The sequence below is a fragment of the Artemia sp. Qi Xiang Cuo genome, chromosome 9, assembly GCF_049724085.1.
Source record: "Artemia sp. Qi Xiang Cuo chromosome 9, ASM4972408v1, whole genome shotgun sequence".
NCBI classification, from domain to species: domain Eukaryota; kingdom Metazoa; phylum Arthropoda; class Branchiopoda; order Anostraca; family Artemiidae; genus Artemia; species Artemia sp. Qi Xiang Cuo.
The window spans coordinates 36,309,320-36,453,498 of record NC_142802.1 but is presented as its reverse complement, the minus strand read 5'-3'; the positions used below and the strand labels follow the sequence as shown (position 1 = coordinate 36,453,498).

The 144,179-nt window shown below is 34.6% G+C and overlaps 2 protein-coding genes across 3 annotated transcripts in view; one reads left to right on the top strand and one right to left on the bottom strand.

Annotated features, from left to right (window-relative positions):
• The window catches only part of Hasp (Hig-anchoring scaffold protein), a 359,559-nt gene extending 308,832 nt beyond the window's left edge, over nucleotides 1-50,727 (top strand). For both annotated transcript variants that reach the window (XM_089094509.1, XM_089094508.1), the window contains 5 exons: nucleotides 5,370-5,521; nucleotides 12,664-12,840; nucleotides 35,193-35,372; nucleotides 44,229-44,399; nucleotides 50,386-50,727. In XM_089094509.1, the coding sequence (XP_088950635.1) occupies nucleotides 5,370-5,521; nucleotides 12,664-12,840; nucleotides 35,193-35,372; nucleotides 44,229-44,399; nucleotides 50,386-50,579 (874 nt within the window). In that variant the 3' untranslated portion in view covers nucleotides 50,580-50,727. The remainder of the gene's footprint in view (nucleotides 1-5,369; nucleotides 5,522-12,663; nucleotides 12,841-35,192; nucleotides 35,373-44,228; nucleotides 44,400-50,385) is intronic.
• A 14,848-nt stretch (nucleotides 50,728-65,575) lies between these two features.
• On the bottom strand, nucleotides 65,576-129,925 carry LOC148948611 (ionotropic receptor 21a-like). The gene is made up of 2 exons (XM_089094121.1): nucleotides 128,522-129,925; nucleotides 65,576-65,938 (listed from the first exon to the last, which is right to left on the bottom strand). Exons 1-2 carry the CDS (start codon nucleotides 129,923-129,925, stop codon nucleotides 65,576-65,578), a joined length of 1,767 nt encoding a protein of 588 aa, XP_088950247.1.
• Nucleotides 129,926-144,179: the final 14,254 nt, after the last annotated feature.

Below are 144,179 nucleotides of genomic sequence, written 5' to 3'. Positions count from 1 at the left end.
AAGGGATATTCACCCTAGTTAATTGATTGCATCCATTCCTCGGTAAGGAGTGGCCAATCATGTGGTCTAACCTTTATGCCATATGTACGATCTTTTCTCAGAATATCTTATGTATTTTTGAAAATACAATCGACTCAATTTCATACTCCCCATCGAATTTGATGGTGGGAGAGAGTTTTGTCCAAAAATCACTTGTTTTATTCAAATCACTGTAGAGTGGATCAGAAAAATTGGACATAAATGGCACATTGAAATCATTGGGCATTGTATATGTCTTAAACTGATACCCAAGAATAAAAAACAGAGTTAAATCCTAGCTAACGGGGAAGCAACTCTCTTTTACCTTTGTGTGTATAACTCTTGAATATCTTTTCAATTTGATAGATTTCACTATTATTTTTGACTTTTTGAAGTTCATAGTTATAAAAATCGCTGATAATCTCTTCATTTGGTGTCTCGTAGACGGTACGTTACAGATTTTGTGTCTTGGATTTTTGACACTTTAAAAAGCTCAGTGGATCATAAGTAATTCCCCTTTTCAAAAAAGCTAGTAGTTCTTTTTCATCAACATTGAATTTTTTATTCTTCACATCTTTTTTACTGGAATAATGTTTAACAAAAGTTTCAATTGTATCATAATCGCCTCGATGATTTTTCTGAGGATTAATGTTGGACAGAGATCGATTAGGGCGTAGATTATAAATTTGCATGATATGATCTAAATCTTGAATAAAAGCAGCAGTATTTTTCAATGTGCAATATATTGAAAATAAAAGTCAAATAGTTCTTATCAGTCGTTCCGCCAATGCAGCCTTTATACTACTATGACTATAATAGAGCATTGTATTATTTTTCAACAATACCCTCTCTACATGTGGATTAACAAATTTACTATCTCGATCTGTTTGAATTTTTTTTATAACAATCTTGCTCAAGAATACTTTCTATAGCCTTAGCAGCCTTATCACTTCTCTTTTTGCGCAATGGAATAGCATATGCATAGCAACTGAAGACACTGATTGCAAGTAGAATATGTTTGTAGGGTGTATCGTGACGCCTTTGAATCTCATCTAGTGTTAAAAAAAACTGCTTGCATAATTTGCAGTGGAGAAAAGGCTTTAATTTTTCAATAATGATTACCACGAGCCCTTTGATTTCAATGTAGAGTGTACCTTGGCTCATTTTGTAGACACTCTTTTGCAAGCCTTTTTTAAATTCCTGAGACCTGAGAAAGTGTGGAGGGGGAACCTAGACTTCCCACTTTACTAATATTTTCATAAGCACGTTTGAAAACTTCCAAAATTTTGAACGTAAACACGTAATGTAGTATCAACTACCCTTTTCCATACTAGTGGGTGGTGATAATGGTGATGAGCTGATATCAAGTTGTATTTGCTTTTGTCTCACCATCGCCGGTGTCATCAAATCATTATTTCTACTGGTACTACTACTTTTAGTAGCGGTAAGTGTTCTAATATTTTTCAAGATTGATTTAAAATTCTTTTTCTTATTTTAATGTTAGACTCTTGCTATGCTCTATTAATATTTTTAGAATTTGCTTATTGGTAATAATACTTTTCGGGAAGTTTAGTGTAATCAAAAATTTGTTTAGATGATTGTCAAATGATTAATGTCCTTTACGATTTGTAACCATATCATATATTAAATCAAGTAGATTATAAGTTTTCTTTGAATTATAATTCGTTTCCCTCTACGAACAACTTCAATGTGCTCACATTATATGAGGTATGTCAAGAATCTTTTACTCTTCTCACGATATGAGTGTGGTAGTAGGTCTCCAACACTTGGAGAAACATTGGACAATATTGAATCTTCTTTCTTTGGTTGTTTTGTTCCATAATTTTGAGGTGTATCCTTTTTATCAATGAGACTTACATTGACCGGTATAATGCGCTAGGGGTTATATCTGTCCACTTGTTGAAGTAAATCTTGAAGCAAAAGTAGTTTTATCGTCGGCAATATCCTCATCATTAATAACTTTATTGAGATTATCCTCAAAGTGTTTCATTTGTGAAAGGGAAGCTCTATTGCTGTCAGTTTGTACGGCTTAGCCATTTTTTCTAGAGAAAACTGTTCACAAGTCCTGCAATTATTGGCAGTAAAAGTGTAAAAAAGCTACCACCCGCATGGAGAAGACGTTTTCGTTTATATTTTAAATGTTTTCCTTTGTTATTGCTTCTCGCTTGTGCACTTACAATGGAGCGGTGTTGCTTTCTCTGTTGCTTAACTACTGTTAACTCTGTTGCTTAACTATTTCTGACAATTGAACATTGTCCTCGCCTAAAATTTAAACAAAGTTCAGATATGAGATTGATGAATTCTTTTTCAATACCATGTTTGAATTTGGCTTTCCTAAGTGCCAGTTTTTAACGGCTTAGGGCGGAAAATAAATGTCTATTTTCATGTAGTTTCTTCAGTGTCTTGATGGCAACTAATGACCTTTTTTTCTGTTCACTGGAAGATATACGGTAATTTCATTGTCAAAAATGTCTGTGACTACACGCAAATCCTCGGGTGTATTCTGATTGAGATTCAATAGAATGTAACCATAGGGTCTATTTGTTGCCTGATTGTATGCTGAAAGGGGAAATTTTGGAGCACCGGGATATTTTTGTTTATTGCAAGCTATTAGAGAACTTGAATCACTAAAAACCATGTAGATTGTATAGTAGGTACAATTCAAAACAAGGGTTCTTATTTTTGGGGCATCACGGTAGGAATGTGTTGCAAAAAACTTGAATCACAGGATTTAAAGGCATAATTTTTATTAGGAAATGCCTGAAAGATGTCTTGGGGGAGATGTAGCAATGTCATGGGGGTTTTTAATATCATCCATAACTAACCAAGGTTGTATGCATTGTCATTGACTAGTATACTGTAGAGCTTAAAGATAAGGTGGGAGGTTTTAAAGGAATTTTTCGCTAGAGGGGGAGTGAAATATAACAATACTCAATGCAACGGTACATCTCGTTAAAAGTCCTTCAAAGAAATCTCTTAATATGGTTTAAATGTATCACTAATACCAGGTCACTCAGGGGATGGGTATGGGCGGTGGCAGATGAATGAAATGTTATAGTAGTGTAGAGTATATTGTGGGGCATCATGATTGGCTTAGGTTGCAAAAAACTTTAATTGTGGGATTTAAAGACATAATTTTTAATAGGAAATGATTGATCAATGTCTTGGTGGAAATGATGTCTTTTCAGGGTTGGGGGAAGGTAGTCTTGTAATGTCATTGTGGGATGAGCTACAGCTTAAAAGTTACGGTGGAGACATCAAGGAATGGTTCCCATGGAAAAGGTGAAAATCTAACAGATACTAAAAGAAATGGATTTTTTCCTTAAAAACTCTTAATTTGTCTTAAATTTGCATCTAATATCAACCTTATTCCTCCGGCATTGCATGCTAGAAGGAGGGGGGCCTGTTGTCGCAATAGTTTGAAATCTAAGAACCTGCGTAAAGAAACGATACATTTTCATTTTATCGTTATTAATATCTTGAGAGCAAATGTCTCCTGGAAATATATGTTTTCCGATTGCGTGCCAAATTTTGGGTGTAAACACATCATTTTAGCGTTTGCCAAAAATGGGGAATCTCAGGTGTCACGCAATCGGTATTTTTGGAATATGGTTCAAGATACAAAATATTGTGGATGGTTTCATGAACGACTTGCTTGGGGCGCTGTACCATTGGAAGGGAATGACCTTTCGAGCGAAAAATGAAACGCCGAAAAAGAAAATGTTTTAAGGCTTTTGGGCGAAAAATGTCAAAATGGTATTATCTGGCAGTGATGGATGCATCGTTCATGTGTAAGATGCGCTGCCCTTACATAAAGTATGTGCCGCCATTAAGTTAATGAAAAAAACGCTTTGGGGGTTTTGGGCGAAAAAAAAGTATTAGGTGACAGCGTTGCACATTAATTACATATGGTGTAAGCTGCCGTTACGTTACAAGCGGGGATTCCCTATGGGTTCCTGACGCAAGGTTAGGCATAATAGACCTGTCCGTTTGGAACGGGGTAAGTCGTATGACGTCATTGGAGTCCAGAGGGGTGTGTCATGGAGTCTTGTCAGGTGTTTTCCCTTTAATAGAACAGGTGACTTCGTTGTACAGGTGCGAGGGTCTGTCACATGAAGTCAGAGGGTGACCGTAGAAAAACAAAGGGCTGTGTCATAGAAAAACACCTGACCTAACCGAAAAGGACATTCAAGTCGACATTCAACTCTTGCCAAGGACATTGATATCCTGCCAATAATGGGAATATTGCCAGGGGTGTTAATTTGCATAGAAACAGTGACCTCAGAGGGCATGCGTTTGAAATCCGGGGGTGTTTACCATGACGCCAGAGGGCTGCCGTAGAAAAACAATGGGATGTATCGTAGAAGAACACCTAACCTAACCATTGAACTCTTGCCAAGGGCGGGAATGTCACCTAGAAACAGCTGACCGTATTGTACAGGTGTGTTTCCTGACGTGAGAGGGCATGTCTTTAAAATTCTATGGGAAAAGGGAGGGCATTTCTTTAAATTCAATGGGAAAAGGGAGGGCATGTCTGGGGAGGGCGTGTCTTTGAAAGCAGAGTGGCTACACTACTGTTTGATGATTGAAATCAGAGTTTAGTTTGTGTAATTGATTTAGGTTCATATAAAATAAAAAAGGCAAAATTGATGACGTATGTAGGCTATTCAAGCACATAAATTTTAAAGCTTAGATTCTTCCTTCCCTCATCTTACAAATTGTTTATCTAAATCTCAAGCTTATATTCAGAGCAAAAGATGGCGACCTGACTTGGAAGATCCGACACTGTAATTCGTTGTGAACTTTAATAGAAAAAGTTACAATTACTTTTGATTGATTAATCCTGGTAAACAGAATCATTTTTGGGGACGGAAGGCAAACTAGAAAAAAAAACAATATAATTATAGAAAAAATAAACCAATGATGGTAAACTGTTGAAAACCTTGGATTTTTTTTTTGGGGGGGGGGGAGTAAGGCCAGAATCCCCTCTATGTGTGCAACGTATAGTAACTTTTTGCCGATTTAGGCTTTGACTTCTGGATCGAATATAATTTAAACAAATTACCCGAAAATTCAATTTGCGTATTGTTATAGAAAGTAACTATTCCCAACAGTGGCGGATCCAGTGGAGGGGCGAGGGCCCCCCTAACGTAGTCTGAAGTGGTTAATTTACTTAATTAACGCAAGTTTGCGTTAATTAAACTTGCCCCTAACGCAAGTTTATCGGATCAACCTATTTTGCCCACCCCCCCCCTCTAAAAAAATCCTGGACCCGCCCCTGATTCCCAAACATATTGAGTATTTTATCTCACTTAATAATTATTTCCTAGGAAATACAAAGGAGATTGGACCACAGATGTTGGCCGTGACCCACAGATAGAATTCCGTTTGAGTATTATACATGCACAGAAAGATGACTCGGGAATTTATACATGCATAACGCCAACAAGGCATAGTCATAGTATCAACATAATTGTAAAAGGTTTGTCCTTGTTTCTATTTTGATGCTGCCTCACGTCTAGTCCTTCGACTGTTTTTTTTTTTTTTTTTTTTTTTATTTTGGCTAGCATTTACGGATTGTATATAATTGCCAGTCTTATTTAATGATAAAAAAAAAATATATATAAAACAGTCCAATTTTAACGAGATTTCTTTGATTTGAAGTGAGGGTTTAAATTTTCTGACAAATAAAGAAAGCATTAAGAAAAAAAACTTAGTTAAACCTTTTTATTGTGGTTTTCGGAAAATATTTGTATCATCTGACCCAAGGCCATATCTAGGCGGCTAAGGCGTTTGACCCTCCTCGAAATGTTTGTCCGCCTCGTAAAAACGTAAAAAAAGAATAGGCTAAAAGCCAATCTTTGATCCGTTTTTCAAACTTTTTAGAGTAACTTCCCCCCCCCCAAAAAAAAAAAAAAATCCTGGACACGTCCCTGATCTGACCTCTTTAATCTTTTTTTTTGCGAACTATGAACAGGAGCTTGATTAAGAAGAAAGGGTAGTTTCGGCGATTACCTATCTTCATATAATATACCAGATTAGTGCGATAGTACAACGATCAGTCACAGCTACTACAATGTGCAACAGTTGTGGTCATTCACTTTCTAATTAACAATATATTGTTAGGTGGAAAGCAAGGTGGGTTGTCGGTTTGGTGTGAAATTGGGAAGTAAGCATGGCTGTGCTTTTTAGGTTATTTAATGAAAAGGCTATATTGTCATAGATCTAGACGTTTCAGAATTGTTGGTCAATGTGGTGAAGTAGCCTGGCTATATCCACTAGATGTGGTAAAGTGACCTGGTAAGAGCAAGACTAGTGACCTAAGTTTTGGTCCTAATAACTATGGATAGCGTCTCAATCTGTGGGTAGCCAAATCTAAGTACAAGGAGACGTTTGCCTGCTGAGCTTGCGAGAGAACAGATAACAATTATCGATTGCTTTTAATTGATTCTGGGCAAAAACGGTAGAGGTTAATTGTCTCTGGGCAACAACTGTACAGAGTAATTGGCTCTAGACAATAACGGTACAGGGTACAGTGTCCCAACATGATTACAGATACAATACACAACTTAGAACCATAAGCAATACATACACTTACATCAACTCAAATAAATCCGAATTTTAGCAATAACCTGAGGTCAAAGATATCTCATAGAAAGAAGGCAAATGGTGCTCGCTTGTCAGCGGCGCTACCATATATTGAATAAGCCAAAACATGTATTCTGTTTCAAAACAGGGATGTAGTTATATCTCAGTTTTCTATTTCAAACTGCACATCCTGTAGCTTTGGCTAATGTGGTTATTTCAAAACTTCTTATCTTAGTCAAATTATGTCTATCTATTTATTTTATCAAAAATTCTGACTAGAATTGTCAGCTTACCACAACATGTTCTTACTTAAGAAGAGTTGTCCTTAGCTCTCTATATTTTACTTTAAAAGAATTTTTTTTTTTTTTTTTTTGAAGAAAGAAAGGATGTCCCAAGAGGAAGGATGTCCTCTTGAGACATCCTTCTTATGTTGTTATTATTCTTTAGGAAATTTTTTTGCGCAGGGAACTTCAATTTCGATTCTTGAAGCGTCATGTCTATGAGCAAAAACAAAATAAGGTCCACCAATTGATCCCCAGTGATTTTAACTGTGGGATTCTCATTCTTGTGTCCTTCTTTGGTTTGTCTTGTCGTCCGGATGTGTGTCTGTTTGCCGATAATAAACTACTTTTCTAATCAATTACTCAGAGAAGGAGGAGCCATGTTTACTCATTCTTCCTTTTCTTTCTGTTTCTTATTTTTTCTGTGGTTATCCAATGATAGCAGCAAGTTTGTGTTAGAAAGAAGAGCAAATGTTTTATTAAATAAGATTAAAGTAAATTTTATAACTACTTCTAAAAAATTTCGATTGATTTTTCTTAATGTAATTTATTTAATTCCCATCGAATAATTAAGCTACAAGGAATGTGTAGTTAAATTATCATTCTTATTCTCTGTTATTTTTAAGTTTTGGAATGCTTTGATAAAAATAAACACAATAAATTCAACATTTTGACTTTTAAAATACATATTTTCAGCTTAATTTAATATTCAAACAAGAACACATTTTTTTGTAACGTTAAACTAAACATTAAAACAATATATTCTTTTAAGTACGTTAAGCTAAATTATAAAGCAACATCTTTTTTTAAGTACGCTAGGTTAAAGCCTCATGGCATGGGGAAAATGCTTGCTTTTCACTGCTAGGCTGTGTTGCCACACAAAGCAAAATTTTACTACATTTAGTGAAAACGGACCCAAGTTAGCAAAGTTAGTAAATCGAAGTCAAATTTAGTATATTTTTTAAATTTAGTAAGTTCTTTAGTAAATTTTCCAGAAATATGAATAACACTGTTAAATGCATTTTGTGCCAAGTTTCATTCTGTTGAAAAAAGTCTGAATATTTTCTTCTGTCTGAAATGATATTTTTTATTGTATGGCTTCAATTTCAGTCCCTTCCCCCTCTTCATCAACATCAGTGTATCGCGTGAAGCTTTGAAAATCTGAAGTGTGGATACAATCAACATTTTTTCTTTTTTAAGAATCCATTCTGCAGTCAGTAATTTATTTTTTATTACAATTTTGAATTCAATGATGTGTGTGTTCAAAGCACAAGGGTGCATGGTCAATTTTGGCTTAAAGTGGTGAAAAACTGAACAAAAAGGATGTTCAGCACCCAGTGGTGCGGTAAGCCCTAACCGGGGAGGAAAAACTTACCCATGAAGTGTTTAGTGTTTTATCTAACGGTTGGACAGAACCGCAAAATATTGAGTCCTCCATACAAATTTCTAATGGCTATTTCCTCCCAATGTGTAGGCTAAGATAGCCTATAGTCCAGGTGCCAATTGACAAAGTACGCTTATTTTCAGGTCCTCTGTCGTCATGACATATACGTTTTATGCAATATGAAAGCCGTTTCCAGTCATATTGAAGCAGCTGACTGCAATTTTACCCAAGAATAGGTATCTCTAAGGGGTACTTGACCCTTAAAAATGACTAGAAAGGTTAGAAAATACTAGCTGGAGAGTTTTCTATACAGTTATTTTTCAAGTTTGCAATGACACCTATTACATGGCTCCTGTAATACATGCAATTTTAAGAAGAAAAAGAAATTATTGGCAATGAAATAATAAGTTTTTAACTTACTGCCAAAAACTTGTATCCGAAACAATTATTATATACTCAAAGAATAGGTGCGTCACCTGTTTACCTTAGGCTGTTCTAGTAATTCCTTGGCACTGTGCTCTTCTCAATATTCAAAACTCTTACCGGAAAGCGTGGAAGACTTTATAAGATACCTAGTCAACTATATTGGTTTTAATCCAAACCCGGTCAAGGAGTATGAACAGTTTCAAGAGTTTACAAATATTGACAAACACAGGATGCTGTTCATCAGTGCAACACGACGGCTGTCTCTCGAAGCAGTGGTTTAGAGGATTTTAGAACAGTGGATTGCCTTGACTCTGCTTTTGGGCGATCAATTTAACAACATTTACATTGATAGGGCTAGTCGGGAGAAGGCAAGGCCGATTTACCGTTTCATGAACGATCCCTTCTGAAAAGCATTTCTATATATTCTGTCTTTCACACTGAGGAAGATCAATGTGCTCAATTTGGAGTTTCAGAGCAGAGCAGTTCGCATTCACAGTATTCTGAATAGCACCAGAACTACATTTACCTCGCTATTGAAATGCTTTGTGAAGCTCGTTGTGATAGAGAGGGTCGCACATGAGGAAGTTTTGAAACTCTCCCTGGAGAATCACACACTCCAGAGTGTAGTTCTTCCTCTTAGCATTTTGAACTTCGGGCCAAACACTGAATGTCATTTGTTACATTTGTTTTCGGTTGAAGCTTGGAGAATTCCGAAAAAGCTAAAGGTTATATTATGTAGAGCTCTGCAGCCAGATCACCAAGAGGTTCGAAACGGACGATGAAACGCTCAAGAAACTCGAGTGCGTCGATCGTGTCGTTACTTTGAGTGGCTCAGTCAGAACACTAGTACCATTCATGGTTCGATTTCCATATTGGTTCGAGAAGGTTGACAGGGAAATAAAGGGAAAAAGAGACATCTTTGATGTGCAGTGGTCAGAATTAGAGTCTAGGACAGACTTATTGAAAAATATACCTAGTGACATGTTTGAACCTGATATGTGCTGGAAAAATTTGCAGTTGGTGAAAGATGGTATGGGGAAACCCGTGTTTGATGATCCTTACGAATTTATCTTGCAGCTGTGCTGTCTCTCCCGTTCATCTGCTGACTCTGAAAGGCAGTTCTCATTTTTGTCAAACATCAAGAGAAAGCTTTGAAATAGGCTAAAGACGGAAGCTGTTGCTGCGATAATGCACAAGAAACAAACGGTGCGCAGAGAAAATGAAAATGAAGAATAGCGACTTGGTCCATACCACCGCAGATAGTGTCAAGAATCTCAAGGTGGAAACGAGTTTTGTCTTGGCGGCAGTGTTTCTTGTTTGTCAGGTGCCAAAAACTACCAATAGCAATAAACTCCAGTCTACTCAGAAAGTAAATTACTGTGTGCTTTACGCAGCTGCACAAAGCAACAGAAGGATCGATGCATTCGAGGTTCTTGAGCGCTTCATCGGCACCAGGACAGCATCCCCTAAGGAGATGGCAAGAAAAAGCCGTCAATTACAGACAAGGCCTACTAGGTGGGGTGTTGCTCGCATTCCGTTTCCAGTAGATCTTTTCTTCCAACAAGATACTGTAAGAGTGGCTAGACAACTTTTGCCCTTTTGAATTCATTTTCTGCAGGCGCAAACAGACAACTGTCAAGTCTGCAAGAAGTGATTTGATCAAACAGGACAGTAGTTTACCAACTGGTGAAAATTCGAAGCAGGTTGTTGTTTCTCCTTCTCAGACAGTCATGACCGACCCTAATCGCACAAAAATAGTTTAGCAACAGACTTATGAAGGATTCATAAAACAGAGAGCCTTCAAGGTGGAGTTTGCTTCTGTGCTGTGCGAGCCCTCTCTTACCCTCAACCAATCAGAAGTAGCTCCACGCTTTTTAGGGAAAAGAAATATTCCGCTTCCCGTAACTCCAACGAATCGATGTTGTCAGCCCATGCAGTGATATCTGTAGTTTTAATTAAAAAAAAAAAAATCGAGTGACAAGCGACAGCAGTAGGTTTATTTCAATAAAAACGAAAGGAAATAGAACAGAGAAAAAAAAAGAAAAAACAGAAGAAAAGGATAAAAGAATGTGAAAATCCTATAGCGAATTCACCTATAGTCAAAATCGATGCTTGACGGTGCACGTGCGGGGGTAGCCACACGCGCCAAAAATTTTTTGGAGTATTTAGTAAAAAAAGATACAATTGAGTAAATTTTTCCTCTCAGACTTAGTAAATTCTTCCAGGCCGGGGTGGTGACACTGCTACTAGGCATAATATACAATTGCTTCTATCTCACTTGATTCAGTCTTTGAATTTGTAGCAAAGTTCTCGAAAAATTTTCAAGCTATTGTTGAGTGTGGTTTGTTCTCCAATATTGACGGACATTATTTTATAGGTTACAGTTGCAATGGCCTTGAAGTTTCAGTTAGATGTAGCTGCTTCAAAATACGTCGAAAATTGGTTGAAAATGAGTAAAAAATGTGTCAAAATTTGGTTTTAAAAAAAAAAATCTGTGAATGCAAATTTCAAATATTATACGAACAAGGCATAGATTTTGCCATGCACAAGCAAAACGCACAATTATATATACAAAACTAATCACTGAAATGTTTATTCTTAGTAAGAGTTTTAAATAGGTCCAGCTAGAGTTTAAAATCTGATAACCAATTAAAACGCACTGTAATTACATGGAAACCAACTGTTTCCTTCCTTTTTCGCAAAGATAAAAAAAGACCTATTTTTTTCTCCGGAGAGGGGTCTGCTAATTGTAGGCTCTTATGGGCTATTTACTTCTTAGCAACGTAATTTTACTAAGGAAAATACTATATGTGCTACTTTGAATGTAATATTCAATTCCAAAGTTTCTAGATTAACAGAAATTATTTTGTAATATGAAGAAAACATCGACTTTAGAGAAAACTGCAATTAAAACGTTAAATATTCTAATATATTCTATTTATACTGTATCACACGGCTTAAAAGAGTTAAAGAGACATAAGAAAAAAATTAAAATCTATTAACTTAAAATTCAAATGCATATATCCTTGTGTATCCGTATAACTATATATTTTCTCTATTTACACTAACTCTACATAACTATATGTGCAAATTATTAATGTGGTCTTATATCTTCTGAAAGAATATATCTGATTCACATATCCTTGTTTTTTTTTTTTTTTTTTTTTTATTTCAGATCCTGGAATCTGTGTTTTCTAATTTTTGCTTTTCTTTCGTTCTGTTTCTGTGACAGACGTATTCTCAGCAACTGCCTTTAACTTACTTTCGGTTAATTTCGTCATCATGACGTTAGAAAATTTTAACTGCCTTCTAATTTGAGGTAGCTGATAGAGAGTATTAAAGCATTTGCTTGATTTTCTTTTCTTTTTGCTAAGTATCTACTTTAAGAGTTATAATTTCAGTTTATAAATCCAAGTTCTCCAAGGTGACGAATCCAAGTTCGTCACCTAGTCGAACATTTTTTTTTTCATCTATATTCAACAAGGGCTAAGCTTGTAGCCTAAGACTTAGATTTGACAAGGTTTGAAATTGAATTCTTACTCTTTACCTTTTTCTTTATACCATTTGAGTTGCACTTGTAATTATAGCTTGCTTACCACACAAAGAAGATTTTGAAGGAGCATTTTTTTCTTAATTTCTGTTCATCATCCTTTAGAGGTGTTTTAATCTTCTTAAATAAATTACTATTACATTTAGCATAAATATTCACAGTCAAATTATTATCAATTGGCGATTGTTACCAAATGCATGTTTTGTCCTTGATTTCTATATCTAAATAACTAGAGTATACTTGTTGTTTTATATTCATTGCTATACTAATTTTAATTGTTTTGAAGGAAAAGTGTTAACGATATTTCACTTGTTTAAAAACGGGGAAATATGAATTTTGAATTCCATTCATCTCGACTAGAATAAGTGGCAATCATTTGATATATTACATTTCAGCAATTCAGTGTCAATCTTTAATGGATCTTAGGCGTGGACTAAAAGTTTCCACTGCAGCGAATAAGATGGGAACCAAAGTCAACTTCACATGTGCAAATGGCAACAGTTTAATTGGCCCTTCTGAGTTAACGTGCCTTCCTTCTGGCAACTGGAGTGCAAAGCCGCCTCAGTGTGAAAGTAAGTTAAGCTCAAGTGATTTTCCTATTCCTATATTTAATGTTAGGTTTTGTTATTCTGCCAGCATCCCTGTTTTAGATTTCTTGAAAATAGTTAGTTTTGAGTTGTTTTTTTTTTCTACTGAAGTATGTATATCTGTCACTTTCATAATCATTAGCCTGACATCAAAATAACTAAAAGGCTAATTAGGAGTAATTGTTTCGAACTAAAAAGGCTTTATTAACTTAATACGGTGTATTTTCATTCAGCCTGGAATTGTTTGTCGGTTAACGCTCATTTTGAGCATTTGTGCCCTAACTTGCTGAAGTTTGAGAGTTTGACTCAATAAAACCGGACATTTTCAATCCTTGATTTGTGAGAACAGTTACAAAGGATGATTAAGCGGATTGAATCTCATTTAATATGCTGCTTGATGGCTTAGCTTAAATGATCCGTTAATGTTCGTTTTAAGTTTGAATTGATCTTTCATTGTAATCTCGTTTTGTTCGTTTTGTGTATTACTTAATCATTCATAGCGATTTCTAATCGTGTTAACTTTTTGAATTATTATTTGCTTTATGTTTGCTATTCTACTCTTTGTTTTAATGGATTAATTAACTTTCCTTAAAAAGAAGATTTTCGAGGAAAAGAAAAGAAATGGGACCATGATTAACACTTGATTTTTTAGTTCGAAACATTTGATTCGACATTTGCTTTTTAGTTCGAAGCATCTGGAAAATCTCAGGAAAAGCTATGGGCATTCAGTTGAAACTGTCAGAGAATGTTAATGGGGATGTTAAACTAAATCAAAACTCACTTTTTGCATCCTGGTTACCAAAAGGTTGAATATTTAGTCTCAGGAATGGATAAGAATATCAAAGTGAAACTTTCAGTGAATGTGAGGGAAAGGTTAAACTTAATCTAAAGACACTATGTGAATCCAGGTTGTCAAAACGGGTTGCCAGGTTGTCATATTTGCGATGTCTCAGGAACGGCTGAGGGTAATCAGTCTGAACTTTCAGGGAGTTCTAGGGGAGGGGGGGGAGTTTGAACTAATTCGAAAGCTACTATCTACATCCAGGTTGCCGACAGACAGATGTACAAAATCTAAGGAAAGGCTAAGGTTATTAAGCTGAAACTTTTGCTGCATTTTCAGGGAGACATTGAACTAAATCAAAAGAAACTTTGTGCATCCATAGCACAGTTTATATAATATACCAGTAAGTTTACCGCAGATGATTTCTGGCTCTTCATTCTTGGTGCGAACAAAAAGCTCCTCCCACTTATTTCTGCATTTATTGTCCACTTATTGGTTGAGCCGGCCAAGTGGTTTTGTCAGTACTTGTTCCGTAGGTGATTGTTCTTTATCTACCCGTGAAAAGATCTAATGCCGCTTATGTTTATATCTGCAGAAACGTTCTCTGGAGCACTCGCACCTCGGTCCGGGTTTTTATAATGGGTGAGATAGGGAAAGATCATACGGGATAAATATATAAACTGTGATCCATACTCAGAAAAGCCGAAGGATATTAAATTTAAACGTTCAGAGAAGTTTTATAGCGATGTCAGACTTAAATTGAAAGACACCATGTGTGTCCAAGTTGTCTAAAGGATGTATCTGCGATATTACAGTTAAAGCTTAGGGTATCAAGTTGACACTATCATGGAATATTGAGTAATAAGCTGAACTAAATCAAAACGCACAAAGTGCATCCAGGTTATCAAAAAGGCGCATTTGCAATTTCTCAGTAACGGCTAAGAATATCATGTCAAACTATCAAGAAATGTTGAAGTATGTTCTGAACTAAGTAAAAGACACTATCTGCATGCAGGTTGTCAAAAGGGTGAATGTATGAAATATCAGGAACTGCTAAGGGTTTTAACTTGAGATTTCTAAGGTTTTTTGTATAGGAAAGTATTTAACCAAATCAAAATTCACTATGTCTATACAGGTTTTCAAAAGGGTCTAATCGCAATTTCTCAGAAAATGCTATAGGTATTGGGTTGAAATTTTCAGACAATGTTTAGGGGGCTGTTAAACTAAATAAGAAGAAACCATATGTATGAAGATTACTAAAGGGCATATCTACGCTGTTTTCAGGGAATTCTTAAGGATATATAAAACTAAATCCAAACCATTGCTTGCATCCAGGGTGTCGAAAGAGTGTACCTGTAATAAATTAGAACGATCAAGGATCTCTAATTGAAATCTTCTTGGGATATTGAAATAAACCAAAAGACACAATGAGATTCCAATTAGTCATAATGACGTATCTGCAACATCTCACGAAAAGCTAAGGGTATCAAGTTGAGACTTTCAGGAAATGTTGAGGAGGGTGTTGAAAACCATAAGACGCTATATCCGTCCAGGTTGTCAAAACAGCGTCTAAAACACTATGTGCTACCAGGTTGTCAAAATACCGCATCTGCAAAATCTCTGGAATAGCTGATGGTAGCTGATGGTAGTAATTCAAAAATTTAAGAAAATGTCAAAGGGGATGTTGAACTGCAAAAAGCTCCCTATATTCATCCAGGTTCTCAAAAGGACGTATCTATAACGTCAACGGATAAGGATATTAAGGTAATTTCTTAGAAAATATTGAAAAGGGTGTCAAACTAAGTCAGGACTATGTGCGTGTATCCCAGCCCCCTTCTAACTCAACCCAATTCAATTCAACCTGGTTTTGATAAATTCAAATTGGTCAATTCAACCTTGGTTTTGGTAAAACTACAATTTTAAGAAATTTAATTCTTGATTCGTTTGCAGCTTCCACCTTGTATTGCAGTGCCCGTAACTTAACACCAGATCGGAAGTTTACAGGGTTTTAGCTTGAATTGCAATCAAGTTTTTCAAATTTTTTGTTGGAACTTTTTTCATATAACGATTTAAATGAAAAAAATGAAAATTATAATTAAAATGTCTTAACTTGACAATTAAAATCATCAAAATGTAACAATCCGCACATATTGAGAGTCAAGTATCAAGTATTCATTTTGTCGATGTGTGTAATGTACAATCATTTACATGTTTATGCTATATATTTTCTGTTTCTTAAGCTGCTTTAATTCTTGCGTCTACATATCCCATTGCACTCACATGATGTGTAGGGCTATCCGCAGGGACCACAGTTTATAGAATTATCCAGTAAGTTTATCGCAGATCATTTCTGGTCTTCATTCTTGGTACGAACAAAAAGCTCCTCCCACTTATTTCTACATTAGCGGGTTAGTCTGTTTCCGTCAATCAGTGAGAAATGGTTACAAAGTGCATTATTCGTAATAGCAGGTTTCCACTTGTTTCGTGTCCAAGAGAAATCTGACTTGTCTACCCGTGAAAAGATCTAATGCCGCTTATATTTATATCTGCAAAAACGTTCTCTGGAGCACTCGCACCTTGGTCCGGGTTCTTATAATGGGTGAGATAGGGTATGATCATACTGCTAATTCTATAAACTGTGGGAGGGACAGACAGAATATATTCCCTTACATTAAATTACCGAAAAGCGCAATTCTTAGTAGGCTATTCTAGTTGTCGTTTAGGGACATTTGTCGGTGACTATGTAGAACTTTTTTAATTTGTTGGCTAAAAGATAGACAACCCCTTAACCATCGAATGATCTTTTTGAATTTAAGAACCGCTATTGTTTGATTGTATCCCAGTCTAGTGGCTGTCTGTAGCCCAAAACTATATAGAAACGTTGCTTAAATTTTTTTTAAATTGGTACTATTTGGTATCATGGGCATGAGAAATATGAAAATAAAGCACAACCAACAAAATCATCGAAATTTTGTATGTAGCTTACCTTCATATCCAGGCATTAAAGGGAAAGGGTGTAGGACGCAATTGTAACGGTAACAATTATAATATTCAGAAACACCATTGAGTGGCAAATCGAATGGCAATCTTTCAGTAAACTAATAGATAGAAATTTGGACGAACTTACCCAGCTGGCTAGCCGCCAAACTTCTTCAAATTTAAGGATACTTCCAGGCATGGATTTATTGCAGAAATCAGGACCTGGGATGATATTTAGTTTGTATCATTACTGATTATAAGGTTTTTTCTGTGAGCCAAAAATTGGCTTGGTGGTTGATTTGAATGAGGGTTAAGACAAACTGAGGTTGAGTCGCATGGGGCTCAATGAATGAGGGTTGCATTGTATGGGCTTTGAATCAAATGGGGTTTGGGTTAAATGAGCTTCGAATTAAATGGGGGCTGAGCTACAAGGGCTTAAACTTAAACTTTTTTTGATTTAATTCAATAGTAGTTGTTCTAGCACTAGTATAAGTAGTAGTAGTAAGAGGTACTAGTAGCAGTAGTAGTAGTAGTAATAGCAGCAGTAGCAGTGGCAGTAGTAGTAGTAGTAGTAGTAGTAATAGTAGTAGTAATAGTAGTAGTAGTTGTTGTAGTAGTAGTATCAACAATTAAATAGTAGTAGCAGTCGCAATCTGAGTTTTCTTAGTAGTTGCAAATAAGCGGAGCCATTAGTGGCCGCAGTCCCTAGCAGTCACAGTCGCAATTAGTTGCAATCACAGACGCAAGCAGTTGCACTCCCTCTTTTGCAAAAAAAAACTAATCCTATATGTAAAAAATGGGCAACATACTGTTAGTTGCCCAAATACACATGTATTTGTAATAAAGATTACCCGTGATTACGACGCCACTTGTGTACATCGTCCGTAATTTGTCGAGTCAAAAAGTACACCTCTTTTCAGGAACCACCTTTATTTCAAACTTTTCTTTAAAATAACCTTAAATGGGGGTTGGGCTACAAGGGCGCTGAGTCAAATGAGGTTAAGTAAAATCGAGGGGGGGGGGAGTTAAATGAGGATTGAACAGCATGGTGGTTGAGTTGAATGAGCATTAAGGCGAATGGGGTTTCGTTGCATAGGGGTTGACTTTAATGAGGATAAAGTTACATAGTTCAACATCTCCCTTAACATTCCCTGAAATTTTCAATTTAATAACCTTAGCCATTCCTGAAACATTACAGATAAGCCTATTTTTGGCAACATTGACCCACTTGAACTTTTTTTGATTTAATTCAATAGTAGTTGTTCTAGTATTAGTAGAAGTATTAGTAGAAAGAGGTACTAGTAGCAGTAGCAGTAGTAGTAATAGCAGCAGTAGTAGTGGCAGTAGTAGTAGTAGTAGTAGCAGTAGTAGTAGTAGTAGTAGTAATAGTAGTAGTAGTAGTAGTAGTAGTAGTAGTAGTAGTAGTAGTAGTACTAGTACTAGTAAGTAGTAGTAGTAGTAATAGTGGTAGTTGTAGTAGTGGTAGTAGTATAAACAATTAAATAGCCGTAGCAGTCGCAATCCGATTTGTCTTACTAATTGCAAGTAAGCGGAGCCATTAGTGGCCGCAGTCCCTAGCAGTCACAGTCGCAATTAGTCGCAATCACAGACGCAAACAGTTGCACTCCCCCTTTTGCAAAAAAAACACAACAAATCCTATATGTAAAAAATGGGCAACTTACTGTAAGTTGCCCAAATACACATGTATTTGTAATAAGATTACCCGTGATTACGACGCCACTTGTGCACCTCGTCCGTAATTTGTCAAGTCAAAAAGTACACACCTTTTCAAGAACGAACTTTATTTCAAACTTTTCTTTAAAATAACCGTTGCCCCAGGCGCTCTGGAGGTTCATGTTATTCCCAAAGCATAGTTATTTGAATTTTAGACTATGTTAAACAAAATGGCTATCTCAAAATTTTGATCGGTTTTGTTCAGGGGAGGACCGCTAAACAGAGTGTAAGAGCAGGTCTGGCTGTAATTAATCACATTTGACTTGAAAAAGGTCACTAGTACTTTCCACCTCCAACTGAAATGAGTTTCCTGGGAAGTTTCTACAACTAATCTCTCCATATGCACACAGCAATAAACCCAGCAATGGGGTGTTTTCTGCCGTTGTGTGCCACAAAACAGCAATCTTTGCCCAAAGAGGCTTCAATGCCAATTGGTTTGTCATCGTTTACAGTCCTAAAATATGAAATTTTTGAGTAAATAGGCTCCTCAAATTAGGCCTAAAACGGGGAAATGGGTTTACTTTTAGTATCATATTCTACTATCAGTTTTAAATTAGAGGCCCCTAGGGATTAAAAAGTTTGAGCATGAGTAGAGCGAGTATGAAGACGTATGACTGTGAATTTTTTTTACAGGGTTCAGATGAAGCATACAGCAGAGTAGCAAACAGATCGTCATAACAAAAAATATAATATGGTACTATAGTTTTTGGCATTATGCAACTATTAGAAACTTTGCCGCTTGGGCTAGCAGGCTACTGCGAGATCGCAGAAAGATATTTAATAGCTTAATTAAAAGTTGCTGGCTCTTATAAATTCGTCTTAGAAACTCCTTCTGAAAGTACCGTTCAGGCATATGGCAATTTTCGGTGCCATTTCTGGACTTTAAATACTGAAAAGCATAATAAGGTTGAAATTCCCATGTTCGAACGTCTTAAATTGGAGGTATACAATTCCTTCTCTTGTATACTCCAACTCCTAACTACTTGTTAAGTGAAAACTGAAAACTCACGCTTTAGAAAAATCTAACTAATGAATAAAATGTTATTTATTTACTCTTATGCTCTTACGAAAATAGCTAAATTTCTTATGTCCAAACTCTCAAATATATTGATGAAGACGCACCCCTGGGGTTCTTTATTTACGTTACATAGCTGCATAGATCTTGAGTGAAAATTTAAGGGAAATGAGAAGTAGAATCTATGCATAATGACATTTAAAAAAAAAACTTGTTTAGACCTTTTCTAGTTTCAGCACTCAAGTTAGGGAATCACTAAAGGTATATCCAACCTTTTTTTACAGTTTATTCCTTATACATTATTTTAAAAAATAAAAACGAGTAAGATTAATTTGAAAATCAAAGTTTTTCTTATGGAAATATAGACGAAGCTGAGATTTAAAGAAAACATAAATTGTTGCTTCGCAAATAACTTAAGATATATCTACAAAACTAGCTCAAATAAACTGACTCGTGAAATATACGTTGGATTCTAAAAAACAAACACTTTACTGAAAACTGAAATTGCTTGAGCTTTTTTCTAAAACATTATAATTGTACACTATCGATGTCAAGGTCGATATAATTATTAGTTAGTGCTAATTTTCTACAGGCTACTCGTGGAATTTTGGGCTCCTAAGAGGACAACCTGTGTTTTGGGAGATTGGTCTTGTGTTTTTAGTAAAGTGTAGGTTTTTATAATTCTACAGATATTGGAAAATATCACTAGTCAATATATTTGAGCTAGTTTTGAAGATATATTTTGTATAATCTGCAAAGCAATAATTTTGTTTGTTTTAATGTTCATCTTCACTCTTTGCTTCCGTAAGAAAAGCTTGTGTTTTTATTACTCCAAAGGAAATGGTAGCCTACGTACAAGAACAATATTAAAGAGGAAAAAAACTGAAATGTTTTAAACCTTTAATTCTCTTTCAGACTAACTTATCATAGTATAAGCGAGGTCTTGTTTTATCACAGAGGTGTAAATTCAAGTAAAACCAAAATCCTATATAAGCGTTAAAAATGTAAATCCAGCCTAAACTATAACCTGCTATAACTTTTAAGTGGCTATAATACTGTCAGATTGAGCAAGCAATTGTGAGTAGTAACCAAGGTACTATTTCTATGGCCCCTCCGTACCAAACAGGTTTTTCTGGTAGGTATTCTATTCTACAGGTCAATACACTCTTTCTTTGTCAAGAGATTTACGCAATTTCAAAGTTCAATGTCTTTTTTTTTCTTTTTTTTTAAACTGGTATTTTTTCAATGAAGTCCATAGCACTTTGCAGAAACCCGTGAATGTAGGACTGAAAGTCCAATTACTAATCAAGTTAGTGTGGCCGCCATTTTTGATCTGGTTAAGTGGGTATAATCTGATTTGGTTTGTTATTGCGAGAGGATTACTCAATTTACATCTTAGTGTTAACTGGGCAATGACTAAAGGAACATTTGAAGGTGGAGAAAAAAAAAGGGTAATTAGCGATCGGATAATTTTAACAAGAAATGGCTGAAAAGTGTTTTGAGGGAGTTGAGTTGCACGAGGGTTCAGTTACATGCGGATTCAGTTACATGGGGATTAGTTAAATGGGGTCGAGTAGCACGGAGGTTCAGTTGTACAGGGTTTCGATTATACAGGGGTTCAGTTACATGGGGGGTTCAGTTGTAAGGGGTTTTGGTTATACAGGGGTTCAGTTACATGGGGGATTCAGTTATTTTTTCTGATTTTGTGTGTTTTCGCAAGAAAATAACTGGTCTTTTAGCAAACTTAGCCATAGCTACCTGAAACTCTGCATAAATATCTTCATTTTTAATCTAATTACATAGCTACTAAAGGAACATTGAACATTTTTTCTGATTTTGTGTGACCACCCGGCACCCCAAAGACTCCTGAGCCTCCATTATAATACTTTTTAAGGTTTGATTATATCTTTGCAAAAAAAAGGGGTAATGGGATTTGTGAATTGGAGGAGATGCCATGATTATGTACTGTATAATACACAAGTGATGTTTTGGAGCGTATTGTCAATTTAACGAGAAAATGACTGAAAAGTGATTTGTGGGTGATGGGTTGCAGGGAGGGTTGAGGGGCAAGAGCGTTCCGATCCAGGGGTTACAGGTCCCCGGGGGGTTCGGTTCCCCCGGGTGCCCGTAACCCGGGGGTCCCGCTACCCGGGGTTTGAGTTAAATGGGGATTGAGTTCCACGAGAGTACGAGAAAATGACTGAAAAGTGTTTTGAGGGAGATGGGTTGCAGGGAGGGTTGAGTTGAATGAGAGTTCAGTTAACGGGGGTACAGTTACACGGGGGTTTCGGTTATACAGGGGTTCAGTTACAAGGGGATTCAGTTGCACGGGGGTTGAGTTAAATGGGGATTGAGTTCCACGAGAGTAGTGCTTTGTCGTGGTTTAGCTTGTCACATTTTTAAAAGAGCTTTACGGGGATTGAGAGACTCAGTTGCCTAATTCCGTGTGATTTTTCTTTACTTGATGGTCATTAAAAACGAAATTTTTGTGTTAAATAAGTAGTTTCTGTATCTTTTAAAAGAGCTTTAAGGGGTTTGAGAGACTCAGTTGCCTGATTCCTTATGGTTTTTCTTCACTTGGTGGTCATTAAAAACGAAATTTTTGTGTTAAATAAGTAGTTTTTGTATCTTTTAAAAGAGCTTTACAGGGTTTGAGAGACTCAGTTGCCTAATTCCGTGTGGTTTTCCTTTACTTGGTGGTCATTAAAAACGAAATTTTTGTGTTAAATAAGTAGTTTTTGTATCTTTTAAAAGAGCTTTAAGGGGTTTGAGAGACTCAGTTGCCTGATTCCGTGTGGTTTTTCTTTACTTAGTGGTCATTAAAAACTAAATTTTTGTGTTAAATAAGTAGTTTTTGTATCTTTTAAAAGAGCTTTAAGGGGTTTGAGAGACTCAGTTGCCTGATTCCGTGTGGTGGTTATACAGGGGTTCAGTTACAAGGGGGTTCAGTTGCACGGGGTTGAGTTAAATGGGAATTGAGTTCCACGACAGTACGAGAAAATGACTGAAAAGTGTTTTGAGGGAGATGGGTTGCATGGAGGGTTGAGTTGCATGAGAGTTCAGTTAAAGGGGGTTCAGTTACACGGGGGTGTCGGTTATACAGGGGTTCAGTTACAAGGGGGTTCAGTTGCACGGGGGTTGAGTTAAATGGGGATTGATTTCCACGAGAGTAGTGCTTTGTCGTGGTTTAGATTGTCACAGTTTTAAAAGAGCTTTACGGGGATTGAGAGACTCAGTTGCCTAATTCCGTGTGGTTTTTCTTCACTTGGTGGTCATTAAAAACGAAATTTTTGTGTTAAATCAGTAGTTTTTGTATCTTTTTAAAAGAGCTTTAAGGGTTTGAGAGACTCAGTTGCCTGATTCCGTGTAGTTTTTTCTTTACTTGATGTTCATTTTTTGTATCTTTTAAAAGATTTTTACAGTGATTGAGAGACTCATTCGCCTAAGGCCTGTTGGTTGTCGATTAAGGGGTTGTCGTTATAATCGAAATTTTTCTTATCAATAAGTAGTTTTTGTATCTCTTAAAATGGCATTGCAGGTTTAGAGAGACTCAGTAGCCGTATTCCGTTTGATTTTAGTTTTCTTAGTGGTATTTAAAAAATAAAGTAATGTTTTACATAAGTGTTTTTTGTATATTTTAAAAGAGGTTTACGGGGATTGAGAGACTCTGTTGCCTGATTCCAGGTGGTTTTTATTTACTTGGTGGTCATTAAAAACGAAATTTTTTTGTTAAATAAGTAGTTTTTGTATATTTTAAAATAGCTTTACGGGGATTGAGAGACTCAGTGGCCGGATTCCGTGTGATTTTTCTTCTTTTCAGTAAAGACACTCGATATCCTCAAAGTGTTTAATTCAAACTTTTTTAAAAATTCGAAATTTTTCAACTTTATTTATTTTTTTCTTTTTGTACATAACTTAAAATGTCAAAATATGCTTACAGTTCTAACAATTGCGCTCTGTGATTGGTCAGAGACAAGATGTGACTTCCCCACCTGTATTCTATGGCCGGTTATTCACACTATCTAATCAATTGCATGTATTAAATCAGTATTTTTTGCGCAATGGAAAGATAAACACATTAGTCATATCTTTGAAAAAAAAAATTGAATATGGAACATTTTAATAAATTGTGTTTACATAAAAAGGTTATTGTAGCATTGAATGCTGACAAAGAGAAGTATTTAAACTTTGAAACAAGTGCAGGTGGTAGCACTATTGGAAATGTATGCATGCATTGTCATGACAGCAAGGAATTAAATTTCTTTGGAATACCGAAAAAATTCAACTCTTATGTTGGTGGTTATGCGAGATTGAGATCTACAGAGATGATTGCACTCAAAGAGAATGCCAACATAAAAACAATCATTGATGATAGAGGAAAACTCCTTGCTACTGTTGCAGGTAACACATTACCTACTGATACATCCAATCGTCACCTTTCGGGTATTAGCATTCAACGGAAGATCAATAAAAGAAAGACCTACTCTTCTACTAATATCGTAAACCATATCTTATCTACGTGCCGAAACTGTTACCTGTGTAAAAATAATGTGATAATAGACAGTGAAATTGCCAGAAAAATAAAAAGGGCATTGTCAGAAAATATCACGATGGAATATAAAGATGAATCGATGAAAAACAAAGCAGCAGCAAACGTTACTGCCATTGATCAAACAGTCATTGAACCAAATAATACCAAAGACGAAAAGCATATTGAGCCTGTTGATGAGACACCAGTAAAAATTGTGTATGACTAAAAATGGAATAACGATTATTCTACTGATTACGAACTAAGAGAAGACAATATCTATAATATCAAGATAGAACATGGTGAACTATCTTATGGAACATATTCAAAATGTCCAAAGTTAATCATTGATAATAATAATGTATCGTAATATATTTTTTGTATTAATATTCTACATAGCATTATTTCATTAAAAATATATTATGCATTACATTGTTATGTGTTCATTATTTTTATAGTAAGCTAGAATATCAAACGTTTAGAATGTCTAATAAAACGTCAGAGATGTAAGAAAAGGAATTTGCATACGTGTATTGTCAGACACATGGGAACAAATTCTTTCTTGAATTCGCCTCCTGGATAAATAAAAAAAAGACATTTCATTCAAGAAATTATGACGAAACTCTAAGTAAGCAACAAACTCTTTCTTGAAGTTACCTCATGGATACACAATGCAGAAATTTCATTTAAGAAATTATCAAAAATTGTAAGTAAGTAACAAATTCTTTCAAAAATATGTTAATACGTTTAAGCAATAAATATCTTTAAGCTTAACCCGTCTTATTTCTTTAGAATTGTTTTATTCATTTCATTAAATTATGAAGAAATTGTAAGTAAGTAACAATAGCTTTCTTAAATTCGCTTCCTGGACACAATACAGATAATTAATTCAAGAAATCATAATAAAATCGCAAGTAAGTAATAAAGTCTTTATTGTTTTCACCTATTGGATACACAATACTGAAATTTCATTAAAGAAATTATGAAGGAATTGTAAATAGGTAATGCACTCATGTTACCTCATGGATACACAATGCAGAAATTTCGTTTAAGAAATTATCAAAAACTTTAAGTAAGTAGCAAATTCTTTCTTGAATTCGCCTCCTGGGTAAATAAAAAATACAATTCATTAAAGAAATTATGAAAAAATTGTAAGTAAGTAGCAAATTATTTATTGAATTCACATTCTGAATAAACAAAAAAAGACATTTCGTTCGAGAAATTACGACAAAATTCCAAGTAAGTAACAAACTCTTTATTGTTTTCATGACTTAGATACACGTTGTAGAAATTTAATTCAAGAAATTATGAAAAAATTCTCAGTAAGTAACAATTTCTTTCTTGAAGTCAACTCTTGGATACACAATACGGAAAATTTTTTTAAGAAATTATGAAAAAAAAAAAAATTCTTTCTTGAAGTCAACTCTTGGATACACAATACAGAAATTTCATTCAAGAAATTATGAAAATATTTGTAAGTAAGTAACAAACTCTTTTTGTTTTCACCTCTTGGATATACAGTACAGATACTTCATTCAAGAAATTATGAAAAAATCGCAAGTAAGTAACTTTTTTTTTCTCTATCAAAAACAATTTTTACTTAGCTACACGATGTAGAAATTTAATTCAAGAAATTAGGAAAAAATTCTCAGTAAGTAACAATTTCTTTCTTGAAGTCAACTCATGGATATACAATACTGAAATCTCACTCAAGAATTTCATGACTTAGATACACGATGTAGAAATTTGATTCAAGAAACTATGAAAAAATTCTCAGTAAGTAACAATTTCTTTCTTGAAGTCATCTCTTGGATACACAATAAGGAAATTTCATTCAAGAAATTATGAAAATATTTGTAAGTAAGTAACAAACTCTTTATTGATTTCACCTCTTGGATATACAGTACAGATACTTCATTCAAGAAATTATGAAAAAATCGCAAGTAAGTAACTTTTTTTCGCTTTATCACAAACAATTTTCACTTAGCTAAATGATGTAGAAATTTAATTCAAGAAATTATTGAAAAATTCTCAGTAAGTAACAATTGCTTTCTTGAAGTCAACTCTTGGATATGCAATACGGAAATTTCATTCAAGAAATTATGAAAAAATTGTGAATAAGTAGCAAATTCTTTTTTGAATTTACATTTTGGACAAACAAAAAAGACATTTCGTTCAAGAAATTATGAAAAAATTCTAAGTAAGTAACAAACTCTTTATTGTTTTCACGAGGTAGATATACGACGTAGAAATTAAATTAAAGAAATTATGAAAAAATTTTCAGTCTAAGTAGCAAATTCTTTCTTGAATTCACCTGTTGGATAAACAAAAAAACATTTCATTCAAGAAATTATGACAAAATTATAAGTAAGTAACAAACTTTATTGTTTTCCCGAGTTAGATATACGACGTAGAAATTAATTTCAAGAAATTATGAAAAAATTCTCAGTCTAAGTAGCAAATTCTTTCTTGAATTCACCCGTTGGATAAAACAAAACAATCAAAAAAGACATTTCGTTCAAGAAATTATAACAAAAGTCTAAGTAAATAACAAACTTTATTGTTTTCACGAGTTAGATATACGATTTAGAAATTAAATTCATGAAATTATGAAAAAATTCCCAGTAAGTAACCATTTCTTTCTTGAAGTCAACTCTTGGATACACAATACGTAAATTTCATTCAAGAAATTATGAAAATATTTGTAAGTAAGTAACAAACTCTTTATTAATTTCACCTCTTGGATATACAGTACAGATACTTCATTCAAGAAATTATGAAAAAATCGAAAGTAAGTAGCTTTTTTTTCTCTTTATCACAAACAATTTTCACTTAGCTACACGATTTAGAAATTTAATTAAATAAATTATGAAAAAATTCTCAGTAAGTAGCAATTTCTTTCTTGAAGTCAACTCTTGGATACACACAATACGAAAATTTCATTCAAGAAATTATAAAAAATATTTTTAAGTAAGTAACAAGCTCTTTATTGATTTCACCTCTTGAATATACAGTACAGATACTTCATTCAAGAAACGTGATTAAACACGTTTTGAAAACTCATTCTTGAATTCACCGTTTACATGCACAATACAGAAATTTCATTCTATGGGACCTATACACGTGATTAAACACGATTTGAAACTACATGCTATTCGCATGCCTTTCCTTGGCACCTTTCCAAACGAGCGGGGGATTCCCCACTGGTTCCTACACATTGCATAAAAGTGACGTCTCTGTATCGTCTCTGTGTCGTCTCTGTGATGACACACACATAGAGACGAGACACACACAGACACGACACACAAAAAGATTCATAGTGAGAGAGATATCCAAAAAGTTGGGTTGATCTAGGTTCACTTAGAGTGGCGCGCCACTCTAAGTGAACTTACTTAGAATTTTGTCATAATTTCTTGAATGAAATGTTTTTTTGTTTATCCAACAGGTGAATTCAAGAAAGAATTTGCTACTTAGACTGAGAATTTTTTCATAATTTCTTGAATTTAATTTCTTCATCGTATATCTAACTCGTGAAAACAATAAAGAGTTTGCTACTTACTTAGAATTTTTTCATAATTTCTTGAACTAAATGTCTTTTTTGTTTGTCCAACAGGTAAATTCAAGAAAGAATTTGCTACTTAGTTACAATTTTTTCATAATTTCTTGAATGAAATTTCCGTATTGCATATCCAAGAGTTGACTTCAAGATAAAAATTGTTACTTAATGAGAATTTTTCAATAATATATTGAATTAAATTTCTACATCATTTAGCTAAGTTAAAATTTTTTGTGATAAAGACAAAAAAAAGTTACTTACTTGCGATTTTTTCACAATTTCTTGAATGAAGTATCTGTACTGGATATCCAAGAGGTGAAATCAATAAAGAGTTTGTTACTTACTTAAAAATATTTTCATAATTTCTTGAATGAAATTTCCGTATTTTGTATCCAACAGATGACTTCAAGAAAGAAATTGTTACTTACTGAGAATTTTTTCATAATTTCTTGAATCAAATTTCTACATCGTGTATCTAAGTCATGAAATTCTTGAATGAAATTTCCGTATTGTGTATCCATGAGTTGACTTCAAGAAAGAAATTGTTACTTACTGAGAATTTTTTCATAATTTCTTGAATTAAATTTCTACATAGTTTAGCTAAGTGAAAATTTTTTTTGATAAAGAGAAAAAAAAAAGTTACTTACTTGCGGTTTTTTAATAATTTATTTAATGATTTATCTTTAATGTATATCAAAGATGTGAAAACAAAAATAGTTTTTTACTTACTTAAAAATATTTTCATAATTTCTTGAATGAAATTTCCGTATTGTGTATCCAAGAGTTGACTTCAAGAAATAATTTTTTTTTTTTTCATAATTTCTTAAATTAAATTTCCGCATTGTGTATCCATGAGGTAACTTAAAGAAAGAAATTGCTACTTAATGAGAATTTTTTCATAATTTCTTGAATTAAATTTCTACATTGCGTAGATAAGTGAAAATTGTTTGTGATAAAGAGAAAAAAAAAGCTACTTACTTGAGATTTTTTCATAATTTATTGAATGAAGTATCTGTACTGTATATCCAAGAGGTTAAATTAATAAAGAGTTTGTTACTTACTTACAAATATTTTCATAATTTCTTGAATGAAATTTCCGTATTGCGTATCCAAGAGTTGACTTCAAGAAAGAAATGGTTACTTACTGAGAATTTTTTCATAATTTCATTAATTTAATTTCTACATCGTATATCTAACTCGTGAAAACAATAAAGTTTGTTATTTACTTAGAATTTTGTCATAATTTATTGAACGAAATATCTTTTTTGTTTGTTTTGTTTATGAAATAGGTGAATTCAAGAAAGAATTTGATACTTAGACTGAGAATTTTTTCATAATTTCTTGAATCTAATTTCTAAGTCGTATATCTAACTCGGGAAAACAATAAAGTTTGTTACTTACTTAGAATTTTGTCATAATTTCTTGAATGAAATGTTTTTTTGTTTATCCAACAGGTGAATTCAAGAAAGAATTTGCTACTTAGACTGAGAATTTTTTCATAATTTCTTGAATTTAATTTCTACGTCGTATATCTAACTCGTGAAAACAATACAGAGTTTGTTACTTACTTAGAATTTTGTCATAATTTCTTGAACGAAATGTCTTTTTTGTTTGTCCAACAGGTAAATTCAAGAAAGAATTTGCTACTTAGTTACAATTTTTTTATAATTTCTTGAATCAAATTTCCGTATTGCATATCAAAGAGTTGACTTCAAGAAATAAATTGTTACTTACTGAGAATTTTTCAATAATTTATTGAATTATATATCTAAATACTGTATATAATAGAAAAGATTGTTTGATAAATAGAAAAAAATTTACTTAATTTCGATTTTTTCATAATTTATTGAATGAAGTATATGTACTGTATATGCACGAGGTGAAATCAATAAAGAGTTTGTTACTTACTTACAAACATTTTCTTAATTTCTTGAATGAAATTTCCGCATTGTGTAACCAAGAGATAACATCAAGATAGAAATTGTTACTTACTGAGAATTTTTTCATAATTTCTTGAATCAAATTTCTACATCGTGTATCTAAGTCATGAAATTCTTGAATGAAATTTCCGTATTGTGTATCCATGAGTTGACTTCAAGAAAGAAATTGTTACTTACTGAGAATATTTTCCTAATTTCTTGAATTAAATTTCTACATCGTGTAGCTAAGTGAAAATTGTTTTTGATAAAGAGAAAAAAAAGTTACTTAATTGCGTTTTTTTCATAATTTATTTAATGAAGTATATTTACTGTATATCCAAGATGTGAAAACAAAAAGAGTTTGTTACTTACTTACAAATATTTTCATAATTTCTCGAATGAAATTTCCGTATTGTGTATCCAAGAGTTGACTTCAAGAAAGAAATTGTTTTTTTTTCATAATTTCTTAAATGAAATTTCCGTACTGTGTATCCAAGAGTTGACTTCAAGAAAGAAATTGCTACTTACTGAGAATTTTTTCATAATTTCTTGAATTAAATTTCTACAACGTGTATCTAAGTCATGAAAACGATAAAGAGTTTGTTACTTACGTTGAATTTTGTCGTAATTTCTCGAACGAAATGTCTTTTTTTGTTTATCCAGCATGTGAATACAAGAAAGAATGTGCTACTTTCTTACAATTTTTCATAATTTCTTTAATTAATTGTCTTTTTTATTTACCCAGGAGGAGAACTCAAGACAGACTTTGATACTTACTTAATATTTTTGATAATTTCTTATATGAAATTTCTGCATTGTGTATCCATGAGGTAACATGAGTGCATTACCTATTTACAATTCCTTCATAATTTATGTTATTAAATTTCAGTATTGTGTATCCAATAGGTGAAAACAATAAAGACTTTATTACTTACTTGCTATTTTATTATTATTTCTAGAATTAAATATATGTATTGTGTGCAGGAAGCGAGTTCAATAAAGCTACTGTTTCTTACTTACAACTTCTTCATAATTTAATGAAATGCTTAAAACTATTCTGAAGAATAAAAACGGGTTAAGCTTAAAGATATTTATTGCTTAAACGTATTAACATATTTTTGAAAGAATTTGTTACTTACTTACAATTTTCGATAATTTCTTAAATGAAATTTCTGCATTGTGTATCCATGAGGTAACTTCAAGAAAGAGTTTGTTGCTTACTTAGAGTTTCTTCATAAATTTCTTGAATGAAATGTATTTTTTTATTTATCCAGGAGGCGAATTCAAGAAAGAATTTGTTCCCATGTGTCTGGCAATAGATGTATGCAAATTCCTTTTCTTACATCTCCAACGTTTTATTAGACATTCTAAACGTTTGATATGCTAGCTTACTCGAAAAATAATGAACACATAACAATGTAATGCATAATATATTTTTAATGAAACAATGCTATGTAGAATATTAATACAAAAAATATATTACGATACACTATTAATATCAATGATTAACTTTGGACATTTTGAATCTGTTCCATAAAATAGTTCACCATGTTCTCTCTTGATATTATAGCTATTGTCTTCTCTTAGTTCGTAATCAGTAGAATAATCATTATTCTATTTTGAGTCATACACAATTTTTACTGGTGTCTCATCAACAGGCTCAATATGCTTTTCGTCTTTGGTATTATTTGGTTCAATGACTGTTTGATCAATGGCAGTAACGTTTGCTGGTGCTTTGTTTTTCATCGATTCATCTTTATATTCCATCGTGATATTTTCTGACAATGCCCTTTTTATTTTTCTGGCAATTTCACTGTCTATTATCACATTATTTTTACACAGGTAACAGTTTCGGCACGTAGATAAGATATGGTTTACGATATTAGTAGAAGAGTAGGTCTTTCTTTTATTGATCTTCCGTTGAATGCTAATACCCGAAAGGTGACGATTGGATGTATCAGTAGGTAATGTGTTACCTGCAACAGTAGCAAGGAGTTTTCCTCTATCATCAATGATTGTTTTTATGTTGGCATTCTCTTTGAGTGCAATCATCTCTGGAGATCTCAATCTCGCATAACCACCAACATAAGAGTTGAATTTTTTCGGTATTCCAAAGAAATTTAATTCCTTACTGTCATGACAATGCATGCATACATTTCAAATAGTGCTACCACCTGTACTTGTTTCAAAGTTTAAATACTTCTCTTTGTCAGCATCCAATGCTACAATAACCTTGTTATGTAAACACACTTTATTAAAATGCTCCATCTTCACTTTTTTTTAATAGATATGACTTATGTTTTTATCGTACCACTGCGTAAGAAATTATGATTTAATAAATGTACTCGATTAGGCAGTATGAATAGCTCGTCATAGAATACCTGAGGGAAAGTCAAATTGATTCTATGACCACTCTCAGAGCGCAATAATTTCGATTAAAAGTACATTTCGACATTTTAAGTTATGTACAAAAAGAAAAAAATTTATAAGGATGATAATTTTTAAAGTTTAAAAAAAGTTTGAATAAGGCACTTTTACGATATCGAGTGTTTTTACTGAAAAGGCCAAAATTCATACGAACTCAGGCAACAGAGTCTCTCAATCCCAGTAAAGCTCTTTTAAAAGATACAAAAACTACTTATTTAACACAAAAATTTCGTTTTTAATGACCACCAAGTAAAGAAAAACCACCCGGAATCAGGCAACAGAGTCTCTCAATCCCCGTAAAGCTCTTTTAAAAGATACAAAAACTACTTATTTAAAATAAAAATTTCGTTTTTAATGACCACCAAGTAAAGAAAAAACACTCGGAATCCGGCAACTGAGTCTCTCAAACCCCGTAAAGCTATTTTAAAAGATACAAAAACTACTTATTTAACACAAAAATTTCGTTTTTAATGACCACCAAGTAAAGAAAAACCACACGGAATTAGGCAACTGAGTCTCTCAAACCCTGTAAAGCTCTTTTAAAAGATACAACAAATGACCACCAAGTGAAGAAAAAACTACACGGAATCAGGCAACTGAGTCTCTCAAACCCTTAAAGCTCTTTTAAAAAGATACAAAAACTACTTATTTAACACAAAAATTTCGTTTTTAATGACCACCAAGTGAAGAAAAACCACACGGAATTAGGCAACTGAGTCTCTCAATCCCCGTAAAGCTCTATTAAAAGATACAAAAACTACTTATTTAACACAAAAATTTCGTTTTTAATGACCACCAAGTAAAGGAAAACCACACGGAATTAGGCAACTGAGTCTCTCAAAACCTGTAAAGCTCTTTTAAAACTGTGACAAGCTAAACCACGACAAAGCACTACTCTCGTGGAACTCAATCCCCATTTAACTCAACCCCCGTGCCACTGAACCCCCTTGTAACTGGACCCCTGTATAACCGAAACCCCCGTGTAACTGTACCCCCTTCAACTGAACTCTCATGCAACTCAACCCTCCATGCAGCCCATCTCCCTCAAAACACTTTTCAGTCATTTTCTCGTACTGTCGTGGAACTCAATTCCCATTTAACTCAACCCCGTGCAACTGAACCCCCTTGTAACTGAACCCCTGTATAACCACCACACGGAATCAGGCAACTGAGTCTCTCAAACCCCTTAAAGCTCTTTTAAAAGATACAAAAACTACTTATTTAACACAAAAATTTCGTTTTAATGACCACTAAGTAAAGAAAAACCACACGGAATCAGGCAGCTGAGTCTCTCAAACCTCTTAAAGCTCTTTTAAAAGATACAAAAACTACTTATTTAACACAAATATTTTGTTTTTAATGATCATCAGGTAAAGGAAAACCACACGGACTTATGCAACTGAGTCTCTCAAACCCTGTAAAGCTCTTTTAAAAGATACAAAAACTACTTATTTAACACAAAAATTTCGTTTTTAATGACCACCAAGTAAAGAAAAACCACAAGGAATCAGGCAACTGAGTCTCTCAAACCCCTTAAAGCTCTTTTAAAAGATACAAAAACTACTTATTTAACACAAAAATTTCGTTTTTAATGACCATCAAGTAAAGAAAAATCACACGGAATTAGGCAACTGAGTCTCTCAATCCCCGTAAAGCTCTTTTAAAAATGTGACAAGCTAAACACCGACAAAGCACTACTCTCGTGGAAATCAATCCCCATTTAACTCAACCCCCGTGCAACTGAACCCCCTTGTAACTGAACCCCTGTATAACTAAAACCCCCATGTAACTGTAACCCCTTTAACTGCACTCTCATGCAACTCAACCGTCCATGCAACCCATCTCCCTCAAAACACTTTTCAGTCATTTTCTCGTACTCTCGTGGAACTCAATCCCCATTTAACTCAACCCCCGTGCAACTGAACCCCCTTGTAACTGAATCTCTGTATAACCGAAACCCCCGTGTAACTGTACCCCCTTTAACTGAACTCTCATGCAACTCAACCCTCCATGCAACCCATTTCCCTCAAAACACTTTTCAGTCATTTTCTCGTTAAATTGACAATACGCTCCAAAACATCACTTGTGTATTATACAGTACATAATCATGGCATCTCCTCCAATTCACAAATCCCATTACCCCTTTTTTTTGCAAAGATATAATCAAACCTTAAAAAGTATTATAATGGAGGCTCAGGAGTCTTTGGGGTGCCGGGTGGTCACACAAAATCAGAAAAAATGTTCAATGTTCCTTTAGTAGCTGTGTAATTAGATTAAAAATGAAGATATTTATGCAGAGTTTCAGGTAGCTATGGCTAAGTTTGCTAAAAGACCAGTTATTTTCTTGCGAAAACACACAAAATCAGAAAAAATAACTGAATCCCCCATGTAACTGAACCCCTGTATAACCGAAACCCCGTACAACTGAACCCCCCATGTAACTGAACCCCTGTATAACCGAAACCCTGTACAACTGAACCTCCTTGCTGCTCGACCCCATTTAACTAATCCCCGTGTAACTGAATCCGCATGTAACTGAACCCTCGTGCAACTCAACTCCCTCAAAACACTTTTCAGCCATTTCTTGTTAATTTTTTTTATTTCTAAACTATTTAAAATTGACAACACTGTGCAAACCAAAACACTTTTCGGTCATATCTTGTTAAAATTATCCAATCGCTAATTACCCTCTTTTTTTTTCTCCACCTTCAAATGTTCCTTTAGTCATTGCCCAGTTAACACTAAGATGTAAATTGAGTAATCCTCTCGCAATAACAAACCAAACCAGATTATACCCACTTAACCAGATAAAAAATGGCGGTCACACTAATTTGATTAGTAATTGGACTTTCAGTCCTACATTCACGGGTTTCTGCAAAGTGCTATGGACTTCATTTAAAAAATACCAGTTTAAAAAAAAAAAAAAAAAGACATTGAACTTTGAAATTGCGTAAATCTCTTGACAAAGAAAGAGTGTAATGACCAGTAGAATAGAATACCTACCAGAAAAACCTGTTTGGTACGGAGGGGCCATAGAAATAGTACCTTGGTTACTACTATTGTGTCTTTAGTATAGTTACTCAACTAGAAAATAATTCCGGTTTAATTGATATCAATTAATTAGTGAAATTCAAATTTATTAATTTTTTGAAATTATTTTTAAACATGTTTTAGTGTTTAATTCATTTCCAAAAGTTTCAAAGTCCTGTATTGTTTTTGGCGCAAGTACTTTGCTTGAAAAATTTTAATCTAAAATTTTTAACATAATAGAATAATTTTGTTGGACTAATAGTATTGCTTGACCTAGAAATATAGGATCTATTAATTGTTCTGGCTTAAACAAGAACCTGCACCTGTTAACGAATTAATCAAGTAATGATGTATTCCATGATTCCTAGGTATTCAGTGTCCTAAGTTAACAGATGACGCAGATCAAATCCTTAAGATCTCAGTCGTAAGCAACGAAGTTGGTGGCCGAGCCTTTTTTTCATGTCCTCCAGGCTACAACCTAAAAGGGCCAACCGAAGTGGCATGCAAAGATAACGGTAAATGGTCTCACTCAGGGCCAATATGTGAAGGTAATTATTTTATTTTAATTTTAGCCATACTTACGTAACTGGATTTTATGTTCCATAATCAGTTTCCAATCAGAATATTATCAGCTACTTCTTTTTTTTACATAAATCTATTATAAAAAAATTGCCAATGCGAAGTGAAGATAAAGCACTGGCCAATTCCTCTGTCACATCATGCTCATCTTCTCTAAAACTGGCATCAACAACAAAAATATTATCTGTATTCTGGCATGTACACTATTCTTAGAGGCTAGACTTAGTCTATTGCCTGGGTCTCATTTTTACATGGATTTATTGTCGTCAAAGAAATTGGCCAATGTTTTGTGGTTAAATATTAAACACTAATAATTTTATGAACGCAATATCTTTCTTTAATATCTTACAGCACAGGAGCGTCGTTTGGGGGTGGTAATGGGGGCAGTTGCCTCCACCCAATAATGTGGAGAAAAAATATTATACACTTGGTGCCCTTTGACTATCCAGATATGGACCCTTCTTGCCCCCCCCCCCATCCCAATACAAAGTCTGGAGATTCATCCCTGTTAAAGCATAAGAAAACTATATATCTTAGAAGACCCAAAAATCGAATTCACTTCAAAATATACTGTAATTGAAATAAAATAAGAGGGTATTTATACAAACATACTAACCAGGACACAAGAAAATTTGACTGATTTCTAGGTTTTTCTTCGAATATATTAAAACAATCAATGTGTCGTAAGTACTGCGGCAAAGAGTTATAAAGTGAAAATGAAGCTAATTGTGGGTTAAAATAATGTTTGGTTCTTCCACCAACATACTGATGCTTGATATTAGAAAATGTAGCTGTAAAGAAGCCATTAAATGGCACAACAAATATTGAAAAAAAAAGTCCAGATATTCTTTAAAAATAAATGTCTTATTTAAGACAGAACTAAGAACCTTTAGTATTCAAGAAATATCAAGACCTCAAATAGAAATTCACCAACAACCAGGCGAAGTTTTCGGTTTTTTCTTGTCTCTTGTTTATTAAAAGTAACAGAAAATGAAGATAATAGCATCGAGGTCTCCTTAGAAAATTTTTAGGTAAGGAGGATAGGGCTCAGGTTTGTTTTTTTATGTTTTGAAGAAAACGTATGACTAAATATCAACGTTGATGGTCATTTACAAATTTTTCTCATAGTTCAACTATTTTTCAGTTCATTTTTCATATAAATAATGTAGATAGAGTTTGGAAAGAGTTTCGCTATCGCAAAATCATTATATTCTTTTTTTATTGTCACCTAAATGATTAAATAGGAAGACAGAGCTGAATAAATTTGTCTCCTTAATTGAGGTTTCAAAGTCACTTCTTGGTCTTGGGCTTAATTTCTCACTTCATTGATCTGAAATTCATTGAAAATCCCTTTTTTTCACAACAAAACAAATTCAAAATTCCGAAAACTTCTGTAAATTTCGAAATAGGAAATTAAGGGAGATAAATGAAACTTCTGCCCTGAGGACAATGGTAATTTCTCTGGATTTTCTACAATTGGACACTCTTAAACGCACAGAATTTTGATTATGTTTTTTAGAAGAGCTTTGAAGATCCAAGTTTATATGCCTTCGTAATCCCTCTCACTCGCTCCCAAAAATTTGAATTAGGAGTATATTATGGTGACGCTTTCTAATTAAGTCAATTTGGAATTTAGTAAAAATATTAAGACGCAAATACAAAAATTTATAAATACCACTTTTTATCAAGATAAGGAACATATCCTGGCAAGTTTTTGCTTAACGGTAAATTGAGAAATTACCACTTCCTAGCTAAGTGCGTCAGTTGGGTCCCGGAAGGTGTGGTTAATGAAATGTATAAAAGATACATTTTATGGAAAAGGGCATACAGATACTGATTTTATGCCGGACTGACCTCTGGTCTGTTGATTTAGAAATACCTTGGAATATTGTCGGATGATTTTAAGTGTCTAACTATCTTATTATATATTATTGTAGATTTCTGATACGTTTGGTTCTACCTGGGACAACCAGTCCCAGCATAATATATATATAGATGTATAAATATATATATATATATATATATATATATATATATATATATATATATATATATATATATATATATATATATATATATATATATATATATATATATATATATATATATATATATATATATATATATATATATATATATATATATATGTGTATATATATATATATATATATATATATATATATATATATACCTTGTAGTAGTATATGTAACTGAATAAAAGTATATATATATATATATATATATATATATATATATATATATATATATATATATATATATATATATATATATATATATATATATATATATATATATATATATATATATATATATATATATATATATATATATATATATATATATATATATATATATATATATATATATATATATATATATATTATATATATATGTTAACTGAATAAAAGTATTGTATTATAGCCAACGTCTCTACAATCTACATTTAGTCTCTCGAATATACCCAGCTGGTATATATATATATGTATATATATATATATATATATATATATATATATATATATATATATATATATATATATATATATATATATATATATATATATATATATATATATATATATATATATATATATATATACATATATTATACATTTATATTTGTTAACTGAATAAAAGTATTGTATTATAGCCAACCTCTCTACAATCTACATTTAGTCTCTCGAATATACCCAGCTGGTATGACTCATTAGTCCGGTCATAGCCTAAGGCACGCTACCAAAGTTTAATTACCTTAGGGCCATAGTTTATCTCCCCTATAAAGGGGTAATAAAGGTATATACAACAACATCACCCTTAATACCATAAACTAACCTTACCACAAATGGTGGCGGTTGGAAAAACTGGGTCGAGAGGACAAAAAAATTGTAGATTGAAATAAAATGGCTTTTCCAGAGGAAAAAATGGCTTCCCTATCAACGGTACTTGAAATTGCCAAAATTATACCGGAATACGCGGGAATTTCAGATGTCGATGAGTTTATCAAAAAATTGAAAATTTTCAACGAACTAACAGAGTTGTTTGACGATAAGGTCATAGAGCAATGCGTTGCAGCTAGATTAAAACGAATCGTTCTTAAAAACTTTGAAGTAATTAAGAAAAAGGAGCCAAAGGACATTGATACCTAGATTGAGTCTTTTAAAACAAGGTTCATAGAAACGATTATCTCTGAGAGGCTAAAAACAGAGTTAGTGGTATTCAATACCTAAACTAGTATCAGGAAACATGAATAGAAAATTCGTAGGTCTTTAAGCCTACAGCTAGAGAAAGGCGGAAATGACGAAACGGTACAGAAAGTACAATTACATACTTTTGCGCAGGGTTTACCAAAAAAGATATCAAGACTAATATTATTACGGAAACCTGAAAATTTAGAGCAGGCTATAATCCTAGTAGAAACAGAGGTAAAAATTCACGAGGCTATGAAAAGTTTTATCAGATGTCAATAAATAACACAGGAGCCCAAGAAAGTATAAAATATGAAAGGGGACAGAAGCGGGTGAACTTTGAGGAGCCAAATTGTGAACCTTAAAAGCGCGACAGAGGCCAAGGGTCATCGTCTAGGGAATTAGCTGACAGATTCCACAACCTTGAGAGACTGGCAGCTAAGAACTATAGAAAATATGGGCACCCACCCCCACCAAAGACAGATAGTTGGGGAACCAACAATGACAGTTCAAGAATATTTAGAAGTAACTAGGAAACCAACAAACAATTTAAGAGAAAATTTTATTGCTATTATTGTAGCAAATCAAACCACTACGCAGCAGATTGCTGGCATAGAAACCGCAAAGAAGGCCAGACGTACAAGACAAGACACGAGTTCAGAATGCATGGGGGCAGAAATTTAGAAACGCAGGGAACAAATAATATTTGGCAAATACCTAATATCATTCCTGAATTTAGGCCTAGAGGGTAAACGGTTAACAACATCCAGTGTCAAAATGGAAACGTTGAAGAACACTGGAATAACCCCAGAAACTTTTGGTCAAATAGTGGATATTTAAACGAAGAAACCAGCCTGTAAGGGTCGACAGAGCTGAATCCTTACAAAGACCCCTTTATAGTTTAGAGTGTTGTGATACAAATACAAATAATAATAATCTACAGATTTTGCGTTGTTTTAAAATTGAGTGTTTCCAAAATTTACCGTATTTACTTGATACGGGTGCGTCTAAGAGGTTTCTTAAGTTTTTAAGAGGTTCCCTCCTAGTGTCAAAAATCGTATAAGCAGATGCGAGAATACCCTGAAATCAGTAACAGGTCACAAGCTGATAATTTTGGGGGAATGTCCATTAAAATTTAGCACAGGGGATAAGGAAATAACAGTAACGGTGATAATATGTAAGCAGCTACCATTTCCTTGTATTCCAGGAGTAGACACTATAAGAAAATATGGGATCGTATGGGAACCCCTAGCTGATACAATAACCATCAGCCAGGCAAATAAAAATAATATGCAAATTTGTATAACAACCGAAAGAGAGAGAGAGGGTTCGAAATATAACCTAAACATAAACGGAAAAATCACAATAGAAGGGGGAACAACAGCTCAAATGCTAGAGATATTAAATACTAAAGAAGGAAAGGCTAAAACAATTGATGCCATGATAGGAGGGTACACCCTCGAAAAATACCCCAATATTTTTGTGGAAAGTCAAGTTATTAAAAATGAAAATGGTATAACATACTTAAAACTATCAAATCTAAGTAATAACAAAGTAAAGCTGAACCAAATAGGGCTTGGATCGGTGGAAAAGATTTCAAATTGAGAAATAAAATCTCTTAGCATCTCAGAATTAAGCGTAAATTTCACTAGCCACGAACAAATGTTGTCAAAACCGGAGCCAAAAGAAAAGTGTGGAATGACAAATACTGACTTTTTGCAACAACTTGATTTAAAACATTCAACAAAAAACTTAAGAAACCTAGTGGGAAATATTCTTCGGGATTTTAAATGGGCATCCCCAAGACACAAAGTGGATTACGGATTAGCTCACTTAATCACGCACTAAATATCAACACATTGTCTTCAAATTAAAAAGTCAGCGTATAAAACACCTTATCATTTAAAACCATGGCTGGACGACCAAATAAAGGATATGGAATAACAGGGTATAATTAAAGAGAGTGTTGGCGATTGGTATTTTCCACTAGTAATAGTAAGAAAAAAGATAATACCTGGAGGTTACGCAAATATTTTAGAGCGCTAAATGCAGTCACGCTCAAAGATGTTATGGAATTACCACGAATTAACACGATATATTTGCTGAGAGATTCAAAATACTACACTAGTTATGACCTAACAGTAGGATATTATCAAATAGCCATAGATCCAGAAACAAAGCATAAGGGAACAATAATATTCGACAATGGAAGGACGTTTATATTTGAACGTATGCCGTTTGGTCTATCATTTAGTCAAAACTGTTTTAGTCGACTAATGAATTTGGTGTTGAAAGATAACACACCAGGAAGGAGAAAAGATACCTTGGCTTACTTAGATGATGTAATGTTGTTTACAGAAAACCTGGAAGAATATTTAATTGGACTTAGAAAAATACTGGAAAAATTTGAAAAAGCAGGCTTAAAATTAAAACCAGAAAAGTTAAAAATAGTAGTACGAAAACTTGTTTTTCTTGGACATTTGATGAACCAAGGTACTATTTTGTCGAATTCGGAACAATTTGCGGTCAAAGAACATTTTTAACCAACGTAAGATAAAAAAAGCTGAAGATCAGTGAATTGTACATTTAGCTATTTTTAATGATATTTCAGAGATTTTCCAACGATAGCAAAACCCTTGAACAATCTTCTGAAAAAATCAGGCGAATTCCAATGTCCATCGGACGCAACAGAAGCGCTGAATGAAATAAAAAGGCAATTATTACAGGCGCCAATTCTTAATCTACCAGATTTGTCACAGGAATTCTGTTTACAAACAGATGCGTCGGGGTACGGGATTGGTGCCATATTATTAAACATAAGTTCTGACAAGAAGTATTCTACATTAATACTTTATAAGCAATTAACAAAACACTAATTGGAATTAATTCCAATGCTAGTCTTTACCGTGTTTTATTTTTTCAAAAGCTATAAATTTTAACCTGTAGTTTACTGTTATATCTAGTTTTACGACTTAAAAATACTTGTGTAAGTTATTACACAATGCTTGTGTATATACTATGTTTTTATTTACTTTAAGTTTTAACTAGTGATTTAATGTTATATATAAATGTTTGACTTCGAGTCAACGTATAAACATTTTTATTGTGAAATAATCTGTTTGAAAAGGATGATCCAGCAAGAAACATAATGTTTCTATTTAAGTGGCATATTATGTTTACAGTAAAAATAAAGAAAAGTAATTAAAAGTAATTAACCCTTCCAAAATTGAGTGTTTCTTATTACAATATATGTAACACTTTATGCTTTATGTGTATTCTAATGTGAATATATATTTTAGATACAGCCTTAGTTTTTTTGGAAATCAAATTTTTTTGTGACATCCTTTCGGATCCATTTCTCAATCATTTTTTTCGACGCATTTCTGGAAAGTAACACATTTTGAAGCCAGTTAATTGTATCCTGATACCAACAGCTCAAACCATCAAAAACCAAAACATTACTTGTCAAGTAATATTTTAGAATCTGTATGCAGTATTAAAAACTTTGCTACCAGTTCATCATAAAGTGAGATAAAATCAGAACTTAAATTCCGCCTAGAAAATGTGATAAGTAGCCTCAAAGGCTTTATATTATTGAAAGAATGTGAATATGCTTTGTGCTGGAAAAATATGTGAAAATTTAAAAACCAAAATTGTTATGTGTAATTTACCCAAGAAATTTCTAACTCTGAAAAATAAACGGTATATCAACCACATCACCCAGATAAATTTAATTATTAATGGAAATTAATATATAACTTGAAATCTAATTTAAGCAGAACCACTAATATAATGCTTAAGCCACTGGGGGTCAAGCTAAAACAGAAGATGCATATGCGAACGAGGGTGAAAAGAGAATTTTACAGTCTTAAAGACAGAGTTAAAGAGAAACAAGGATAAATTTCAAAATTGTTATCCTTGGACAAAAAAAGGACATGGCATATATTTGACCATAAACATGACCCTAAGGAAATGCATTGAGGGTATATGCACAGAATGACCCAAAGATGGCAGCATATAACTATGTACAACATTAAGCTGTTTTAAAAGTTAAATATTGAGAGTTGGGACAACGTTGGGACAACGCTTTCTAACTAAGTCAATTTGGAATTTAGTAAATATATTAAGACGCAAATAAAAAAAAAATTAGAAATACCACTTTTTATTACGATAAGGAACATATTCTGGCAAGTTTACGCTTAACAGGAAATTGACAATTTACCACTTCCTAGCTATATGCGTCATTTGGGTTCCAGAAGGTGTGGTTGATCAAATGTATAAGATAAATTTTATGGGAAGGGGCAAACAGATACTGATTTTATGCCGGACTGACCTCTAGTCCGTTGATTTAGAAATACCTTGAAATATTGTTGGATTATTGTAAGTGTCTAAATATCTTATTATATATTATTGTAGATTTCTGATACTTGTGGTTCTACCTGGGATAACCAGACCAAGCAGAATATATCTGGGACAACCAGACCCAGCAGAATATATATATATATATATATATATATATATATATATATATATATATATATATATATATATATATATATATATATATATATATATATATATATATTATATTAAACCTTGTACTAGTAAATGTTAACTAAATAAACGTATTGTATTATAGCCAACCTCTCTAAAACCTAAATTTAGTCTCTCGAATATACCCAGCTGGTACGCCTCATTAGTCCGGTCATAGCCTAATGCACGCTACCATAGTTTAATTACTTTAGGGCCATAGTTTATATCCCATATAAAGGGAGAATAAAGGTATCTACAACAACATCACCTAAATACCATAAAAACCACTTTACCACAATATGTCCTCTCCTCCTCCCCCTTTCCCTCCCAAGTAAAATCCAAGCTACTCCCATTATTTCATCTTTTGAATGCTGGTCAAAATGCCATAATATATGAAAAATGGGATTTATGTGGGAATGGAGGGGGGAGGACAGGGGACATCTATCACGAAACGGGAATTATGCAGTTAAACTGCGAGATCGTGTAGTTTTTAGATCGTTTGCTTCTGTCTGCTACTTTGGCGAATTTTTTATTGCGAGAGAGGAGTAAGTAAATAAAATATAAGCAATTTTGCTTTAAAATTTATCACATCACTGAAAAAGATTGTGGATTCGAATTTTCAAATACTACACTTAATTTAAAAAACAGCTTATTTTGTGCTGCAATCTTCACTGAAACATTGAAAAAAAATACCAAAAACAAGATGTTGCAGCTATTGCTTACAACACTACTGTGTTTTCAAATACCTAAACATAATGACTGTACATAAATATAACGACAAAATATAATGACTTGATAAGCCTAAGGAATTATCCTTTTCCATGATATGTTAGTTTCATTTGAGGATAATCTGCAGAACCACTCTTATTTTACAGTACAATTCTAAGTAATAAACAATAAAAATAATAATAACATAAGCAACATAAGTACAACACAAGTCGTTCTTTTGAGGAGAAGTTTTTGGTATTCCTTCAAATTCATTTTCTTGTGTTTTGTACTAAAGTGAGGAAAAGAATTTTTCTCTTCTGAGTAATTAATCTCTCCAATTAGCTTCTTTGCCTCTAAAAAAACCTTTTCCCTTTCTAGAAGTTATGTGTGAGCCCCCCGATCCCCCGGAAAACGGTTATATTCCAACGACTGAAGGCTATAGAGAAGGTGATGTTTTGCAATTCCAATGTCATCGTGGTTTCATGATGGAAGGTCAGCCCTTAGTAACTTGCCAAGAAACAGGGAGATGGTCCGGCCCTACCCCGAAATGTGAGTTTGCGCCGGTTAGAACCAACCATAGCCGGCGAAGTCCCGGTTTGTTTGATTTCCCTTTTGAAAAAGCCTTCGATTGTCAATTTGGAATTTCTGTTCATAAAAATATGTCTTTTCTTTTAAACTTTGTCATGTTAAAATTTAGGTATAAGCCAGGAATTGGGGCTGTTGAGAAGAAAGCATATTAAGACAACAATTTTTAATTCATAATAAGCAGAATAATTATAATCAACACATTTTAGCTCTGATTTAACTATACTTTACCCCGAACTCTCGTTTCAACCTGTTTACCAGTAAATTTAATCAACGCTGACAAAAGCGCAAAACGCAACGCAAGACGTACAAAACACAGGCGAAATATATAATCTGGGCTAGATATTGGAGTATTAGGAGAGGGGGGGGGTCTAAGGCATAGTAAAATGACAGTCGGAATATGCTAACTACAATTTTTTGCATATTATGAAGTAACAATTGTTTTGTTAACATATTTCCCTCTCAACAGCCCCAATTCTAAACTTCTGCCAAAGCATAGAAAATTTAATCTCGGATTAACTGCTATTGCTTGTGTACAATTTTTACTAAGTTAAGCCCATTAATGCCGTTTGTGCATAGTTTTGAAGCTAGCATGGCTTTAAAAAGTAGAAGTGTAGAATTTCACGTATTTCTAATCCATTTAGTGGGATTAGTTTACTGGTTAGTGGGACCTTTGCTCTAAAGTATAGACTATAGAAATTCCAAGATAGTTTTGAAATAATATTTTAGAATTGAAGTGGGTTTCATTTCAGGATAAAATGTCACATTTTATTTTTAGTCAGTCTCTTGTCTAGACAACGACAACTAAGGATCAGTTAAGAAAAATCGTTTTTTATATGTTTTAAATATATATTTTTTTTTAATTTGCACTAGAATTGGTTTTCATGGATGGAACCCTTTTAGATCTCAAATCGGAACCCAGCTTACTTCTACTCTGACGTGGGAAGTATAAAGGGTAGGCTACCTAAAATTTATTTGATATTTTTTAAAACGAAATTTTTTGAGAAAGTAATTAATCAGTATGTGTTTGGTGGTGGTAAGTGGATATATAAACACTATAGAAAAAGGGTTGCCACCCGATGAAAAAAATCCCTAGATTCTTCGGGAGAAATCACTGAATAAGCACATAAATCACTAGATTATTGACTAGAAATCACTAGAATTATAATACTCTTTATCAATGTATTTATTAATTGTTTTGTTTCTTTACCATGTTCTGGACAGGTGCACCTATAGGAAGGGGGATAAAATTACCCCCCTAGACGTGTAAAAATACCTTCTGATTGATGTTTTGTTTTTTATCAAATGAAAATTGCCCTTCAAATTTTGAAAAATGCCTTTTTACAGCTTTATGCAGAAAGTGGAATAAAATCCTTGCTTCCTCCCTGTATTTTCCTATTATCTCTGGAAATTGGTTATCGGTGATCTAACCGGAATGTTTGTTTGTTTTTTCAATTTTCTTTCATTGTTGATTCAAAACACCAGTCCCCCCCCCCTAAGATATAGAAACTATTTTCTTTTGTTCTAGTTGAGCTAGTATAATTACTAGGACACCAGTGACAATTTCGAAAATGACTTTTTTACATTTTCATGGAAAGAATTTGTCCCACCCTTCACAAATTTTCATAACCATCAGTCCTATTAGTTCAATAATAAAAAAAAGAGGCACATGTTAATTATAGGGAACACACCCAACAGGTTTAGTTAGGTTAATCCTAATGAAATATACCAAAATATGACGAAAATATAATACTTAGTTTAAATAATAATATAAGTTGGGCTGTATATTTGCACGTTATTGGGGCGTGGGGGTAAATTAACCTAACTTAATCTAACCTTACCCCCCCCTAACGTGCAAATATATAACCCAAATTGTAAAATTCCAATGGATTCTGTCACTCGTTGTTTGTCTGTGTAGCTTTGAAATCGGTTTCCATAGATCTTAAATTATCCTTATTATCCTTAGAAAATTATCCTTAGCACACTTGCATCCCCAGACCTATCCTCAGGGGTTGCGGGGACCATATTAAATTTAAAGCTACAGTTTTGGAACCTTTCAACTATGCTAAACAAAATGGCTATCTCAAACTTTTGATCGAACAATTTTTTGGGGAAAAAAGGTGCGTGGGAGGGAGATTTGTAGCCGTTCGGTCTTTTTGGTCAAATCAAAGGTGCGCTAGAAAGTTTCATTTTCGCTCAAATGAGGCCTCTTCCAATGTTCTAGGACCGTTGGTTCGATACGATCATCCCTGTGGGGGGAGTGGGAGGGAAACAACAAATTAACAAACATCCGTGATTTTTCTTCTGGAAAAAAAAAATACTAAATTCAACATTTTTGCAGATTGGGGCTTGAAGCCTTTTATGGGTAAAACTAAGCTCAATGAGCATTATATATTTGGAATGAACATAATAAAATGATGATATATCGATCGATATCAAAAATCTGTTTCTTAGAGTTTTGGCTACTATTTAGCTGTGTCGCTCAATTCTTACAGTTTATTATGACAAACTGTTTGATATGTTAGCACATGAATCCAAAAACTTAAAGAATAAAACGTTATCTCCATTTATTAGATGTTTCAAATTCAAATAAGAGAATTTGGAGGATTATTTAAGTTTCAGTTAGCCTAGATATTAGTATTAGAAGTATATATTAAAACCATTAGACAATTCCCTGAGTAGAACCCCCCCCCCCTCCCCGCCCTTACTATCAACCGGCTTCAGTCATCAAACTACAATCGATTTAATTTATCTTGTTAGCCTATATTATAAATCCCATTATAAAATACTCTAGGTCATATCTTCTTTTTCAATGGTTTCTTTTTCTTTTTTCATTCAAAAAATTATATTTAATGTCTATGGCTCCCTTCTTATTTTTCAATGACTCCATTTCTGTTATGTCTATTATGGACATATGGTGGGAAATCGAAAGTTTCAAAGGCGGTATATTCGCATAAATGCGAATCTGGGACATATTAGGAACTGTAATGAACTACTATTTTTTTTTTGTTTTATTAATTACCTTCCTATATGACTTATTCGACTGAATTATGAATCTACGTGCTGTATAGTGAAAAATCGCTAGATTTAGGAATAAATCACTAGTTTTAGAACAAAAATCACTATAAAGCACTAGCTAGAAGAAAATCACTAGGCAATATGAAAAATCACTAAAAATAGTGATAAATCACTAGGGCTAGTAACCCTGTATAAAAAGTAAAGAAAGCCACAGCCACTCGTGACAAAGCTTAGTAGCCTTCAAATTCAAATTAGAATAACTTCAAGCCGGAAAGGTTCAACCCCCCACACCAAAAGTATTACAAAATAGCCGCTTGATTATCTCGAATGAGCTAGACGGATACATATGGACCGTATATCTAGAATAGTTATACCAAATAGCCCATATTAAATAGGTCTTGGTAACAAACAGCTATTAATAAGGAGTGACTCGTACTAGTAGTAATTAAAAATCTTCAAAGGAGTTTCCGCAACATTAAATACATGAAAAGGATCAGCTTTTAAAGGTAATTCAAATTTATAGATTTAATTAAGTTTTAACACACCCAATGAAAGTTACGAACCTATGACAAATTGTCATTTTTCAACAAGTAAGGAAAACACGCCCGATAGGACAAGTAATCTTAGTGAAAGTTACGCCATCTAATTCTGCATACCAGGTAACTCTGCATAGAGATTTCAAGCCCCTATACAAAACAGCTGAGTTTTTCTTATCAATCACCGTAGGAACGTTTTATTTAGTCATTGTTCTGTTGACAGATCTCCTTCCACCTTTTCGAATCTTTTGTCTTTAATGGATTCCAAGAATTTCATGGGTATCCATTGTAAAATAATATGTTCTTGAGTTGTTTAAGTTCTAGAACTATGATCACCCGAGTGTCGGTTCGGTTTGCGGATAAAGTGATGGGGTACCCCACTATATGTCTGTGTGACATCGTCAAGAGACGTAACGTAACACTTCTGAAAAATTTAGATTCTAACTTTCAGTTTACCTTAGAGCTAAAAGATGATTGCAATTGCCTTTTCTGGATGTTTTAATTTTCAAAAAGCCTCTTAGCCTTGAGTTTTCTATTTAAAGAAAGCCTACACTTAACGATGGGCATTTGCATTTGTCTTCAGACCACCCTCCTTGAGTAGAAAGGGGATTGGTGATATCTTTAGGAGATTGGGCACTATGAATATATTCTATATCTCACATGGTTCCGGAATGAACTATCATAGGGACTTTTTTGCAATGGATATCCCTTCAAATTGCTGGAATCTATTATAGACAAAAGATCCAAAAGGCGGAAAAAGATGCAGCAACGCCGTTCTGTCCAACTGATGGCATTCTTTCGGTGATCGATAATAATAACAATAATAATAATACAAAATAAATAAAAAAAAGCCACTCTTTTAACCTATGGTCTAAAAATGAATAGCAAAGTTGGAATAATTTAGAAAAAATAGTCTTAATGTCACCTTTAAAAATTTAAACAAAATACAAAAAATTGTCAATGGCGGCAAGTAAAAAACCAGTCACATTCTCCGTAGTGGTGCTTATAGAATCCTTAATATAGTTACTAGAGTAACTTATCTTAGCCCAATTTACATTGAACTTGTTAATTGTGATTTTTCACATTTCCCAAAATCATATTCTGCAGCCAAGTGGGATTCTGATAAAATCCTGCCTGGAAAGAGATTGGCATCAAAAAAACTTTACAAAAATAAATCCTCGATTGATATATTTTATTTTATTTTATTTTTTTTGCTGTCTTTTCACAGTTACTAGTGAAATTTTTAGCTACTACATATATTTTATTTATTCTTATGTTGGCACTAAGGACGGTTGAAAGGAGATCCCTGAGGAACAATTTGCATTCTTCTGTCTTTTTTCATTGCCTGCGATTTTTCTCATTTTTTCTTTGTTCTCTGATGTTTTCTTGTTTTGCAATTTGAAGAAGAAAAAATATGAAATTTCAAAATCTATTCGAAAAGATGAAGAAAACTGAATCTCAGCAATTAAGCCACAACAAAAATTCTTGTTATGCTTTTAAATATTAAAACTGAAGGATTTCTGAAATTTAAAATAATTAGTGTCGTCTGTATTTATGTTTTAATTTCTTCTCAGTGAACTAAAGTTCTATTCATGTATTAATCCTTCATATTTTTGAAGCTGACCGAAACACGTCAGGATAACAATTTTGCGGAAACAATACAATTGCAACTAATTCATTATTCAATTAATAACTTTTACTGTTCTGTTTCCAATTTTAAGGGAAGAAAGTAAATTATTGGTAGATCCTCCTTGTGGTGCCCATATTAAATTTCGTAAAGGGCATTAAAAGAGTGTACATGGCATGAAAAGGAGGTCTACAATTACATAGAAATCAACACATACCCTATCCTCTTATGATTATTCTCTGTTGTCTTTATTTATTTTAAACACTTTTTTAGTTTATCTGAATTAACATTTATTTCTGATGTTGTAATCATCGGCAATTCGATTTAAAGTTAGTTTAAGACAGTTGAAAAAATCGTTTATTTTTTTTACACGAACTTGTCAAATTTCCTTAAATTCTTTTGCTCAAAATTTTTAATTTCATTTAATTTTATAGTAAACCAGCTTTTAAGAAAAAATTTTTTTTTATCTTTATTTAGAGGCTATTAATCTTTTGAACTTAATACAAAAAAGAGAGAAAAAATAGCTTTCTTGCTTGGAACCTCAAATGATGAAATTGCATTTCCTCCTAAATTAGAGTGGGGTAAAATGAGCAGTATCAAAATAAAACTGCGGGAGCAATTGGTCAAAAAGTATTTTTTAGTTTTTCTTTTACAGATAAGAGGGCGTAGAGGGGAACTTAAAAGAATGATATTAAGCAAGCAAAAGTTTAAATTTCTATTTCCCTTAGGTATTTATAGTCTTTGGCATTGAGGCTAATTAATATTTTAGGTGTGATGGCATGTACGTATCCTGGTACAACAATTGGTGGTACCATATCCAGTGTGAAATTTTATTACAGCATTGGTGAAGTAATTTACTTTGACTGTGCACCAGGACTTAAGCTTCAGGGTGCCACCAATGGTTTGAGATGTTTGAAAAATGCAAAATGGTCAGCAGCAGTTCCAAAATGTGTTTCCACGTAAAACATTAATGTTTTTCAAAACTCTTTTTCCCTTCATTTCTCAATATCTGTCTTCTCCTATTCGTATTATCTGCTTCATTCTTTTATTTCGTCTACGAATTATAAAAGTGTTTTATTCATCTTTGGTATTAAAAGCTCCTTATATGTTGTCACTTTTTACAACTCTTTTGACAGAAAGACTATTCTGTTTAGATAGTTTTCTTTGTATTGCCAAATAAAGGCTTCGAGCATTACCCCACTTTAGTATTTGAAGAAATCATTGACCAATTTGGTCAAATCTTTGAAGTTAAAAAAAAGGGAAATGACATTCTCTGCTTTGTTTTAATTTCCAAGTCGAAAAAATTAAATACAACCGTTTAATTTCCAACCAAAAACTAAAAATTCCCGAGCGTCTTGGCGTTTGCGTATAAAAAGGTGAGGGATATTTGATGATTATTGTTCAGAAAAAAATGGAAGTGGTGGAAGCACTAAAGAAAGCTGAAAATTATAACAAGGAATCTGCTCTGCTGGTATTTTGACAGAAGCGGAGGGAATACAAACAGACATTTTGAAGTAAGAAGTGGGAACAAGATAAAGTCAGGAACTTATAAATTGAGAGATTGAGACATTGTATTGGTTGCAGATTCACAAAGGAACCTTCAGAAATTGCTTGATATTTTAGGAGAGTATTTGGATATGAAAAAGTTAGAACTTTATATGGATAAAACTGTAGTGTTAGTATTCCGTAACTGTGGTAGACTTGAGGAGGATGTTAAACTTAGTTTTTTTACTATGTATAGAGGTTTAAATGAGAGTGTATATCACTTGATGCGTGAATGTGATGACCTGAGTAATTGGAGATTTGAAGTGTTTGGTTGGGGGAATTATGATTTTGAGTGGTTTATGAGAGCGTGTGGTGAAGAGTGTGTTATGGGTGTTAGAAGCTTGGCACGATTCCTTCGTTTCGCGATGAATCATAGAAATAGATATCTGTAGGAATATGTTGGGGTTTATGTAATTTCTTTGTAATTGTACTTTATTTTATATTTTTTGCCATGGCCTATGGGCTTTTAGCGCAAATAAATTACACTTTATTCTTTGCTTCAGCATAGTGTCCTTAAGTGCATTGCAAAACGGATAAAAAAAATATTTAGTGCTCGACTACGAAACTTTTTTCTGTCATTTCCATTATTACTCCTGGCATTTATATGCTACTCATTTCTATGGGGAAAATACTGGATGACAATACTTCAAAGTCTTTCAGGATAGCTAACAGTATGAAGTGGAGAGTGGGTTTTATTTTGAATCGACTTGATTTAGGCACCATCCAGCCTTTGTGGCTATATTGGGGCTCATTCTTTCCTGAAATTTCGATAAATTTGGCAGGGGTGTTTTAGTTGGTCCAGTGCTAGTCAGAGTAGCTGGAAGAGGCTATGGGCCTGGAAGTTATCGATCCATCCCCTGCCATGTTGGCCATGGGAGCGTGTGCCGTATACTCGTCCTTTGAAGACAATGTTCTGTAACTGGTTAGCAAAGGGGGTGTTGAAATCAACTAAGCCATTGGAGCTGTTTACTTTTTATCTGGCCTGTGATGGTGCAAGGGCAACGGTCGAGTTTAAGGAGGTCTTCATTTGATTTATGGTCTAAGCAAATGATCCCTTCTGTGCAGTGGAGGTGTGTGTGTTCAAATGTTGAAATTCTTGGTTTGTCATTAGCCTTTATTGTCGAAGTTTCACTAGAGCATAAAGTGATGAGGACTATTAGGGAGTTAAAAAGTTCTATCTTTGAACATATCAACAATGACTTGCTTTTCCAGATTCATAATAGGCCCTTGAAGCTCGAACATGCCATGGCACGTCTTCACCTTAGTGATTATTGTCAGGAATTAGGAGACTGTCTGGGTAGACAAAAAATTCATTCATTGATTTTTTTTCTTACCAGTTTTTAACACAGGACCTCGAGATACCTGCCTGACTTTAGTTTTAATTGTATTTATGATCATTCCAATAGCTTCAGTGAGTTCAGTTGTTGAGACTAGTTCTTTAATATCTACTTGAAGAAGGTGCTTTCCTTTTTTCACTAGAAAGGTGTAACTTTTTTTAACAATGCAGAGTATTTGTTATTCTGTATATGTTCTTATCCCTATTCTGTGTCTTATTTTATGTACATTACTATTCTTCATGAGATTTGGAAGGGGAAGGTGCCCAGTTTGATCTACTTAATCTTTTTGACGCCCTTGTACATTATTAGTAGAAAATAATAGACACAAAAAGTAAGACTTACTGAAATATAATTTTTGGGGAACCTGCAGAATATTACGGATTTCTTAAAGAAAAATTTGTGGAATCAGCAAGAATTATGGTACGTCACTTTTGAGCCCGTCACTTTATGGTTCATCACTTTGTGTGTCACTTTGGTAAGTTACAAATTTGTCTAATTTCGCTTGTTTATTCTTTTTCTATTGTGAAAATAAGTTGGCCTACTAAAAACGAAGCTTAATAAGCTTGAGCATACCACACAGAAACAGTTTTAATTAGAATTTTGTTTTAAGGAATAACTTTACCCCAAGTGTGTTTAAATCAACATTATTTCCAAGCGATAATTTTTGTGTAAATAGAAATCTTTATTCACGATAGTTGCAAGACCATATCTGTTTTGGCCAATTTGAGAGTAAATTAAAAAGTTCACAATTTCTCTAAGGAAAATTATGTATGCTGACTTCGTAATCTATAGCCCTAGCCCTGTAGTGGCATAACTTCTGTACAGGAATATTATAATAGACTTCTAAAATTTATTCTTCAGTTATTTTTCTTTTATATCCAGATTAAAGAAAAAATCATAAGCAAAATTGTGTTTTAATAACAAAGCTTCTTAAGACATTGAAGCTTGATATATATCCAAGTCAAGGAACTTACAAACTTTCTTGTGTTGTATTTGAATTTCTAGAAATCTCGAGGAGCAAAAGAGGAGGAATTGCATGGAGAAAGTCTTTGTCGTCAAAGAAGTGTCAAAGAAATCCTAAACGAAAGTAAAGAAAAAATTCTCTTAAGCATAAGATGAGGAACACTTGCACCTGAAACTGTATATTATGACTAATGTTTCTGTCAACCTTTAAAAATGTTGCTGTCTATTTGACGAAACTTAAAAAGTCTTCTGTATAAAATTAGAGCTCGATTTATTTTTTTTTATTTTTTTACTTGAACCCTGTCACTTGCTCTTTAGTCTGTCAAAATAAACTTGACGGAGTTTTTATGTGTAAACAACTTGCTGTCATTATTAGTAAACTGCAATAATGTCAGCACAGTTGTTTTTCAAAACATTCTGAAGTCGCTCGCCGACGGTACCCAGTCTAAGCATGCTCCTGAGTGTGTTTATATTATAAGATACGTGTTTGTAAATATGGTTGATGGTTATGATTGTTGGTTGTTGGTTATGTTTGTTGATCATGTTTGTTGGTTATGTTTGTTGGCTGTTGGGTATTTTTGTTGTTTATGGTTGTTGTTTATGATTGTTGGTTATGTTTGTTGGTTGTTGGTTATGTTTGCTGGTTCTTGGTTATGTTTGTTGGTTATGGTTGTTGGTTGTGTTGTTGGTTATGTTTGTTGGCTATGGTCGATGGTTATGATTGTTGGTGGTGTTTGTTGATTGTTGGTTATGTTGTTGGTTATGTTTGATGGTTATGGTTGTTGGTTATGATTGTTGGTTATGTACGATGGTTAATGTTCGTTGGTTATGGTGGTTGGCTATGAATGTTGGTTTGGATATGTTTGATAATAAATGGAGTTAATAGCCAATGTCAACCCTTGTTTCTATTTTCCCCACGATGTTTTTCTATTGAAAACCTTAGACGGCCATTATGGAATACGTTCAATATTACACCTTGGCAACAACCTTTTATTAGCACCTTAGATAACTGGAAACCCCTCAAGCTGTCATACCTTTGAAACGCGGTCACTGGTTCTACTAAAGGGAACACAGTTGGAAACACTCCCATGACATACCCCTCTGGAATCCAATGACGTCACACGACTTATTCCGTTTTAAACGCTCATGCGTAATATGTTTGACGCAATTTTATTTAACCATGTGACAGGAACCGATGGGGTATCCCTTCTTGTAACTTAACGACAGCACACACCTTACGTAATGATTGCGCAATCATCACTGTCACGCAATACTTTTTTAAAAAAAATTCTTTGCCGAGATGTTCAAAGCTCTTTTTCTTTTCTTTTAACTTAATGGCATTTTATTTTTCACCCGAAATATACAACGCTTTTTTTCTTTCTTTAGTTCATTCTTTTTTTTCTTTCGTACTTTGACCCCACCAGCACTCGAAAGGTTATTCCCATCTAACAGATTTGTGCCTTAACCGAGAGAACTGACCTGTTATCCTCTGTATTTTGTTCTAGTCATTATATTCTAAAATTAACCTTTTTAGCGACACCTGAGATTCCCCATTTTTGGCACACGCTAGAACGGCATGTTACTGCCCAAATTTGGCAAGCTCTCGGAGAATATTTATTTTCAGAGACAATCACTCTCAAGTTATTTTTAGTAACAAAAGACTAAGGGGTGCTTAAATTGTGCACACTCTTTACTAGTCCTAAACAATAAATCTTGCAAACTCAGACTTTGTAAATAAAAGTTTTATTATTTCAAACAAATTTTCAAACAATATTAAAAACACATAAAAACAGTTAAAAAAACACAACAAACAAAAAATAAAACATGAAAAGAGACTTCTTGTAATATATGCGAAAGAACCATCTATTATAGAAAAACACATCCTAGTGTGCAATACAAGGGGGATATCGCTGATATTAGATGCAAATTTATGCCCAATTAAGAACTTTCGAGGAAAATTCCCCGTTTTCTTCGAGCTAAACTTATTAATATTTTACAATATCCTGACAATATACGGCTACCCCCACCCCCCTAACAATCATTTTGAGAGGGCAAGCTGATATTGGTACATTTAAACCATATTAAGAGGTATTTTTGAAAGACTTTTAATGAAATGCATCGTTTCTTAGACAGGAATGTTAGATTTCAGTTCCCCTCTACCGAAAAATTCCATTAATGCCTCCCGCCTTATCTTTAAGCTCTAGAGTATACTATTCCAAGGTGACGCATGCAACAATGCCACACTATTACTGCTCTGTGGCACCCTCCGATATCACCCCATCTCCCCTAAGACATCTTTAAGGTATTTCTTGTTAAAATATATACTTGAACCATTGATTCCTGGTTCTCACAAGCCAAGTCTATTACAATAGCTTCCAAAACACTCCACACTGCTGTGCCATTACACACCAGCCCCTTCCGCCTTACACATGACACCACCACCCCCCACTCCCAACCCCCAAGACATCTCCAACCTTTTTGCTGCGAAAATAAACTAGTGAATCTAAATTAAACAGTATTTTTTTAACACCGAGAAGTCACCCATTTCTTTGCTAGAGTGATACTACAAGCAATTTACCCAAAAATGCCAAACTATTACTGCTCTGTGGCATCCCCTCTGACATCGCCCCATCCTCCAAGACATCTTTCACTCATTTCTTGTTAAAAATTATACTTCAACCCTCTAATTCCTGGTTTTCACAAGCCAAGCCTGTCCTAATAGCCTCCAAAACACTCCACGCCACCATGGTATTGCACACCAGCCCTTCCCCCCTCCGTCATCCACATGGCACCATCCCTCCACCCCTTAGGATATCTCCAGCTTTTTCGCTCCGAAAATAAGCTTGTGGATCTCATTAAACCCTATATTTTTGAACACCGAGAAGTTGCCATTTCTTTGCTAGCGAGTGGTACTCCAAGCAATTCACCCCACAATGTCACTCTATTACTGCTCTTTTAAACCCCTCTGACATCGCCCCATTTCCCCCAAGACACTTTCTATGTCATTTCTTGTTAAAAATTTAACTTCAACCCTCTTATTCAAGTTTTTGCAATCCGAAACCTGTCATAATAACTTCGAAAACACTCCAAAACTCCCTGACATTGCACACCAGCCCTACCCTCCCCTTGCCATCCACATGGAACCATCCCACCACCCCCTAGGACATTTTTTACCTTTTCGCTCCGAAATTATGCTAGTGAATCTCATTAAACACTATATTTTTGAACACCGAGAAGTCGCACATTTCTTTGCTAGAGATTGATGCTCCAAGAAATTCACACCACAATGACATTACTTGACTGCCCCCCTGATATCACGTCATCATTCCTAAGACATTTTTCAGTCATTTCATAATAAAAACTATACATTTAAATCCCGCGATTCAAGTTTTTGCATCCCAAGCCTGATGATACATCACAAAACAATCCACACCACCATGGCATTACCCAACCCCCTCCATCATCCATACTGACACCAGACCTCATCCATCTTTAGAGCATTTTCAACCCTTTCTCACCGAAAAAGCTAGTGAATGTCATTAGACAGTGTTTTTTTACTACAACACTAAAAAGTTGCCCATTTCTTTGCTAGAAAGTGACACTCCAATCATTCCATCCCACAAGGGCACACTATTACTGCACTGTGGCACCGAGTCTGAAATCGCCCCATCCCCTAAAGACATCTTTCATGTATTTCTTGTTAAAAATTGTCCCTTTAAATCCCATGATTCAAGTTTTCACGAGCCAGGCCCATGTTTATTACCGTGCAACTGAGCCCGTTTGACTGAACCCTCATTCAACAGAACCCCCACATTTTTGCATAGCCTACTTTTGTCTGAACCCTCGCGCAACCCAGGGGGGGGGATTTTTTCAGCAAAAATATCAAAACGCGCAAAGGAGAAATTCTATTTTGGGAAATTATTGTCCCCACCCACCCCTGGCAGGCTTCTCGGGATTCTAGGTGTTCTAATATTTCTTCAGTATTGACAAGATTCCTACCCATTTTTCGCACATAGTTTTTCAGTAAGACTCCCAGGATTTCCGTGACCAGGTCTAATATGGATGACGCCATCGCATGTCACAAGCTAGACTCCAGGAGCCCATAGGGAATCCCCGAGCTCGGCACACACGTGGGAGCAGTGTAATAACGGTGATCATCTTATACAATGACACCTAATGGGAAAGGTTAAAAGATAAGTGGGTCATCTTGCGAGAAGAGTAGGTACCCAAACCGTTAAAAAGTATACTTATGAGCCAGAGTGGAACGGCAGTGTGACACTGTTTTCACACATCTGAGGGCAATTTTGACTAAGGATTTGCTAGGACTCGAGGATTTTTTTAAAACAATTATTTCCCATATTTTTGGAGTTGGACTCAGCATATTGGAAGCGCCAGAATCTTACGGCTGCTCCCCTCCCTCTCGCTCTTAGCAACCATTTTCAGAAGAGGGACTGATATTAGAGCTAATTTAGAGCTAAATTTCTTTAGTGTATGTAACCTGATTTCTACAATTTCCTCTTGATTTTTTTGTATGAATTTGTCAGGCTTTCTTTGTTTTGGTAATGATTTTAGAGGTTGACCATCATTTCTACACTGTGCCCTTGATTTCTACGGTGGTCTTGATTTCTCTAGTTTGGTCCGGAGTTCTAGGGTTGACTCTATCCTGTAGATAACTGCATTATTATTTTTCTTGGAATACACTTCCTTTCTTGGCTTTAATATTTCTGAGGCATAATCGAAGGTAAAAGAACACTAAAACTTATATTATAAACATAAGTCGGTTCATGCTTTGAAGGACGTCAGGGATTATGATTTTTATTTTTTGGAACACTAGCCTTTCTAGGGTTTAATGTTTCTTGACAATAAGCCATAATCGCGTTTTGTGGAGGTAAAGGAAGACTAAAACATATATTCTTTAAACGAGCTGTTTTCTGCTAGAACTTGCAAGTTTTTCTTAACACTAACAAATTTTATCTTCGAAGTAACAACTTTTTCATTAATACTAGCAAACTTTTACTAAGAACTATCAAATGTTTCTTGGAAGTGATATGTTTTTCTAAATAGTAACAGTTCTTTTCTAATAGCAGCAAGTTTTTCTTAACCCTAGCAAATTTTCTCTTCGAATTAATAACTTTTTTCTTTAATACGAACAAACATTTACTTAAAAATATTAAATTCCTCTTGGAAGTAAGAGGTTTTCTCTTAATAGTAAGAATTTTTTCTATTAGCACCAAGTTTTCCGTCAAAGATAAAAAATTTCTCTTAGAAGTAACAATTTTTATGTTTATGATAACAAGTTTTCTATCAGAAATAGCAGGTTTTTCTTAACACTAACAAATTTTCTCTTTGAGCTTGCAATTTTTGTCCTTAATAATAACAAACTTTTACTTAACACTATCAAATTTCTCTTGAAAGTAACAGATTTTTCTTAACACTAACAAATTTTCTCTTCGAAGTAACAACCTTTTCCTTAATACTAACAAACTTTTACTTAACACCATCAAATTTCTTTTGGAACTAACAGGTTTTTTCTTAATAGTAACAAACTTTTTCTATTAGCACCAAGTTTTTCGTCAAAGATAACAAATTTATCATAGAAGTAAAAATATCTTCGTCTATGATAACAAGTTTACTGTTAGAAGTAGTAAGTTTTTCCTAAGACTTACAAATTTTTTCTTCGAAGTTAAAACTTTTTCCTTAATAATAGCAAACATTTACTTAACACTGTTATATGTCTCTTGGAAGTAACAGGTGTTTTCTTAATAGTAAAAAAAAATTTGTAATAGCACCAAGTTTTCCATCAAGGATAACATATTTCTCTTAGAAGTAACAATTTTTTGTTTATGATATCAAGTTTTCTGTCAGAAGTAGCAAGTTTTTTATAACACTAACAAATTTTTCTCTTCGAAATAACAACTTTTTCCTTAATACTAACAAAGTTTTACTTAATATCATCAAATTTCTCTTGGAAGTAACAGGTTTTTCTTAATAATAAGAAATTTGTTTCTAATAACAGCAAGTCTTCCGTCAGAGATTACCAATTTCTCTTAAAAGTAAAAATTATTTTTTATGATAACAATTTTTCTGTTAGAAGTAGCAAGTTTTTCTTTACACTAAAAAATTTTCTCTTCGAAGTAACAATTTTTTTTCTTAATACTAACAAACATTTCCTTAATACTATCAAATGTCCTTTGGAAGCAACAGATTTTTTCTGAATAGTAACATTTTTTCTAATAGCAGCAAGTTTCCTGTCAAAGCTAAGAAATTTCTCTTAGAAGTAGCAATTTTTTGTTTATGATAACATGTTTTCTGTCAGAAGTAGCAATTTTCTCGTAAAACTAACAAATTTTCTGTTCGAAGTAACAACTTTTTCCTTAATATTAACAAACTTTTACTTAACACTATCAAATTGCTCTTGGAAGTAACAGGTCTTTCTTAATAGTAACAAATTTGTTCTAATAGCAGCAGGTTTTCAGTCAAAGATAACAAATTTCTCTTAGAAGTAACCATATTTTTGTTTATGAGAACAAGTTTTTTGTTAGACGTAGCAAGTTTTTTCTTAATACTAACAAATTTTCTCTTCGAATAACAACGTTTTCGTTTATACTAACAAACTTTTACTTTATTCTACCAAAGTTCTCTTAACTGTAACACCTTTTTCTTTATAGTAAAAAATATTTGTAATAGCAGCAAGTTTTCCGTCAATTTCTGATAGGAACCTTGTTATCGTATACATAAAAATTGTTACTTCTAGGGGAAATGTGTCATCTTTGACGGGAAACTTGGTGCTAATAGAGAAAATTTGTTACTATTAAGAAAAAACCTGTTACCTCCAAGATTAATTTGATAGTTTTAAGTAAATTTTTGTTAGTATTAAAGTAAAAAGTGGTTACTTCGAAGAGGCAATTCGCTAGTGTTAGAAAAACTTGCTGCAAATAGAAAAGAATTGTTACTATTAAGAAAAACCTATTACTTCCAAGAGAAATTTGATAGTTTTAAGTAGAAGTTTGTTAGCATTAAGGAAAATGTTGTTTCTTCGAAGAGAAAATTTGTTAGTGTTAAGAAAAAATTGCCAGTTCTATCAGAAAACAGCTTGTTTAAAGACTAAGTTTTAGTCTTCCTTTACCTCCACAAAACTTGATTATGGCTTATTGCCAAGAAGCATTAAACCCTAGAAAGGCTAGTGTTCCAGGAAAAAAAGTCATAATCCCTGATGTTCTTACAAAGCATGAAGAGAGAAAGGCGACTCATGTATAGAATATAAGTCTTAGTCTTCTTTTACCTCCGATTATGCGTTATCGCTATGAAATATTAAAGCCAAGAAAGGCAGTGTATTCCAAGAAAAATCGTAAGGTACTTATCTACAAGACAGATTTAAGCCTAGAGCTCCGGACCAAACCATAGAAATGAAGACCATGCCATTGAAATCATGATCAACGTGTAGAAAACACGTTCAACCTTTAAACAATCATTACCAAAACAATTAAGCCCTGACAAATTCATAAAAATCAAGAGCAAACTATAGAAATCGGGGGTAACCCTAGAAATCAAGACCCCTGTAAAAATCAAGGGCAAAGCGTAGAAATCATGGTCAACCTCTAAAATCATTGCCTAAGCAAAGAAAGCCTAAGAAATTCATAAGAAAAATCAAGAGAAAACTGTAGAAATCAGGTAACATATACTAAAGAAATTTAGCTCTAAGTTAGCTCTAATATCAGTCCGTGATCTGGAAACTATTGCTAGGGGATGAGAGGGGGGAGTGGGGTTAGCCGTAAAACTCCAACATCAGAATCTTGTTTTAAAGTTTCTTTTAACAAGAATTGTGATTTATAGTCAATTTCAACTATAATTTCTGGCGCTTCCAGTATGCTGAGTCCAACTCCTAAAATATGGTAAATAAATGTTTACAAAAATCCTCAAGTGCTAACATACCTTGGTCAAAATTGCCCTCAGATTTATGAAAACAGTGTCGCAGTGCCATTCCCCTCTGGCTCGTAAATGAAATTTTTAACGGTTTGGTAAATAAAGTTCTCGCAAGATGAAACACTTATATTCCAACCTTTCCCATTAGGTGTCATTGCGTAAGATGAAAACCGCTATTACGCTGTTCTCGCGTGATTGCCGTGCTCAGGGATTCCCAATAGGCTCCTGGAGCCTAGCTTGTGACTTACGATGGCTTCGTCTATGTTAGACCTGGTCACGGAAAACCTGTTTATCTTCCAGAAAAACAATTTGCCAAAAATGGATAGGTATCTTGTCAATTCTGAAGAAATATTAGATCACCTAGAATCCTGGGAAGTATGCCAGGGGGGGGACAATAATTTCCCGAATTAAAATTTCCCCTTTGCGCGTTTTGATATTTTTGCTGAAAAAATGCCTTCCTGGTTTGCGTGAAGGCTGAGACAAAAGGAGGTTATGAAATAATCAGGGTTCTGTTGAATGATGGTTCAGTTAAACATTGGGTTGGCTTGTGAAAACTCGAATCACGGGATTTAAAGACATAATTTTTAACAAGAAAAACCTTAAAGATATCTTGGGGGATGTGGCAATGTCCGAGGGGGCACAACAGTGCATTAGTAGTGTGCTATTGTGGGACGAACTGCTTGGAGCATCACTCTCTAGCAAATAAATGGACGACTTCTCGGTATTGAAACAAAAAAAAAACCTGTTTAATGAAATTTACTAGCTTCTTCGGTGAGAAAGGATTGAAAATGCTCTAAAGATGATGAGGGCTGGTGCCAGTATGGATGATGGAGGGGGGAGGGTGTAATTCCATGGTGGTATGGATTGTTTTCTGGGGTATTATCATGCTTGGGTTGCAAAAACTCAAATCATGGGATTTACATGTATAATTTTTATTATGAAATGTCTGAAAAATGCTTTAGGAATGATGAAATGATATTAGAGGGGCAGTCAAGTAATGTCATTGCAGTATGAATTTCTTGGAGTATTACTCTATAGCAAAGAAATGGGTGACTTCTTGGTGTTAATATAGTGTTTAATGAGATTCACTAGCTTATTTTCGGTGCCAAAAGGCTGAAAATGTCCTAGGGGTCGGTGGGATCATGCCACGTGGATGAAGGAGGGGGCCGTTGTGTATTGCCATGGTGGTGTGGAGTGTTTTGGAGGCTATTATGATATGTTTGGGTTTGAAAAAATTCATGACTGAAAAAGTGTCTTGGTGGAGACGGGGCGATGTCATAAGGGTGCCACAGAGCAGTAATAGTGTGGCATTGTGGGATGAATTGCTTGGATTATCACTCTCTAGCAAAGAAATGGCGACTTTTCGGTGTTCAAAAATAAAGTGTTTAATAAGATCCACTAGCTTATTTTCGGAGCAAAAACGTTGGAGATGTCCTAGGGGGTGAAGGGATGGTGTAATGTGGATGACGGAGGGGGGAGACTGGAGTTTAATGCCATGGTGGTGTTTAGGCTATTATGATAGGCTTTGCTTGTGGAAACCAGGAATCAGAGGGTTGAAGTAAAAATTTTAATAAGAAATGGCTAAAAGATGTCTGGGGGGAAAGGGGCGATGTCATAGGGGATTCCAAAGAGCAGTAATAGTGTGGCATTGTAGGGTAAATTGCTTGGAGTATCACTCTCTTGCAAAGAAATGGGTGACTTCTCGTTGTTCAAAAAAGCACTGTCTAATTTAAATTCAACAGATTATTTTCGTAGCGAAAAGGATGGATGTCTTTGGGGGCACGGGGATGGTGCCGTTTGGATAAAGGAGGGGGGCTGGTATGTAATTTCACAGCGGTGTGGAGTGTTTTGAAAGCTATTACGATAGGCTTAGCTTGTGAAAACCAGGAATTAATGGTTGAAGTGTAATTGTTAACAAGAAATGCCGGAAAGATGTCTTGGGGGAGATGGGGCGATGTTGGAGGGATGCCACAGAGCAGTAATATTGTGGCATTATTGCATGCGTTGCCATGGACTAGTACACTCTAGAGCTTAAAGATAAAGCGGGAGGCGTTAATTGAGTTTTTCGGTAGAGGGGGACAGACATCTAAGATTCCTGTCTAAGAGACGATGCATTTCTATAAAAGTCCTTCAAAACTACCTCTTGATATGGTTTAAATGTGCCACTAATATCAGCTCTTCCTCTCAAAATGATTATTAAGGGGGCGGAGACAGCCGTACTTTGTCAGGATATTGTGAAATATTCATAATTTTAACTAAAAGAAAACGGGGTATTTTTCTTAAAAGTTCTTAATAGGGCATTAATTTGCATGTAATATCAGCGATACCCCCCTGGTATTGCATGCTAGAATGTGTTTTTCTATAATAGATGGTTTTTTTGCATGTATTACCATAAGTCTCTTTTCACGTTTTATTTTTGTTTGTCGTGTTTTTTTAACTGCTTTTTTCTGAATTTTTAATATTGCTTGTGAATTTGTTTGAAAATATAAAGCTTTTATTATTTTTTTTTTATTTTAGGAAAGAATTTACACCATTTAAGCACCCCTTAGTCTTTTATTGATAAAAGTACATTGAGAGTGATTGTCTCTGAAAAAAAATCCGAGAGCTTGGCGAATTTGGGCAGTAACGCGCCGTTCTAGCGTGTGCCAAAAATGGGTAATCTCAGATGTCGGACAAAAGATTAATTTCAGAATATAATGACCAGGACAAAATACAGAGGATAACAGGTCAGTCATCTCTGCTAAGGCACAAATCCTTTAGATGGGAAAGACTTTTAGAGCCCTGGCGGGGCCAAGGATCTACAGAAAAAAAGAGTGAGCTAAAGAAAAAAAAGTGTTGTATATATTATGTAAAAAATTAAATGCCATTAAGTTAAAAGAAAAGAAAAAATGCTTTGAACATTTAGGGCGAAGAACAAAAAAATGCTAAAAAGTATTTCTTGACAGTAATGGTTGCGCAATCATTACGTAAGGTGTGTGCTGTTGTTAAGCTACAAGTGGGGATTCTCCATGGGTTTCTGTCACAGGGTTATATAAAATTGCGTCAAGCATACACCTGAACGTTTAAAACAGGATAATTCGTGTGACGTCATACGAGTCCAGAGGGGTGTGTCATGGGAGTCTTGCCAACTGTGTTCCCTTCAATAAAACTGATGAACCGCGTTGCACAGGTGTGACAGCTTGAGGGGTCTAGTTATCTAATGTGCTAAAAAAGGCGGTTACTAAGGGGTAATATTGAACACATTGCATAATCGCCGTCTAAGGTTTTTAATAGTAAAACATCGTGGAAAATAGAAACAAGGGGTGGCATTGGCTATTAGCTTCATTTATTATCAAACATATCCAAACCAACAAACATAGCCAATAAACATAACCAACAAACATAACCAACAAACATAACCAACAATCATAACCAACAACCATAACCAACAAACATAACCAACAACATAACCAACAACCAACAAACATAACCAACAAACACAACCAACAATCATAACTATCAACCATATCCAACAAACATAACCAAGAGCCAGCAAACATAACCAACAAACATAACCAACAATCATAACCAACAACCATAACCAATAAATATAACCAACAACCAACAAACATAACTAGCAACCAACAAACATAATCAACAACCAACAATCACATCTAACAAAAATGACCAACAATCATAACCAACAACCATAACCAACAAACATAATCAACAAACATAACCAACAAAAATAACCAAAAAACATAACCAACAATCATAACCATCAACCAACTTCTATATTATCCCGACCACACTCCGATTAATCATATGCATACACCTGGAATTCCGGGAAGCCTGCCAGGGGTGGGAATCTTGTCTTGAAACAAAATTGCGGCACCTGGTCGCCAAGAGAGCGGTGCGTCGTTAAACCTTCTTTTTGCGCCGCTAAACGATTGGAAGAAAGAGTAGTGGCTATTGGTCCCTTTAAAACTGGAACTCTGTCACTATTAGGGGATATCAAATCAATTATGGTTTATAGACGTGTTTTGTAGCGGTTTTCTCTTATTACAGTTTACCCTTTTTTACTGTTGGCTGAGCCAAAGTAGTTATAATTTACCATCAACGTATATGAACTGTTGAGTATATGCAAACGAATTAGGACCCTATTCCGTATCCTAAAAGCCTAGTAAATCTTCAGTCGATCTCCAAAATAATTTATTTAACTGACTTAGAATAGATGAATAATTCTATTCCAAAGGTGATGAGCCCAAATAGTAAGCCAAAACCAAAAATATAAAAGATACCCTGCAAATCTTCCATTGAGAAGGCTACAGTTTCTTCTGTTGTTTCTAAAATGCCTTTCGGGGTTGCTATACGTCTATAAGTATCAATGGCTTTGACCTTCAGATGGATCGAAAGTCCTGCCTGAGATATTCTTAAGGATATAGGACTCAGCAGATCTCGAAGAACGGAATCATTCCTCACAAGAGCACCAATATGAAAAGACTTCAGGTAATCTTCCATAAGTTGTAAACGTGGCTTGCCGTATTGATCTGTATATCGGACCATTGATTTAGCCTTAAGTTGAAAAAATGTATATACAATTTGTATTAGCGTGTTTCGTGTGTATTAGAAAAGGACGATAAAATGTGTCTAGAATATAGTACTTGCAATCAGAAACGATTCTTTTTTATTTTTCCTTTATTAAATTTCTACCCCAAGTAATCTAGCACAATCTATTCACAAAAAAGGGAGTCTAAATTCTAATCTAGTGGACAGGGGAAAAAACTGTATATGAGAATAAAGTGTTTTCAACTTATTAATATATTAACTAATTGTTAATAAAATTTGTCACTTCTAGACTTTGTTTTGACCTGCGAAGAAATAAGTTGGTTTCAAATAGAATATGACAGTTAGTGCAACAATTGCTTCGTTTTAGCCATTATCTTGATTTTCTTATTATTCTAATTAATTTTTTTTAATTGATTTAAGTTTTTGACATTATTTTTGGCTGATTTGTGATTAGGCTTTAATTTGTTAAAAAACAGTGTGTCTGGTGTGAATTAGGCAAGGAAAACAAAATTTTACCCTACTGCCCTGTTTTGAACTAGTCCCCGAAGCCACACCCAAAATTGGCGGTGCACCGCCGAAAATATTACATTGCACCACCCCCTTAAAGGCTTCGACGTGCCAATTCGGTCGACAGCAGTGCACCGCAAAATATTTCTACCATCGAATTATTTTCTGAGAAAATATTTCAAAAATTTTGGATTCCTATTTCTTAAATGTTTTTGAATTTACTTTGGGTTAACTATCACTTTTTTCTGTCCTCTTCACTACAATAAAATAATTTATAACTAAAATGAGTTTCAACTGGCTCTTATACTTCTTGAATATCTTTTTTATAAATATTCTATTGTTTTAGTTGAACAAAAAATAGCAAAATCTTTCCCAAACTTCTAAAATCACTAGCATTTAACCCGCCAGCTGATACTGTAACTAACATTTGGCTAACGGACTAAGACACACTTTATTTCAAAACTTTTATTATACTACTCCTAAGTGAGAGGATTCAATTGTGAAGAAGTGAGAAATAATGGAAGCTGGAGTCCCCCCTATCCTCCTAATAATAATCCCCGTGGAAAATTCCCCTGGATAATTGCACCCGCGGAAAATTCCGCCTCCCCTCCATGGAAAATTTCCCCACACGCAAAATTGAAAAGCCAAAGAACAATTACAGCATTGTAATGAAAGGGTTATGGATCCATCCAACAACGCCCATATCCCTTCGATTCCCGGTACCGGAACTTTTTTGTAAGTCTGCTGGATATTTGGCAAATGCATAGTAGACTATGTTTCTTCATGATTTGTTTCTCCAAAGCATTTTCCAAGATGCTATACAAGTGGGGAAACCCCTCATGTAATACAAAGATCATAGTACCCCCTCAAAAATTTATAAGGCTTCCAGGAGACGCCCTTTTTAAGGGCATTATCCAAGACGTTAGTCTAATGTTTACTTATTTAATTTCAAACGACCGCGTCAATGACGTAGATTTAAGGGCAACGACACTTGTTTAGATTAAAGAAAAATTTTAATCCAACGACAACGTGTTTGAGGGTTAACCACGCTTGTTTTGTTTCCAAAAACTTGTGTAATCCCAGCACAAAGGTATTTCCGTTTCGTGGCTGACGCAGGAGTTTTTTTGGTCCAATTAGCGTCATGGATACAAACATTGGATATTTTCCGTTACTCAGTTTACGCAACAGTTTGTTGATCATCTTACCATGTAGTGAACCGAGTAGTTCTTTGTTTCTTCTGGGTATAAAATGTGCGTACAAGTGAGGAGAGTCAATAGTACAGTTTTCAAGATGAACAGTGAAAGAGGGTAAGAATTTAATTTGTAAGTAAATTAAAAAATGAAGGTGACCCTATCCATCGTAGTGCCCCGCACCCCCTCCCTTCCCCCCCCCAAAAAAAACAGTTGAAGATGATAGGGTTTTGTATAGTAAACTAACAACTAAAACACCTTCCCACTCTTATTTTAAGGATCTATTGCGAATAGAGTAATCTTATTGCGAATAGAGTATCAGTCAAATATATTTTACTCTAAAAATTTAATTGCTGCTAAATGAATCCTGTCATAGGGTGGATACTTCCTACAAGTGGATCATTAAAATGCACAAGCAGTTATATGGCTAGATTTCAAGAGTTAATTACATATAGTTCCGCTACCTAATTGAACAAGGGATGTTCGTACACTTCATACAGCGAGTAAAGTAACGGTTTGGTCAAAATCGAATTAAGCATTGATAGATTTTGAAGTATTATAGTTAACGCGAATATTTCACGAGAATAGTGTCTTATATGTGAATTAAAATGACAGGGGTCAGGAGTGTATATTTTAATGGTAAATACAGATATTTAAAATTGCATCTTTTTGAGTATAATCACGATTTTCAACATTCTGTAAGCCTCCCCTAAGAAGGCTTCCCTTCAATCGCTCTTAGAGTTGAAATCACTTTTAGAGCAATGGGGTTACACATCATTTGCTAACGTTTGCTCCATAGTCTCATATCAGTGCCACATTTTTGCCTATGTGTGGGCCTGTTGAGGTTGGATAGGGATCAATGGGAATGAGTTATTCTAGTCAAATTAAAGGGGAGACACAATACATGTTGAAATTAAGAATTTTAAGGGTCAAATATTTGGAAAACTAAACATTTATTGTATATTTCAGGAAAACTTGATTCAAGAAGGAGATCCTCTCGAAAAGAAGCCAAGTGTATGTGATGATGCAGAGGCAATCATGCAAGGCCAAGATGTGGGACCTTGACGAACTGGTCCCACCACGCAAAGCGTGGAGATCGGGCCTTCACTGACCACCACGCAAATGGAAATCATTAATTGCAGCCCCCTCGTAAATAAAATCGGTGTTATTGTGAGTCATAATGAAATTTCGTCTTCGATATTTTTCAAAAAAAGATATTAAAAGTCTAAGGGTTATTATGGGTGAACAGTGTCTTAGTGACGAAAACTTGACGTTTTAATATTGGGGTCTTACACAAGAAAGGGGGTTGAAAAGTAACAATACATTTACCCGGATAATGGGGTATCGGGGGCCTCTTGTTTGAGGGTCCAGGACTCTCCTAAAACATAAAGTAGTCGGCTTTTAAACATGATATCGGGAGCTTTTGTTCAAAGATTCTACCCCTCCTAAAAATATTTATAGGATTTTTCAACATAAAAAATTGTACTATTTCAAAGTGAAAATAACTGGGTTGTTGGGACCTTTTTGACGCTGCTGGGAGGCACTGCCCCTCCTAAAAATAGTTATAGGTTTTTCAACACTGCTAAAACAATATATTCTTGTTCGGGCTAATAAAACCAAACCATTCCATAAGGAAAAATAACTTGACTGTTTGAGCCTCCCCCCCCACCTGTTCGTCAGTTTGTGGGGTTTGGAGCGTCCCAGCCCTAAAAAACAAAGTTATAGGTTTTTCAATGCTGCTAAAACCATATTTTTCATTTATTTATTTATTACCCGTCAAATAAAGGTACAAAAGACGGAGTATGACTAAAAAAGAAAAAACGCACACAAAAAACAAACTACAACACATTAGACATAATGGAACAAATTACAAAGACGATAAACAAAAACTCAATTATACAAGCACTGCAGGTACGTAAGAAATTTTACTTTTTAAACTCCCAAGTACTGAAGAAACATAAACAATATGATTGATAACTTCAATTTAACTAACCTAACCTACAGCAAAATACTTGATTACTTCAATTCAAAATCAACGGTCTCAATCAACAAGTCTAAATATGACAAGAGACGGTAAAAATACTAAATATGACAAGAGATGTTCTAAATATATTCTGGTTCAGATTAAAACCAAACCATTTCAAAGGGAAAATAACTATGACTGTTGGAGCCCCCTTTCGATAGTTCTGGGGAGGGGAGGTTGAGGGCACTTTACTGTTGTAGCCCCCTTTCGATAGTTCTGGGGAGGGGAGGTTGAGGGCACTAGCACTCAAAAAAATAAGACAGGTTATTAAACACAATGAAAATACTGCGTTCTTTTCTGGATTAAAATCATAACTGTTTAAAAAAATTCTAAATCTTTTTCCAGATTCCCGCTGAACGTAAAACATCAACAGAATGTGTTATTGAATCCTTCTAGACACATATAGTCCAGCCACAAAAAAAAACAACGAGCCATATTGGCTCGGTAGCCCACTGAAAGACTGATTTGGTGATACAGATAATTTAATTCTCCCTAACTTTAATTTAGACAGTTTTGTGAACTAACTAGGACTTGAAAAGACTACGAATGGTTTGATTATCACTTATCGCCCAACACAATCAAAAAAATGGTAACAAACGACCATCTCCCATCCGTTTCACTCCTTTACAACAGTGAAAGTAAAAAGGAGGCAGATATGGAGCTGGAACAGGGAGGAGTGGTATAATGAGGTAGGGGCGTGGGATATGAAAATTCCGAAACGCCCACCTATGTTGCCTGGCTTTTACTTTTCGAACACTGCCTTGCGCAATTTATTTGTATATAGGGCTCAATTTGGAGACCAGTTTAACTCACTTATGCAGATAGTATTATCACGGATCCTACAGACATAGTCTAATTGTATTTGGGCAAGATTCCACCCCTTCTTAGTATAGAGATTCGGCGAGTCGTGAGGTAATGTGGCTTTAACGTGTCCATCTCGCAAAACTTTTTTATTTAAACAAAAAGAAGGGTGAGGCGTATTCGTGTTATATGTAAAACTGAAATGCAAACACTTCATTCGGACATGAACAATTTTGAGGGTACATTTTTGGGTTGGCTTGATAATGTTATCTATTGAAGATTTAGATATTAATTTGGGTAAATTTAAAAAGTATTTTATTTTAAGAGGTGAGAGGGGGAAGGGGCGTAAAAAATTTAATTCAAACTTAAAGGTGCTTCAAGGTGTACAACACATTTGTTTTGATACAGGTTACAGTGCTTCAAGTATGCATTCCTTATACCAGACCACTAACCCATTTTTATTGATGCTAGTAAGGTATATCTGGATAATTTATCGGTTAATGGGCCTAGGGAGGGGGAAAGTTTCCTAAAGTAAATTTTGACTGTTTAAACGGAAAATAGCCAGTAACACTTAAAGGAATAAATATTTTTGAGCGGGCTAATGAGCATTTAAAGATTGGTGCTACTGTTTTACAGAATGATGCTGGTAAGGCATATTCAGATAATTTAGCGGTTAATGGGCCTAGGGAGAGGGAAAAGTTTCCTAAAGGAGATTTTAACTGTTAAAATGGCCAATATCCAGTAATACGTAAAGAAATAGATCGTTTTGGGCGGGCTAATAAGCATTTAAAGATTAATACTACTGTTTTACAATATAATACAGAATTTGAGGAAGGGGAACGTAAAGACAAAAAGGGGGTAATATATTCAGTGAGGCTTCCGTCCAATGAATTGGTGAAGCACTGGGTATGGCTTCTTCACGGGCCTGCCAGTGAACCCGGATCAATTGGATAGTTGTTTCCTATTACAGACATTATTCGAGTTTTAAGTCAAGGGAAGAAGCAAACTTCATGTCACAATTGTCCAATGTGTGTGTCTTAAATCCATACCGAAGTGAAACTAAAGCACCATTTGAGGCACTGTAAGGGTCATGGGTATCAATCTGTGGAGACGGTTTTGGGGCAAAGAGCCATCTTGCGATTCAAGAATTTTCAGTATTCGCTCTTACAGAATGACAGGTTGCTGTTAGATTGTGAAGCCAAACTCACAGACGTGTACGATCCATCGAACTCAAATCCTGTTAAAGAACATGAAGCAACTGCGGTCTCTTTTGCATGTGCACAAATAAACTCAAGTAATACCAAGCAATTGGCTGAGGGTTTCAAGACATTGGATAGGGAAGATTGTATAGGCGCAGCCATGATTTCACTTATTGAAACGTCCGTTAAGTCAATTTCACGAATGCGTGAAAAAGCCTATCCAATGATCCTATCATAAGAGGACGAGTTGGCCATTAAAGATAAAAAAAATGTTGGGTTTGTTAGAGGGAATTTATTGAGGGTAATGGGGAGGTGCCAGTTCACGCTCATGATCATTTAAGGAATTTAATTTTAACGGGGAGAATAACTGTCGCAGGCTGACCCATAAATCTTGTAAATTACACATTAAACCACTGTGCTTTCTACTGGTTTACATAAACAATTCCAACTATGTTTTAAAATTCATATTACCGGCATTGGCACGTTTGCAGAAAGGTGAAGTTGTAGACAGCTCTTTTTCTCTTAATATCACACCGAAATCATCTTAGACGCTGCTAGTCTAAGATTTAAAATGGAAAATAATAGATAATGGTAATATGTGTTTGATTAAAATTCATTTCTTAGATTCCTATAGTTTTTTCCCCAAATCCAAAGTCAACTAATTTAAGCACAGAAAAGCAACAATTTTTAGAGTTTCACCCTCCTTAAACAGCACTTTCCAGATTATGAAATGTATCATTTATTACCGCGTAAAGGCATGTACCCGTAGGAGTACTACAGGTCTAGCTCTAGACTTCATGAGGAAAAATTGCCGTACATGGAAGTGTTTTATGATCCACTTCACGATCGTCAATGCACTACAGCCGACTATGAATTTGCTAATCAACTTTGGGCAAAGGAAGGATGTAAATATAGGGAGAATTATTTTAAAATGTACCTGGCAAGTCATTTATTGACGTTGTTGGACACTGTATGTAAAACACGAAGAAAACCTATGAGGAATTTGGGTTCGATTCGGGTATTATTTTTTAACTCCTCATCTGGTTATGGACTTACCTCTTAAAATCAGTAAAGAGAAAATATTCTTGATAACCCACGTGGATCAAAACTTATTTGTAGAGAGCCCCAGGAGGGGAGGGTATGTTCTCTACGGTCATTCTATCCTGGAAACTGAAGAGACTGGACAATTCACCGGTGAAAAGACGGACGCAGTTTTTTGGATATGAACTCCCTTCATATGTCACCAATTAATTGCTTACTACTATTTTCCATGTGGAAATTACAAATAGCTTAACAGTCCTAGTGATTTTTTTGAAATTGATGGTGAAATAACTTTGGAACTTCATGACTCGGTAAAGGATTTCGTTTTCTGTAGCATGAGCACCGGTGTCGAAAAACTCACTGATTCCACTTAATCTTTCTTTGGTAGAGGATGGGGCATGTACTGGACACCTTAAAAACTAAAATTAATCGCCGACCTTCATCCAAAACAAAATATTGTTGTACACCACGTACTTTTGTGATGGATGCTAGTCAAGGGTTTTACGATTACAAAGATTTATAGAGCCCTCCAATTCTTCCAAAAGCCCTACATGAAAATTTTTACTGACACCTTTGTCAGTAAACGTTCTAAAGCAAAACCGAAGGTTGAAAAAAAATCTTTAAGTTCATGTTAAATTCAGCTTTCGGTAAAATGCGCGAGAGTGTGAACAATAGATTTTTGGGTTTTAACCGACCCAAAAGGATGTGCTCGAATCATTTCAGATCCGAAATTTACATCGTTCACCACCATAGACTTGAATATGGTTCTTTTATATAGAAAAAAAGAAATGTATTTTAAATCAAAACATTGCCACTGGCAGTGCCATTTTAGAAATCTAAAAAAAAATGTTGGAATTTTATTATAATATTATTTCATGTACACTCCAATGGTCGGGCGAGGGAAAAGTTTAAGTGTATTACGGAGACTCTGATTCACTCCTGTTAAAAAGATGGGATCAAAGACGGGATCCGCAACTTGAATTCCACAGTGTACTTGCAGGTCAAAAGGTGCACTGTGTGCAAATTTACAATAAGGAAATCAAATAGGTCTACAAGGGGGTACCTACACATTTTGTGAAGGAGAATTTTGACATGAGTGTTTATAGAAACTGTATAGAGAGTAGTCTAGTTCCAAAAGTGAAAGTCGTGGCGGTTCCTAAATGCTTTAAAATTGCCTCGTTGTTTACTAGTTTTTTTCCCAAGTTCCTAGTTTGTTAAATAGAAATCGTTGTTGTTTTTCCCCAGCACCTATTTTATGTAAATAAAAAAATGTCATACTCAAGTGTTTTTACATTTTTGTAATGCACTTATTGTCAATAAAGAAAACATGTATTATTCTTAGTTTTTGTGTTCTCGAACATACAAAATTCCTATTTATTCCACAGACTGAGCAATTTTACAGTTAGTTTTACTTAAGAATGATGTCAAGAGATGTTACAATTATTTACGGTCCGATATCATCATGAGCAAATTCTTTAACTGATGTCCTCCACAATCTATTTCATCGGAGCAAATATATGACGACACTTGCTTTGAATTGTAATCACTATATCATCTACTGGGTTGTTCGTGGTTAAAGTTCCCTCATAACTTTAAACAAACAAATATATCTCGGTGAACCAAAATTTCTACTCCCGGCATGTAATAAGGCTACAAATAAACCCTATGGTTACATTCTACTGGATCTCAATCAGAACACACCCGAGGATTTATGGGTAGTCACTGACATATTTGACACTGAAATTACCATATATCTACCAGTGAACAATAAAAACGGCCAGTAGTTGCCATCATAACACTGAAAAAACTACATGCAAACAGAGATATATTTTCTGTTCTAGGTAATACAAAACCAAGGCCATACTCAAACATGCTGCTTACAAAGAATTCATTAATCTCTTATCAGAGCTTTGTTTAAATTTAACTGAGGGCAATTTTCAACTGCCAGATGTAGTTAAGCAACAGACAAAGCAACATAGTTCACTTGTACGTGCCCAAGTAGGCAAAATAAGGGAACGGATTTCTAAAGAAAATGTCTTCTTCAAGCGATGGGTAACTTCTTTACACTTTTACTGCCCATAATTGCAGGACTTGTAAACAGTATTCTCCAAAAAAAGACTAAACCCTGCAAGTTGACACCAATAGAACTCGCCCTTTCGCCAAAAGAGCACTTTGAGGACAATCTTAGTAAATTAACTATGAAACTATTGCCGACGATGAGAAATTACTTTTGCTTCAAAATGCACTTCGATGAGTAGACAGGCAAAAACTCTACCGTGAAAGCCCACTTGAAGTAAATGCTATTGATCGCAAAAAGGAGAGGCCTCAAAATTTTGAAACTTTGACACCATCACAAACACCACAACCAAAAGAAAAAGAAGATTCGTCATTGGCTAAGGTTTTGACAAGTGCTGCAGGCCTATTACCTGAATCGTATCGTGATCAATTTAAAAGACTCTAGACCTATCTCGCTGAAAGTGAACAGGTACAAATTAATAATAAAAGGAATCAGGTAATAATCAATGTCAACACCTACAATATAATTGATTTTATATCAGATTTAATAACAAATCGAAAAAATTTTTTATCATTTGATAATCATTTTCATGAATTGTTAAACTTATTAAACGTCCTAAAAAGTCTTATTGTCAATAAACATATTTTATAACGATTAAAGAAACATGGCCAAATATCAAAAAGATGATTTTAAATAACTTTTAGAAAATACCAGCACACCGAGTGACAATGACTTGACGAGAGTGGGCAACACAAGCGAAGGTGTCTTAATCTGTGCATAATAATCAGTTCTCGCTAGGACGTAAAAGGGTAGTGGATACTCATGTACAAAATGGCTGAAGTTTTGAAACATGTTAATAGGAATATTGGCGAAGTGGGAAGTTTAAGCTCCCCCACCACACTTGTTAAAATCACCGGTCTTAAAAAGAAGCTAGCGAAAAAAGTATTTTCAGAATTAACCAAGTTACAATCGACAGTGAAATCATTGAGTTCGCAGTAGTCATTATTGAAAAACTAAAGCCTTTTTCCCATTGCAAATATAAAAGCAGATCATTTGACTCTAGAAAAGATTCAAAGGCGTAACAATGGTCTATACAAGCATATTTAACTTGTGATCAGTGTCTCTAGTCGCTATGCATAGTTCATTCCATTCCGGTCAAAGAGACGTGGTGAAGTTGATGAAGCTTTTGAATCCATCCTTGAAAAAGATTGTTATAGGAAAATTCAAGCAGATCGGGGCAGTGAATTTATTAATCCACATGTAAAAAAGGTTTTATTGAAATACCATACAGTGCTCTATCATATTCATAGTCCAATAATGGTAGCAATTGCTGAACGATTGATAAGAAATATTCGACTTTTAATCTCGTGATATTGTACATTGAAATGTACTGCTACCTTTATTCATGATTTATGTAAAATCATGTTGATTTATAATCAACGCCCTCATCAATCCCTGTCTTATCTTAGTCCTGTGGAAGCTCATTGAGAAGGTCATGATGCACTTGACATTTTCTTAAACATGGGCACCCATAAAAGGGGCAGGAGGGGGGCCAGGCCACCATCCCTACTGGCTGAATGATGCTGCCTTATATTTTTAAATATTTTTTTAGATTTCTATTATACAGCATTGGAAGTGCCGATTAGACCAGGTAAGCCCCTTCTAAAATTCAGCTTATGGGTGCCCATGTCCTCCAACAATGTTCCAATAAAAGAAAAGTGAAAAAGAAATGCAATGTTTGTGATACAATTCGGACCAATCGAATTACTAATGCGTTTGAAAAGGGGAACTATCTGTGGTCCACTGAGCTTTTTAAGATTTCAAAAGTCTTAGACACTAAACCTGTAACGTATCGTCTGCGTGATATGAAAGATGAAGAGAATCTCAGTTGTTTTTACGACTACGAATTAAAACAGTTAAAAACAATGGAATCTACCAGATTGAAAAGATATTAAAGACACTTACTCACAGGGAAAAGAGACAGTTGCTTCTTCGTTGGCTAGGATAAAAATCTGATTTTGATGGAGTGGCCTGGATAGCTGCTGAAGACGTATGCAATGCCAAGTGATTTCTATGTAACATTCATTTTCATTTTCTCTAACCCTCCCTACGATGATTTAAATAAAACAAGAGATTTTGGGACAAAACTTCCCCGCCATCAAAATCAAGGGAAGTATGAAGTTGCTCTTGTTGATTGTATTCTCAAAAATAAATATGATATCCTGAGAAAAGAACATACACATGACATAAGAGTTAGACCCCAAGACTTGCCGCTCCTTACCGAAAAATGGCTAAAATCACTTAACTCCAATGAATACCGTTTTCTCACACTACCACAGAAGAATTTGGTAGTATGAATGATTTGTTTCGTGCAATCAATAGAAGAATCTCTGCTCGTAAGAATAGTGCATTCCAGTTTAACTATTCAATTGAAGGTGGCAAAGTTTACATTAGCTCTCCCATTGAGATGAAAATATTCATTTCAATGACAATCTGAGAGATGTCCTTGGTTTTAAACAGAATATAATCAATGGTAAACGTACTGGACCACCAGTAGGAAGGAACGTGTTATATTGGCTGTTTATGCACCCGACTTCTCCTCGGACAGTTGTAAATTTCTCTATGCATCCTTTGTTAAGGCATCAGGAGTTGGCATACCAATTTCTCCCTCCTACTCGTTCTTGAACTAAAAACCACTCACAATCGCATTCATCACTAAAATATAAAGCACATTTAATATATTCCTGTAAAAACTTCATATTGGAACTCTCTCAAATAACACTGTGAACAGAATTATCTGATCTCTTGGCCATAACAAGAGATTTGGCTGTGGTTACATGTCATTTTGCCCTATTTAACAACGAAATGGCTACTAGAAAATTAATTTTTTTCTTATGTTGATTGCTAAGTTGCTACTCTTAGATCAGGACAACTGGGTCATGGAATGGACTATTACAAAGGTTGTTCATCAATATCAGGCTACGGTCCTGGCAATCGGTTTACCTCTGGCTAAAAAATATATTGCTACGGCTGACGCAGATTTTGCATCCTTTGAACTACACGATTTTCACTATTTTCAAAATTTTCTGGGAAAAAGTTTAAGGAAAGTGTTTCAGAAAATCTCAGGTCCAGCGCACGATCTTCGGCAGGTGATTGAAATCACGACAAACATCCGCTCTCTGAAAACATTTATTTTCAAATTTATTCCAGCGAAGATTATTTCATAGATTTGGCTTCCACATTTATCGATTTACATGGGACCGTAAACAACCTAACAATCAAATCTCAAGTGCTGCAGACGGGCTATCCCATGAAAATTGTATACTGCACAATTTGTTTAGACTAATCAGTGTCTACATAAATTAAATATTGGTGAGCACTAACAACAATCTATCGAACTATGCAAGCTACATATAATTCATGTTGATGACTCAAGTCATCAACCATGAAATAAAGGGGCTTAGCCGTTGGATGTGAATATAAAACGGACAATGACTCTACCAATATTCTTAGAGAGGTGACAAATAGTGATCTACACTTAGTTGGGAAAATAAATAATGAAATATTTAATATACCCCAATAGTTGCATCGCAATGCTAAGCTTCACACAAAGTTACAACTTGCCCCGTCCAATTTTATTTTGTGGGAGGTACTTGCCGTTGCACCTATGCTACAGTCTCTCTAACTTCAGCAGTACCTCATGTACGTAAAAAACAGCTGATGAGTTCTGTTTCTTTGGCAATTAAAAACTAAGAGCCAGTGGAAATAATATCAAACTGCTTATTGCTCAAACAATCACCAATCAATGACATATTGCCACGGGTTCAAGTACCCACACCAACTCTTCTTCATCAAAGGTGAAATCCATTTAAAACTTGCTTTGGCATTTTAAAAAGTTCTAGTGCCATAAGATCATTGACAAGTTTCCCACACAAACTTGAAATGTTTAGACTTTCCTGCCTTGTGTCTAAAGTAAATAGAATTCCATTCTACAATTTATCCTTTAATAAATCCTATAGGACCCTCTTTAAAGTGACATTGCAATTCCTATTTCGAGATTCACAACTGTTTGAAAAATAGTATAACCAATACAGTGTTTCCAAAAGTCACGGTATCATCCTACTAGATTTGTCTGCTACTCAAGATATGAATATTTTCCAAACGGGTACTGTGCGTTTAGAGTGTACCTTTGCTGAGTCATTGATGCAAAGTATTGCATTAATCTCACTAAATCAATTTGAAAGATATTGGGAAGTTACCCTTGATGGCAGTGTTCTATAAGACTTGGCAGCTTGAACACACATCAAGTAATCCATATATTCAACTGGAATCCGTACATGTCCAAATACAAAACCTATTGCATACCCTCGGATTTTCTTGAACATATTCATAGCGGTAATAATAGCATTGTGTATGTAAATCGGGAATGTAAAGATCGGGTTATTGGCTATGTATCTTTCAAACTTAGAATAATATAGAATTTTTACATCCTCTTGGTCCACCATATGCATTCTACACGCCCCATATTAAAAACTTCCTTGATCGAAGTGAGAAATCTATTAATCAAAATCGGAAGCCAGTACAAAATTTATTGACCAAAACCTGCGGTTTTCATGGACAACTATATTCTATTTTTCAATGTCGTGGCTATACTTACAGTGAATTTCTCAGCATTTATGCAGACAATCCTCGATTGAATGACTTGTTATTGGAAAATACCATTTCCTGCCTGTATAGTTTTGATTTTAGTACCCTAAGAATAGTGTTTTAACGATGTTTGTAAATGTGTTTATTAATAGAAAAAAGTAAGTAAAATAAAAGCCTTTGTCTTCATCTCTTAGATTTCTTCTTCTACCTGTAGGTAGTCATCTACAACGACTAGTGGTGGCAGATCATTGGGGTTCAACTTGTACTGATCCTGGCGTGCAAAGTCAGGGTCATGTTGTCTGTACTACAATATAACTTTACTTTTATTATATCCCTATTTAGTTTCATATTGTAGAATTCACGCATTTCAATTTACTTATTTGAAGCAGTATCACAAAGGGTATTCACATATGAAGAATCACTTTCTGTAACTTAAAAAACTTAAAACCTTTTTTGCATGCTGACCAATGGTCTGCGTTGTGCAGGTACCGTTCTCCAGATTCGATGCCTTCTACCGAGAGTGCACTACGTGGTTGGGGGCAAATCATCCAACGCTTTTAGTTTTTTCTCTAGATTTCTCCATGTGCCCAATTAGAGCTGGATCGACTCCGGCTGATATTACAGAGTCACACTATTGACGCCTGTCCCAAGCCAAAGAACCAGCAATGCCAGGACTCGAACCCCTGATCCCGAGGTTTCAAGTCTGGAACGCTAGCCAGTCGGCTAGGAATATCTAAATTCTGTAGACAACGACTTTCTGTAACAACCAAATAAAAATCAGTAGGCTTATAATCATAGTAGTCATTGTCTTGACAGCGATGACGTAGAAGCCAGATTCTCTTGTTATTCCAACAATTGAAGCGTAGACCAGGTTTTTCCTCACAAAAAAATTTAAAACCATGAGGACACCAGTCTCTTAGAAATAAACTAAAATCAGGCTTAAGGTTTTTTCTAATCATATTTGGGTAAGTTTTTTCGCTCTGATCACCTTTATCAGAGCCACAATTGGAGCAAAGGAAAACTCTAGTGGCAGAGTCACAAACCTGTTCAAGACTGCAATTACAGTATTTAATTTGCACTGCATATCCTCTATGCATTTTACGCTTTTCGTCATAGTCATCAACAATAGTGCAGTTCTCACAGGATGACCAGCTGCCCAATGTATACAAACATAGCGGAAATGTGTAGAATATTTTTAAATTTTGACTCTCACACTGCCAAATAGAAAGTAACTTGCAATCAAAAAGGAATGTTGATTTTACTTCTAGAGGGAGGAGGAGCAATAGAGTGACGTCATACTTCAAAATCAATTAAACCTGTTTGGACAGGATTTCTTTAACTTTCAGCTTATTTGTTGTTATCATGAAAAACAGGGATAGAACATTGTTCAGATATAGTCGTAAATCAACATAGAAGAAATTGAATGTCTAGGTAGTGTTCAAAAGCCAATCTACAAATTATTTTGTTTTGTTTCGATTAATATGTCAGTAAATTGAGTAGGTGCGGTTGGCCCGTGATTTAAAAGCATTATGCAATAATCCAACGCTGGAGAATCATCTTTCATGATAAAGTCAAGTGTTCTTTGAGTGTATATTTTATTTTGCCCCGATAGCTTTTGAAACTGATGAAATAGATTCAAACATTTTCCCAAAGTCACAAGATTCCATATAATTTTTGTTTCACAACCCGATTCATTGTTTAATTCTGACACTGTCACTGCTCATTAAAGACTAGCCTTCAAAGCCAAAGAATGAAGATTATTTCTACTTCAAGTACTCTTTCGTTGTCTATTGGTTTCCTAGAGAGGGGAGCAGTAACCTACCAAAATATCTAAAAAGAAAAATATATTTTTCGATTTCGAACGATTTTTTTCAAAAATAGAATAGTAACATAGTTATATCACTCTTTTTCACGGACTAATTCAGATCATTGTCTACAATATATTTCACTGATGCATTTAATTCATCTTGTAGTTTGCGAAATGGAGTATATTCACTTTTACTGCGAAATATGACTGTTCCTCCAACTTGATTTTGCTCAATGATACCACATATTCTGTAAACATCTCATCCCATTCAAGGGCTAGCCGACAACTCCTTGCAATTTCTACTGCAATATTGGGTACTCTTGGCTTTATTTCACAATCGCTAGCACCTTCAACGTCCAGCGGAGTAAAACCACTCATATCTAATAGTAAAATATGTTTTCTATGAAAAAAATCTATATTCACAATGTTATCGCTCTGAATCCTTCTTCCCCACTGCTCTAAAAAATTATAGTTTGGAGAAACAAGAGCAACCCGGTCCACTATCCGCTATCAGGATCAAAAAAATTCTTGCGTAAGCCTGGTAACGGGAAATATCCTGTGATTGTATCCATAAGGATTTTTCAAGCAAAACAAGTTTTGCGTAAGCCCAACCAAAACAAATGACTGACCCTCAAATCCGCAATAGTATCGGATTACAAAGGTTTTTTAAATCACAAAAAGTGTCGTTGGCCCTCAACAACTTCATTGACGCGGCCGTTTGAATTTACATAAGTAAACATTAGACTAACGTCTTAAAGAATGTCCTTAAGAAGGGCACTCCCGGAAGCCTTTTGAATTTTTGAGGGGTTACTAAGATCATTTTATTACATACGGGGTTTTACACTTGATTGGCGTCTTGGAAAATGTCTCGAAGAATTAAATTTGAAAAAAATAGCCTACTAAACATTTGCTAAATATGCATTAGCTTAAAAAAGGGTTTGGTATAGTGAAGCGAAAAGATATAGGTGTTGCCGGATCTGTAACACCCTCACTGATCAAAATACGTTCCTAAAAAGGGGGTGTTCCCATTTGAGCGCTTTCCCATTTGAGCGCCACGGAATTTTGTTCCATTTGAGCGCCATGGAATTTTGTTCCCATTTGAGCGCCACGGAGTACCATTTGAGCGCCAAACCCAAAATTGTGATTTTGCGGTGGATGAAGCGTGGTTTGCTGCCACATTGACCTGTAGAAATATTTATTGCCACGAAGACAACGAACAAAACTGAGGATTTTATTGGGTCAATGGTTGTGAAAATAACTTCCATTTATAGTATTATAAACTAAGTAAATATATATAGTATTTATGTATACCATATATATTTACTACTAAAGGTATATACAGGTACTTATGCATTATGCGGTATCCACCGCTATATACTGTATGAGGAAAACAGACATGAAGACCCGTCGGTAAATTTTTCGCAGTTGATATTATTGACATAAGAATAAAGTAAACATACCACTCGATACCTTTTTTATGCTCTTTCCAAATAGAATAATCATTTTTTCTGATATGAATTTTACCCCCACCCCTATATATACCAATTCATGGTATTTATTTGCACATTAGGGGGTGGGTAAATTTTATTTCTGATGTTAATGGGAGTTAAGTTTAAACTTTACCCCCACCCCCTAATGTGCACATATATGCCCTGAATTGGTATACATAGGGGTGGGGGTAAAATTCATTTCCGACAAAAATGATTATTATATTTGGAAAGAGCCTAAAAAGGCATCGAGTGGTGTGTTTACTTTATTCGTAAGTCAATAATATGATTTGCGAAAAATTTACCTGATCACCTAGCTATATCACCTAACATACGCAAAATATTATCTGGCGCTCAAATGGTACACAACTGAACTAATTAAAATACGGCGCGCAAATGGGAAAGTCCCATGTGCGCGCCATGGCGCTCAAATGGGAAAGCGCTCAAATGGGATACACCCCTAAAAAGCACATTTCAATGCCCAAATCGTCTTATTATCCATGGGGCATCTGATCAATATCGAAAAAGGCTTAGGGGGGAGGGGTTAGGAATTAATCTATCCTTTTCTTTCATTTAGACTAAGCCTCGATAAAGGTGTAGCTGGAAGATGCCTCACTTCTAATTACAAAAAAACCTTTCTTGTATTTATTTTTGAAACTTCATTTAATTAAACTGAGTTGCCTCAAATTTCTTAAGAATTATATGAAGTGATGTGTGAGGACGCATCAGCTATATGAAAAAGTGACGAGAACAAGGTGCTTCAAAGAGCGCATTTCAATGCCCAAGTCTTCTAACTCTCATTGAGTATTCACATAAATATGGAATTAGTTTTGGGGAAGGAGGAGTAGGTAGAAATTGATATCTGACCCCTCTTGATTCCCGAGAATATTTTTGGCCTACGCCTCTATTATTTGTTGTGGAGGGGGGGGGGCTTGCCATAAAATTATTGGGGGATGGGGGCGACAAGTACTACCAGAGCCTTTGTTTTCAGCGAATTTAAATGGTAATTTTCCTCTGTATAAAATATCGAAATGTGGTTAAACATGCGTATGCAATGTATTTCAACATCAGAAAACATTATTATGGATGTTTTGGTGACTTCAGTCAAGTAGAAGACTGAGTCATGCAGAACTTCCACATCCACATAAACAATAATACCTGTGTCCGTCTACGAGAATTTCTTAAGTAAAATTATTATTAAGAACTTACTCAACAAAACTACTGTTCATCGAAAGTTTTGGCTAAATAATCAAATCTTGTTGTCCGAAATTTTACTTACAGTCCAATATTTGAAATTTCAATCAGAAGATTGAAAAAGCGGGATGCTACGAACCAATTTACAAGTATTGGTACATGCGCTTTAACAGCAATAAATCGTGTGTTTATTGGGCCGGTAGCCCACATAATATCTTATTTACATTGGTTAAACCTGGGCATGATTCGAAAACAATCAAAAACTAAGTTTGGAAAAAATGACTTCTTTCAGCTGAAAGTAAAGAGTTACTTAAAACTTAAAACAAACAAAAAAAATCGCATATGAGGGGCTACTCCTCCTCAAAACCTCACTCCTTATGCTAAACTTGGACTTTGTGTCACGATTCTTTAGAAACTACTGCTGAAACACAAGGACTGTTGAATTAGAATAAGAAGCATTTTTAAAACATTTAGATAATTTCGGAGACACTGCCTTTCCATGCCGATAAAATAAAAGTTGAAAATAGGGATAAAATCCTTTTTAATAGACAGTGTATAATAAATTTCAAAAAAATACCAGATATTTCGGTCACATATACAGTGACCGTCATCAGTAGTAAAACTTTTTTACTACTGATGACGGTCACTGTATATGTTACCGAAATATCTGGTATTTTTTGTCAAATTTATTATACACTGTCTATTAAAAAGGATTTTATCCATGTTTTGAACTTTTATTTTATCGTTTTAAAACACTGCAGATGGTAACAACTCATTCGATTGCAACAGGTTGAAGAGCAGGCTAGATCTTCAAAAGGGAGCCGAAACTTTCGATTTCCAGCGGAATGAGCCTCCTATAAAGTTTATTCGGCCACTCTTCCCATAAAAACCTTATATATTAATAAGGGGTTACTTGCATAGTTTACAGTCTTTGCCCCAGGGGCTAGAAGGGGGATGTCGAACCCAAGGGCACCGTATGCGATCTTTGACTATTTTGAACAAAATGCTATATGAAAATTCTGATTGGATGTGTTTGAAAGAAAATGGTATAGGGGTGGCTTGTTGCCCTCCAATCACTTCTGACTCTTCAAAAGATGACTAGAACTTTTAATTTGCAATCAAATGAGCCCCCTCTGAAGTTTATGCGACCACCTCTTCAATATGAAGTGCCTCTGGGGAAAAAAAAGTAATAAATACTTTTACACTAAACTCTTAGGGTTCTTTTATTGCAGCGCTATAGCATTGCCTCTGACTTAAACAGGTGAGTAGAAATTTTAATTTCCCTTCTAATGAATATCCGGAATTATCCAGAGGAAATATGGGCGGGGGATTTCCAGGGGGAGGGAATTTCCAGGGGGTATTTCCAGAGGGGGCAATTTTCTAGAGGGTGTCTAAACCCCGAAACAATACTCACTGTTGCGTAGACATCGAGATGCTGGCAAGTATCAATCCTCTTATTATGTAGATTAATTACTGATTATATATGCTCTAATGTGTTTTTCTACTTGCATAAAATTTACTTTGTATATATTTCATTTCCATTCATTTTCACCATCATATCATATTTCGAAAGGAACTGATACCAACAGTAGAGAGGGGGGCGCTACTCCGAACATGACCACGTGGTTTATGGTTTTCTCACTGAGAATGAAAAAACAGGAATTTTCTCACTTGGAAAAACAGGAACTTTGTCACATTTATGTCTGTTTTCATGGATGGTTATGTGTGTTGATAGATTTATTTGATGTTTTTATGGATTTTGTCAGTGAGAATTTGAAAAACAGAAACTTTCTCACTTGGAAAACCATAAACCACGTGGTCCTGTCACGAGTAGCACCTGTGATGTCGACCTCAATTCACCTATCGTGAATCAATAATTCCCCTTAGAAACAACAAATTAATTCCCCTTTCTTGACAGATCAATCAACCAATGACATCATCTGTCAGACTTTAAAAATTTTCGCCTAGAAACGATTCTCCAGGAATAGATCCAAGTCATTAATGTCTTTGCCTCGGAAACAACTCTTTTGGTCGAACTCCAAAGGATATTAATAACCAAACGCCATGGAAACAATTTGAAATGCGTTAGCGCAGAGATTCCAAACAAAAGGAACACGCTGAAATTACGTTTAGGGATTATTTGGGCGAAACCGTTTTATCCATTTTATGGGATTATTTCGGCGAAACAGTTAGAGACATTTTGAAAGAAGATTTTAGGAAAGGTTTTAGAAGAGAATTTGAGGGTGAAACTCTGTGGTCGTTATAATACACAAGTTCCATTTGAACAGTGTTGTGAGGTCCTCTACCCCAACCCCAAAGGGTTCCGATCCCCCTACCCCAACCCCGAAGGAAGCCCCGGTACTCAAAGGTCCCCCCAAGCTCCCAAAGAGCCCCAGCCCCCCAAACGCCCTACTCAGACCCTCAAAGGCCCTCCCCTGGTCCTCAAAGGGCCCCCGGACCCCAAAGGGCACCCCGGACCCCAGAGGTCCTCCCCTCGGTCCTCAAAGGTCCCCCGAGCCCGAGAAGCGCCACGGGCCAGGAAAGCGCCGCATGGGGATGCGCCGCAGGGGGATGTGCCGCGGGTCGGGGGAAGAGCCGCAGGGATGCGACGCCGGGATGCACCGCAGGAAGGCGCCACAGGGATGCGCCGCAGGAGTGCACCGCAAGTATGCGCCGCGGCCAGGAATGTGCCGCAGAGATGCGCCGCAGGCCAGGGATGCGCCGCGGGATGTGCCGCTTTTTGTTAGAGTTCTAGTTTACTTTAATTTTAGTTAAGAGTTTGATGTTTTACCTTTTAGTTTCAGTTAGAGTTCTTGTTTAGTTTTAGTTAAGAGTTTAGAGTTTTTAGCTTAGAGTTTTTGTTGAAGTTCTAGTTTAGTTTAGTTTTAGTTAATAGTTTAGAGTTTTAGCTTAGAGTCTTAGCTTAGAGTTTTTGTTAGAGTTCTAGTTTATTTTAATTTTAGTTAAGAGTTTGATGTCTTACATTTGAGTTTCAGTTAGAGTTCTAGTTTAGTTTAGTTTTAGTTAAGAATTTAGAGTTTTTAGCTTAGAGTCTTAGCTTAGAGTTTTTGTTGAAGTTCTAGTTTAGTTTAGTTTTAGTTAATAGTTTAGAGTTTTAGCTTAGAGTCATAGCTTAGAGTTTTTATTAGAGTTCTAGATTATTTTAATTTTATTTTAGAGTTTAGAGTTTTAGCTTAGTCTTAGCTTAGATTTTTTTTGTTAGAGTTCTAGTTTAGTTTAATTTTAGTTAAGAGTTTGATTTTTTTACCTTTGAGTTTCAGTTAGAGTTTTAGTTTAGTTTTAGTTAAGAGTTTGGTGTTTTATCTTAGAGTCTTAGCTTAGAGTTTTAATTTGAGTTCTAGTTTAGTTTAGTTTTATTTAAGATTTTAGAATTTTAGCTTAGAGTTTTTTTGTTAGAGTTCTAGTTTAGTTTAATTTTAGCTAAGAGTTTGATTTTTTTACCTATGAGTTTCAGTTAGAGTTCTAGTTTAGTTTTAGTTAAGATTTTAGAGTTTATAGATTAGATTTTTTATTGAAGTTCTAGTTTTTTTTAGTTTTATTTAAGATTTTATGTTTTTATATTAGAGTATTAGGTTAGATTTTTTTTTATAGTTCTAGTTTATTTTAATTTTAGTTAAGAGTTTGATGTTTTATCTTTGAGTTTCAGTTAGAGTTCTAGTTTAGTTTAGTTTTAGTTAAGAATTTAGAGTTTTTAGCTTAGAGTCTTAGCTTAGAGTTTTTGTTTGTGTGTGTGTGTAAGTTTTTGTGTGTGTGCGAGTTTTTTGTGTGTGCATATATCAATTCTATTTTCCTAAAATAATATAAAATTTTCGTGTGTGTATGTGTGTGTAATAAGTTTTTGTATGTGTGTAAGTTTTTGCGTTTTTTTAAGTTTTTGTGTGTGTAAGTGTTTTTGTTTATGTAAGTTTTTTTTTTTTTTTTGTATGGTTTTGTGTGTTTTTATGTTTTTTTTGTTTTTGTAATTTTTTTTTTTGTGTAATGTTTTTTTTTTTATTTAATTTTTTTTTTGTATGTAAGTTTATGGGCGTTTGTAAGTTTTTGTTTGTTTTTTATATTTTTTTTTTGTGTGTAAGTTTTTTTTTTGTGTTTATTTTAGTTTTTGTGTGTGTGTAATTTTTTTTGTGTGTTTTAGTTTTTGTGTGTTTGTTTAAGTTTTTTCGTGTGTGTAAGTTTTCGTGTGTGTGTGTAAGTTTTTTTGTGTGTGTAAGTTTTCGTGTGTGTGTGTAAGTTTTTTGTGTGTGTAAGTTTTTGTGTGTGTTTAAGTGTGTGTGTAATAAGTTTTTGTGTGTATGTAAGTTTTTGTGTGTGTTTTAGTTTTTGTTTGTGTTAGTTTTTGTTTGTGTGTCAGTTTTTTTTTGCTTGTGTAATTTTTTGTGTGTGTTTGTTATTTTGTTGTGTGTTTAATTTTTTTTTTTTTATTTAAGTATTTTTGTGTATTTATTGTTTGTTTAAGTTTTTGTGTGTGTAAGTTTTTTTGTGTGTGTAAGTTTTTTTGTAAATGTGTAAGTTTTTTTGTGTGTGTAAGTTTTTTGTGTGTTTGTTAGTTTTTTGGTTTTGTTAGGTGTGTTGGTGTATGTAATTTTTTGAGTGTATTGTAGTTTTTGTGTGTGTGTAAGTTTTTGTGTGTGTTTAAGTTTTTGTATGTGTGTAAGTTTTTTTTTGTGTGTGTGTAAGTTTTTGTGTGTGTGTAAGTTTTTGTGTGTGTGTGTATTTGTTTGCGTTTTCGTGTGTAAGTTTTTGTGTGTGTGTAATTTATTGTTTGTGTATAATTTTTCATGTGTGTTTAAGTTTTCGTGTGTGTGTAAGTTTTTATGTGTGTGTAAGTTTTTGTGTGTGCGTAAGTTTTTTTGTGTGTGTGTCAGTTTTTGTTTGTTTGTGTGTTATTTTTTTAGTTTTTGTTTTAGTTTTTGTGTTTGTGTTAGTTTTTGTGTGTTTGTAAGTTTTTGTTTGTGTGTGTGTGTGTGTGTAAGTCATTGTGTGTGTGTAAGTTTTTGTGTGTGTAATTTTTTGTGTGTGTGTAAGTTTTTGTGTGTGTGTAAGTTTTTTTGTGTGTTTGTAAGTTTTTGTGTGTGTAAGTTTTTTTTTTATTTTTAAGTTTTTGTGTGTTTTTAAGTTATTGTTCTTTTTTATTTTTTTGTGTTTGTTTCAGTTTTTTTGTGTGTGTAAGTTTTTTTGTGTGTTTGTTAGTTTTTGTGTGTGTTTAAGTTTTTGTGTTTGTTTTAGTTTTTTGTGTGTGTGTAAGTTTTTGTGTGTGTGTGTAAGTTTTTTTGTGTGTGTAAGTTTTTGTGTGTGTGTAAGTTTTTGTGTGTGTAAGTTTTTGTTTGTGTATAAGTTTTTGTTTGTGTGTTAGTTTTTGTGTGTGTGTTAGTTTTTGTGTGTGTGTGTAAGTTTTTGTGTGTGTGTGTAAGTTTATGTGTGTGTGTCAGTTTTCGTGTGTGTGTGAGTAAGATTTTGTGTGTGTGTGTATGTTTATGTGTGTGTGTGTGTAAGTTTTTGTGTGTGTGTAAGCGTTTGTGTGTGTGTAATTTTTTGTGTGTGTGTGTAAGTTTTTTTTTGTGTGTGTCTGTTTTTTTGTGTTTTTTTGTTTTTTTGTGTGTGTGTTAGTTTTTGTTTTTTTTTTAGTTTTTTTGTGTGTTTAAGTTTTTGTGTTTGTATGTGTAAGTTTTTGTGTGTGTGTGTAAGTTTGTTGTTTGTCTTAGTTTGTGTGTGTGTGTAAGTTTAGTGTGTGTGTGTGTAATTTTATTTGTGTGTGTAAGTTTTTGTGTTTGTGTGAGTTTTTTTGTGTGTGTAAGATTTTTTGTGTGTGTAAGTTTTTTTGTGTGTGTAAGTTTTTTTTGTGTGTGTAAGTTTTTTTGTGTGTGTGTGTAAGCTTTTGTGTGTGTTTGTGTGTTTTTTAGTGTGTACCCATATCAATTCTATTTTCCTAAAATAATATAAAAATTTCCACTTCAATTCAGATTTTTCTCAAACAGATGAAAGAATTTAAAATACTGTTCTAAATTTTTCATAGAACTTATCACGGTATGATAGGTAAACTTATCACGAGCGCTCATGATAAGCTAACCTAACCTAACTTAAACATGGTAAAAAGATTAAATTAGGTTAGGTTAGGCTAGATTAAGTTAGGTTAGGTTAAGTTAGGTTAGGTTAGGTTAGCCTACGTACGTGCGCGTACGTAGGCTAACCTAACCTAACTTAACCTAACCTAACTTAATCAACCCTAACCTAACCTAATTTAATCTTTTTACCATGTTTAAGTTAGGTTAGGTTAGCTTATCATGAGCGCTCGTGATAAGTTTACCTAACCTAACCTAACTTAAACATGGAGAAATGTTTCTAATTATTTATTAATATTTATTTATAACTAACCTAACCTATTGTTTTTGGTGGTTAGATGAATGAACTGAATTTAAGAAAAATTAGAAATAAAGTGAAACTTTTTATCTTCATGGTAAATAATCACAATCATAGTATAGCCATTCCTATCTTCTAAGGAAAAATTTAGAATTGAACTTTAAATTTTTTATGTCTTTGAGAAATTAGGAACTGAAATGGAAGCTTTTTCATTTTCAATGGTAAATTTCAGAATTGAGCTAACTTTTTTCTCTTCTCTAAGAAAATTCAGAAGAGAACTTGTACATTTTGCACTTCTTCGAGAAAACTCAGAATTAAAGTGGAGCTCCATATCTTCATGAAGAATATTCACAATCAAAGAATAACTTTTCCTATCTTCTATGAAAAATTTGGAACAATTTTTTAAATTTTTTCATCTCTGAGAAAAATCTGAATTGAAGTGGTAAATTTTATATTATTTTAGGAAAATAGAATTGATCAATAACTTATTTGATTTTCATTGAGAAAATTCAGAATTTAAATTGAACTTTTCTTCTTCCGGAAAAATATTTTGAACAGAACTTTAAATTTTTTCATCTCTTCGAGAAAGGTCGAAATTGAACTTAAGAAAATTTAGAATTAAACTGAAACTTTTTATCTTTATGAAAATAATGAAAATCATAGTATAACTTTTCTTATCTTTTATGGAAAAATTTAGAACTGAACTTTTAATTTTTTATGTCTTGGTGAACTTAAAACTGACATGGAAGCTTTTTATTTTCTCTGGAGAAATTAGAATTGAATTATGTTCTTTGGTAAAATTCAGAAGAGAACTTGAACTTTTCTATCTTCTATGAAAAAATTTGGAACTGTATTTAAAAATTTTTCATCTGTTTGAGAAAAATCTGAACTGAAGTGGAAAATTTTTATATTATTTTGGGGAAATAGAATTGATAAATAACTTATTTCATTTTCAATGAGAAAATTCAGAATCTAAGTTGAACTTTTCTTCACTTCTTTGAGAAAATTTAAAATTGAAGTGAAACTTTTTATCTTCATAGAAAATAATCACAATCATTGTATAACTTTTCCTATCTTCTAAAGGAATTTTTTTTTATCTTCATGGAAAATAATCTGTGGAAGCTTTTTATTTTCTCTGTAGGAATTAGAATTGAATTGTGTTCTATGCTAAAATTAAGAATAGAACTTGAAATTTTCTATATTCTATGAAAAATTTGGAACAATATTTAAAATTTTTTCATCTCTTTGAGAAAAATCTGAACTGAAGTTGAAACTTTTTATATTATTTTGGGAAAATAGAATTGATCAATAACTTATTTCATTTTCATTGAGAAAATTCAGAATCGAAGATGAACTTTTCTTCTTCCGGGACAATATTTGGAACAGAACTTTAAATTTTTTCATCTCATTGAGAAAAGTTGGAATTGAATTTAAGAAAATTTAAAATTAAAGTGAAACTTTTTATCTTCATAGAAAATAATCACAATCATAGTATAACTTTTCCTATCTTCTACGGAAAAATTTAGAACTGAACTTTAAATTTTTTATGTCTTGGTGAACTTAAAACTGACGTGGAAGCTTTTTATTTTCTCTGGAGAAATTAGAATTGAATTATGTTCTTTGGTAAAATTCATAAGAGAACTTGAATATTCACGATCAAAGTATAACTTTTCCCATCTTCAATGAAAAATTTGGAACAGAACTTTAAATTTTTTCATCTCTATGTGAAAAGTCGGAACTGAATTTAAGAAAATTTAGAATTAAAGTGAAACTTTTCATCTTCACGGAAAATGATAACAATCATAGTAGAACTTTTTCTATCTTCTACGGAAAAATTTAGAACTGAACTTTAAATTTCTTATGTCTTGGTCAACTTAAAACTGAAGTGGAAGCTTTTTATTTTCTCTGGAGGAATTAGAATTGAATTATGTTCTTTGGTAAAATTCAGATGAGAACTTGAACTTTTCTATCTTGTAAGAAAAATTTGGAACAGTATTTTAAATTTTTTCATCTCTTTGAGAAAAATCTGAATTGAAGTGTAAAGTTTTATATTATTTTAGGAAAATAGAATTGATCAATAACTTATTTCATTTTCATTGAGAAAATTCAGAATCGAAGTTGAACTTTTCTTCTTCCGGTAAAATATTTGGAACAGAACTTTAAATTTTTTCATCTCTTAGAGAAAGGTCGGAATTGAATTTAAGAAAATTTAGAATTAAATTGAAACTTTTTATTTTCATGGAAAATAATCTGTGGAAGATTTTTATTTTCTCTGGAGAAATTAGAATTGAAGTGTGTTCTTTGGTAAAATTCAGAAGAGAACTTGTACTTTTTTATCTTCTTAGAAAAATTTGGAACAGTATTTTAACTTTTTTCATCACTTTGAGAAAATCTGAACCGAAGTGGAAAATTTTTATATTATTTTCGAAAAATAGAATTGATCAATAACTTATTTCATTTTCATTGAGAAAATTCAGAATAGAAGGTGAACTTTTCTTCTTCTTCGAAAATATTTGGAACAGAACTTCAAATTTTGTCATCTCTTTGAGAAAGGTCGGAATTGAATTTAAGAAATTTTAGAATTAAAGTGAAACTTTTTATCTTCATGGAAAATATTCAGAATCATAGTATAACTTTTCCTATCTTCTACGGAAAAATTTAGAAGTGAACTTTAAATTTTTCATGTCTTGGTGAACTTAAAACTGGAGTGGAAGCTTTTTATTTTCTCTTGAGAAATTAGAATTGAATTATGTTCTTTGGTAAAATTCAGAAGAGAACTTGAACTTTTCTATCTTATATGAAAAATTTACAACAGTATTTTAAATTCTTTCATCTGTTTGAGAAAAATCTGAATTGAAGTGGAAATTTTTATATTATTTTAGGAAAATAGAATTGATATGGGTACACACACAAAAACACACAAACACAAACAAAATCTTACACACACACACACAAAAACTTATACACACAAAAAAAACTTACACACACACACAAAAACTTACACACACACACAAACTTACACACACACACAAAACTTACACACACACATAAACTTACACACACACACAAAAACTTAAACATACACACAAAAACATACACACACAAAAAAAAATTATACAAAAAAAAAAACATAAACACACAAAATAACTAACACACAAACAAAAATAATTAAACGCACAAAAAAACTTACACACACAAAAAAAAACTTACACAAACACAAAAAGACTTAAACACACACAAAAGCTAAAAAACACACAAAAACTTACACACACACACACAAAAACAAACACAAACACAAAATAACTAACACACACACAAACGAAAACTTACACACACACATAAACTTACACACACACACAAAAACTTACACACACACAAAAAAACTTACACACACACAAAAACTTACACACACAAACAAACTTACACACACACAAAACTTATACACACAAAAACTTACACACACACAAAAACTAACACACACACAAAAAATTACGCACACACAAAAAATTACACACACACACCAAAACTTAAACACACACAAAAACTTACACACACACAAAAACTCACACACACACAAAACTTACACACTCACACATACAAACTTACACACACACAAGAAAATACACACACAAAAAAACTTACACACACACAAAAACTTACACACAAACACAAAAACTTACACACACACATAAACTTACACAAACACAAAAACTTACACACATAAACAAAAACTTACACACACATAAACTTACACACACACACAAAAACTTACACACACACACAAAAACTTACACACACAAAAACTTACACACACACAAAAACTCACACTCACAAACAAACTTAGACACAAACAAAAAATTACACAAAAAAAAAAACTTACAATCAAACAAAAACTTACACACACACAAAAAAACGTACACACACAAAAAAACTTACACACGCACACATAAACTTACACACACACACACACAAAATAACACATACACACACACTAAAACTTACACACACACACACACAAAAACTTACACACACACATAAACTGACACACACACAAAAAAACAGACACACACACACAATAACTTAAACACACACAAAAACATACACACACAAATTATATTAAAAACAAAAAAAAACTTAAACAAAAAAAAACTTACACACGAACAAAAACTTACAAAAACAAACACTAAAACACACAAAAACAAAAACTAACACACACACAAAAAACTTACACACACACAATCACATACACACACACAAAATATTGAAAACAAAAAAAAAAACTTACACACACACAAAAACTTGACAGATTAAAACATATTACACACACACAAAAACTTTACCTCAAAACCTCAATTAAACACACACACAAAACATACAAACACACAAACAAACATAGACACACAAAAAAACAAACACACACAAAAAAAGAAACACACACACAAAAAATTAAACACACTTACAAATAAACAAAAAAAATGAAATACACACACACACACACACACATAAAATTAAATAAACAAACACAAACTTAAACACACACAAAAAATTACACACACACAAAAAAACTTACACACACACACAAAAAATTAAACACACACACAAAAACTTACTCACACACAAAAACTTACACACACACAAAAACTTACACACACACGAAAACTTACACAAACACATAAAAACTTACACACACACAAAAACTTACACACACACACAAAAACTAAAACACACACAAAAAAACTTACACAAAAACAAACAAAATAAAAAAACAAAAACAAAATACACACACACAAAAAAAAACTTACAAAAACAAATACTAATAAACACACACAAAAACATAGACACAAAAAAAAACTTAAACACAAACAAAAAATTAAAAACACAAAAAAAACTTAAACACACAAAAAACTTACAAACACACACGAAAACTTACACACACACAAAAACTTAAACATCCACAAAAAAACTTACACACACACAAAAACTAACACACACAAAAACTTAAACACACACTACATAAACACAAAAACTTACACAAACACAAAAAACTTACACACACAAAAAACTTAAAGATAAACACAAAAACTTACACACGCACAAAAAAACTTACACACACACAAAAACTTACACACACAAAAACTTAAACACACACAAAAACTTACACACACACAAAAACTTATTACACACACACTTACACACACACAAAAACTTACACACACATAAAAACTTACACACACACACGAAAACTTACACACACAAAAAAAATTGCACACAAAAAAAAAATTACACACACACAAAAAAACACACACACACACACAAAAAAATAAACAAAAAACAAAAATAAAAAAAATAAAAAAAATAAAAGACACACAAAAAAAAAAATTACACACACACAAAAACTTAAACAGACAAACAACAAATTACACACGCACAAAAAATAAAATATACAAAAAAACATACATGAAAAAAAAAAAAATAAAAACAAAAAAAAATAAAAAAAAACCAAAAGACAAACACACACACAAAAACTTACACACGCACAAAAAAAACTTACATACACACAAAAACTTGCACACACAAAAACTTAAACACACACAAAAACTTAAACACACACAAAAAATTATTACACACACATACACACACAAAAATTTTATGTTATTTTAGTAAAATATATTTGATATGCGCACACACAAAAAAACTCGCACACACACAATAACTTACACACACACACAAACAAAAACTCTAAGCTATGATTCTAATCTAAAAACAATAAATTCTTAACTAAAACTAAACTAAACTAGAACTCTAACTGAAACTCAAAGGTAAAATATCAAACTCTTAACTAAAATTAAAATAAACTAGAACTCTAACAAAAACTCTAAGCTAAGACTCTAATCTAAAACTCTAAACTATTAACTAAAACTAAACTAAACTAGAACTTCAATAAAAACTCTAAGCTAAAAACTCTAAACTCTTAAATAAAAATAAACTAGAACTCTAAATGAAACTCATAGGTAAAAAAATAAAACTCTTAGCTAAAATTAAAATAAACTAAAACTATAAAAAAAAAAACTCTAATCTAAAATTCTAAAATCTTAACTAAAACTAAACTAAACTAGAACTCAAATTAAAACTCTAAGCTAAGACTCTAAGGTAAAACACCAAACTCTTAACTAAAACTAAACTAAAACTCTAACTGAAACTCAAAGGTAAAAAAATCAAACTCTTAACTAAAATTAAACTAAACTAGAACTCTAACAAAAAAACTCTAAGATAAGAATAAGCTAAAACTATAAACTCTAAAATAAAATTAAAATAAACTAGAACTCTAACAAAAACTCTAAGCTAAGACTATAAGATAAAACTCTAAACTATTAACTAAAACTAAAATATACTTGAACTTCAACAAAAACTCTAAGCTAAGACTCTAAGCTAAAACTCTAAAATATTAACTAAAACTAAACTAAACTAGAACTTCAACAAAAACTCTAAGCTAAAAACTCTAAACTCTTAACTAAAACTAAACAAGAACTCTAACTGAAACTCAAAGGTAAAACATCAAAATCTTAACTAAAATTAAAATAAACTAGAACTATAAAAAAAACTATAATCTAAGACTATAAGCTAAAACTCTAAAATATTAACTAAAAATAAACTAAACTATAACTTCAACAAAACTCTAAGCTAAAAACTCTAAACTCTTAACTAAAACTAAACAAGAACTCTAACTGAAACTCAAAGGTAAAACATCAATCTCTTAACTAAAATTAAAGTGAACAAGAACTCTAACAAAAAGCGGCACATCCCTGCGGCGCATCCCTACGGCGCATCTCTGCGGCGCATCCCTGCGGCGCATCCCTGCGGCACATTCCTTCGGCGCATTCCTGCGGCGCTTTCCTACGGTGCGTCCCCCGCCCCGCGGCGCATCCCCCTGCGGCGCAGCCCCCTGCGGTGCATTCCGGGCCTGCGGCACTTCTCGGGCCCGGGGGACCTGGGTGGACTGGGGGGTGGGCCTCTGGGGTCCTGGGTGCCTTTTGTGGCTCCGGGGGCTCTTTGAGGACCAGGGGAGGGCCTTTGAGGGTCTGAGTAGGGCGGGTGGGGGGCTGGGGCTCTTTGGGAGCTTGGGGGGACCTTTGAGTACCGGGGCTTCCTTCGGGGTTGGGGTAGGGGGATCGGAACCCTTTGGGGTTGGGGTAGAGGACCTCACAACACTGTTCAAATGGAACTTGTGTATTATAACGACCACAGAGTTTCACCCTCAAATTCTCTTCTAAAACCTTTCCTAAAATCTTCTTTCAAAATGTCTCTAACTGTTTCGCCGAAATAATCCCATAAAATGGATAAAACGGTTTAGCCCAAATAATCCCTAAAAGAAATTTCAGCGTGTTCCTTTTGTTTGGCATCTCTGCGCTAACGCATTTCAAATTGTTTCCATGGCGTTTGGTTATTAATATCCTTTGGAGTTCGACCAAAAGAGTTGTTTCCGAGGCAAAGACATTTATGACTTGGATCTATTCCTGGAGAATCGTTTCTATGCGAAAATTTTTAAAGTCTGACAGAGGATGTCATTGGTTGATTGATCTGTCAAGAAAGGGGAATTAATTTGTTGTTTCTAAGGGGAATTATTGATTCACGATAGGGGAATTGAGGTCGACAGCACAGGTGTCCTGACTCGTGACAGGACCACGTGGTTTATGGTTTTCCAAGTGATAAAGTTCCTGTTTTTCCAAATCTCACTGACAAAATCCATAAAAACATCAAATAAATCGATCAACGCACATAACCGTCCATGAAAACATACAAAAATGTGAGAAAATTCCTGTTTTTCCAATTGAGAAAATTCCTGTTTTTTCATTCTCAGTGAGAAAACCATAAACCACGTGGTCATGTTCGGAGTAGCGCCCCCCTTTCTACTACCAACTTAGTTTTGGAAATTTTTAAAAAAATAAGCAAAATATTCTAAAAATAGAACAAACACCTATCAATTGACAGCGCGCCGCCTATCATTTTTGGCACTGAATTTGCTTATGCTTGATAACGGTGGATGGTAGCATGAAAAAACATTGAATCAGTTTTTTCCTGTTCCACGATCTGGCCTATGCCAGGAAACTGATGAAAAAAAACTGATCCCTGATGAACTTTTTGATAAGCGGATTTGTGCAAACCGGTCCTCCTTAAATAATGTCTTGAATATTTTATCCGCTTTAAAAAAAACATGATTTTTGCTGACACTTTTGTCCCAGATTTTGTAATACGTAATCCGTACGATATTCCCGTTATTCATGCAGATGCTTTTGCTATACAAAAAAAAAAGAAAAATCAAAGAGTACCTCCTTGATACGCATTCATTTAATGATTGTTTTTCTGTGTCAAGTCCTGTCAAGTTTCTAAGAATATTCTACAAATGTCCACTATGTTTGTATACATTGGGTTGCTGGTCATTGGGTACCCAGTGGGAAGTGCAGTATTATTGATGACAGTCAAATTTCTGTGTAAAAATCCTCTTTCTAAGTAATCTGAACTTATTTTTCGAAAACTAAAGTCGATTGAAGTTGCTTTAAAAATTTTTCCTTGAAAAAATGACTAAAGAATCTGATTCTGCTAGGAATTGTTGAGGTATGCAACTGGGGATTGACAGTGTGCGGTTAATCTTACAAAGGCAGGTTTTTGAAAAAATTCAAACTTATTAGCAAAGTCGGCTGACAATAAACTTCTAATCCGTAACCCCGCAAAACGTTGGATATCCAAGGTGCCTCAGCCTTGAATTTTCAAATATTTGTTTATTTAATACCCATCAAAGGATGCGAACCGGGCACGAAGACAGACAATAAAAGAAAAGAACTTTCTGCTGTCAGTTTCTCAACACACATTATCACAGGAGATCAGCATTCTCGACATGTTGGTTCACACATTATTCCATAGATAATTCCAGTACCACAAATCAGAAGTGTGTCAATTTTTCATAAAATCATGCTTCACATAGTTGCTATTTAGAGTTACCAAGGTTGTTGTGTCTAAAAATGGCGAATGAAAAGATTTCTGCTAAATTTTGCATATCAAAAAGTTAATTTTACTTAGGCAGGAATCAAAGTGTTCATAAATTTAATGACTGCACGAAATATAACGTACCAAACCAAAGACGCTCCAGTGACCATCCTATCCGGGTTGCAGAGGTAGCTAGCAACCCAGTAAGCGACAATAACGCCCCATAGTAAAAAATGAAATATCCCATAACTCCTAAAAGTAGAATCAGATCAAAAAACGAAGTACACTATTAGAGCCGCCTTGTCCGAAACCTCTATATAGAAAACTTACCGTCCCTTGGCTATAACAGGGAAACGGATTAGCTTGAAAATCAAGAAAAGTGGCTGAAATCACGATATTCTGAATAAACGGCATCTGTTTTTTTTTTGTTTTTTTTTTCTCCTCAGATAGCTTGGCACTGGGACATCTTAGAGAGTTGTTTAACGGCTCATTTTAAAGAAAATCGATGTGGTTAAAAACCTTTCGTAATTAAAAAATTAATTTATAAAAAATAAACATTTTTTACGAAAAACTACATTTTTCATGCACAATATTGATCAATGACGTAATAATTGTAGATTGTAGCCAGGTTGTCTCTTATTATTCCAATTAAAAAAAAAAAACCTAGACTTTTCTCTATTTGTAATTTAGCATAGAACGAATTCTAAATTATAGTAAAATTTTAGTAGAGAACAAACTAGAATTTCATTAGCATTACCCTAACTTCACTTCTTTAGTGTTGGCGGTATAATTCATAAGTACCTGTATAACTTACAGTCCTTTCCCCAGGGACTATGGAAAGTTACGTCATCATCAAAAGCATAGTTATCGGACCTTATTTAGAAAATACATTTGTAATTGGCTATTATAAAACACTGAGTTAATTAATGTTTCTATCATAAAGAGTGAGGGCATTAAACTATATTTGGTGAAGCTGAACTTTTGAGAACAAGAGAAGGGGAAGAGGTACGTCAAGGACTAGTCATTTGACATTTCGAAACTCAATTATTTGTTCTTCTTTGAATGTTTTCCTCTTAAGAACATTCGATATCTTATCCAGGTTTCAGCGGTAGCTAGTTAGATAAAGGATTGATATAGTTCATCATAAATAAAGTTAGTCAAGAGGACCTCGTGTAGTAGTCATTGGTAGAAGTTTGGCTTAGACTTTAAATGGACAAATGTGTAAAAATTGCCCGCGTTAAGAATTGAACCTGCGACCTACAGAGTAAAATTCCAATCCGGGTTGCAGCGGTATCTTGCAAGCTAGTAAGAGACAATCACGTCCCATACCACAATAACCCATAACTCCTAAGACTAGAGTCAGATCAAAAAAGTATATTAAAGACGATCATTAGGAGAACAAACCATTACATATATTGGACTTAGTTAGCTGCCTGATTCTTTGAGGTTCGTCTCTTACCATTCCAAAGAAGAAAAAGCCGTAGGCTTTTTCCTGTTTGTTATATTAAAAGACGATCATTAGAAAAAATGTTGGTTATGAGTACTATTTGTTATTGGGAATTATGTATACATTTTCGAATGGGGGGGGGAGAGTTTTCTGCTGGGGGTTTTTCCACGGAACTTATAATAAAGAACGAACTTCTGCCTACACTAGCTTGTATATGCAACTTAACTATTGTATAGGCTTCCACAGTTATGTTTAAATGTCAGAGGCACAGCTATAGCGTTGCCTATAGTAAAGGCTATACGGCTCCAATGTTTATTATTTATTTATTTATTATTATTTTTTCCCAGAGGCACTTCATATGGAAGGGGTCATCGTATAAATTTCAAAGGGGGCTCGTTCGATTAGAAATAGAGAGTTCTAGTGCCCTTTTTAAGGGTCAAAAGTGATTGGAAGGAAATTAACACCCCTTCCACGCCCACAATTTCCCCAAACAAATCCAATCAAAATTTTGTGATAGCTATTTTTTTTCTACGTGGTGGATTTCCCCTTAGAAATTATGTTTTTGAGGGAGACTCTCCCCCACAGCCCTCAGGCCAAGGGTTGTAAGTTATGCCCTGGGGGCATATAAGGTTTTTATAGAAAGCTTTGTCGTAAAAACTTCAAAAAGGGCTCATTCGATTGGAAATTAAAAGGGCTAGTACTCTTTATAACAGTCGAAAGTGATTGAAGGGCAACTAACCCCCCTCTCACGCCCACCTTTTACCCAAACACATCCAATGGAAATTTTGAGATAGCCATTTTGTTCTGAAATTAGGTCTTTGAGGATGACGACCCCCCCGCCCCCCGCCCACAGCCCCCAGGGCAAGGGTTGTAAGTTATGCCCTGTGGGAATATAAGGTTTCTTATAGAAAGTGTTGTCGTAGAAACTTCAAAAAGGGCTCATTCAATTGGTAATTCAAATTGCTCGTATCCTTTTTAATATTCGACAGTGATTGGAAGGCAACTAACACCCCTTCCATGCCCACCATTTCCCCGTACACATCCAATTACAATTTTGAGATAGCCATTTTGTTTAACTTAGTTGAAAGTTCTGGAAATTATATTTTTGAGCAGGACACTCCCCCAACAGTCTTCAGGGCACGGGTTATAGCTTATGCTCTGGGGGCATATATGGTTCTTATGGAATGAATGTTCGTATAAACTTCAGAGAGGGATCATTTGATTTGAAATTGAAAGTTCTAGTTCACTTTTTAAGCGTCAAAAGATATCGGAGGGCAACCAGCCTCCCCACGCCCTTTTTTCTCAAATGCATCCGATAAAGAATCATGTAACAAAAACTCCAGTGTTGACACAGCACCCCAGGGCCCGGGGGCAGGTGTTTCAAGTTATGCCCGGGGGCATATATGGTTCTTATGGAAGGTATGCTCGTATGAATTTCAAAGAGGGCTTGTTTTATTGGAAATGGAAAGTTCTATTTCACTTTTTAAGATTCAAAATATATTGGAGTGCACCTAGCCCCCCCCCCCTTCACACCCCTTTTTTCTCAAACCCATCTGATAAGAACTTTGAGATAGCTAGTTTTTTAAAATTGTTCATAGACCATATAACGAAAACTACAGGGTCGACACATCCCCCTCAGGGCCCGAGAGCAGACGTTGTAAGTTATGCCCTGGGAGAATATATAGTTCTCATGGAAGGGATGCTCGTAAAAACTTCAGAGAGGGATTATGTTATTAGAAATTGAAAGTTCTAGTTAGTTTTTGAGAGTCATAAGAGATTAGAGGGCAACTATCCCCCCCCACGCCTTTTTTCCAAACCCATCTGATGAAAATTTTTAGATAGACATTTTGACAAAAAAGAAAATAGTTCAAAAGTCTGATAAGAAAAACTCCGGTGTCAATACAACCCCTCGGGGCCCAGGGGAAGGCGTTCTAAGATATGCCCTAAGGGTATGTAGGGTTTTTATGAAAGGAATGCTCGTATAAACTTCATAGAGGGCTCATTTGATTGGAAATTGAAGATTCTAGTTCACTATTTAAGAGTCAAGAGATTTAAGGGCAACAGGCCCCCCACACCTTTCTCCCCCAAACCCATCCGCTAGAAATTTTGAGATATCCAGTTGTTAAACTTGTTCAAAAAATAGATAACTAAAACTTCGGTGTCAACACAACACCCCCCCCCACCAGGGCCCGGGGGCTAGGCGTTGTAAGTGTTATCCTGGGGGTGGATATGTTTCTTATAAAAGGGATACTCGTATGAACTTCAGACAGGGCTCATTTGATTGTAAATTGAAAATTCTAGTTCAGTTTTTAAGAGTCAAAAGAGATCAGAGGGCAACTATCCCTCCTACACCCTTTTTCCCCAAAATGCATCCGATAAAAAATTTCGAGATACTAATTTTGTTAAAAATAGTTCAAAGGTCTGATGAAAGAAATTCCTGTGTCGACATAAACGCCCAGAGCCCCGAGGCAGGCGTTGCAAGTTATGCCCTTGGAGCAAATATGGTTCTTTCGGGAGGGGGTCTCGTATAAACTTCATAGAGGGCTGATTAGGATGGAAATTGAAAGTTCTAGTTCAATTTTTAAGAGTCAAAAGAGATCGGAGAGCCCCTAGCCACCCCCACCCCATTTTTCCCCAAACCCATCCGATATAAATTTTTAGATAGCCATTTTTTTAAAATAATTCAAAGGTCAGATAACAAAACTCTGGTGTCAACACCAATCTTCAGGGCCCGGGGGGCCTTGTATGCTATGTCCTGGGGCCGTATTTGGTTCTTATGAAGAGTATGCTCGTATAAACTTCAGAGAGGGCTCATTTGAATGGAAATTAAAAGTTCTAGTTCATTTTCTCAAAGTAAAAAAGATCGGAGGGCAACGAGCTCCTCCCGCCCTCCTTGCCTTTGGGTTTATCGGATGGATAAACCCATCTGTAAAAATTTGAGGTGTTCATTTTGTAAAAAAAAATAGTTCAAACATCAGGTATTAAAACACTCAGGTACAACACTGGGGGGTCGACACAACCCCCCAGGGACCAAGGACAGGCTATGTAAGTTATACTCTGGGGATATATATGGTTCTTATAGAAGGGATGCTCGTATAAACTTCAGAGAGGGCTCATTTGATTGAAAATAGAGAGTTCTAGTTCACTTTTAAAGAGTCAACAGAGACCGATGGGCAATTAGCCCCTTCCCCCGCCCACCCTTTTTTCCCAAATCTATCCGATAAAAAATTTGTGATAGCCATTTTGTTAAAAATAGTTCAACATCAGATAATAAAAACTCCGAAGTTGACACAAACCCATTTTTTCACTTTGATATTGTTGCTTTGATACCAGTTTTGGTACTTTGATGAAAATTTGATTTTTTTTTTTAAGTTTGATTTTGAAATGGGGAATTTGTAAAAATTTTAATTTTTTCAATCAAAAACGAACAAGAAATATTTAAAAAAAAAATCCTGAAAAATAAGTTTCTCAAAGAAAAGTAAAGGTCATTTTGAACTTAAACTCAGCAGATACAAATACTTGTTAAAATTAAAACTCAAAACGACCAGAAATTGCTATTAAAGAATAAATTGAACCCAAAACGAACATAAATTAAATAAAAAATCATAGCAAAAACCATACAACAGTAGTAAGGGCCCAATTCGTTGAAAAGGGACAAGGAAACCTACGCCTGAGGCATGAATATACAGTGTAGTCTAAACGGTACATTGGCTTATCAAGGACAGTCGCCTATTACTATGAACGGTAGTTGCCTTAGCAGACGGGTTTTTATGAGGTAGCATCCATTTTTTTTGGGGTCAAACAAACCCATTTTTTGGAACTAGGAGCGAGATTGTGTGATGCAATCTGACTGGTTTCGTTTCACGGGTTCATTAATAGAACGACTAATGTTTTTGAAAAGGGTAATTACTTCTAAGTTCAATAAGTAAATTAAACTTCCGATGGTTAAGAAAGCGTAACGGGTAATTAAAGTATGAGGAATGGGATGCTATAATTAGAATGGTTTTAAGTTGAAAATTGTGACGTAAAAATAACTCTATTTGCGAATTTTTTGCGAAAAGGTATTTGTGTTAAGGTATTGCGTTGGTTAAGAAAGCGTAACGGGCAATTAAAGTATGAGGAATAGGATGCTATAATTAGAATGGTTTTAAGTTGAAAATTATGACGTAAAAATAACTCTATTTGCGAATTTTTTGCGAAAAGGTATTTGCGTGAAGGTATTGCATTGGTTAAGAAACAAAAGGTTGATGATTAAGACATAGATTTGTCTAATTCTCGTCAGAAAACCAAATCATATTCAAATATTTTCTTGGGGGGAAAATTTTGAGTTTTTGTATTAATTTGGATTTTAGCTCACATTTAACAAACTTAGTCGTAGTTAAGTGAAAGTGTTTTTCTGAACTTTCTGAGGGAGGAGGGGGTAACTATTTAGTTTAAAAATTAGTTTACGAGTAGAGAAATGCTTCACTACAGATAAGGCTTTTGTGTTTTTTTTCTGAACTTTCTAAGGGTGGTGGGTGGGGGTAACTATTTAGTTTAAGAAATTAGTTTACGAGTACAAAAATGCTTCACTACAGATACGGCTATTGTGTATGTCTGACCTGTCTGAGAGAGGTGGGGGGGTAACTTTTTAGTTTAAAAATTAGTTTACGAGTAGAAAAATGCTTCAATACAGATAAGGCTATTGTGTTTTTCTGAACTTTCTGAGGGAGGAGGGGGTAACTATTTAGTTTAAAAAATTAGTTTACGAGTAGAAAAATGTTTCACTACAGATAAGGCTATTGTGTTTTTCTGAACTTTCTGAGGGGGGAGGGCGATGGTAACTATTTAGTTTAAGAAATTAGTTTACGAGTAGAAAAATGCTTCACTACAGATAAGGCTATTGTGTTTTTCTGAACATGTGTGTTTTTTTCTGAACTTTCTGAGGGAGGAGGGGGTAACTATTTAGTTTAAAAAAAAGTTTACGAGTATAAAAATGCTTCACTACAGATAAGGCTATTGTGTTTTTCTGAACTTTCTGAGGGAGGTGGGGGGTAACTTTTTAGTTTAAAAATTAGTTTACGAGTAGAAAAATGCTTCACTACAGATAACGCTGTTGTGTTTTACTGACCTTTCTGAGGGGGGTGGGGGTCAGTATTTAGTTTAAGAAATTAGTTTACGAGTAGAAAAATGCTTCACTACATATAACGCTATTGTGTTTTTTTTCTGAAATTTATGAGGGAGGTGGGGGTAACTATTTAGTTTAAGAAATTATTTTACGAGTAGAAAAATGCTTCACTACAGATAATGCTATTGTGTTTTTCTGAACATGTGTGTTTTTTTTCTGAACTTTCTGAGGGAGGTGGGGGTAACTATTTAGTTTAAAAATTAGTTTACGAGTATAAAAATTCTTCAATAGAGATAAGACTATTTTGTTTTTTTTCTTAACTTTCTGAGGGAGGTGGGTGGGGGTAACTATTTAGTTTAAGAAATTAGTTTACGAGTAGAAAAATGCTTCACTACAGATAAGGCTATTGTGTTTTTTCTGAACTTTCTGAGAGAGGTGGGGGGGTAAGTTTTTAGTTTAAAAATTAGTTTACGAGTAGAAGAATGCTTCACTACAGATAAGGCTCTTTTGTTTTTATTAACTTTCTGAGGGAGGAGGGGGTAAAAATTTAGTTTAATAAATTAGTTTACGAGTATAAAAATGATTCACTACAGATAAGGATGGTGTGATTTTCTGAACTTTCTGAGGGGGGAGGGCGATGGTAAATATTTAGTTTAAGAAATTAGTTTACGATTAGAAAAATGCTTCACTACAGATAAGGCTATTGTGTTTTTCTGAACATGTGTGTTTTTTTTCTGAACTTTCTGAGGGAGGAGGGGGTAACTATTTAGTTTAAAAATTAGTTTACGAGTAGAAAAATGCTTCACTACAGATAAGGCTTTTGTGTTTTTCTGAAATTTCTGAGGGAGGAGGGGGTAACTATTTAGTTTAAAAATTAGTTTACGATTATAAAAATGCTTCACTCCGGATAAGGCTATTGTGTGTTTTTTTTCTGAACTTTCTGAGGGAGGAGAGGGTAACTATTTAGTTTAAAAAATTAGTTTACGACTAGAAAAATGCTTCACTAGAGAAAAGGCTATTGTGTTTTTTTTCTGAACTTTCTGAGGGAGGAGGGCAGGGGTAACTATTTAGTTTAAAAAATTAGTTTACGACTAGAAAAATGCTTCACGTATTTTTACGTGAAAACAACTTCAACCGTGCCCAGCCCCCCGCGATCAGAAATTTAATTATAAAAAAGTTTCTTCAACTGAAAGTAAGGAGCAACATCAAAACTTAAAAAGGGACAGAAAATAGATTTTTACGTGAAAACAACTTCAACAGTGCCCAACCCCCCGCGATCAGAAATTAAATTATAAAAAAAAGTGTATTCAACTGAAAGTAAGGAGCAACATCAAAACTTAAAAACGGACAGAAAATAAATTTTTACTTGAAAACAACTTCAACCTTGCCCACCCCCCTGCGATCATCAATTAAATTATAAAAACGTGTCTTCACCTCTTGAATACACAATACCGAAATTTCATTCAACTTTCATGTAAGAAAATTATGGAAAATACAATTCTATAGTTCAAATTTGGATCTTAAGTCCAGTTTTGGATACTCATAATGATGAGGACTGATGATTCTAATTCAATATTTTTTTTATAAAAACATACTTTTTTTTAAACTTCGAAATTATTCAACTTTATTTTTTTTTTTTTAATTTTTTTTTGTATGTATTTTAAAATGACAAAATATGCTTACGGTTCTAACAATTGTACTCTATGATTTCTCAGAGACACGATGCGGCTTTCCCACTGGTACTCTATGGCCGGTTATCGACACTACTTAGTTTATTGCATGCATTAAATTAGTATTTTTTACGCAGTGGAACGATAAACACATAAGTCATATCTTAAAAAAAAAAGTGAAGATGGAACATTTTAATAAAGCGTGTTCACATGACAATGTTATTGTAGCATTGAATGCCAACAAGGAGAAGTATTTAAACTATGAAACAAGTAGAAGTGGTAGCACTATTGGAAATGTATGTATGCATTGTCATGACAGTAAGGAATTAAATTTCTTTGGAATACCGAAAAGATTCCATTGTACAAATGGTGGATATGCGAAATTGAGATCTCCGGAGATGATTGCACTCAAAGAGAATGCCAACATAAAGATAATCGTTGATGATAAAGGACAACTCCTTGCTACTGTTGCAGGTAACACATTACCTACTGATACATCTAATCGCCATCTTTTAGGTATTAGCATTCAACGGAAGGTCAATAAAAGAAAGGCCTACTCTTCTACGAATATCGTAAACCATATCTTAGCTACGTCCCGAAACTGTTACCTGTGTAAAAATAATGTAATAATAGACAGTGAAATTGCCAGAAAAATAAAAAGGGCATTGTCAGAAAATATCACTATGGAATATCAAGATGAATCGATGAAAAACAAAGTGCCAGCAAACGTTACTACCATTAATCAAACAGTCGATGAATCAAATAATACCAAAGATGAAACGCATATTGAACCTGTCGGTGACACACCAGTAAATATTGTGTATAACTCAAAATGGAATAATGATTATTCTACCGATTACGAGTTAAGAGAAGACAATAGCTACAATATCAAGAGAGATCATGGTGAACTATTTTATGGAACAGATTCAAAATGTCCAAAGTTGATCATTGATATTAATAATGTATAATAATATATTTTTGTATTAATATTCTACATGGCCTTATTTCATTAAAAGTATATTATGCATTACATTTTTACGTTTTCATTATTTTTAGAGTAAGCTAGCATATCAAACGTTTAGAATGTCTATTAAAACATTGGAGATGTAAGAAAAGGAATTCGCATACATCTATTGTCAGACACATGGGATAACATTGTTCTATAAACGGTTCATAATAAAAAAATAGTTTGGGACAAGAAAAAAAAACCCTAAAATAATGTCGTGAAATCATTTTCAACACTCAGAGCAGGGGGGTGTGTTGGGATTGAATCATAGAGAAACAACGAATTTACTCTTTTTTTTAAATGTCACTAAAAGACGTTTCATTCTTTTCACTGACTTGAAATTGCATACAAACGAGCCAATCAGATGTTACAATCCTTTTGCTTGCTCAGAATTCAACAAAGCAACGACGGTTAGGCTACTTTATTTTTCATGTTATTTCTAAAGCCAATTAAGATGAAGAAATGTATTCAAAGTGAAGGCTATAAGAAAAAAAAAAGTTCTGGATATTTTTTATCAGTTTGTAGTTTACGCAATAATATCAATATCAGTAACGATTCTATTTGAACAATCTCCAAGTTGATCAAATTTGTCTCTAAACGGTTCATGATAAAAAAATGTTCAAATGTGGAAAAACCCGTGTGAATGAGTTGAAATAGAAATTTTTTAACATGAAATGGCTGAAAAGTGTTTTGGGGGAGATGGGTTGATTGGCAGAAGAATGTATTAGCGTAGTTATAGTGGAGGGCGAGTTGCTCGCGAAAAACCCGTGTGGATGAGTTGAAATAAAAAAATTTGACAAGAAATGGCTGAAAAGTGTTTTGGGGGGGATGAGTTGATTGGCAGAAGGACGTATTGGCAAAGTTATACTGGAGGGCAAGTTGCTAGTGAAAAATCTAAGCTAATAGGGGTTTTTGACCGTAAACTGTAGTTTTTTTGTAAGAAAATTATGGAAAATACAATTTGTTGGTTCATAGGTGAAACTTAAGTCCAGGTATGGATCGAAAAATAAACTATATCTGTAGAATCTGAGCTAATAAGGGTTTTTGACCATAAACTCTAGTTTCCTGTGAGAAAATTATGGAAAATACAATTCTCTCGTTCAAATGTGAAACTTAGGTCAATTCTCTGGTTCAAATGTGAAACTTATGTCCAGTTTTTGATACTCATAATAATGAGGACTGATGGTTCTAATTCAATGTTTTTTTTTTCATAAAAACAAACTATTTTTTTTTTAAACTTCGAAATTATTCAACTTTATTTTTTTGTACGTATCTTAAAATGACAAAATATGCTTACGGCTTTTATTGTTTTCATGAGTTAGATATACGATGTAGAAATTTAATTCAAGAAATTATGAAAAAAACTCTCAGTAAGTAACAATTTCTTTCTTGAAGTCAACTCTTGGATACACAATACGGAAATTTCATTCAAGAAATTATGAAATTATTTGTAAGTAAGTAACCAACTCTTTATTGATTTCACCTCTTGGATATACAGTACAGATACTTCATTCAAGAAATTATGAAAAATCGCAAGTAAGTAACTTTTTTTCTCTTTATCACAAACAATTTTCACTTAGCTACACGATGTAGAAATTTAATTCAAGAAATTATGAAAAAATTCTCAGTAAGTAACAATTTCTTTCTTCAAGTCAACTCTTGGATACACAATACGGAAATTTCATTCAAGAAATTATGAAAATATTTGTAAGTAAGTAACAAGCTCTTTATTGATTTCACCTCTTGAATATACAGTACAGATACTTCATTCAAGAAACGTGATTAAACACGTTTTGAAACTACATGCTTACGGAAATTTCATTCAAGAAATTATGAAAATATTAGTAAGTAAGTAACAAGCTCTTTATTGATTTCACCTCTTGAATATACAGTTCAGATACTTCATTCAAGAAACGTGATTAAACACCTTTTGAAACTACATGCTATTTGCATGCCTTTCCTTGGTACCTTTCCAAACGAGCGGGGATTCCCCACTGGTTCCTAAACATTGCAAAAAAGTGAGCAGTACGAAAACTCTACGTTTTCAACCAGACTGGTTTTTTAGACAACACACCCATACAATTTCTTTCTTGAAGTCAACTCTTGGATACACAATACGGAAATTTCATTCAAGAAATTATGAAAATATTTGTAAGTAAGTAACAAACTCTTTATTGATTTCACCTCTTGGATATACATTACAGATACTTCATTCAAGAAATTATGAAAAAATCGCAAGTAAGTAACTTTTTTTCTCTTTATCACAAACAATTTTCACTTAGCTACACGATGTAGAAATTTAATTCAAGAAATTATGAAAAAATTCTCAGTAAGTAACAATTTCTTTCTTGAAGTCAACTCTTGGATACACAATAGGGAAATTTCGTTCAAGAAATTATGAAAATATTTGTAAGTAAGTAACAAGCTCTTTATTGATTTCACCTCTTGAATATACAGTACAGATACTTCATTCAAGAAACGTGATTAAACACGTTTTGAAACTACATACTTACGGAAATTTCATTCAAGAAATTATGAAAATATTTGTAAGTAAGTAACAAGCTCTTTATTGATTTCACCTCTTGAATATACAGTACAGATACTTCATTCAAGAAACGTGATTAAACACGTTTTGAAACTACATGCTATTTGCATGCCTTTCCTTGGTACCTTTCCAAACGAGCGGGGATTCCCCACTGGTTCCTACACATTGCAAAAAGTGAGCAGTACGAAAACTCCACGTTTTCAACCAGACTGCTTTTTAGACAACACACCCACAGAGATGAAACACACATAGAGACGAGACACGCACAGACACGACACACAAACAGAAACTACATGCTATTTGCATGCCTTTCCTTGGTACCTTTCCAAACGAGCGGGGATTCCCCACTGGTTCCTACACATTGCAAAAAGTGAGCAGTACGAAAACTCCACGTTTTCAACCAGACTGGTTTTTTAGACAACACACCCACAGAGATGACACACACATAGAGACGAGACACGCACAGACACGACACGCAAACAGAGTCACGTTTTGAAACTACATGCTATTTGCATGCCTTTCCTTGGCACCTTTCCAAACGAGCGGGGATTCCCAACTGGTTCCTACACATTGCAAAAAAGTGAGCAGTACGAAAACTCCACGTTTTCAACCAGACTGGTTTTTTAGACAACACACCCACAGAGATGACACACACATAGAGACGAGACACGCACAGACACGACACACAAACAGAGTCATTGTGAGAGAGATATCCTAAAAGTTGGGTTGATCTAGGTTCACTTAGAGTGGCGCGCCACTCTAAGTTTTCGTACTGCTCACTTTTTGCAATGTGTAGGAACCAGTGGGGAATCCCCGCTCGTTTGGAAAGGTACCAAGGAAAGGCATGCAAATAGCATGTAGTTTCTGTTTGTGTGTCGTGTCTGTGCGTGTCTCGTCTCTATGTGTGTGTCATCTCTGTGGGTGTGTTGTCTAAAAAAACAGTCTGGTTGAAAACGTGGAGTTTTCGTACTGCTCACTTTTTGAAATGTGTAGGAACCAGTGGGGAATCCCCGCTCGTTTGGAAAGGTGCCAAGGAAAGGCAAGCAAATAGCATGTAGTTTCAAAAAGTGTTTAATCACGTTTCTTGAATGAAGTATCTGTACTGTATATTCAAGAGGTGAAATCAATAAAGAGCTTGTTACTTACTTACAAATATTTTCATAATTTCTTGAATGAAATTTCCCTAAGCATGTAGTTTCAAAACGTGTTTAATCACGTTTCTTGAATGAAGTATCTGTACTGTATATTCAAGAGGTGAAATCAATAAAGAGATTGTTACTTACTTACAAATATTTTCATAATTTCTTGAACGAAATTTCCGTATTGTGTATCCAAGAGTTGACTTCAAGAAAGAAATTGTTACTTACTGAGAATTTTTTCATAATTTCTTGAATTAAATTTCTACATCGTGTAGCTAAGTGAAAATTGTTTGTGATAAAGAGAAAAAAAAGTTACTTACTTGCGATTTTTTCACAATTTCTTGAATGAAGTATCTATACTGTATATCCAAGAGGTGAAATCAATAAAGAGTTTGTTACTTACTTACAAATATTTTCATAATTTCTTGAATGAAATTTCCGTATTGTGTATCCAAGAGTTGACTTCAAGAAAGAAATTGTACGGGTGTGTTGTCTAAAAAACCAGTCTGGTTGAAAACATGGAGTTTTCATACTGCTCACTTTTTGCAATGTGTAGGAACCAGTGGGGAATCCCCGCTCGTTTGGAAAAGTAACAAGGAAAGGCAAGCAAATAGCATTTAGTTTCAAAACGTGTTTAATCACGTTTCTTGAATGAAGTATCTGTACTGTATATCCAAGAGGTGAAATAAATAAAGAACTTGTTACTTACTTACAAATATTTTCATAATTTCTTGAATGGAATTTCCGTAAGCATGTAGTTTCAAAACGTGTTTAATCACGTTTCTTGAATGAAGTATCTGTACTGTATATTCAAGAGGTGAAATCAGTAAAGAGCTTGTTACTTACTTACAAATATTTTCATAATTTCTTGAACGAAATTTCCGTATTGTGTATCCATGAGTTGACTTCAAGAAAGAAATTTTTACTTACTGAGAATTTTTTCATAATTTCTTGAATTAAATTTCTACATCGTGTAGCTAAGTGAAAATTGTTTGTGATAAAGAGAAAAAAGTTACTTACTTGCGTTTTTTTTATAATTTCTTGAATGAAGTATCTGTACTGAATATCCAAGAAGTGAAATCAATAAAGAGTTTGTTACTTACTTACAAATATTTTCATAATTTCTTGAATGAAATTTCCGTATTGCGCATCCAAGAGTTGACTTCAATAAAGAAATTGTTACTTACTGAGAATTTTTTTCATAATTTCTTGAATTTAATTTCTACATCGTATATCTAACTCGTGAAAACATTAAAAGCCGTAAGCATATTTTGTCATTTTAAGATAAGTACAAAAAAATAAAGTTGAATAATTTCGAAGTTTAAAAAAAAATAGTTTATTTTTATGAAAAAAAAAATATTGAATTAGAACCATCAGTCCTCATTATTATGTGTATCCAAAACTGAACTTAAGTTTCACATTTGAACCAGAGAATTGACCTAAGTTTCACATTTGAACGAGAGAATTGTATTTTCCATAATTTTCTTACAGGAAACTAGAGTTTATGGTCAAAAACCCTTATTAGCTCAAATTCTACAGAAATAGTTTATTTTTCGATCCATACCTGGAGTTAAGTTTCACCTATGAACCAACAAATTGTATTTTCCATAATTGTCTTACAAAAAACTAGACTTTACAGTCAAAAACCCTTATTAGCATAGATTTTTCACTAGCAACTCGCCCTCCACTATAACTTCGCTAATACATCCTTCTGCCAGTCAACCCATCTCCCCCAAAACACTTTTCAGCCAGTCTTGTTAAAATTTTTTATTTCAAATCATCCACACGGGTTTTTCGTTAGCAACTCGGCCTCCACTATAACTATGCTAATACATCCTTCTGCCAATCAACCCATCTCCCCCAAAACACTTTTCAGTCATTTCATGTTAAAAAATTTCTATTTCACCTCATTCACACGCGTTTTTCCACATTTGAACATTTTTTTATCATGAACCGTTTAGAGACAAATTTGATCAACTTAGAGAAAGTTCAAATAGAATCGTTACTGATATTGATATTATTGCGTAAACTACAAACTGATAAAAATATCCAGAACTTTTTTTTTTCTTATAGCCTTGACTTTGAATACATTTCTTCATCTTAATTGGCTTTAGAAATAACATGCAAAATAAAGTAGCCTAATCGTCGTTGCTTTGTTGAATTCTGAGCAAGCAAAAGGATTGTAACATCTGATTGGCTCGTTTGTATGCAATTTCAAGTCAGTGAAAAGAATGAAACGTCTTTTAGTGACATTTAAAAAAAAGAGTAAATTCGTTGTTTCTCTATGATTCAATCCCAACACCCCCCCCCGGCTCTGAGTGTTGAAAATGATTTCACGACATTATTTTAGGTTTTTTTTTCTCGTCCCAAAATATTTTTTTATTATGAACCGTTTATGTAACAATGTTATCCCATGTGTCTGACAATAGATGTATGCGAATTCCTTTTCTTACATCTCCAATGTTTTAATAGACATTCTAATCGTTTGATATGCTAGCTTACTCTAAAAATAATGAAAACGTAACAATGTAATGCATAATATACTTTTAATGAAATAACGCCATGTAGAATATTAACATAAAAATATATTATGATACATTATTAATATCAATGATCAACTTTGGACATTTTTAATCTGTTCCATAAAATTGTTCACCATGTTCTCTCTTGATATTGTAGCTATTGTCTTCTCTTAACTCGTAATCGGTAGAATAATCATTATTCCATTTTGAGTCATACACAATATTTACGGGTGTGTCACCGACAGGTTCAATATACGTTTCATCTTTGCTATTATTTGATTCATAGACTGTTTGATTAATGGTAGTAACGTTTGCTGGCACTTTGTTTTTCATCAATTCATCTTGATATTCCATAGTGATATTTTCTGACAATGCCCTTTTCATTTTTCTGGCAATTTCACTGTCTATTATTACATTATTTTTACACAGGTAACAGTTTCGGCACGTAGCCAAGATATGGTTTACGATATTAGTAGAAGAGTAGGCCTTTCTTTTATTGACCGTCCGTTGAATGCTAATACCTAAAAGATGACAATTAGATGTATCAGTAGGTAATGTGTTACCTGCAAAAGTAGTAAGGAGTTGTCCTTTATCATCAACGATTATCTTTATGTTGGCATTCTCTTTGAGTGCAATCATCTCCGGAGATCTCAATCTCGCATATCCACCATCTGTACAATGGAATCTTTTCGGTATTCCAAAGAAATTTAATTCCTTACTGTCATGACAATGCATGCATACATTTCCAATAGTGCTACCACTTGTACTTGTTTCATAGTTTAAATACTTCTCCTTGTTGGCATTAAATGCTACAATAACATTGTCATGTGAACACACTTTATTAAAATGTTCCATCTTCACTTTTTTTTAAAGATATGACTTATGTGTTTATCGTTCCACTGCGTAAAAAATACTAATTTAATGCATGCAATAAACTAGTTAGTGTCGATAACAGGCCATAGAGTACCAGTGGGAAAGCCGCATCGTGTCTCTGAGAAATCATAGAGTACAATTGTTAGAACCGTAAGCATATTTTGTCATTTTAAGATACATACAAAAAAATAAAAAAAAAAAGTTGAATAATTTCGAAGTTTAAAAAAAAGTATGTTTTTATAAAAAAAAAATATTGAATTAGAATCATCAGTCCTCATCATTTTGAGTATCCAAAACTGGACTTAAGTTTCACATTTGAACTAGAGAATTGTATTTTCCATAATTGTCTTACAGTAAACTAGAGTTTATGGTCAAAAACCCTTATTAGCACAGATTATACAGAAATAGTTTATTTTTCGATCCATAATTGGACGCAATTTTCACTTATTAGCCATCGAATTGCATTTTCCATAATTTTCTTACAAAAAACTAGAGTTTACGGTCAAAAACCCTTATTAGCATAGATTTTTCACTAGCAACTTACCTTACACTCTAACTTCGCTAATACATCCTTCTGCCAATCAATCCATCTCCCCGAAAACGCTTTTCAGTCATTTCTTGTTAAAATTTTTTATTTCAAATCATCCACACGGGTTTTTCGTTAGCAACTCGGCCTCCACTATAACTATGCTAATACATCCTTCTGCCAATCAACCCATCTCCCCCAAAACACTTTTCAGTCATTTCATGTTAAAAAATTTCTATTTCAACTCATTCACACGCGTTTTTCCACATTTGAACATTTTTTTTATCATGAACCGTTTACAGACAAATTTGATCAACTTAGAGAAAGTTCAAATAGAATCGTTACTGATATTGATATTATTGCGTAAACTACAAACTGATAAAAATATCCAGAACTTTTTTTTTCTTATAGCCTTGACTTTGAATACATTTCTTCATCTTAATTGGCTTTAGAAATAACATGCAAAATAAAGTAGCCTAACCGTCGTTGCTTTGTTGAATTCTGAGCAAACAAAAGGATTGTAACATCTGATTGGCTCGTTTGTATGCAATTTTAAGTCAGTGAAAAGAACGAAACGTCTTTGAGTCACATTTAAAAAAAAGAGTAAATTCGTTGTTTCTCTATGATTCAATCCCAACACCCCCCCCTGCTCTGAGTGTTGAAAATGATTTCACGACATTATTTTAGGTTTTTTTTCTTGTCCCAAACTATTTTTTTATTATGAACCTTTTATAGAACAATGTTATCCCATGTGTCTGACAATAGATGTATGCGAATTCCTTTTCTTACATCTCCAATGTTTTAATAGACATTCTAATCGTTTGATATGCTAGCTTACTCTAAAAATAATGAAGACGTAACAATGTAATGCATAATATACTTTTAATGAAATAACGCCATGTAGAATATTAATACAAAAATATATTATGATACATTATTAATATCAATAATCAACTTCGGACATTTTGAATCTGTTCCATAAAATAGTTCACCATGATCTCTCTTGATATTGTAGCTATTGTCTTCTCTTAACTCGTAATCGGTAGAATAATCATTATTCCATTTTGAGTCATACACAATATTTACGGGTGTGTCACCGACAGGTTCAATATACGTTTCATCTTTGCTATTATTTGATTCATCGACTGTTTGATTAATGGTGGTAACGTTTGCTGGCACTTTGTTTTTCATCAATTCATTTTGATATTCCATAGTGATATTTTCTGACAATGCTCTTTTAATTTTTCTGGCAATTTCACTGTCTATTATTACATCATTTTTACACAGGTAACAGTTTTGGCACGTAGCCAAGATATGGTTTACGATATTAGTAGAAGAGTAGGCCTTTCTTTTATTGACCTTCCGTTGAATGCTAATACCTAAAAGATGACAATTAGATGTATCAGTAGGTAATGTGTTACCTGCAACAGTAGCAAGGAGTTGTCCTTTATCATCAACGATTATCTTTTTGTTTGCATTCTCTTTGAGTGCAATTATCTCCGGAGATCTCAATCTCGCATATCCACCATTTGTACAATGGAATCTTTTCGGTAGTCCAAAGAAATTTAATTCCTTACTGTCATGACAATGCATACATACATTTCCAATAGTGCTACCACTTGTACTTGTTTCATAGTTTAAATACTTCTCCTTGTCGGCATTCAATGCTACAATAACATTATCATGTGAACACGCTTTATTAAAATGTTCCATCTTCACTTTTTTTTTAGATATGACTTATGTATTTATCCTTCCACTGCGTAAAAAATACTAATTTAATGCATGCAATAAACTAGGTAGTGTCGATAACCTGCCATAGAGTACCAATGGGAAAGCCGCATCGTGTCTCTGAGAAATCATAGAGTACAATTGTTAGAACCGTAAGCATATTTTGTTATTTTAAGATACATACAAAAAAATAAAAAAATAAAGTTGAATAATTTCGAAGTTTAAAACAAAGTATGTTTTTATAAAAAAAAAATATATTGAATTAGAATCATCAGTCCTCATCATTATGAGTATCCAAAACTGGACTTAAGTTCCACATTTGAACTAGAGAATTGTATTTTCAGTAATTTTCTTACATGAAAGTTGAATGAAATTTCGGTATTGTGTATTCAAGAGGTGAAGAAACTTTTTTATAATTTAATTTCTGATCGCGGGGGGTTGGGCACGGTTGAAGTTGTTTTCACGTAAAAATTTATTTTTTGTCCGTTTTTAAGTTTTGAAGGTGCTTCTTACTTTCAGTTGAATAAACTTTTTTTTCTAATTTAATGTTTGAACGCGGGGGGCTGGGCACTGTTGAAGCTGTTTTCACGTAAAAATCTATTTTCTGTCCGTATTTAAGTTTTGATGTTGCTCCTTACTTTCAGCTAAAGAAACTTTTTTATAATTTAATTTATGATCGCGGGGGGCTGGGCACGGTTGAAGTTGTTTTCGCGTAAAAATACGTGAAGCATTTTTCTACTCGTAAACTAATTTCTTAAACTAAATAGTTACCCCTGCCCTCCTCCCTCAGAAAGTTCAGAAAAAAAAAAACAAAAGACTTATCTGTAGTGAAGTATTTTTCTAATCTTAAACTAATTTTTTAAACTAAATATTTACCCTCTCCTCCCACAGAAAGTTCAGAAAAAAAACACACAATAGCCTTATCTGTAGTGAAGCATTTTTATAATCTTAAACTAATTATTAAACTAAATATTTACCCCCTCCTCCCTCATAAATTTCAGAAAAACACAATAGCCTTATCTTTAGTGAAGCATTTTTCTACTCTTAAACTAATTTTTAAACTAAATAGTTACCCCCTCCTCCCTCAGAAAGTTCAGAAAAAAAACACACATGTTCAGAAAAACACAATAGCCTTATCTTTAGTGAAGCATTTTTCTACTCGTAATTTAATTTCTTAAACTAAATAGTTACCATCGCCCTCCCCCCTCAGAAAGTTCAGAAAAACACAATAGCCTTATCTGTAGTGAAACATTTTTCTACTCGTAAACTAATTTTTTAAACTAAATAGTTACCCCCTCCTCCCTCAGAAAGTTCAGAAAAAAAAACACAATAGCCTTATCTGTAGTGAAGCATTCTTCTACTCGTAAACTAATTTTAAACTAAAAAGTTACCCACCACCTCTCTCAGAAAGTTCAGAAAAAACACAATAGCCTTATCTGTAGTGAAGCATTTTTCTACTCGTAAACTAATTTCTTTAACTAAATAGATACCCCCACCCACCTCCCTCAGAAAGTTCAGAAAAAAAAACACAATAGCCTTATCTGTAGTGAAGCATTTTTCTACTCGTAAACAAATTTTTAAACTAAATAGTTACCCCCTCCTCCCTCAGAAAGTTCAGAAAAAAAAATACATGTTCAGAAAAACACAATAGCCTTATCTGTAGTGAAGCATTTTTCTACTCGTAAACTAATTTCTTAAACTAAATAGTTACCCCCTCCCCCCCTCAGAAAGTTCAGAAAAACATAATACGCTTATCTTTAGTGAAGAATTCTTATAATATTAATCTAATTTTTAAAATAAAATTCTACCCCCCACCTCTCTCAGAAAGTGCAGAAAAACACCAGAGCCGGTTATTTAGTGTCGCAGGTTGCACCACGTAATCTAATTTTTAATATCTATAGTTCCCCCCTCCTCCCTCAGAAAGTTCAGAAAAAAACACAAATCTTCAGAAAAACACAATAACCTTATCTGTAGTGAAGCATTTTTCTACTCGTAAACTAATTTCTTAAACTAAATAGTTACCATCGCCCTCCCCCCTCAGAAAGTTCAGAAAAGCACAATAGCCTTATCTGTAGTGAAACATTTTTCTACTCTTAAACTAATTTTTTAAAGTAAATAGTTACCCCCTCCTACCTCAGACAGTTCAGAAAAAAAACAAACAATAGCAGTATCTATAGTGAAGAATTTTTCTAATCGTAAACTATTTTTTAAAATAAAAAGTTACCCCCCCCCCCCACCGCTCTCAGCAAGCTCAGAAAAACACAAAAGCCTTAACTGTATTGAAGCATTTTTCTAATCGTAAACTAATTTCTTAAACTAAATAGTTACCCCCACCCACCTCCCTCACAAAGTTCAGAAAAAAAAACACAATAGCTCTATATGTAGTGAAGCAATTTTCTACTCGTAAACTAATTTTTAAACTAAATAGTTACCCCCTCATCCCTCTGAAAGTTCAGAAAAACACTTTCACTTAACTAAGACTAAGTTTGTGAAATGTGAACTAAAATCCACATTAATACAAAAACTTAAAATTTTCTCCCCAAGAAAATATTTGAATATGATTTGGTTTTCTGACGAGAATTAGACAAATCTATGTCTTAATCATCAACCTTTTGTTTCTTAACCAACGCAATACCTTCACGCAAATACCTTTTCGCAAAAATTCGCAAATAGAGTTATTTTTACGTCACAATTTTCAACTTAAAACCATTCTAATTATAGCATCCCATTCCTCATACTTTAATTACCCGTTACGCTTTCTAAACCAACGCAATACCTTTACACAAATACCTTTTCGCAAAAAATTCGCAAATAGAGTTATTTTGACGTCACAATTTTCAACTTAAAACCATTCTAATTATGGCATCCCATTCCTCATACTTTAATTACCCGTTACGCTTTCTTAACCATCGGAAGTTTAATTTGCTTATTGAACTTAGAAGTAATTACCCTTTTCAAAAATATTAGTCGTTCTATTAATGAACCCGTGAAACGAAACCAGTCAGATTGCATCACACAATCTCGCTCCTAGTTCCAAAAAATGGGTTTGTTTGACCCCAAAAAAAATGGATGCTACCTCATAAAAACCCGTCAGCTAAGGCAACTACCGTTCATAGTAATAGGCGACTGTCCTTGATAAGCCAATGTACCGGTTAGACTACATTGTATATTCATGCCTCAGGTGTAGGTTTCCTTGTCCCTTTTCAACGAATTGGGCCCTTACTACTTACAACAAGTAATAATATTAATGAATAAATAGATCTTAAAGTCAAGATCTTAATATGAAGTATATTAAGATCTTGATATGAACCTATTGAAGTATAAATGAAACTTAAAACAAACAGAAATTAAATAAACAATCAATGCAAACCAACATACAATAGATATTAATGTAAATAAATAAATCTTAATGCGAGTGAAACTTGAATTGAATATGCAAATCAAGCTTGAAATGAACAAAAATCACTACAAACAAGAGTTTGGGTATCGCCTCCTTCTCTCACTGTAAAAGCTAAAACCTACTGCGTCATCAGCGCTAGTAGTTTAGCCACTGTGCTTTAAAGCACGCCCATAGCAGAAGGTTCAAGTACGCCAATATCCCTTTTCCCAGAGAATTTCAAAGACATGCCCTCTGACGTCAAGCAACACACCTGTACAATGCGGTCAGCTGTATCTAGGCGAAATCCCCGCCCTTGGAAAGAGTTTAATGGATCGGTCAGGTGTTTATTCTATTACAACCCTATGACGTCACGTGACACACCTATACAAGGCGGTCAGCTGTTTCTAGGCGACGGCTGACAAGATTCCGAGCGCTTACCCTGTTTCTAGGCAAAATTTCCAACTGTTTCAACTACTTGGAATGTGGTCCGTATAATACACAAGTTTTGATAATAAGCTCCTAACCCCTCACCCCTGTTTCTAGCACATGCCCTATGACATTACAGTGCACACCACTGTTTCTAGCGCATGTTACACCACGCGACACACCCATCGCCTTTAAAGGGCCCAGATAAGTGGAGCTACCACGCCCTCACACCTACGCAATGCAGTTACCGGTTCTATTAAAGGGAACACACTTGGCAAGGATCCATGACACCCCCTCTGGCTCCAATGACGTCATACGACGTACAAACGGAGAGGTCTAATATGCTTAACGCAATTTCGCGTAACCCTACCACAGGAACCCATGGGGGAATTCCTGCTTGTAATTTAACGACACCTGAAACCCCAGAAAGCGTCTTTCTTCATTAACTTAATGGTGGAACGCATTTTATGTAAGTTTAGGTAATGATTACGCATCCCTCACTGCCAGATAATACGATTTTGACATTTTTCACCCAAAAGCCTTTATTTTCGGCGTTTCATTTTTTCACTCAAAACACCTTTCATATTTTTTTCTAGGGTTCATGACCTCACCAGGACTCGAAAGGTCATTCCCCTCCAATGGTACAGCACCCCAAGCAAGTCGCCCATGAAACCTGTGCCAATATTTTGTATCTTGATCCATATTCTAAAACTAAACTAATGCATGACACCTGAGATTCCCCATTTTTTGGCACTCGTTAGAACGGAGTGTTTACTGCCAAATTTGGCACGCACTTGGAAAAATATTTTGTTTCCAGGGGACATTTGTTCTCAAGATATTTTTAACAATAAAGGAGAAATGTATGTTTAAATTACGTAAACACCTAGATATGAGAGACGAATCACAAACAATAAATCTTAAAAACACAAATACTGTAAATGAAAACAAATTGACAAGCAATAAAACATAAAAAGTACAGCTAAAAAACACGACAAAAATAAAAAATGAAAAAAGCCGTATCGTTAATATATGCAAAAAGAACCGTGTATTATAGAAAACTGAGACTTCTAGTCTGCAGCCCAGGAGATAGGGGAGGGGTAGCGATATTACATGCAATTTAAGACATATTAAGAACATTTAACGAAATACCCATTTTTCATTAGGATAAATTCATGGATATTTCACAATATCCTAACAATATTTTCCAGCTCCCACCTGGTATTCAGTTTCAGAGGGCGCATTGCCCTCTATTGCTAATAGATGTAGTTTCTTAGGCATTATTGTGGCTTATAAAAAAAAATAAGAATAACATGCCTAATTCACGCAAAGACAAGGGGGAGGACTTCAGGGGAGGGGGGCGTCTGTGGGGAAGGGGATCGTGTTTTTCGATCACCAGCTCAACACTGTTTTATTTTTTTTATCGTTACGCAAAGCGGTAATTTTCAAGCGTACATTTATTGTTATCCCACCTCCATCCACTAAGGTACCGACCTGCACGCTGCTCACCTCTGAGGAAGCGTCCAATCCCCCCGAGTGGTTTGTTCCAGCCCGACACACGCCCAGGGCAAAATTTTTCAGCAAAAATATGAAGGAGGGGGTCATAATATACACAAAAAGAACCGTGTATTATAGAAAACCGAGACTTCTAGTCTGCAACCCAGGAGGATAAGAAGATGGGGAGTGATATTAGATGCAAATTTAAGACATATTAATAGCTGTTAAGGAAATACCCTTTTTTTCATTAAGATAAATTCATGGATATTTCACAATATCCCAACAAAAGATTCCACCTTCCACCTAGCATTCGTTTTTAGAGGGCGCATTGATAATAGATTTAGTTTCTTAGGCATTATTGAGTCTTATAAAAAAAAATAATGAATAACATGCTTATTTTAAGGAAAGACGAGGGAGGGGAGTGCCTGTGAGGGCAGGGGAGCCTGTTTTTCGGTCACCAACTCAAAACTGTTTTTTTTTTTATTGTTACGCAAAGCGCTAATTTTCAAGCGTACATTTATTGTTATCCAGCTTCCATCCACTAAGGTACCGACCTGCAGGCTGGTCACCTTGGAAGAAGTGTCCAATCCTCCCAAGAGGTTTGTCCCAGCCCGACAAATCCCCAGGGGATGGGGGGACGTTTTTCAGCAAAATTATCAAAACAGGCAAACGAGGAGAAATTCTATTTCGAGAAATTCTTGTTCCCGCCCACCCCGTACGCTGTGGGGGGAGTTTGGTCTGTGTCTACTCTTTTTGAGGGACAGAATCCGCCCATCCTACGCGTAGTGGGGGAGTTTGGTCTGTGTCTACTCATTCCTGGAACGGAATCCGGGCTTCAGCTCGGCGGTAAAAGAGGCTAAAAAACGGTCTTGCTCGAGATAATTTAAAGGTAGTAATAATAAGGAAATTATCGTTGAGTTTCTCAAATACATCCACCTCTAAAATCACATAATCCCAGTTTCTAGCGCTCAGCTAGCAAGATCCGTGACCTGGCAAAATTCCAGCCATTGATATATTGTTTTTCTGGAAGACCCCTGGATTTCCCGTGATGAGGTCTAATATGAATGACGCAAGTGTATCTCACAAACTAGACTAAGAGAACTCCATGGCGCTTCAGCACGGCACACACACATGCATGTTGCATATTAACGGCGATGTATATTTTAACCCTTGACAGGCCACTATATGAACGAATACCAGGAAAAATCTACAACGCTTCCCATGTAATCTCTAGGTCAGACTATTGACGAAAAATTTTATTTTTGCATAATTTATTCAAAATTGTCAATTTTAGACCATGTTGTAAAAATACGACATTAGCCTCTCGAGTATATAAAAATGGGGCATTTTCACTTGGTGTGGAAGGCTTTAAAACAATTGTTTTTGGCAGTAAGGCACAGTGGAAGGTCACATTTTTCGCATTCAAAAGTGGTATATCCCGAGTTGCACTCTTTGCAGCGGCTCTGCTTTTCAGTCTTTTTTGGCCAGTGATCAAATCCATCGGCTTGAGCAGATATTGCCGGTCGGATTCGATTGCGACTTCGAATGGGGCTGGGGCTGGGACTATCTTCAACATCTGCGGATGGTCTACCACGTTTACGTTGGGGTATCACACGCGCCGAGGCATACAACCCTGCAGCAACTTCAGACCTGAAGGCTCTCAAGATCATCGGTTCGTCTGTCCTTGAAGTCAGTGCTTTGACGTCTGACCTGAAAAGAAGCCAGCTATTGCAGACTGCTGTGTCAATAAGCCACCAGAAGATTCTCATATACCATTTTCGTGTTCGAAGATTAGTTCGGCACATCTCCGCCAGCATGTCTGCTAAATCTACGCCACCCATATGAAGGTTGTACTCATAAACAATGGCTGGCTTTGAAACTTAAACCCTGGATTTATCCTTAACGTTCCAGCGTCTGCACGTATCCTGTGGCGTTATTCCTGCATACGTTGAAGCCAAGCAAACCGTGTTGTTATCTAACCATTTCACTACAAAAACGCCAGAATGAATGTCAGTCCTGTAATCTGACATTCCTCTCTCTTGTTTCTTCATTTCACCATCTATGAGGAGTGGGCAGCTCTTTAGTCACACTTTGTTCAATGTACCAATACAAGGAAATTCTTTAATTTTGAGCAAACTCATTAGTTTCAAGCTCAAAGACAAGCTGACAAAGTAAATCTTGCAGTTCATTTTCTTTGGTAAAGTACTCATCAGACATAGAACTATGTTGCCTCCGACTCCAAGATCTGGCTCTATGTCATCTTCAACAAGAGTTCCCTTCCCTTGGTAAACTTCAAAATCATATACAAAACCTGACACACCGGCTCTTGTGAACACTTTTATTCCCCACTTCGTCGGCTTTTTCGGTAGATATTGTCTCAAGTTGCTTCGCCCCTTGAAAGGAATCATTTGCTCGTCAATTGTATGGTGTTCTTCGGGGCTGACTTCAAGAAACTTGGAACGGATATGACTCAGGACGGGTCGAATCTTGTATAGCTTGTCAAATCCTTGTTCTCCAGGTTTCTTAGCTTTATTGTTGTCGTTGAAATGAAGAAAACGTTTGATCTTGTCAAACCTTTGTCGGCCCATCTTGTCGGCAATTTGAGGGTATCTGGTGGCTGCTTCCCAGTGCATTCAATAATAGGGAACTTTTATCACTCCAAATAATAGAATAATGCTCATGAAAACTTTTAGCTCTTCGGCAATGAGGCAGAGGTTGCATCCCTCAGTTTGAAGTGCAAAGACGTTACTTTGTTCAACTATCAGCTCAAGAAGTTCATCGTCAAAGAATTTTTGGAAGTATTTCAGTGGAGTCTCCAAGATGCCCGCAACTTGGCGAGGCTCTCCTTTCCAAGACAGATCAACTTTTTCTATCTCTGGTTTTCTCCAGTCGAATTTTTCTTGGACTTTCGATTTCTTCTTTGATTTTCCAGTACGTGTTGTTACCGGTTGCTGTTGCTGACTGGAGGGTGGAGTTTTCCCCGAGTCATCGTCACTGGGTTCAGTGTTAGCCTCCACGTCATCCTGTTCCAAGAAGAAGTGGAGATTGTCCAGTAGAGGCAACAAGTCTGCATCAGGATCATCGATAAGATCTTCTGGAGACAGGAAGTCTGGATCATTGTCATCATCATCGTCGGACAAATCAGACAACATGTCTTCTCGAATGTCAAAAATATACTTGGCCGCCTCTTCTGCGTCAATTCGGCGATTTTGAGCTCGTTTTCTTAGTTTGTCGTAAGATTCCGCCATCTAGAAAGAAAACAAAACTTAGACATATGAAACACCCTGTCTACTCAATGATCCACCATTCCTGAGGGGTGCTTTGAGCTACTATGTAGGAGGGACTCCTCCTACATAATAGCTGGTGTAAAATTATAGTGTTTTCTTCACCCTTTTTATTTTCTTACTTAGTTGTTTGTTTCATAATTTTGAGCCACGATCGTCCGATGTTGTATTTTTACAACAGGAGGAAGTTTATCTTGCTACTGCTCCAAATTCTTGCTTATTTTGTGAATTTAAACTACAGTAATTCTAAACGGTATATATTTTATACGCATATGACATGCAAGGAATCTCCTACCTTTTCGTTTTGTTTCCAGTTTCTAGCTTAGAAATTGCCTACCTTTTTATTCGTTTTTCTTATCCCTTGGTTTGGTGACTCACTGTTTAGGCCACATGTCACACAGCAGCTCCCCGAAGGTATCAATCGACTGCCATCTTTCAGCCCCAACGAAAGATGTTGATAAAAGCAGTATTTTTTCACAGCAAGATGGCAGTCCAAGCTCGAAAAGTACAGATTTGTTTTTTTACAACAATTGCCTGTGTAGGGTTAAGCAAAGATACCTAATGGGAGAGCTTAGAAGATCATCTTACGAGAAGGCTAGATACCCAAACCGATAAAAAGTATACTCATGGTCCAGAGCATGGTCCACACCGGCACCAGCCCTCCAAATGACACCAACCCTTACCCCCTAGGACATTTTCAACCTATTTCCCTTCGAAAATAAACTAAAGAATTCCATTATAAAACCACTTTTTTCTTGTTTTTTTTTTTTAACTTGAACTGTGGGGACTCAATATTTCATTGCTAGAACATGTTAATCCAATGCATTTCACACCACAGAGTATTTAAAACACTTCTCGAGCCTTCTTTGTCTTGGTAATGAATTTACAGGTTGACCGCGATTTCTACACTTTGCCCTTGATTTTTACGATGGTCTTGATTTCTGGGGTCACCCGTGATTTCTATACTTTGCTTTATTTTATTATGAATGTCAGGGTTTCATTTTTATGCTAATGATTGCATAGAAATTGACCATAATTTCTATACTTTGATCGCAATTTCCTTGCTATGGTCTTGATTTATATTACTTCGTCCGGAGTTCTAGTGTAGTCTCTATTATCTAGATAAATACCTTATGATTTTTCCTGGAATATAGTGCCCTTCTGGGCTTTAATATTTCATAGCGATAAGACACACTCGTTTCTCACTTGTTGCCATGTAAGAACGTTAGAGAATACGATTTTTTTTTTCCTCGAACACCAATCATTCTTGGGTTTAATGTTTCTTGACAATAGGCAATAATAACGTTTTGCTACCGCTATGACACAAGTCATCATCAGTGTAAGAGTCTTCTAACATTTGAAACATACAAACACCCACAGATATTTTCCTAGAAATAACATTTTTCGTTATGATGACAACTGATCTGTTATAAGTAACAAACTTTTTGTCATGCATACACAACTTTTCTTAGAAGTAGCAATTCTTGTTATGATAACAAGATTTCTGCGAGAAGTAGCAAATTTTCTTTAACACTAACAAATTTTAAAAAAAAAGAAACTACTGCTGTAAAGGAATGGCTAAGCCAAAATAATTTTTTCGGTGAATTTTCACAGGGAGTTGGCCACTAGGTGCCCTATAACCCCAAAATACATGACTAGTTAGATAGTAAAAAATTGTTTGTGATTCTTCATTAGTAGTCCTTTTTTGTTTAGAATAGGATATTCTTGTGATTCTACAGTTTTAGTTTAAGAGTCGATTAGGTGCTCTGATCCTTAAAAAATATAAAAATGTCTGAAAAAAAGTGTAGTTTGTCAGTGTGACTTCTAAAACTTCCCGAACGTTGAACCTAGGATCAATGATTCGCCTTTTCAGAACAAATATCTTTTATTTGAAGCAAATTATATGCAAAAAGGGGCTTAAACTATTCCCCTGGGCCTTATAAATCAATCAAGTTTATTATTACGTCAAAATATGAAAAAGAATAGGACTGGCATGTCATAACAAAAAATTTTTATCTCTTGTATGCATTAGAAAACTAGGGATTCTTTTAGTTTTTAAGAAACGCAACGGCATTACTTAATGTTTACCTGTTGACAAAGGAACTCATTGGTAATGGTTAACCTTTGTTTTAGAAAGATCTAGTAACAGTACGTAAAGAACTCTAATGCTTACCTTTAGGGATTCAGATGATTCCATGAAAATGATTTTATCGTTTGCAATATCATTTGCAATTTGATCCATATCAATACTGACATAAAATCTTTTCGCTAAAGCTTGCATTATTGGATCCGAAGATTCTTCGAAGCTTCGTAAAAACGAGTCACCTGTTGAAACAACGGACAGTCCTAGCTGATAAGCATCTTCAAAAGTTTCTATTGGTGGCTCAAGTAAAGGTGCTGCTAAATTTGCCAATAAACTGGATTTATAATAAATCCCGACGAAAAAATACGCAGCCCAAAGTAGAGAAATATAAATTTTCAACGAGTCAGGACTTGTGTTGTTGCTAGCAGAGCTTCCAAAGAGAGCTTGAATATTATAAGTAGCGGCATTAACATAGCCATCTAGGATTCCAACTGGTTTAGACACTATTTCCTTATAGGCTTTTGATATACTTAAGATTGCTATATAGCAGAAAATCACAAAAATAAATATAATTAGCCATGTTATTGGTTGAAAAGGGACAACAAGTGATTTCCACTTGGCTAATCTCTTTCGAGGTGGTGCAAGTGCTCCAAAGGTATCATAATCATGCGGATAAATGTATTCAGCATATGGTAAATAACTGTGCATGAGGAAGTAGTTTGCAACACCAATATCAACTTCTCCCCGTACAATCATTCCAGTGTTGCCTGTATGAAGTCGTGAATCGTTTGTTGGAGCTCCCCACAATAGGCCATCAGCGGGCTCAATTATTTTCAAGTTTAACTTTAAATATTCTGCATAAGTGCGCGCGATGTCAATGTCAAGTCCTTCAAATCTTTCGTTTTTCTCATCGAAGATGATGCTGGGTGGAAAAGCAAACGTACCAAGTCTCATGTTAGATCCTTTTATTGAATTTATTCCAGACTTGAATAGGTTGGGTATATCGTAAACATCGCCACGTGCTTTTAAGTCTACGTCTCCCTGAAGGTTCCGAATGTGTTGGGAATAAATCTGAGGTCCAGTCTTAGACAATTTAACGACTATTGTACAGCTGAAACTACCGATTAATTTTTTTCCAATTCCCCTTGGATTAGCAGATATGATTAGTAACTTATCTAGAGGCAAAAAGATTTTCTTTGAAAGAAGCTTAAGCATTACATTTTCTACTGATTTATTTTCCTCTGGTGTTGAAATCAAAAGTATATTATGACAATTACTGGGCTGGATATTTTGAAGGGATTTGACGTTGGAAATTCTGATCACTGGAAAATTATGCTTTAAATTTGAAATAGGGGTTTGACTGATGACAATAATGCAAGTAGCTCCTGGAAAAGCCTTTCTTATTAGATTTTGAATCTGTTGTGATGTGTGAGCATAAGTGCTAACGTTAACGTAGAAAATAGCCGTCAGTAGCCCAACAGCCTGACATCTCATCTTTTGATGGTACCTAAAAGAGAGACGTAGGAAAAACATAATTCGGTTACTACTAACACGATTACCTCTTACTTACAGTGTCTTCCCGTAGTTTTTTTTTTTTTACTTATTTTCATTGTAATTACATTTTTGGAGCCTTTTGTGTTTATTTAAGAGGGTTACTCTTTATTAACTGTTCTTTCATCACAATGAATGGTTTGGTTTTCTTAATCTTCGTTTGACTATGTCCATTTATCTGAGACTTCAACAATTTGTGCAGTGTATTGCAGAGCTTGGCATTAGCTAATAGAGGAGAAGTAAGTGGTTGTATATGTCGGTATGGGCTGCTTAAAGCCCCCAAAAGGGCATTTTTGGATCACATTTTCATAAGAGCTCCTTTGGATCAATATTTAGCTACAAGAGGGCTGTTAATATGATGGGTAAAGGTTAGAGATTAGTTACTGAAGATCATGAACATGGTTTTTGAAAAAGTGGAAGTACCTAGCAATTTTAGAAAAAGTCGAACTGAATCCTTCTATAAGGGAGGTGACAAGAATGATAATTCTGATTATAGAGGCATTGGTCTGATTTATGTAGGAAGAAAATTAGTTAGTTTGATGAGGCTTTTTAGACTTAAAGATATTGTAGATGAAATTTTAAGAGAAGAATAGTGTTTTTTAATAAGGGTAGAGGATGCATCAACCCTATTTTCAATCTTAGATTAATAATTATTTTTTTATATTTTGAAGGCTACTCAGATCTGCTCTCTAGGAAGAACTTCAAATATCTATCAATCGGATAAAAATCCGATTTTTATTTTATAAAAATCCGCTTTTTTATTTTTTAATAAAAAAGCGACACGGCTTAATACTAACCGAAATTAAAAAAAAAAACGGAATTTTGATATTAATGGATACACGAAAAGAATCTGCTTATTGTGCTGATTTTAGATATATAAGATTCATTAAGTTTAGTATTATCTCTCAAAGGTTACGCGCCTGAAAAAATTTGCCTGATTTTCGAAAATGGAACGAATCGCCCCCTAAAAGTCAAAAAAACTTTATGAAAATCATACCGTCAAATCCAGCGTATCAGATAACCATGAAACGGAGCTTTCAAGCTCCTATTTTCAAAAATGAGGAATTTTGTTTGTGTTTTCCACAAAGAAAGATTTGTTTGTTTTTTTCCCAGGGATAATTGTATCAAACAAAAGGTCCTAGAAAATGGGGAGAGGGCTCAACAGAAATTAAAAGTCCTACTACCCCTTTTAAGTGATCAAAAGATTGGAGGGCAACTAGCCCCCCTCTTGCGCCCCTTTTTGCCCTGAAGTCGTCCGATCAAATTTTTTAGATAGCCGTCTTGTTCTGCATAGTTCAAAGGTCAAATAACCATGCTTTTGGAGATAACATAACCCCCCACAGCCCCTGGGGAAAGGTCTTTAAGTTATAAAATTTGCCCTGAGTTGAAAAAAATCTTTTTTCTTTTTTTTTAATCAGTTAACAGGACAATGCTTATTATGGTCAGATGCGTTGGTTTGGAAGGAGATGAAATAACTTAACAAGGTTTTCACATCTTCTTTGTTATTTGAGAAATGTCCTAATCACCAAACCCCTTTTATGGGATCAGCTGATAAGAAATGCTTTAATGCATGCTTTATCTATATAGGGTACACCCAATAAGCACATTAAAAGTAGGAACATGGTTTTATGTATTCGTTTGACTAACTATATAAATTGGGGGAATAGAAGACATAAGTTGTAATGGACTGATACAAGATAGCAGCTGCAAATGTGACGGAGTAAGAGACCAATGTAAGCAGCTCTATTTACCTTGGGTGGCTTGATGCTGCAATGGGTTCTTGTTATCCGCACTAGTAGAATTTTATTGGAAACAAGTTTCACAACGTTCTTGGAAACATTCTCAGAAATTATTTTATCAAGACTGATATGTATCATTTGAAATTTTAATATAATATATTAAATTTCTTGGTTAATACGTAAGATGAGGAATACGGCATTGTACTTTAATGTCCTTACCGTTGATGCTGATTTCCGTTTCACGGCCCTTCAGCCAGGAAGTGAAGTAGGAGGTCAAACATTATTTGCTTTCTCACACCCTTCCTGTTTTCCTTCTCCAGATTCTTCAGGTACCCATGTAGAGCTGGGTCGACTCTGTCCGAGGTTACAGAGTCACACAACTGATCCTCGTTCCATACCAATTAACCTACAACATCAAGAGTCGAACCCCTGGACAAAGGATTTCCCTAGCCTAGAGTGGGAATTAGTCGGCTAGGACGGCTTTGTTTTCTAGGACTATATATAAATTCGATTATTCCTTGGTCAGTACTTGCCGAGATTTGTTTTTAACAAGGGTTGACTTTTATCCCCCCCCCCTTCTGAAAGAAAACTCAAAATTCAGGGAGAACTAAATTTACCAAACTCTTTTGGGAAAATTTGTTGATAAAGCTCAAGTTTCCTGTTTAAGGAGTTATTTTCTTAATCATCAACCTTCATCTGAATTAAAGCCATTTAAAAGAAAAATCCAACTTTTTATGACGAGATTCATATCGTCTCCTTACAATCGGTTTTGTCAGCTGTATTGTTAAGTGAAAAATTCCAAATTTATATCATCTTGTTTCGGCAGAAGCGGAATCCATACAAGCTAACTGATACACCGTGTTTAACTATTACTGAGAACTTACTATCTTAGACTATCTCTTTAGTCTACTTTAAAACTGTATGTTCAACAACGAAAGTAATCTAAAATGGTTTATGGGTATAGAAACATTTCTGGACTTGGGCAAACGACATTCACATTCTAAATATATTTTTAAAATATTTAATTTTACACTGATGTTTTTAAGATGATTTGAATTGTATACTGAAATTTACTGATTTTGCAACTGGTGTAAGACTATGGAAAGCTTTACAGATTAGTTTAGGGTTTTCAAGCTACATACTAGTCCCGGAGCCAGACCACTATAATGTGACAACTAGGTGGTCAGAAAGACACAGTTAGTTTGACAATAGTTTCTGACTATATCGACCGCGCTGAATCCGAATATGGGTGGGGGCAATGTTGGAGATCACGGCTTGACCTTGTAAAAGCAAAAAACACCCTTTTTAGGCCTATAAAACGTGTACACACTCTTTTTTTTTCTAAAGTTATACCACTCCGATTTAGTAGTGCGACATCTCATTTTGGTCCTAATATGGTCTTCTCATAGAATATGTTAAATTTTTTCCGATATATCGTATAGCCCAGGAGCTATAGACTAATATTTATTAATTTTCCTCGAAAATCTCAGAATTCAAAGGTTCATTTTCAACTAAAACCACGTATCTCGGACCTTTCTATAGTTTTTGTGTTTTTAATTTTTTTTTTTTTTCCAGAATTTACCTTTCGTATTTAGGTTCACATTGCTGTGAAGTTCAAAGCTTAAACTGTTCGGTGAAGCCGTGTAGAATATTTTGAAAAAGTATAGGCCTAAAAATATATGCAAAAATACATTTGTCCAAAATGAGGATGTGACACATCTTTTATGCTAGAATTTAACGCCAAATACAAATATGAACTTTACTTCCCAGCCCAATCTTAACTTCGTTTGTTATTTGCTAATTACTTATTTGTAGGCCCAAAAATATTTTTTTTTTATTAATGGTATTGCAGGACATGATTTTATGCCAAATTTTGACGCCGAGTCCAACGGTAGTGTTAACTTGGTCATCGTTTTTCAACTTTAGTTGCTATATGCTTTTAATTTGCTATAAACGATTTTCTTACAAATATAGTTGTAAATCCAGAATATAATCAACCTACGAAGCTTTGTAAGGTAGTAAACGGACACGGAAGAACCATGCTCGACCGAAACTGAAAGCTTAAACCTGTAACATGATTAAAGAGTGTTTATCATTTTAAGTACTGTAAGTAAAGCTACAGGTAAAGCCTGTCAAAATACAACTCCCGCACATCCCAGCGGTTTTCCTCAAACATACAAAAAAATACCACTAAAACTTGTCCGAATCGTCGCTGTCGGCACCACATCGCCCAACACATGCGCCAAGAATGTTGCATGGCTTTATCCCCAAACAAGGGCACTTTTTACCACACACAGTTTTACGGTAACAAAAGGTGGAAGCCTTGTTGACAGATGGAGGCCAGGGGGTCAGCGCTGAAGTCACTGGACTGACTCCTAAAATGTCGTGATGGGCCCAGACAAACTCAAGTGAGTTGAAGATATAGGGCTTAGGAATCACAGCCTGAAGAATAATGCTCCACTGAAGTATAGCTCTCTTGACGTGATATACGAAAGAACCATCTGTTGGGGGTAAGCTATTTCTCTGGGAAATAAATGAATTCAAGGTCATTGAGATAATCAAATTCGGACTGTTTTTTGCTATATACCGATACAGTCAATTTCGTACGGATACGCAAAATTTCGGGCTCGTATATAGGCTAATGATTTTTTTTATATCACTCCTCACTTTCTATGTAAGATCAGCAGTTTAGTGAATGAGCTGTGATTTACCAGCATATGTAGCAAATGTTTTTTTGCCCTTCGAAAAGAAAAAACTGACCGCATCACATCCACAAATGTAATCGAGCAGCCCTATTGACTCTTTAACAGCTCACGATGATCTATACGCAGTTCTATGGATTTGAAAGACTTTGTCACGGAAGTGTACGTAGAGCTCGGGTTCATAGCCTGGGTCACACCTGCAGAGGAATGTTTCGCGATTGTTCTGTAATAAAATGACAACAATGTCTGTGTCATTTGCTTCAACAATTACTTGGGAACATCCATTTCTGTAGCATTTGGCAACGTGGAGAGCACCACGCGTGTATGCTTCTTCACGTGTGCTGCATAAGTTCGTTTCGTAATCCGAGTTCGGATCCAAAGTCATTTTGGATGGGATTAGTTTTAGCCCCTTCATTCTATCACTGAATCCACCAGAGACGTAAATGGTAAATTTCAATTCAGAAAGACAGACATGGCTTCACAATTCAAAAATACATTCGATAAGTCTTCCCTTACTCTCTGACTGCATAAGCAAAATATCTCAGTTTTCTAGCATTATGCTCTTCGTAACGATAAAACTCTTCGTCACTGTATTTCCTCTCCGCTCATGACATCCACTACTGTCTTTTAAAACAATAGGATTCCCGGAAATGTTTACAAGGCCGAACACTCCGTCATACCTATCAGCTACAATATGCAGCTTGGTTGTAGATTTTGGGAGTAGATTTAAGAGCCTTACAAGGATTCGTTTCGAATATGCCTCAACGGTTTCGGTTTTGTCTGGGACTTGCGACCGGATTAACGGCATGAAATCAACCACCACACCAGTTCCCGTGACCATGTTAATCGGAACTTCGCTAGGCCCACTTTCTAAACTTGCAGAGGTGCGAATGAACTCGAGAAAACTTGACTTCGTACCCGATCAAAGTTTAATACGTTCACTAGCTACTGCTTCAAATATTGCTGGGGCGTAGGGCAAAAGTTCGTGTGGCATGATCTCACTTAGCATCTCAAGCGCAGATCCTTGACTAGTCCCAAAAGTAACCAAAATCCTTTTAACAGCTTCCAACTCAGCATAAACGCAGCTACCGGTCTTGGTCGTTGAACATTTGGCCTGTTTTGTATCGCAATCGTCTTGGAAAAGGAGTTGGGTTTTCCATCGAAATATGCTTCCAATGCTTTTAAACCACTAGCACGTGCACTCAGGAGGCTCTTTGCCACTGCTTCATCAGTGACTTGATTTGAAATAATAGTCAACAATGAGTCCTCATCACGTTTAAAGGGATCAATATGGTCTTCAACAATAGAGACCACATTACCGGCAAGGTTTTCTTGGTGCTTCTCAAAGGTTCCATTTCTGTTACTTTCGCCATCAAATTCACTTATGCTCTCAAACTTATAATTCCCCGGAGCTGTCAAATACGGCAACATGAGGGTTACACCAACAATATGACCTTCCCAGTCTCCCGCACGCTCTGCAATCAGGAACTGGAGAAGAATCAGCACAAGATTCATATACTCCATCCACAACTTCATTGTAAGGTTTTTGTCACGCGACTTGTTGAACTGGTTTATCAAAGGCTTTATAGATTCCAAGTGTTTGTCTAGGTTGTCAAAGGACCCTCCGCAATTCATGAACGCAGACATTAAATCTGACAGCTCATCAAAAGTACTTGCTTCTTTGTCTGATTCAATGTAATACTGTTCAAGAGCATTCCAATATACTCTATACAAGACCTCTACTACGAGGATGTGAGCCTCCATACACCTGTAATAGGGTTTTCCAGTGCTAGCTTTTTTAGCAGTTCCAGAGAGTAAGATGCCAGTCTTACTAAAGATTTCTTCAAGCCCTGAGCCTTTCGTGAGGTACCCAATCACACCAAGGAAGTTCATAGACAGATTAAATCCACACATTCTTGGAATAACATCACTGAATGCTCCCGGCTGTTTCTTTTTTAATGCGATAATGATCTCGTAGATAGCTTGGTCACATGTTATTACAGTATGAGGTAACTTCAGTGCGCAAGCTGTACGATGTATAATGTTTATTGCCTCTTCAACTACTGCTAGATTAAATGGAGGACTTAGTATGACTGGTAGGTATCTGATACGATAATGATACGATACGAATATTGCATACGATAATGCGATAATGATAATGATGATAAGGATTTGTAGGGAGACTGTCACTGTCCCATTCTTATCAGGAGATAAACTGAAAATCAGTCAGCATTGTAAACACATTTTGAATTAAGACAAAAAAAAAGTTGATTTTTGGTTGAAAAGTAAATTTCATATTCGGATTGGGCGTTAAATTCTAGCATAAAAGATGTATCACATCATCATTTTGGAAAAATGAATTTTTGCATATATTTTTGGCTATACTTTTTCGAAAAATTCTACACGGCTTCACAGAACAGTTTAAGCTTTGAACTTTACGGCAATGTGAACCTAAATACGAAAGGTAAATCCTGGAAAAGAATGAAAAACAAACAAATTATAGAAAGGTCCGAGATACGTGGTTTAGTTGAAAAGGAACCTTTGAATTTTGAGATTTTCGTGGAAAATTAATAAATATTAGCCTATATCTCCTGGGCTATACAAGATATCGGAAAAAAATTAACATATTGTACGAGAAGACCATATTAGGACCAAATTGAGATGTCAAACCACTAAATCGGAGTGGTACAACCTTAGAAAAAAAATAAACAGTCTGTACACGTTTTATACGCCTAAAAAGGGTTTTTTTTTGGCTTTTACAAGGTCAAGCCGTGATCTCCAGCTTTGCCCCCACCCATATTCGGATTCAGCGTGGTCGATATAGTCGGAAACTATTGTCAAACTGACTGTGTCTTTCTGACCACCTCAACTCAGAAATAAGCGAGATACGCCTCAGTAGCTCCCAGACTATACTCACTTTTGACTCCAAAACCAATATTACTGTTTCTTATACTTGACTTGTGTGTTTTCAGTAAAGCGCTAGTTTTCAGTAATCCTAGAAACATAGGGAAACATAATTAGTTAGTTTATCTGTATTAGTTTTATTGATATATACGAGATATATTAGATAGGCTGTGAAGCAATAGTGTTTGTCCGTTTTAAGTTTCAACTTCGCTCTTTACTTCCCTCGGAAAAACTTTGTTTTTTAAATTAATCTTTGTTACTTTTTTTATTAAAATTTAATATAGAAACAACGCTGCCATATTCTTTTTTATTTATACAGAGTAATGTATATTCCTTTTAAGTTTTAATATCACTCCTTAGTTTCATTTGAAAACTTATTTTTAATATAATTTCTAATTTACCGATCAAAGAGTTCGTGGTAACGAACTGTAAGTAAGGAACGACCCGGATCAATATTAACCGAAACTCTAAAATACGGAATTTTGGTACCATTAGATACATTAAAAGAATCTTATTTTGATGCTGATTTCAAATATATAAGTTTCATCAAGTTTAGTCTCACCCATCAAAAGTTACGCGCCTGAGAAAATTTGCCTGATCAGAGGCAACGCTGTAGCGTTGCCTATAGTAAAGGCCATACGGCTTCAATGTTTTATTATTTTTTTCCCCAGAAGCACTTCATATGGAAGGGGTCGTCTTAGAAACTTCAAAGGGGGTTCATTCGATTGGAAATTGAAAGTTCTAGTACCCTTTTTAATAGTCGAAAATGATTGGAGGGCAACAAGCCCCCCCCCACGCCCGTCATTCCCCCAAACACATCCAATCAAAATTTTGAGATAGCCATTTTGTTCAGCGTAGTTGATTTCCATATAGAAAATATATTTTTGAGGAGGTCACTCGCCACAACCCTCAGGGCAAGGGTTCTAAGTTATGGCCTGGGGGCAAATAAGGTTTTTATAGAAGGCGTTGTCGTAGAAACTTCAAAACAGGCTCATTCGATTGTAAATTCAAAGGGATAGTTCCCTTTTTACTAGTCGAAAGTGATTGGAGGGCAACTAGCCCCCCCACGCCCAGCATTCCCCCAAACACATCAAATAAAAATTTTGAGATAGCCATTTTGTTCAGCGTAGTCGATTTCCAGATAGAAAATATGTTTTTGAGGAGGACAATGCCCAACAACCCTCAGGGCAAGAGTTTTAAGTTATGCCATTGGGGCAAATAATGTTTTTATAGAATGCGTTGACGTAGAAACTTCAAAAAAGGCTCATTCGATTGGATATTCCAAGGGCTAGTGCCCTTTTTAATAGTCAAAAGTGATTGGAGGGCAACTAGCCTCCCCCCACGCCCAGAATTTCCCCAAACTCATCCAATCAAAATTTCGAGATAGCCTTTGTTCAGCGTAGTTGATGTCCTGAGAGACAATGTGTTTTTGAGTGGAACAATCCCCCTCAGCCCTCAGGGCAAGGGTTTTAAGTTATGCCCTGGGGGCATATAAGGTTTTTATAGAAGGTTTTGTCGTAGAAACTTCAAAAAAGGCTCATTCGATTGTAAATTCAAAGGGATAGTGCCCTTTTTAATAGTCGAAAAGGATTGGAGGGTAACTAGCCCCCCCCCCACGCCCATCATTCCCCCAAACACATCCAATAAAAATTCTGAGACAGCCATTTTATTAAACGTAGTTTTAAGTTCTGGAAATTAGGTCTTTGAGGATGACAACTCCCCTACAACCCTCAGGGCAAGGGTTTTAAGTTATGCCCTGGGGGCATATAAGGTTTTTATAGAAGGTGTTGTCGAAGAAACTTCAAAAAAGGCTTATTCGATTAGAAATTCAAAGGGCTAGTGCCCTTTATAATAGTTGAAAGTGATTGGAGGGCAACTATCCCCCCCAACGCCCATCATTCCCCCAAACACATCCAATCAAAATTTTAAGATAGCCATTTTGTTCAGCTTAGTTGATTTCAAGATAGAAAATATGTTTTTGAGGAGGACACTGCCCCACAACCCTCAGGGCAAGGGTTTCAAGTTATACTCTGGGGGCATATACGGTTTTTATAGAAGGTGTTGTCGTAGAAACTTCAAAAAAGGCTCATTCGATTGAAAATTCAAAGGGCTAGTGCCCTTTTAAATAGTCGAAAGTGGTTGGAGGGCAACTAGCCCCCCCCCCCCGCTTCTCATTCCCCCAGACACATCCAATCAAAATTTTGAGATAGATATTTTGTTCAGCGTAGTTCATTTTCAGATAGGAAGTAGGTTTTTGAGGAGGACACTCCCCCACAACCCTCAAGGCAAGGGTTTTAAGTTATACCCTTAGGGGCATATAAGGTTTTTATAGAAGGCGGTGTCGTAGTTCTGGAAATTAGGTTAAAACCTACAGCCCTCAGGGCAAGGGTTGTAATTTAAGGATTCTCCGAATCCTTCCCATTATTTCTTATGGAAGGGATGCTCGTATAAACTATGGAGAGGGCTCATTTGATTGGAAATTGAAAGTTTTTGTTCACTTTTTAAGAGTCAAAAGAGACTGGACGGCAACTAGCCCCCCCCCCGCCTCCACGCCCTAAATGCATCAGATAAAAATTTTGAGATAGACATTTTGTTAAAATATTTCAAAGTTCTGATAACAGAAAACTCCGGTGTCGACACAGCCCACCAGGTCCCGGGGGTAGGCGTTGTAAGTTATGCCCTGAGGCATATGAACAATCATTGAATAAACAATCAATCCAAACAAACATACAATAGATATTAATGTAAATTAATCAATAGATTTCTGCTTGGTGGAATTTAACGCGGGGGAATTATCAGCAGGAAAAGAAAATGTTCTTTGAGGGGGGAGGAATTTCCCAGGGGTGGGTTTTCCAAATGTGAATTATTCAGGGAGGGGACGACTAAACCCATACGATAATATTCTAAATTTTACATCTGAAAGTAACGGGAATAAAGAATTAACGGAAATGTCAGAGATAGCACTTCAGGTTCCTTTAGACGATTTTGTTCGTGAAACTTAAAAATGAAACTTAAAACGAACAGAAATTAAATAAACAATCAATGCGAACAAATATACAATATATATTAATGTAAATAAATAAATAAATCTTAAAACGAGTGAAACTTAAATTGAATATGCAAATCAATGATCGATAAAAACAACTACAAACAAGATTTTGGGTATCGTCTCACTGCAGAAGCCTAAAACCTACTGCGTCATTGGCGCTTTACTGAAAACAAATTATATTACAAATGTCTTCTTTTGTACTTAATATTTAAAATAAATGATAAAATTACAGTAAAACTTTGAAATGATGAGCTTTCAGCAATTAATATCACTATACACCAAATATTCAGTTTAATTTATTAGTTCTTTCCAAGATTGGTCAAGACAAATATAGTTTCACTACAAACAAAATAGGATACTGCCCCCCTCTTTAACTGTAAAAACCTAAAGCCTTCTGCGTCATTGGCACTTCACTGGAAACGAATTACTCGTAATTACAAATTTATTCTTTTCCAGTTCTTACAGCATTGAAAATGAAAATAACAATTACAGTGAAAACAAAATCTTGAACTGATGGATCTTTCAACAATTAATATTATTATATATCTAATATTCAATTTGATTTTGTTTATGCTTTCCAAGACTGTTCAAGACTCATATAGTTTTCAGTAAAGCGCCAATGACGCAGTAGGTTTTAGGCTTCTGCAGTGAGGCGATACCCAAACTCTTGTTTGTAGTTATTTTTATTCGATTCTAACTTGATTTGCATATACAATTTAAGTTTCTCTCGTTTTAAGATTTATTTGTTCATTTATATTAATATATATTGTATATTTGTTTGCATTGATTGTTTATTTAATTTCTGTTCGTTTTAAGTTTCATTAATACTTTAATAGCAAAATATTTTTTTCCTTTTAAGCTTGATTTTGATATTCAATCTAAGCATTACTCGCTTTAAGATCTATTTATTTATTTATATTATTACTTGTTGTATGTTTTTTGCTATGATTGTTTATTTAATATCTGGTCGTTTTGAGTTTGAATTTGAACAGGTATTTGTATCTCCTGAGCTTAAGTTTAAAAAGGCCTTTAATATTATTTGAAAAACTTATTTTTTGGAAAGTTTTTTTTAAATAAATTTCGAAAAAAGAAGGAAACGCCCCCTTTATAGAACCTTAATGAAAATCACACCATCAGCTTCAGCGTATCAAAGAACCCTACTGTAGAGGTTTCAAGCTCCTATCTGCAAAAATTTGGAATTTTGTATTTTTTGCCAGAAGAAAGATCATGGATACATGTTTATTTGTTTTTTTGTTTTTTTGTTTTTTTTTCAGGGGTGATCGTATCGACCCAGTGGTCCTAGAATATCGTGGAAGACCTCATTCGAACGGAAATTAAAAGTTCTAGTGCCCTTTTTTAAGTGACCAAAAAAAAATGGAGCGCAACTAGGCCCCCTCCCACACTCATTTTTTTCCAGTCACCCGATCAAAATTTTGCCATTTTGCCGGATCAAAAGATAGCCATTTTGTTCAGCATGGTCGAAAATATAAAAAATATGTCTTTTAGGGTGATTTAATCCCCCAAATCCGGAGGGGGGGCCTGAAAGTTATGAACTTAACCCAATGTTTACAGATAGTATTGGTTATTGGGAAGTATACAGACGTTTTCGGGGGGGATTTTTTCTGGTAGTGGGAGGGGTCTGGGGTTATGTGGGAGGATCTTTCCATGGAGGAATTTTACATGGGGGAAGGGACACTGCTATGAAGGGGGTGCCGGATTTCCCAGCATTATTTAAAAAACGATCAGAAATTAAATTTTTTAAAAAAAACAAGTTTTTCAACTGAAAGTAAGGAGCAACATCAAAACTTAAAACGAACTGAAATTATTACGTATATGATTGGGTTCGCCCCCTAGTCAATAGCTCGCTCTTTAAGGCAAAGATTTTTTAGTACTGTCATAAGAGCTATTTATTCTAACTAACGGCCTTTGTGATTAAGGAGTCATTTTTAAAGAATTGGAACAAAATTCAAACTTTAGCGTAAAGAGCGAGGGATTGACTAGGGGGCAAACCCCCTAATATACTTATTAAAAATATATAAATATAGAATTTCGTTACGTAATATAATTTGTAAGTTACGTATATTTATTACTAATAAAAACATTCGTATATAAAATTTAACAACTTTTAAGAAAGCCATTTAACCAAATAAAAGTGAAATTAACATGCATATTTTGTTTTAATAATTTATGTACAGTGAGCCAAAATCAAAACCTACATTAATTGAAAAACGTTCAAAAATTAAATAAAAAAAAACAAGTCTTTTTAACTCAAACTAAGGAGCAACATTAAAACCTAAAACGAACAGAAATTATTCCGTATATGAAAGGGGCTGTCCCCTCCTCAACGCCTCACTTTTTACGCTTAAGTTAGACTTTTTCTCACAGCGCTATTTGTCAAAACAATAAAAACTTTCCAACAGTTCGTGGTAACGAACTGTAAGTAAGGAGCGACCCGGCTCAATGGAAACTGAAACTCTAAAAACGGAATTTTGATACCAATAGATACATCAAAAGAATCAGAATTTAATTCTGATTTCAAATATATAAGTTTCATTAAGTTTAATCTTACCTACCAAAAGTTACGCGCCTGAGAAAATTTGGCCGATTTTCGAAAAAAGGGGGAAATACCCCCTACAAGTTATAGAACCTTAATGAAAATCACACCATCATATTCAGCGTATCAGATAACCCTACTGTAGAGGTTTCAAGCTCCTATCTACAAAAATGTGGAATTTTCCATTTTTTGCCAGAAGAAAGATCACGGATGCGTTTTTATTTTTGTTTTTTTGTTTGTTTGTTTTTTCCCAGGGGTGATCGTATCGACCCAGTGGTCCTAGAATATCTTGGGAGGGCTCATTTAAACGAAAATTAAAATTTCTAGTGCCCTTCTTAAGTAACCAAAAAAATGGAGGGCACCTAGGCCCCCTCCCACGCTCTTGTTTCCCAAAGTCACCCGATCAAAATTTTGAGATAGCCATTTTGTTCAGCATGGTAAAAAATATTATAACTATGTCTGTTAGGATGACTTAATCCCTCGAAGCCCCCAGGGGGAGGGCTGAAAGTTATGAACTTTACCCAATGTTAACATATAGTATTGGTTATTGGGACCTGGCTCAATGGTAACCAAAACTCTAGAAAACGGTATTTTGATACAAATAGATACATCAAAATAATCGGATTTTAATGCTGATTTCAAATATATACGTTTCATCAAGTTTAATCCTTCCCATCACAAGTTACACGCCTGAGAAAATTTGGCTGATTTTCGAAAAAGGGGGAAATGCAACCAAAAAACTATAACACCTGAATTAAAATCACATCATCAGAGTTAGCGTAGCATAGAACCCTACTGCAAATGTTTCAAGCTCCTATCTGCAAAAATGTGGGATTTTGCATTTTTGGCAAAGCAAGATCACGGGTGCGTGTTTATTTCTTTTTTTGTTTTTTTTTCCAGGGGTGATCGTATCGATCCAGTGGTCCTAGAATATCGTGGGAGGGCTGATTGGAACGGAAATTAAAAGTTCTAGTGCCCTTTTTAAGTGACGAAAAAAATGGAGGGCAACTAGGCCCCCTCCCACGCTCATTTTTTTCCCAAAGTCACCTGATCAAAATTTTGAGATAGCCATTTTGTTCAGCATGTTCGAAAATATTACAAGTATGTCTTTTAGGATGACTTAATCCCCCGAACTTCCCGGGAGGAGGGCTGAAAGTTATGAACTTTACCGAATGTTAACATATAGTATTGGTTATTGGGAAGTATATAGTACAGACGTTTTCAGGGGAGATTTTTCCTGGTAGTGGGG

Coding starts and splice junctions, on each gene's coding strand:
- LOC148948611 (XM_089094121.1), bottom strand. CDS start 129,925: ATGAGATGTCAGGCTGTTGGGCTACTGACGGCTATTTTCTACGTTAAC. Junction 65,939..128,521: donor AATCATCTGAATCCCTAAAG/GTAAGCATTAGA, acceptor TTTCAACTTAAG/GCTAAATCAATGGTCCGATA.